The 143,210-nt window shown below is 44.2% G+C and overlaps 1 protein-coding gene across 1 annotated transcript; it reads left to right on the top strand.

Annotated features, from left to right (window-relative positions):
• The first annotated feature begins 48,814 nt into the window (after window positions 1-48,814).
• TICRR (TOPBP1 interacting checkpoint and replication regulator) lies at window positions 48,815-99,323 on the top strand. The gene is made up of 22 exons (XM_088452651.1): window positions 48,815-49,648; window positions 51,046-51,295; window positions 61,468-61,706; window positions 62,252-62,489; window positions 69,804-69,933; window positions 70,880-71,016; window positions 71,512-71,706; window positions 72,336-72,487; window positions 72,564-72,661; window positions 72,745-72,838; window positions 73,014-73,093; window positions 74,375-74,608; window positions 74,735-74,822; window positions 75,597-75,678; window positions 76,690-76,830; window positions 81,682-81,772; window positions 82,100-82,161; window positions 95,291-95,431; window positions 95,555-95,685; window positions 95,775-97,929; window positions 98,017-98,136; window positions 98,551-99,323. Exons 1-22 carry the CDS (start codon window positions 48,989-48,991, stop codon window positions 98,688-98,690), a joined length of 5,658 nt encoding a protein of 1,885 aa, XP_088308777.1. The 5' UTR covers window positions 48,815-48,988; the 3' UTR covers window positions 98,691-99,323.
• The last annotated feature ends 43,887 nt before the right edge of the window (window positions 99,324-143,210 follow it).

A 143,210-nucleotide genomic window follows, 5' to 3' on the forward strand; every position in this document is an offset into this window, starting at 1 on the left:
TGGGCTGTCAGGATTAGAGCCCTGAAAGCTGCCAGAAGTGCCTCTTCACTGTGAGACACCTTGGAGAGCCTGGAGTGATAGTGGGGTAGTGAGTCCCTGCAGGGAGTCTGTATCATTTCTTTATATAATCCTGTTTTGCCTGCCCCTCTGCCCCCCTTTGCCTTGGCACTGGAATTGAGTTCTTGAGACCTGTTGGCCCTTTTTCAGTACCTGGAAATCTGCATAACTACCCGTACATGCCCTTTTCACATGCCCCACAGGGTTACTATCTCTCATCTATTTTGACTGCTTTCCCCCTGATATTTTTCACTCTGGTACTGGTATTTGTTATTTCTTATACACTGGCCGCCTCTTGTGGTACTTGGTGATCACAACACGTACATTAAGCTTTGAAAGTGGCACCTGCTATTACATATTTTTTTCTTGTCTTTAATGATCCCCCTGAAGTGCACGAGCTAGAGATGTACGCTTAATATTACCACTCAGCCTTATTACCTCTCAGCCTGCCTGGGTAAATATTTTAGAACCCTGTGTCTTATTTATATAATTATATATATATATATATATATTATATATATACATACATATAGTCAGGTGCATAAATATTGGGACATTGACAGAATTTTCATATTTTGGCCTCTATTCACCACCACAATGGCTCTGAAATGAAACAAACAAGATGTGCTTTAACTGCAGACTTTCAGATTTAATTTGAGGGTAATTACATCCAAATCCGGTGAACGGTGTAGGAATTACAATGGTTTCTATATGTGCCTCCCACTTTTTAAGGGGCCAAAAGTAATGGGACTATCAACTCAAAAGCTATTTCATGGACAGGTGTGGGCTATTCCCTCGTTATTTCATTATCAAGCAGGTAAAAGGTCTGGAGTTGATTCTAGGTATGACATTTGCATTTGGAATCAGTTGCTGTCGACTCTCAATATGAGATCCAAAGAGCTGTCACTATCAGTGAAGCAAGCCATCATTAGGCTGAAAAATCAAAACAAACCCATCAGAGAGATTGCAAAAACATTAGGTGTGGCCAAATCAACTGTTTGGAACATTCTTAAAAAGAAAGAACACACTGGAGAGCTCAGCAACACCAAAAGACCCGGAAGACCAAGGAAAACAACCGTGGTGGATGACAGAAGAATTCTTTCCCTGGTGAAGAAAAACCCCTTCACAACAGTTGGCCAAATCAAGAACACTCTCCAGGAGGTAGGTGTATATGTGTCAAAGTCAACAATCAAGAGAAGACTTCACAAGAGTGAATATAGAGGGTCCACCACAAGATGTAAACCATTGGTGAGCCACAAAAACAGGAAGACCAGATTAGAGTTTGCCAAACAACATCTAAAAAAGCCATTACAGTTCTGGAACAACAACCTATGGACAGATGAGACAAAGATCAACTTGTACCAAAGTGATGGGAAGAGAAGAGTATGGAGAAGGAAAGGAACTGCTCATGATCCAAAACATACCAGCTCATCAGTGAAACATGGTGGTAGTAGTGTCATGGCGTGGGCATGTATGGCTGCCAATGGAACTGGTTCCCTTGTATTTATTGATGATGTGACTGCTGACAAAAGCAGCAGAATGAATTCTGAAGTGTTTCGGGCAATATTATATGCTCATATTCAGTCAAATGCTTCAGAACTCATTGGACACACAGTGCAGATAGACAATGACCCGAAGCATACTGCAAAAGCAACCAAAGAGTTTTTTAAGGCTAAAAAGTGGAATGTTATGCAATGGCCAAGTCAATCCCCTGACCTGAATCCGATTGAGCATGCATTTCTCTTGATGAAGACAAAACTGAAGGGAAAATGCCCCAAGAACAAGCAGGAACTGAAGACATTTGCTGTAGAAACCTGGCAGAGCATCACCAGGGATGAAACCCAGTGTCTGGTAATGTCTATGCATTCCAGACTTCAGGCTACCTGTTACCTTGATATAAGACAAGTAAACAGCTGGTACAAGGCTATTTTTTATATACTCGGGGTGCTGGAGCTTTGTTGTATACACACGAGTGGAGTGTTTCTAACACACGGCTATTGTCTATGTCACCACTTTTGTACGACAGCACTTTTTTAATGTTTATATATATATTTATATCATTTCAGACTACACTATGTTTGTTTTGTTTTTCTGTTTTCTTTGAGATTTACATCATGGGATTTACACGAAGACACTGCAAGGATAGACTGTGTGTTCGGACCTTATGGACTTGGTCTTAATATCCCTGCTATAAAAGTTGTTACACTGAAGGCGCCGCTCCTTCACCCTTTTTTATTTATATATATATATATATTATTTTTATTTTTTTTGTTTGTTTGTTTTTGTTTTGTTTTTTTACTGCTTCACTATGTCACAGAGAAGTAAAAAACCTCCACCGTCCACTGCAAATTTTTTCAGATCTAAATGTAAGGGCTTTGCGAATTCTTCGCTGCTTCCAGAATCCCCGCCCTTTCCATGCCCGTCTGACGCAGGTATTGATCGCCAGATTCAAGTGGTTATGACGGGTTTGTTGGAAGGAGTCCAATCTGTATTCAAGCAAGAACTATCTAAAGCCATAACAGAGTTTAAATCGGAACTGACGTCTCTCGACAACAGAACAGATGCTCTGGAGTCCAACTCGGACGACTTATGCCGTTCCCAACAACGCCTTGATAAAGAACTCTCTAGACTTCATGACGAGATGGAGACACTCAAAGAAAGACAAGAAGACCAAGAGAATCGTTCTCACCGTAATAACTTACGTATTTATAACACAGCAGAATCAGTTCTTGGCTCTTCTTTAGCATCATTTCTAAAAGACTTTTTTCAACACAAGGTGCCAGCCCTCACAGATGAAGATTGCTTATGTGACAGAGCCCACAGGGTGCTTCGTTCGAAGCCCTCTCCTACTCAACCAGCTAGGGACGTCATTGTCCATTTTCATTATTTCTGTTCAAAGGAACAGATATTGTCAGCTATCTGAGACTCTCCAGTGATTCCCAACCAAGATATGCAGCTGCAAGTTTTTCAGGACTTGGTCCCCTCCACTATTCAAAAACGGCGAGACCTTCAGCCGGTTACTAAGATTCTGCGACAGCATCAAATTCGTTATCGCTGGGGATTCCCCTTTATGCTCCAGGTTTCAGCAAATAAACCCATGCATAATGTTATGACCCTGACTCAAGGTCAAGAATATGGAAGCAGCGTCCGCATTCTGGACGCGATTTAGATAAGCAAAGTGGTATTGGGGATATAAATTGGGGCTAGGTAGGTGAAGAGCCTTTGTCACTGGCAAATGTGCAAACTGGTTGAGCAGAGGGGGTTGGGATATGGCCCAGACCATACAGGGTTAAAGTAACTCACAAGAGAGAGGAGGTCCAGTCTGGGAGGAGCAGAAGTGGGAGGAATCATGAGCAACAAAAGGCAACGACAAAAGGAGGATGCTTCTCTTTCAAAGGAATTTTTCCGGAAACAGGATCACGTGGGACAGATAAGTACCGATCACTGGGGCTTTGTTGGGGTTGTTTGAATATTACCCTCGGGGCTTAGGCCCATCTGCAATTACTTCAGTCTGTCCTCTATCTAATTTGTCTTTTCCCCTGCTTGCACCAAGCTGCTATAACCCCCAATTCATTTCTCTGCTAACCTGCGCTGAATCTTTTCAGTCCTTTCTTTAAAAACAAACAAAAACAAAGTGTGTGTATGTACGTGTGTATGTATAGATGTATGTATGTATGTATGTATATGTGTGTGTATATATGTATGTGTGTGTGTATATATATATATATATATATATACACAGTATATATGTATGTGTATGTATATGTGTATAACAAAAGGGTTGCTCAGCTGTTCTTTCCCTCTTGCTCTTTCATGTCCTACATCTTTCCTTGGGAGAATAAATTCATTATCTTTGGGCAACTGCATTTGTAACAGTAAGCTGAGAGTTGGGAAATGTGTACTGTAGTTCAGATTGTTAAGATAAGGCAAATATAATTTCCTAACAAAGCCTGCTGGGGCTCTTCCCAGGCAACTGTAAGCCCCCCCCCCCCCCCCCCCCCCTGGGTGATACCTTTGCATCCAATTGCTGTTGTTTATATTTGGCAGTATCATAGTTGATAAAATCAGGTTGAGGTTACTTTCAATATAAATTAAGTTTTTTGTATCATCCAATTGCTGTTGTTATAAATACCAGTAGCACAGTTTACATGTTAGCTAAGGGTTGCATTTAACATACAGTATATCACATCTTTTGTATTACCCAATTGCGGTTGTTGTTCTTTCTTTTTTTTTCTTGGTGTACTGTAGTTTTAAACATTAAGCTAGGGCTTGCATTTTACAAATAGCACTGCATGTGCAGCTTATAATCACTGTAGTTGTACCTTAAATTGATAAATTGAGGCTTTAATCCGCAAGCAGCGATTGCTGCACTTTTGTTGCATAACTGATGTGATTGTAGTTAAAATTGACAATCTAAAAGGGCGCACCCAGCTTTCTTACCACAGCCCTTTAATATAATAAGGGCCCCATCCCCCAACTGCAAGCAACCCCCCCCCCTTTTTGCCCTTACTAACTCCCTCCGCCCCCCAGGAATACTCACAAAAACCTTACACTGTAAGCAACTTTAAGTTCCTTTGTTCTTACTAACCCCCTGCCCCCCCCCCCCCCGGAATAACCCCCATAAACCTAATTAATACCACCATTCCAGAGGAAAGGTTTGCAGGGACTAGGTGTGGCAATGATGCACATATCAGTGTTGATGGCATTGCCATTACGGGAATTATTCCCCATCCCATTCAGTGAATTCAGGTGCTGCGTATCTGAATAAAGTACTTTTATATCTTATACTTTTGCTCCGTTATGGTTTTATGCTAAAGTCTATTTGTGCATCACACTGAATACATGCCTTTCTGGGTTATTTTCATTTTCACCAGTCTTTTGCCTCTCCCTTAGTATGTCCCCTGTCCAAACAATGTCAATGTCCAAACAATTCTGTCTTCTAAAACTGGATGCACACCTAACCGATACATCTGCAGATCAACAGATAAACAGAGGCAATTATAATCATCATAGCCAGCAACTGATAGTATAATATTGATGGAGGCGAACAATGGTGGAAACAAATGCATTTTGCATGCGAGCAAATGCAGATGTTGAATGAGCAAAGCACTTACCATTGATTGTTGCTAATGATTATTCCAATCAATGACCATCGATGGTGAGGCCATTGCGGGCTCTCTAAGTTTCATCTCCCATGTCTCAGTGGGCACAGGAATTCCACTACCCTCCCCCCCAACTTAAAAAGTCCACTCCTAATCCACTTCCTCACCAAGCCCCAACTTCTGCTCATGTATATACATAGGTACGTTGGCGCGTCTTTCAATACACATAGTTGTGATGGGAGATGGGCATGTATGTAGTTGTATATTAGATATATACGTATATGCATGCATATGGATATATATGTATATGTGTGCATGTGGATATATATGCATACATGTGCGTTCGAATACGTATATGCGTATCTTGATGCGCTTATATATTTAATGCACGTATATACATGTACGTATAGTGGGGAATGCACATAGGCGCATGTTCTTGGTATATGTGTTAGTTACGCACAGATATATGTGAGGTATACACGGATAGGCATGCTTGCACGTTAACATGCAGGTATAAGGAGTGTCAAGTTTACGTTTGTATGCTTGTGTACATGTAGAGATACATATGTGTGTATGTGCAAGTTGTGGTTATATATATATATATATATATATATATATATATATATATATGGAAATAGTAGTTCTTGGATCGTGCACAGTGTATTTAACCTGATTGTGACATTAAAGTGCAGGTGTCATATATATGAAAAGTTAATCGACCACTTGAATCCTTCAAATAAGAGGAGGCAGCAGTCCCTTCCGTAGGTCTGTATGGCAATCAGATGAAATAGTGATCTGGAAAATGGGGTGGAAAGGACAAGCGCCAAATAGTGTGATAAATTAAAAAATAATTGTGCCCGTGCTCAAATAATAATGTGCGTACCAAAAGATAAATCTTTAAGGCTTATCTGTAAATCTTGTCAGTCGATTGAGTATACAAAGCTGGACCCGGGTTACTGGTGCCAGATAGGACCTTAGTAGGGAAAGGCTCTTGACAGAGCCAGGTGAAGAAGAAAAATAATATAGTGTAGTAATTTCAGAATACTGAGTCTCGTAATAAATGGTTATGCGTACCCGATAGATTCTTGTGTAGATGCATGTAGTGTTAACCTTTGGTAACTTTATCCAGGTTTCTTCCTTATTTTTCCTGATTGCACACACACTGGGTTGGGAGAGAGACTGTGTCTGGCTGTGTCCTGTGCTGCAACAAAGGAGAAGTGGTTCCTGGATTGTATAATAAGTAGATGAAATAATATATGAAGTCCTCCTCTCTGGCTCGTATATTGACAAGGGTGACAGACCGCATATCAAGGGGAGTGAGCAGACCATCACCACTTTATGTGGGTACTTTTGGGGCTGAAAAATAAGGAAGAAACCTGGATAAAGTTACCAAAGGTTAACACTATATGCATCTACACAAGAATCTATCGGGTACGCATAACCATTTATTACGAGACTCAGTATTCTGAAATTACTACACTATATTATTTTTCTTCTTCACCTGGCTCTGTCAAGAGCCTTTCCCTACTAAGGTCCTATCTGGCACCAGTAACCCGGGTCCAGCTTTGTATACTCAATCGACTGACAAGATTTACAGATAAGCCTTAAAGATTTATCTTTTGGTACGCACATTATTATTTGAGCACGGGCACAATTATTTTTTAATTTATCACACTATTTGGCGCTTGTCCTTTCCACCCCATTTTCCAGATATATATATATATTACATAGATAAGTATATTTAGACGGGTCTTGGTACAGGTATAGGTGGCCTGATATGTATAGGCATTTTGGTACATCGTGGGTGCGGGCATGTATGAGTATGAGAGTGTATGGATTTATATGTACGTTTACAGTATATGCATGTATATATGCCAATGCGATTATGGTTCATTTCGTATGTAGTACTCATATGGGTAGGTGTATGCATGCATGTACACATATATGGATGTGTGCACAGGTAATTGCTTCCATATGTATATGTGAAGGTGACCAACACGTGGATGTGTCAGGTTTAAATAAATTGATGTACATACATACGCAGCCCATACCAGGGCGCAATAAAGCTGGGAGGATCCTTTGCAATGAAGTCCTGTGTGGATTAGATAAATACATATAGAGGCTGCTTATGCACAGGAACAGGTACTCTACATACATAAATTTTTCCCAGCTCCCCAGACATGGTTCAGGACTGTGTCCAGGAGCATTGACGGATGCCACGACAATAACCGGTGGCTACACCATACGGCTCATTGGGCATACAGGAGTGTGTGGTCCAAGGTGGTGCCCAGGGCAGCTTGGCTAGGGACTGACTCCGCAACAGGAACTAAGGGGCTGCACAGTGTCATTTTGCAGCCTGGAAGGTGAGTTGGGTCATGCTAAACTTGGGATTGTTACGTACTGTCTGAGAATAACAGCTCCAGTAACTCAACTTGGTATTCCGAATACCCACACAAGCTAAGGTGCTTGCTTTCACACAATGAGGTGATGGGGTAAGTAATGAGGCCAAGTGTATCTAGATAAGAGCACTAAGTTCACATACCACTGTGACCTGTCCTCCACACTTTAGGGCTATTCTCTGGCATCCGTTTTCCCTCACATAGGGCTCCACCAGCTCTTCTCCTCAATATATGGGTTTCCAATAGGGGTGTGCACCAGCCACTTTTCGTGTTTTGTGTTTTGTTTTTGGATCTGGATCTTTCTTCGTATTTTGGATCTGGATTGGTTTTGCCAAAACCACCCTTCCGTGTTTTGGGTTCTGGGTTTTGGATCTGTATTTCTTTGAAAAAAAGCATAAAAACAGCTAAAATCACAGAATTTGTGGGTTTTTCTGCTCCTATGCTATTATTAACCTCAATAACCTTAATTTCCACTCATTTCCAGTCTATTCTGAACACCTCACAATAGTGTTTTTATGTCCAAAAAGTTGCACCGAGGTAGCTGGATGCTATGCTAAGCGACACGAGTGGGCGGCACAAACACGTGGCCCATCTAGGAGTGACACTGCAGTGGCAGACAGGATGGCAGTTTGAAAAACTAGACCCCAAACTGTACATAATGCAAAGAAAAAAAGTTACAGCACCCTTTAACGGACAAGCCAGCCGGCCCTTTACTTATAGGACACAGGCGCACGCTTGGCGCTGCTCCTTTGTTGATGCAGGTGCAGCCACAGTGCACACAATTCACAAACACAGAAAATATTTTTTTATTTTGTTTGGAGTGCACTTTGGGGATTACAGCACTCTTTAACGGTCAAGCCAGCCAGCCCTTTACTTATGACACAGGCGCACGCTTGGCGCTACTTTGTTGATGCACGTGCGGCTACTGCGCACACAATTCACAAACACAGAAAAAATATTTATTTTTTTGCACTTGGGGGGAGCACCCCTGATGGACAGAGCACCCCCTGGACAACACTACAGCACCCCTTTAGGACTGGGACACTGCACAGGACTTTGGAGTGGACACAGCCCCTTTGGACAACTGACTGCACAACACAGTCCAGCCAGCCCCTATGGACTTTGGAGGAGTGGACACAGCCCCTATGGACAACAGCAGCACAGCACAACACAGCCAGCCCCTATGGACTTTGGAGGAGTGGACACAGCCCCTATGGACAACAGCAGCACAACACTACACTGCACTACACAGCCCAGCCAGCCCTAACTCCCACCCTCCCTCTTCACTGTCCACAGCCGAGTGAGAAAATGGCGCCGACGCGGGTACCTTATATAGAATCCAAAACCCGCGAGACCCGGAAGGCGTGATGATGACGTTTTGCCTCGATTTCAGATCCGAGGCAGGCGGGAAAAGTCGAGCCTGAATCGGATCGGCCTCGGATCTGGGGGGCTCGGATTTCAGAAATCCAAACCCGCTCACCCCTAGTTTCCAACTTCCTACTTAGCTTAGCATAGGTAGTTACTGTATGCAGTTTATCCCCTATACTGGCTGTGGACTTGTTTCTTAGCTGTAAACTGCCACTATACGAAGTCCACAAGCTCCACGCCATGCTAGCAGAGCGCATAGGAACTAAACTAGCTCTTAAGTCTGCTCAGCATCATTGGCAGAGTCAAACCCATGAGCAGAGTTTTGCCGCCACCCTAGAAGAGCACCACCAAATACTCCTGTCAAACAAGATCCAAAAGGATTGTAAAATGTAATGTAATGTAATTATAAAATGTAATGTGGCAGGTGTTTGCACCAGAGTTCAATGGGGTATGGATATAGCAAAACATGGCAGCAGGATGTAAGCGCTTTTGATGCCATCGTTGGAAGATCATAATGCTCAGCAGTTTGGTCAAATGAACGAGTGTCAAGAGGTTCACCCGGAATTTGTCGGTGCTAGTACTTTCTTAATTCTGGTGGCTTCAAAACTAGGGGCAATATGCGTGAAACAGGGATTGTGGTCTGGTGTGACAATATGGGAGCAGTGCATAGTTGTGATAGCAATTAAAAAAAAAAAAAAAACCCAGCACGTCTCATCCCCTATGGCTATGGCGGTCATCAGGCAAGTAGTCCTGGTTGGCATTCAAATAAGCATTACACTCACAGCACAACACTTCTTCCCGGGATCAGACAATCACATAGCTGACAGCTTGCCTAGGTTCCAGTGGGATGAATTTCACCCATGGTCGTCAACAGCGGTGGAAAATGTCAATCTCAAGTTTGTCAGATCAACATGCTGACATCTAATAACGCTTGATAAACTCTCTAGCCACAGCTAAGTATGGCGTGCATAACTTCGAAAGCATGGCTTAATTTCCTAGAGGTGATATCAGTCAAGTTGCATCTGGGAGCCTACATTTCAGATCATTAAATGGGCAACTATGGCAGGGGACATTTGTTTCCTTGCTTTATGAACTGGAAAGGTAAGAATGATATTAACAAGGGTTTCTTAACTCAAGGTCGCTGAAGGGTGGAGAAAAACACCTTTGAGGTGACTCTTTTAGCGTGGTTTTCTGTGTCTACATAAGCACCTTTCAAGTAAAGAGAACTAGTGGCATCGTCCAATACACCAACAAATAGGGGCATTCAGTATGATAAAGTGATGATCAGACAGTCTGAGTACTTCGTATAATCCACAGGTCCATAACGTAGCAATTGGGCAAAGGACAGTTGATCACACTAGCGCAGCATGGCAATGAGGGTACATCCTCTCAGTGTTTTAGAAAAGCACTTCCTAATTGGGATTGGATACTAAGAACTTTGGTTTACAGTCCAGCAGCAGAAACTAGCGCTGTTATTGCGAGGGCGACCAGCAACATAAAGATGCTAGGTGGGCACCCGGGAAACACAATTGCAAATAAAACATAACCAAGTCACGCTGTTAATAAGGTGATGGAAGGAGGTTATATCCTCCGGGGCCGTGTAGTGATTTGGCACACTTACTGGAATGGCCTGCCTCATGCAGGGCAGAAGACACCTATGTCGGCGTATGACATCTGTGCCGGGTGTGGGCAGCGGTGCTGTTAGTAGGGTCACGGTCTCATTGTTAGATGTTGGATCGTGAAGGCTCCTCCCAACCTGACCATCGCGGGGACACTAGGTCCAAAATCGGACCTTCACCCGGCTAGTGAGGGAGGAGTGACTGAGGTCTTGGCTTCACGATCAGTAGGATTGGAGAACCCAGTCCGTGGAATCAGGTGGGCACATCGGTGCTGCCTGAGGATGGAGTGAATAAGAGTACATTACTCCAATTACCAAATTTGAATAGTATGTTAGCAGTTGTTTCTTCCTGGGGCCCATCAAATGTGAGTTACATTAGACCTGGGAAATAGGCAGATGCGGGTCACACTCATCGCGCTTTCGGGTGAGAAGGAGATCTACCTCTGAGGGGGGTTTTTCCTCATGTCGCAAAAATTACTAATCCCCCTATCAATTGGCTACTTTGGGATGAGGTTTTTCAACCCCCTTCATGGGATGCGAGCCTCAAGTGAATACGCATTAGTGTTAGGGCGGATAGGGGCGCTACGCGTCACCAAGTCATAATTTTGTTGCTAACACTTTTCTCCTATTTTCAGATGCATGGTGCAAGCCTGGAGACACGTGGATCATGAGCCATTCACTCATTTGGGCCTAGAAGTTTATCAGGGCCAAACAGTGCGATATGGCCAGGGGCAAACAAGGTCAGAATATATACGGTGGGTAGGACAAAGGGGAATGAAGTGATGCAGTTAATGTCATCCCTAGTCAGGGCCAGTAGGCAGTACGGGGACCCTAGTAGGATAATAGTACACCTAGGAGGTAACGACTTAGGCAGCATAACATTCAGGCACCTGTTTAGGACAATGAAAACAAATTTAGTAAAAGTAAATTGCCTTTGGCCAAATGCACACCTGGTCTGGTCGAACACAGTCCCAAGGAGACGCTGGCGTGCCACGTCAGGGGCAGCGATGAACAGAGCAGGGAGGAAACTTAACAACTTGATGAAGGGACGCATGCGCACCCTAGGGGGTAACGTAATAAATCACCCCGGCTGAAAGCTAGGAAGGAACCCCTGTACAGAGCAGATGGGGTACATCTGTCAGAACTGGGCATGGGGTGGTTTGTGGAAGACTTGCTTCAGGGCTTAGGGCAGTAGGAAGATAGTTGGTGGCGGGCTAGGTCATGGTGAGACCTAGCCGTGGCGCGAAACGCAATTGCAAACTTAAGATAATCAAGGTACGTTGTCAATGATGTGATGGGAGGATGATATGTCCTCTGGGGTCGTGTAGTGATAAGGCACATTTCCTGGAATGGATTGCCTCATGACGGGCAGAAGACACCTGTGTTAGAGTATGACACCGTGCTGATGTGGGCAGCAGTGCGTAATTTTGGCCCTGCCCCTTGCTTCACAATGACGGTAATCATGCATTATGTAACGGGGGCAAAATGTTGCGCTCACGTGCTCCCGCCCCCACTCTCAAATGCTGGGTAAGCTGTCCGGAACTGCCCCCTTATGCCGGCCATGCCCCCCTGCTATGCTGATCTGGCTGCTACCTCCCGGAAGTGGCAGCCAGAATGTCGGCAACCTTGTGAAAGATTGATCCATACACTTATGTTTCTGTGGCTGTATTTTGAATTGCATGTATTATAATATATATGCAACATTAGATTTAGTGTATAGAAACATCTGGTGCAAAAATGTATGCATTATTATATTCAACTTGGAAACACCAGGCCTAAGGGTCGCGCAAAGATATGTTAACAATATTTGTAAGTAAAATTTAGATGCATCTCTATAGGCAGTGGTTGACTTGCTGTACTGAACTTACATTAAAAAAACAAGACTGTGCTCGACCTTTTGCTAGATGTGCGTAGTTACAGAATGAGCAAATCTTGCTCACTTTAAAAAGCAGAGTGGCACAGGTGTATAGGCACTTTATACCAGTACAAGTTAGACATGATTTGCCCTTTAAGAAACATTGCGTGCAATTTAATTGTTTGTGCCAGCAGCTGTTCCCACTTCGCGCCCAACAGAGCTATTCATTTGTAGCTCTTGTCGGGCGCGAACAGCTGCCGGCGCCGGCATTTCAGCTCTCACCCCCTGGGGGTGGCGAGATGAAATGCATGAAAAGTGACCTGTTTGGGCGCCCAAATGCCACTTTTCGCAAGCGCCCAGCACTTTGATCGGGTTTAGCCATTTTACGCGCTAAACCCGACCTCTTTGGGGGCGATCGGCGCAATCTTCTGAATCAATTGAATATCGTCTTGCGATCTCCGGGCACTTTAGACGGGAAAATGTACCAACAAAAACAATGGGGCGCTGTGGTTTAGAATGGATAAGTTGAAGTCAGCATGCAGCTCTCTGAAAGTGGTGGCTAACCCCTGAAATATTAGAAAAAACAAAACAACAAAACAAAAACAACAGGAGAGAGCGCAATATTATTCAACAAGCTAATTTATGAAATAATATATTCGAATATAATAGATTCTATTAAGAATAAGAACATGTGCAGATTGAATCACATTTAAAACAAAACACAATATTATACAAAAATAGAAGAACCCACATCAAAGACACTGTTATGATACAATGCTCAACAATGAATATATAGACATCAACATGTAACAAACTGTTATTGGTGTCTGTGATCTTATATAGCTCCGTGGATTTTTCCAAAATCCTTCATAAATCTAGACAATTGTCTTAATGGAGAATCTGAGGAGGAAAGAAGCCCCAAACAATTGATCAATCTGAAAAATAACTATATTGTTCTCAAATGTTCAATTTGGTTAAATCCGTGCACCGATGTGCAAAAACTGATATGGATATAGCAGTTCAAGATAAATCACAGTGATAATCTTATCCACAATGTAAATATTGACAGTCACTTGTAAAAGCCTCTGATACTTGCTGTACTACCTGTGATGTGGCACACAGCGTAGGCTGACCTGCTTGCCGTGTCTCCCAGCTTGCATCCGGGTGAAAAAGAAGGGCAGTGTCCGGAATGCCGCTCCGATGGTAAGTATTAGCCATGTGGAGGAAAATATCACCTCTGGTTGGGGAGTGGGACCTCCGATCTCTGGGCACCCGGGAGGTAGCCATGGAAAGGTTTATTGAGTAAACCACTCATATGCTTCCCACTTCATCCGAGTAGCAACGGCAGCAGGTACTTCACAGTTTTAAGTGAACTGGAACTCCAAATATTGAAAAGAAATAAGGTGTTCTAACGTGTTTCTCAGCCTTCGTCTGTCTGGACGTTTCCTCAGAGGCAATGAACCTTATTTCTCAGAGAGCTAAGATAGACCCTCTGTCATTAATTTAAACAAATGCAGGTGAGATCTCAGCTGATACTCATTCATATAGAGCGAAGCCAGGACTCTAATTCAGTGTCTGTCTCCTGTCTGAGCACTCTATGTACTGAAACTTATATATGAGTATGGATAATAAATAATGACATAAACTCATAAAAAATTATAATATTAGTTAATACAACATTTTAGAAGTAATGAATAGATAAGACACCATACCTAAATAGATTAAAAGATAAAATTGATGATGGAAACAATATTGATAACATAAAATATCAATTAAAATGACAAATACTATCAAAAGATTATTAAAATACTAAAATTTATATATTGAAAAATAAAATCAGTACCCAACTAGGAAATAATATACTAAACAATAATGATAATGAGAAGTTTGATCATTATAAATATACTCAGAGATGATAAAAAATACCTATAAAATAGCCACTCTTTTATACATTGTATACATATAGATATACAAAAAATCATATATACATATTGTGACACAGTTAGGTTAGGGGGTCCCTCTCCTGGGTAGAGGACTCCTTCCTTACACACACACACAGCAGCAGGGAAGCAGCACACCAGCCTGGATGCAAGTACAAGCTGGTCGGCGCCAGTCTTTATTGTACAATGACAGAAATATAAAGAAAACATAAATATAAATCCTAGCCCTGTCGGGGCACTAACTTCACAGGTAGTTCCCTCACTACCAGAACCTGGCAGGGCCTAATGCCCTCGCCAGCAACAAAGCACAGCACAGTACTCACAAATAGGTTTTCCAAGTGTCTCTGAGCAAACTCCCTGCCTGCTCTCCCAGGTGAGACACTCAGCCCTAAACACACTAGGCTTATATTGGCCACTCTCAGGTGGAAAACTAACAAGCCTGTTACCAGGCTGCGAGAACCAAAACCTGGAGTGGCCGTGGGTGGAGCCCTCCCTCTCCTCTCACCCACAACCCCCAGGTCCCAAACCGGCTTTTCAAAAAGCCGAAACTCAAGCCTGCTACACTGCAGACTTTCTCCTGGGGGTTTAAAACACAAAAGACAGGAATCTGGGACAAATGTACCTGCCACAGACCACTTTACCAGTGATCCTATCACAGTATGCATCTCAAAAAATCACATATCAAAAAAACAAATTGGAGAATTATACCAAATATAAATGGATAGATATATGACTGTGTATGACTTAAATGCTAAAGTGGAGTGTAACTGAAAATAGGGACTGGATGTGCGTATGGAATGAGGAGTGCAGTGCAAGCATGCCCCTATTCCTGAGGTATACTTAGACTCAGGCTATCAAGGGCATGTCAGCAGTGCACTCGACATATAGTCATGATAATCCAAAAAAACCTTTAAACCTATCACAGACAAGTCCCTTCCAGGGTGGCCCTCAATAACATCTAAGGACCATAAGTGTCAGGGGAACTGGTGTTTAATTCCACTATATCATTTAGATCTTGTGGAGTCATGGTATTAAGCTTGAATACCCAGTACACCTCTCGCCTACATAAAGTTTTAACTCTTTCTCCACCCCTTTGTGTTGAAGCTATTTTTTCAATTGCCATCACTGTCATATTTTTTGTGTTGTTTTTGGGACAACTATTGATGTGCTGTGACAGACTGTGCAATTTGAAGCCTTTCAGAACATTCCGTCTATGTTCTAGAAACCTGATGTGTAGACTACGAGTCGTCCTGCCTACATATTGAACACCGCATTTACATTGTATCAAATAAACAATGAATTGTGATTTACAGTTTAAAAAACTGGTGACATCTAAGCTTTCTTTTGTGACGAACGAAGTGAAAACTGTGTTATTTTTCTCTATATGTTGACAGGTTATACATTTGTCATGACCGCATTTAAAACATCCTTTTGGTTTATCTGGTAACCAATCTATGGATATGGAAGTGTCTCTACTGGAAAAAATACTAGGAGCCAACTTTTTGCTCTCCTAAATACACCCTTGCTTTTTTCTGGAAGGGATGAAACTAAATATTTGTCGTGTTGTAGAACGGTTTCATTTTTATTAATAATCTCAGTTATTTTCTTTGCTGATGTGTTATATTGAGTAATAAATGACAGGGTCTTGTCTATAGTTTTACATGTGCGTTTGTATCTTTATTTTTATTGTCAATACTCAAAATCTTCTTATTTTTATGTTGTAAAAGCGTTGTCCTTGGACATAGTTGAGCCTCTTCCAGAGCTTTATCTAGAATGTGTACAGGATAGCCTTTGTTCCTAAATGTCGCATTGTTTAGCAAAAGTTAGCTCTGTGGAACAGTTCCTCCTCAATCGGAGGAACTGACCCTTGGGTACGGTATATTATTTTTCCAAGCTCTAAAGTGACTGCTATTGTAGTGCATATAGTTTTGACAATCTACTTCTTTGATGTAAGTCGCTGAATGTAATCTTCCAGCAGAGACTCTTATAGCAATATCCAAAAAAAATATTTTTTTTCATAGCTATGAGTGTGCGTGAATTTTAACCCGAAGTCATTCGTGTTTAAACGTGCAACAAAGTCAATTAGTGTATCAAATGTGCCATCCCAAATAATAAAAATGTCATCAATATAGCGTGTATAGAGGTCCAAGTTAGACGGAAGATCGGGCGCGATAAAACTATTGAATTGCGCCCAGTGAATGCACAAATACAAGATTTTGTGTTATGGAACAAGATGTATAAATAAACAAGAAGTAGTGGAGTCGAAGTTTATTTGAAGGTGTGTCCTATAGCTGTACAAGGGTTCAATTGTAAGAATGCTTCTCCCAGCCACAAGTGAGGCCATTACTATTCATGTTATCCCTAATGCAACTCACACACATGAAACCCAACAGTGATCCACATATTTTGCCAAAACAGACTGAGAACAGTGTAGATCCCCACACATGACCCTGTGCAGAGCACATACTGTACGATGATGGAGTACAAAATACCTCCCTACATTCCTGATTCTCTAATCAGGACCCAGGCGTATGCCTATGGGTCGTGTCCAGGATAAGGGGGTTGTGGCCTCTTAGGAAATGTTTTTACCTGAGAGCCCCTCTTCTTCAGCCAGTGCACAATGCAAAGCTCATTTTCTAAAGACCAGTGTGCAACACAGTTGGCAGAACCTATTGTTTGGTGACCAATATATAATGCAGACAAAATTCTGTAGTGGTCAATATATAATACAGATCACATTGTCTGTAGCCAGTGTTCAATACACAGTGATTGACAGTCTGCTGCAGTTTGGGGGTGGGGACGGGGCGGCGATGTCCTCCGTTACCTGCAACTGAGATGTGTCGCCACCATTGGGGGGAGGGAAGAGGCCAGGATCTCCATCAGCTGACTGAGATTTCCTGGCCTCTTCCTCACAGCTGCGATGGCCGGCTGCGTGACCCTCATTGGTCCGCAGAGTATCTGATGCTGCGTTGGACAATGCAGCTCGGATACGTAATGCAACAGGAGGCGTTACCATATCAGTGAGCAGCTTAGCTATTCCGTTTGAAACTGAATCAGAGCCAGTGTACAATATTTATTTATTTATTAACAGTTTCTTATATAGCGCAGCATATTCCGCAGTCTCCGACATGGCCCCCCTCCTCTCCGCCCGGCAGCGCACTGAGCTGTGTGTGGCCAGTGCCGGAGTTATAGACTCTGGGCACTAGAGTGTGCCCAGAGTCTATAGTGTATGCACAGGTCACCGGGAAAATGGCCGCAGCAGCCATTTTCCCTGTACTGCGCATGCGCAAATGACAGGAAAATGGCAGCCGCAGCCATTTTCCAGTCGTTTTACAGTGCTGGACCCCTGCGTCGACATGGGACTCCGGAGAGGTAAGTAATATTATAGGTGCAGGGCGTGTGGGTCCCCCCCGGACCCAGGGGCCCATGTTCCCCACACACCCTGCACCCATTATAGATACGCCCCTGCGTTCTCTGTAGGTCAGTGTACAACATAGAGACCATTCACTGGTAACTAAGTATAAAATACAGAGCTGAATTTCTGGTGGCAAGTGTACAAAGTAACAACCGGATTATAGTGGTCAATTTGCAAATATAGAGCCAATTACCTGGTGGTCAGTGTCATTCCATGGTGTCCACAAGGGTCTAGTTTAGCAATAGAAAAGTTTTTTCTTAGAGGTGACAGATGTCAAGAGTTCACTTTTTCCCTGCGCCGAGGAATATATGATTCCCTCCACTATAAAGCAAAATCACAACTATAATCTAACTAGCCTACAGTAAATATCAGCCTAGCAGCTGCACACAAGAGGTGTGGGGAAGCCCTCCCCCTTCAGAGATCACAGGGGTCAATCCAATTAGGTGCGAATTGCGAGTAGCAAGTTTGTTTCTTTAAACTCGTAGACTTTGAATCGAAGTGCGCTCCCGAGAATTCTCCAATCCAATAAAAAGTGCCTATTCGTGGTACTTGCAGCGGAGGGGTGCGAATTGACTGCCATATGAGATTTGAGAGAAATGCATGAAAATGTGGGGAGAACATCCTGGACTCCCCAAAATTGAAAATTTTGTTAGCAGGACCATATAGAAAGGCTGTTTGTGGGCATTAGGGAGGTACGGTAGGTTTTTAAATGGTGTCAAATGGCTGGTTTGTGTGGGGGTGGTTTAAAATGTAAGAAAGATTAAAAAAAAAACTTTTTTGTTTAATCTTAAATGAATTAAATAAAAACTGCAAAAAAATTAGGCAAAGGGGTAATTTTTGGGGTGCTTTGAGGGCACCTTGAAAAATGTAAAAAAGAATTATAAAAATAATAATTTTTCAACTTAAAAAATTATTTAAATTTAATTTGGGATGCCTAAATTAACAAAAAGTTGTATTTGGGGTAATTTAGTCATTATGGGGTGTCCAAGGGGTTCAGCACAGTGCCCTGACATTTTAACCTAAAAATAAAAATTTTCCTTTCCATCTCTACAAATGGAAAGTTACAAATTCAGTCTGACTGATTCAGTGCAAGTTGCTAATTGAATTGCAAAATGTATTAACTATGCGAATTCGAAGTGAAAATAACAACTCGCACCTCACAATTCGCACCTAATTGGACCCCTTAGTGGCTGCTAGGACTGCAATGCAGTGCTTGTCCTGTCTACCTACCTCTGAACACTCAAAATGAATTGTGAGAGTCAAATGGGGGTGCACCCTCAACACGCTTACACCTTTTCCCTCTGGAGCTTCCCATAGCCAGCACACCCACCTGCCAACCTCTGGAGCTTGCCATGGCCAAGAATGTGCTGTGCAGTCAAATTTGCTTACATTAGTGCAGCTCATGGGAAGTACAGTTAAAAAAATACTGATATTCATATTGACTGCTGTCAAAATAAAATATTTTTAATAGGGATATGCGCCGACCCCCATGCTTTGGTTTAGGATCTCTATCTCTTTGTGTTTTGGATCTGGATTTGGTTTTGCCAAAACCGCCCCTTGAGTGTTTTGGCAAAATCACATCATTTGGGGGTTTTTGTTTGTTCCTACGGTATTATTAACCTCAATAACATTAATTTCCACTCAATTCCAGTCTATTTTGACCACCTCACAATATTGTTTTCATCCGGTTTAGGCCCAAAATTAGCATCAAGCTAGCTGGCTGACTAAGCTAAGCAGCAGTGGGAGGCACAAACACATGGCAGTTCAACTTCCAACACGGCACATAAGGAAACATATGTTTTCATTGATCAAGAGGCCTGAGGGAATTGGAGTAAGTATGTAGTTGAAGGCAGGGCCAGGAAGAAATGATTGGTAGTAAATGTAATTTTTTTTATTCCGAAGCAAATTTATGAGAGTGGAGGGGAGAGCATGGGTGAACAATATGTCCCATGTTTTGCCCACAAAATCAACTTGGTGGTTCAGAATATATTTTTTTTAAATTAAAAGGGCATGCAGGAGATGCTGTCTGTGGCCATAAACATTTCTGGACATTTTTGGCATTCAGCAACCGCATGTCAAATATTGCAGCAGCAGTGGCAGTTCAACTTCCAACATGGAAGATCAGGAAACAAATGTTTTTATGATTCAAGAGGCCTGAGGCAGTTGGAGCGTGTATGTAGTTGACAGCAGGGAAGGGAAGATTTGCTTAGTACTAAATTTAATTAAAAAAAATTGATTCCAAAGCAAATTTATGAGGGAGAAGGGGAGGGGAGGAGGGAAGGCATTTACAAAAAAAATATTGAAATCATTCACATCAGCCCCAGAAGAATCCTTGAGCACTATGCCTGCTGCTGCTGGGAGTGGATTTTCATCCCAGAAGGGGAACAGGAAGACTACTAGTAGTAATTTAAAAAACAATTGACTGTTACACAATCCTTTGCAAGGGGGAGCAAGTATGACAGCAGTCACCTAGCTGCATAGTGGATCACTGACACCATAACATCTATGCTGCTATTAGATGTGCGTACAATATCCACCAATATTGCAGTGGGTTTTAGAAAGTTAATTATGGTCCCCACTACCAAATCCCATCAAGATTCCACTTCACTAGAAAAGCAATTTCCAACCTGTACAGGGACACAGTGGTGTCCCTCCACGCGGTGACACCCGGTGTGGGGAGAGATGCCATGCGTGCAACGCCGCATGCCTCCAAAAATGGGATGTAGCCTCAAGAAATGGGTGTGGCCTCAGTGAATGGGCATAACCTCACGGCCCGAACCTGGTCCCCGGACTGTGGTTAAACTTATCGATGGGGTGGTGGGGGGTGCAGGAGGTGCGGGCACAGGCAGTGCCAGCTCCCTCACTGTGACAGTAATCGAGTGCTGTACTTAATCCTACAATGCAGCACCCGACTCCTGTCACTGAGGGGAAGCCTGCACCTTGTTGGAACCCCTTGGCGGGTGACACCCGGGTGCAGCCCGCACCCCCCACACTCTCCTTGTGATGCCACTGCAGGGATATTAAAAAAAACTTAATTAGTGGCCTCCAAAATGCCGTTGTACCCACTGTCCACTTAACCACAGATATGTAGACAAGCTAAACAGAGCAAATGCAAGTTTAAGATATAAGGTTTAAGTTATATCTTTCTTTTTTGTGGATTGATATTAATTTAATTGCACTTTTATTTTTTTACACTGTGGAAGAGCACCCTTGAATGAGGCAGCAGTCCCTTGATGAACAACACAGACAGCACCCCTTTTTTATGGACAACAAAGCACCCCTAGTTAGACCTCCTGCAGAGTCACAAATACGTGGACAATAAACTGCGGCAGTGTCACCGTACAATAATAGTGCAGCTAAGTTGCTAACACACAAAAAAAAGTACTTTTATTTTTTTTTACACTGGGGAAGAGCACCCCTAATTGACAGAGCACTGCCCATGGACAACACAGCACCCCTTTATGTACTGCAGCCCTAGCCAGATGAACTGGACAACAACACAGCAGCAGCCACAGTTAATTGACAGGTCAAGTGACACAGCAGCTGCAGCACCCACTGACGGAAGCCCCCTTTATATACTGCAGCCTAAGCCCCTTTATGGACAACACAGCAGCAGCCTTCAGGCCAAGACCCCGACTGGACACACGCACTGAGTGAGTGACTGACAGTGACTGACTACGTCTGTTAGCTTCTCTCTCCACAGCTGGAGTGAAAATGGCACGGATCGCGGGGACCTTTATATAATCCAAAACACGCAAGAATCCGACCGCAGGAGGAGGATGCGTTTTACCTCGTTTTTGGAGCCAAGTCAGGTGGGAAAACTCGAGCTGAACTCGGATCTCGCCTCGGAACACGAAGTTCGGGTAGGTCCAGTTCTCGGAGAACTGAACCCACTCATTTCTAATTTTTAAGTTGCTGAAGGTTGAAGGGGGAAGGTGTAGTTAGTTGGAAGGCAACTTACTGTGAGCTGCTGCAAGAAGAGGGGGAGAAATGGGAGAAAGAGTTTGTGCTGCTGGAGAAAAGAGTGAGAGGTGCTGAAGTATATATATATAAATATATATATATATATATATATATATGTGCATCTCTGTGTATATATCCTTTATACTGTAACGAGAGGGGAGAGAGAGTAATAGACAAGGGAGAAGAGATGGTCAGAGTCTGGGAAAGGAGAAAGAGTGAGACTGGGGTATAGGGATGGCAATTGAGGGGTATAAATACTTGATGGTTATTCTGCAATGACCAATGATGAGAGCCAGATGGTTTCCCATGGGCCCGCCACCTGATGGTTTTCTTTTTACACTTGCACTGCAGTGTAGAATTACTAGGCTGCTAGCCAGTAGTAGCACTGAGCTGCCGCCAACAGACTGGCTCCGAGTCCTCAGCTTAAGCCTTATACCAGGGAAGGGGAACCTCAGGCCCAGGGGCTGTATAAGGCCCCCGGAATCATTTGGGCTGGCCCTCAGAGCTTTTTTCTGCTAGCCTCATCTAGCTAGCAGGGTGCCTAGAATGGCACCCTGCAGCCAAAATCTGCAGCAGTGCAGCCTGGAGTGTCCTTAGGATGCTTCAAACGGTCACACCGCTGTCTTTACTGCTCCAGGCATTGCTGTAACCACCGGCGATTATGACCCCACCCCCGTGTGATGTCACATGGAGGGGGCGTGATCTGCAGCGGGCCCGCAAATAATGTTATATATATCAAAATGGCCCTCCGCAGATAAAAGGTTCCTCACCCCTGCCTTATACAGTTGAATTCACCAACACTCACTCTATCCGCTGTCGGCCCCCTTCTTCTAGCTGTGTGCACTGCTGACTTGACAGGCTCAGCTGTCAGTCAGCAGCCCTGACTACTTTCTCTATGTTCATAGGCAGACAAGGCGGCTACTTGTGTCTTTCCCTGCCTCTGTGCCTGTCAAATACATTCATCGGCTGCTCCTGTGTCCTACTGTGTCAGTCAGCTAGTTAGTTACCTCCCCCCCTCACCCCGTTAGCTGATGTTCTGCACCTACAGTCACTAGCGTGGCTGTTTCCTGCATCACTACAGGGCAGGTACCGCGGCAGACACACGGCAAAGCATCTCTTCTGTGGGTATCTGCGCATGCACGAAATTGTGACTCTACATAGTTTCTTGCCATCGATTGTTAGTCTTGTTTTCCATCAATGGTAACCAGCGATAGAGAACACACAACGGCCATCCCTAGTTGGTGGAGAGAAAAAGAGAATGGGAGTGGGGGAGAGAAAGAGAGAAGGGGTAGAATTAAATACTTTAATTGTCAGTGCTTGTAAAAATGTTAATCCTGGGCACAGTTTGGGATTTACCTGCCAAGCTCTGTATCCCTTTCCCCCAGTTTCAGGATCTACAGATTTATATCCTGTGACACACGATGGCTGCTGAGTTTCTCCTGCCTCTTTTTCCCATGCGTTCCCCTTTCTGGCCTGCTTCTCTCTGCGCACCTGGACTGCCACTTTGCCAGCAGGAACTTTGCATTGTCAACTGGCAGTCATGTGGCTGTCAGTGTGCGCATTCAGCTACAGGCTAGCTTTAGGCTTGACCATAGGCTCCCATACGTGGAAACACCAGCACTGACTGCACTGGACTTTTTCAAGACTGAAACAGGCTGGACTTTATTCAAGCCATATTTTGTTTACCACTGGTAATAAGTAGTTTTTCCAAAAGTTTGGAGGAATAGTAAAAAATACTAAAAGATGCTGAAGTCCATTCAACTGCCAATGAAAGGACGCTTGTTCATACTAATCTGGCCCGATATTGCTCCATGTATCTGAACAAAATAAGCAATTTGATCTTACTATGCAGAGCTGTAAAAGACACATATATCCTAGTTATATTGAACAGGATTTGTATAGTGCTTGGGGCACTAATCTGCATCATTTTTGTAGGTTGTGTGCTACTCGGGACTTCTAAGGGGCATAGGGACTGTTTACTGACCTTAATAATTCCATGCACAATCTAGCCCTTGGGGGTTATAAAGGTGCACCTGCTAAATGCTAAAGTTGATTAAGCAGAATTAATTTACCATGAAGGAAGAGGCCAATCACACATGTGGTTTTCCACTTGACCGGCTCTCTGCCAATTGTACTCCATTAAGGCATGAACCTTGCCAGAGTCAAGAGGCTGGAAAGTAAAAGCCTTGATGGGGATGCAAATCATGCCCTCTTCATTAAATTACCACAGCTGGGAACACTGTCCTGCTCTTCTGTAATTATGTTGATTCAATTAAATCTAGAGATTGGGGAGGAGAGCAATAGAATACAGGTGGATGCTCATAACCTAGTCATAGGGCATTAAAAAATAAACAATATTTAGCCAGCACTGACCATAGATCTGTATGTGTGTACTTGCAGGAAGCACTGCTTATGTTGATATTGTTTTTTTAACATATCTCATGCATTTATCTATGCGTTCGGGATCCCGGCGGTCAGAATCCCAATGCTGGCATCCTGACTATGTTAACAATCCCACCGGCTGGTAAGTATTCTAATTTAACCCCTAACCCTCCCTCCTAAACCTAACCTCCCCCCTAGTGCCTAAACCTAACCTATCCCTCCCCGCACCGTAAACCTAACCCTAATCCTCCGCTTAGTGCCTAATCCTCCCCCCAACCCCACTATATACTTTCGGAATGCCTGTGCCGGAATTCCGGTAAGTGTCGGGATTCTGGCGTCGACATTCTGATTGCCGAAATCCCCGCTGTCTGGATATTGAACGTACTAATTTCGCTGCTGATGCCCAAGTAATGGTGTATTTGTCAGCCTGAAATAATGCATCACCAACTGTACCACATCTGCCGGGTACAAAGTTAGAAACTTCTGAAATCCACTGTTGAAAACCAGTGTACAACTGGGCCACAAGCCCTGTGTAGATGTCAGAGGTACTGCATTTGAAATCCTGAAACTTTTGTCGATGCACTTCAAGGGTAGTGTTGAAGTGTAAGACCAGGACGCTTTTAATCTATTATTTAAAACTGAAGGGTTACAGAATGACATCATGGCGATAACACCTACATGCACATCACTCCTATCATGAACGGCCCTCGCAGTGGGAGATGGGATGCGTGCTGCAGGCTCCCACCATAGTTAAGGGACAGACAGAGAAGAGGAGCAGGAATAGGGGGTAGAATAACGGGACGGGGCGGTTGATGTGATTAGTTTCTAGTAGTCTCATAATCCCTGTCAAGTTCAAGTGAAAGATCTGCAAATGTCTCAAAAGCTTTACTTCTCAGCCTAGGGGTAACGTATAGCATCCACTGACTGGGGGCTTATTTCGCGTTCTGTCGTTGATATATAAGTTTGTTTTCCTTCTCACAAAATTCACACATACTTTAATCTCTAAAATAAAAATTACAGTACACGATTGCCAACAATTGTCATGAACAGCACAGATCTGAGCCTACGTGACATGTGTGTGACAAAGAAGCAATCACACCTACCTACCTGATTTGTCTAGTAATGATTAAAATTAACTTTTATATACCACACACTCACTATTGGTTACCAAATTCTAGGCCTGATTCAGAGATGTACTGTGTTGCAATGGCAGCTGCGATTTTGTATGCTGCAGCAGTGCAATGAGACGCCCACCGGAGCCATCACAAACAGCACAGCAACTGCATACACATTCACAGCCCATACACAAGTTCTCCAATAATCAACCATGTGAGTAAACCTATGGTCACGCAGCATGGGCATCTGGACTAAGATGCTGGAGCCATCTTATGTGCATATGGGTTTGCAGATGCCTACTGTAACTGGCCCCTAAAATGCATTTTGCTGACCACTCCCCAGTTTCCTCTGTCATACAGTGCCTCCCTGTCTACACTGCATATGGGGTAGTTACAGCCCTGTTTACACACTGAAATGTCACCAGCCAAACATAGTGGGACCATTTGGATTTGTGCTGCTCGGTTCAATGTTTGATAGTTTGATCCACCATTCAAACACAGGGGAAGCATTTGTTACTATTTCATAACATTACAATTCACCTTACTCTGCATGTTCACAACATTTCCTAATTGATACTTTTCTTTACCACTAAAGCCGGCTACATATCAGAACCATGTGTAGCCGGCCGATCCGATGGATGACAGGACCCTGCATCGGCAAGTGCATAACACGATGTAGGATGCCATGCTGCATTGGGCAGCATCGCATTGTACCCGATATCTTCTAAATGCCCGTACAACACAGCCAACCAGAAGATATTGCATGCGATGCGATAGTGCACAAATCAGGCATACCAACTTTACGATATGCACAATTTGTCATTCCAATTTGCCTGGAAACAACAAATCGTTAAGTGTATGCACAGCTTTGCACACGTTCGTCCCCAGAATACTAAAGAATCCTGATATCAACACATAGACACTCTGTAGACAGAAGCAACCTGTGAACACATAGGAGTTGAGCACTGGGTTCACCACCTCATCACCTGTGCGAGGGACCCGGACGCCCTTCGCCAATCGCGATCGAAAAGGGGGCATGGACTAATTATCCTAGGTGCTATTTGGGGGCATGCCCATATGGCACACTTCCCACTTAACGTCAGGCTGGGGGCAAGCCCAGCACTATATCAGTAGCTGGGCTGCCCCCAGCTCTCTCCTTGCACTGAATGGATGCCGCACGCATGTGCATGGCATCCATTCTTCTACAGGGCCGGAACCACTGCACAGCTGCGATGAGCCGGCCCTGGTTAATATAGAGGGTGTTTCCCTCTCAGACACAGCAGCTCCTACAACTAAAGGCCCCCATACATCAGCAATTGATTGCAGAAATCGTGCAATTTGCAATCGATTGTGTATAAAAATCTTTCCCTTTCTCAATCGATTGCAGAATTGCCACAATCGATTGAAAAAGGGAAAGGTTTTCATACACAATTGATTGCAAATTGCACGATTGCTGCAATCAATTGCCTTAATACAGTCACTGATCCTTGCAGCACACCCACACACACCGTAGAGAGAACACATCATTAAGGGTACAGGATTAAGTATGACCCTATAAATAACAGTGTAGGTAAATATTTTCAATTCTGCATACAAATGTGTACATAAATCAATGTAGGAAGCTTTGTGAAGCTGAGTGACAATGGGGCTGAAGAAGCTGTAGCTACAATTCACCCTGATGACATAGGTCCACCCCTAAATCACTAACCAAAGCAGAATAATAATTAGTGCAGAGTGAGAGGCATCCAACAGCACACCGTAGGTATAGCAATGTAATACCCCTTTTACACCAGAGCAAAAACCTGGGTTTTTGCTGGGTCTACCCGGGTCGCAGCTCAGTGTGAAAGGGTCCCTGAAAAATAACCTGGGTCAAGTGACTCTGCAATCCAACCCAGGTAGCTACCAGGGTTGGACCCAGGATGGACCCAGGTAATGGTGCAGTGTAAACGGTGCAACCCGGGTTATCCGACCTTGGTCATGCCTAAAATGAGCTTATTGGTGGTTGTGGAGCATTCACCTCCCACTTTTTATGACCTCACAGGTTTAGCAGGGCAGACCTGAGTTCAGTGTGAACAGGGCTGACCTGGGAGTAACCCAGATTAAAGGTGCAGTGTAAATGTGTCTGACCTGGGTCTGACCAGGGTTGGAACCATGTCCAAAAACCCAGGTCAGACCTGGGTTTTTGGTGGAAAAGAGGTATAAGGTGGAGCACTTCCCAAGGAACCAGATTTAACAAACATCTGGGAGTGAAATAACATTAGAATAATTACATCATTGTATTCAATTCCAGGACAATAAAGCCCTTAATCCAGAGGTTCCCAAACACAGTCCTCAAGGCACCCCAACAGTTCAGGTTTAAGAGATAGCCATGGTTGAGCACAGGTGGTTAAATCAAATTGACTGAGGTAAGGCCCCCATACATCAGCAATCTGAAAACCACAATTGAACAATTTGAAGATTTGTTGCCCGATTTTATGATTTCCCAATCGAGCAATCTGCGCCCATACATTACAGATCTTTTTCAGTGATTTGCAGATCGATTGCAGCAAACGCAGATCTGGCAAACTTGAAAGGCCCATCATTTTGCTGGAAACGGTCTGCAAATCTGCTGATCATGGGCCTGATTCAGACCCACTCGCAAGCGGCTGTCCGCTCGCAAGTGGGTCGATGGTCTGCACTGAGCATGCGCACGACGGAGGGAGCTCCGTCGTGCGCATGCGCCAGACACAACGAGCGAAGGACTTTCCTTCGCTCGTTGTGTCCGATCAAAGGGGGCGTGCTGTCAATGTTGATTGACAGCACGCCCCCTTTGGTGGGCGTGCCGGGGGCGTGCCTCCCTGACGGGGGCGTTCCCACGGGAACGCCTCCCGTCAGAAGCCGGCCCACTGACATCACTAGTGATGTCAGTGGGAGTGATTTTGGCTCTGATAGAGCCAAAATCACTCCGGAGCTTGCGGTTGAAAACCTCAACCGCAGGCTCCGGCTCGCAATTTCGATGGTCGCGATGGTCACGACCATCGCGGCCATCAAAATGCACGCTCGTATAGCCTGTGGGTGGTGACCCACAGCTATACGAGCGTCCAGGAGGACGCTCCATGAAAATGGAGCCCGGCCCTCATTCAGAGCGTGCGCTCTGCTCAGAGCGTACGGCTCTGAATGAGGGCCCATGTCCATACACTAGCAATCTCCAGCCCCAATCAATCTGTGAAATCCAACATGTTGGACAATCTGATTAAACAATTCCAATCACTTTTTGGTTGCAATCTGCGATCTGTGAAGCCCATACATTGCAGATATTTATACACAATCGATTGCAAATTGCATGATTGCTGCAATCAATCTCTGATGTATGGGGGCCTGTACTAATTAAGTCACCTGTGATCAAGCATGGGTATCTCTAAAGCTGTGTACACACACAACGATTAAAGGCCCCCATACATCAGCAATCTGAAAACCACAATTGAACAATTTGAAGATTTATTGCCCGATCTTAGGATTTCCCAATCGAGCAATCTGCGCCCATACAGTACAGATCTTTTTCAGTGATTTGCAGATCGATTGCAGCAAACACAGATCTGGCAATCTTGAAAGGCCCATCATTTTGCTAGAAACGGTCTGCAAATCTGCTGATCATGTCCATACACTAGCAATCTACAGCCCCAATCCATCTGTGAAATCCAACATGTTGGACAATCTGATTAAACAATTCCAATCACTTTTTGGTTGCAATCTGCGATCTGTGAAGCCCATACATTGCAGATTTTTATACACAATCGATTGCAAATTGCATGATTGCTACAATCCATCTCTGATGTATGGGGGCCTTTAGTTAATGAACGATTTTAGTAAACGATTTTTTCCCTTGAAAAAATTTACTAAAATCATTTACTAAAGTTGTTCATTTACTAAATGTAATGAACGATTTTTATGAACTACAAACAATTTTTGCATATTAACTTAATGAAAATCGTTGAGTTGACAAGTCTGACTGAACTACAAACTACAAACGTGAACGCGCATGAACAATAATCGTTCATCGTTTGACTCAGAAAGTGAACGATTTTTTCAAACGATTATCGTTAAACGATATCGTTTAACGATAATCATTCAAAAAATCGTTGTGTGTGTATGCACCTTTAAACCTGAACTGTTGGGGTGCCTTGAGGACCGTGTTTGGAAACCTCTGCCTTAAATTATCTGTTATACCACATGGTTCCCATTACTCGTGTGCAGTGTGTCTAAAATACCTGATATTTGGTACTAGAGTACTTTGTGAGTTTTCATTAAAATAAAAATAAAAAACTTTACTGATAGGTGATTGATCACTGAGCTCCTCAATGCCATGGCCAGTCAGTGTGGTGAATGCCTTTGTGTTTAAAATATTTGACCTACTGGCTTATGAAAAAAGAAATAAATAATTTAAATGTAAATGAGTAAACGAGATTGTTATTAGACAGGACTTAAGAAGGAGGGGGAGTATTCATCCTAAGGGTATATTGCATATTGAATTATATTAGTGAAGATATCACAGCTAGGATTCCATTATTGTGGCTCTTTTAATTAGGCAATAAAGAGGCAGGCTTGTTTGCCTTATGTGCCTGGCAGCAGATTGCTGGCTGGCACCTCGCCAGTGACACCATCACAGAGGTTTCTGAGAAGCGACAGAGAAATCAGCAAACGAGAGCGTAATTGAACATCAGGCCTGTCTCACTACACAGAAGTGGCCTATTCCATCTGAAGGATTTAAGAGTTACTACATCAAGCATCCGAAATTCTGAGTCAACATTTACATATAGACTGCATATAAAATGTGCGAGTATGTAGGAGTAAATTATAGAGTTAATCTAAAGTAAGCTGTTCACCGTATTTAAGCGTACGGCTGCATACCCTTCATACATCAGAGTAGTCTGTTTCTTAATGAACTGATCTGCAACATTCTCATGAATAGTGGCTGGGCATAGAAAATGCTGGCCTCCACCGTTTATAGCAGACAGGTGAAATTGAATTCTTTATACACCTTATCCTACATCAGTTAAGTAGTGTTGATGATGTTAAATATACTCAGTTCTGGAAAGATCTTAAAGCGTTAGTGAATCTAACCAGCAGGGACCAGCGCAGGGTCTGGCAGCAATGTAGAATTGGTATGTCAAAGCCACAATTGCATTTTTATTCTACCTTGTGACACATTGGCCCCCAGGAGCCCTATATCGGAGTCACATTCCTATCATCCTCACCTTGCACTTGCAGCACTTGTCTATTGCTGCGGGCCTCGCGTCGTCCCCAGTGTTTCCCATGCCACTGGTCCGTGGCCATTACTATGTTGGAATTACAATATTCAGACATCGGGTCAATCCTGAGAAGGCAGGTGCAGATCATATGACTGACCGGAACCATTCAGCAGCAAGCGTACCCTATTTAATTCCTCAAGTGCTGGCAAATCGCTGCCTGAACAACTTTTCTCCTAGGGACCCCAGTAGTTTGGCTCCCGAGTCCTGTGTGCTTCATAGTGAATCCTGTTATGCTATCCTGCTGGGTTATCCTGCTGTACCGGCACTGTGCATTCCTGAAATTGTGCGGTGCAATCCTGTTCATCTGCACTGTGCAATCCTGTTACATTGCTGGGTTATCCTGCACTGTGCAATCCTGAAATCCTGCTAACCTGCACTGTGCAATCCTGAAATCATGCGGTGCAATTCTGCTGTACCGGCACTGTGCAATCCTGACTGGCAATCCTGCTAACCTGTACTGTGAAATCCTGCAGTGCAATCTAGCTAACCTGCACTGTGCAATCCTGTTATCCTGCAGTATAATCCTGCTAATTTGCAAAGTACAATCCTGATATCCTGCTGTGCTGTCCAGATGTGCCTGCATCGTGCTATTCTGATATTCTTTGTAGTATTTTGTGGATTCCTACAAATCTGCTTGGTGCAATCCTTTACTTTGTTAATTGTACCCTGAATTCTGTCCTGGAGATCCTACATACCTGTATATTTGTATATTTGTGAACTCGTTGCCTGTACCTGCGCAGCAGTATGTTGTTATTACGGGCTCCTCTCAGTCATGATATTTAAGCTGCTGAATCAAGTCTGCATGAATAGTAGCATTATATTGCCATCTAGCTTCACTAATGGTGCATACACACAGTCAGATTTTCTGTCAGATCTGAACGATAACGATTTTAAAAATCGTTCATATCTGAAAGAAAATCTGACATGTGAGCCTGCAACGATGAACGATGCGTGTTCCCACTTGTCAGATAACGATATCTGACATCTAATGTGTTTGCAGTCAGATTTGGATGATTCCATTCATTTTAATAGTCTAAAATCGTTCAATTGTTCATCTGACATATCTGACCGTGTGTATGCACCATAACACTTCTGTCATTACAGCTAGTCCAAGGAACCCTGACCAGAATCCCAATCCTCCTAGGGCTGTGAAAGAACTGCTGTACTTCATCCACATTAAGGATTCCCAGTGTGCCATCAGAACTATTTATTGATGAGCAGCGGCATCCTTACTTGCTGATGCACCCGGTGCGGGAATGGGGTGGGCAGTATAGCAGTGCGCGCGGCATCGGAAAAAGGGGGCGTGGCCTCATGGCTGGGGGTGGGGCCATGCCCCCAAAACCCGGTTTTAGTCTCTCTGGGGGGTCCCTGAGGTGCAGGCTGCCACCAGGGACCAGTGTACCAGCTCCCTCATTGTGACAGGAGCCAAGTGTACAATGGCGCTCCATGTTAATTAAGCACACCCATGAAACACTGTTAGACCGCACAGGCACGCCTGCGTTCACACATCCACACCACCATTTTCATTGACCTTCCCCTGTCACCATCCACAAACTGCTTGTCCTGTCACTCGAGCCCGAGGTTAACTTGCGATCGCTTCCAGATCGCAGTGACTGGCTTGCGCACGTGCACTGCGTCTCATACGCATGCGCAGATAGAAAAAATTGGCCAGCTGTAAGCAAACGCAGAGTGGCAAGCGTGTCTGAATCAGGCCCACAGTTCCAAACCGGGTCAGAACTGGGTAAGGCCTATTTTCCACTGTGGCGCTGATCAGGGTTATCCCTGAATCGGCGCTGTTCACTCTGGACACGGGTGCAGTGCCGGCGCTTGGAGATGACATCATCTCATTGCATCGGATTTCAGCTCTTCCTGTGCTGTAAACAAGTCGCGGCTTGGATGACCTGGGTTACCCATTTACACTGAGCCTTACCCGGGTCCCTCCTGGGAAAAACCCTGCTCACTAGCAGAGTTGGCTTCCCGGGTACCTGGACCTGGATGTAGCCGTTTCCACTGACAAAAATCAATGCGCATTCATGTGCAATAACCAGGGATTTACATGTCAGTGGAAAAGGGGTATCAGTAAGTACAGATGAAAGCTAATCATTAAATATTGCTTTATAATTAAAATTTGTATATATTTATTATTTTAAATGTATCACTACAAACTAATAGGAGATCTTTAACAGTGGGTTGTACAAATATGCTTAGATTGCCGTGAGGAACATGGGATTTACGTCAATATATTTACAGATAATTTATCAAAGATCAGTTTATTGTGTGGGGTTAGCCAGCAGATTCATTATAAAGGGGTTTGTAGGTTTTAGACTCAATTTGTCAACGGTGTGCGATGATTTCAAAACTGCTGGCGACTTTAAGGAATTGATGCAAATTTAAAAAAAAAAAAAATTCTGATTATCTGATTTTAAACCACTCAAAACATGCATGATTTCTACCACACCTGGGGCCAAATGTAATAGGGTGAACGGTTAGAAAATGTGAGAGTTTAGCAGTAAACTCTCACATTGGTAGAGTTTTATGAGTCTGAATAACATACGAGTTTGCATGTTCTCGGTCTCTATTACATTGGCAGAGTTTAAAAAGTATGAGAAAACTTAAATTTTCGAAACTCTCACCCTATTACATTTGGTCCCGTGCACTATTTAAGGCTGGCTGCTGCTTTCTATTAGAAGTTATGGGGGCTGATGATTCTGAGATGGGAGCAAATCAAGAAAAGCAAGTAACTTTGGTTCTGGAACAAACCATGTTGCAATGCAAGGGGTGCAAATACTGTATGTTTATTATTTTTGCATGCAGGGTAAATACTGGCTGCTTTTGCATGTAGAAGAAAACAAAGATAGTAGGTGGTGCTCATCATTCACAGTAAGGAATAGTATATCAAGGTTTTATTTGAATAAAAAATATTCTAAGTAATAAACAATCAACAATTATAAAAACTCCCGGAAGTGGGGTTATAAATACATCAATATAAAAGAAAACACATACATCTGATAAAATCAGCAAACATAGATAAGCTTGTGGCAGGTATCTAATATAGTGAAATCAACCTCTATAAGTGGAATCACGCTATCCAATAAAGTCTCTGGTATGTAGTAATACTGGTAAGCAACAGTTCTAATAAGAAACTTTGTGTCGTTGATGGATAGCAACAAATGTAGCAGAATGTTGCAGCTTATAGAACACTCACAGCCAGGAGTCTGTATTCTCAATTCTCCACAGTACTTCAATAGTTAATTACAAAGTTTAGGAGTGTTTATGTATAAGTATAATAATAAATTAAGGACATTCCGGACTCCTAGCTCTCCACAGTACTCCCAGTAAGTGTGCGTTAGGCTCCACACCAATAGTTGTCAGGCTGTAAATGACCCAGCAGTGTGAATATTCATCCCGGTGCAGTATCACTGCTTCCGTCTCCACGGATCTAACCAACCTCGGCTCTGCAAGTCACCCAATCCCACAGGGCTGAGCGGTGTCACGTTCGGTGCCAACAATTGCAGATGGGTTTCACAGGGGAGCTTTGCTATAGACTCCGTTTAAAAGGTAAAGTCCTGCCACACGTCTCATACTCTCTGTATCCTCAACGCGTTACTCTGCACTTGCGTGGCTTTTTAACCACTTGCCTGGCATGGTCGTATCAGATACGACCAAACCAGACTGGGCTTTCTCTGACATGGTCGTATCTGATACGACCAGTCAGGAGTGCTAAGTGGGCGGCTGCCAGAAGACAATTTTATGGCAGCCGCCATTCTCAGAGGGACCTTCCGGCCCCTCTGCATCCTTGATTATCCCTACAGTGTCTGCAGATCGCTGCTTATCACAGTGATTTTGGCATCCCAGAAGCACCCCCCTCCCGGCGGCTGCTCCTCTCTGCCAGTCAGCGCACCGTCACCTTCAGAGTGAAGCAGCCGCAAGAGAAATATGGCCATCCAGCGCCCGCTCTCCCTCCGATTACCCTGCGGCTGTAGTTGTGATACAGCCGCTGGGGAACTGCGGCCATCCAGCGCTCGCCTCGCCCCCCCGCCCCACCTTCCCTCCTCCCCGCGCGATTACCCGGCAGCTGTAGGAGTGAAGCAGCCACCGGAGAAATGAAGGGCAGTCAGCGCCTGCCTCCTGCGATTACCCGGCGGCTGCACAGTGAAGCAGCCGTCGGGGAAGTGTGGCCAGCCAGCGCCCGCCCCTTGTCAGTACCCGACACCTGCACAATTAAGCAGGCTCAGGAAGTGTGGCCAGCCAGCCCTCTGCATCCGCGGCTCCCTCTACATTGTGACCCGATCACTGCTGGCCACAGTGATCAGGACCAAGCGCTACCCCCCCCTCCCATGGTTTCTAAAGTGCAGCTGTTACTTCCGTTGAAGCAGCAGCAGCGGCTCCTGGTAGCCGCTGCTGCTGCCTCTGCTGTGTCCCGATCACTGTGGCCAGCAGTGATCGGGCAGCCAGCTTCACTCCCTCCCGGCGCAGGTTCAATGGAAGCAGCAGCCTTCACTCCTAGCAGTCGCCACGGCTGATGCGTTATGTCCTGCCGGAAGCGCTTCCATGCCAGCGCTGCTTCCTGCCCCCGGGACCTCCCTCCCTCCTTCGGTCCGGCATCTCTACTGCTGCTGTGTCTGCACAAGAAGCACACAGCAGCTTCAGCAGCTCCGCCTCTCCCTCACTGTTCCCTATCACTGTGTTTATACCAAAGATAAAATGAGTATATAATATATATATATATATATAAATAATTGATAGATATCGCAGTACCTCTGATTAGGAATGGCAACTGACCATCGATGGTTTGCAAACCATCGATGGTCTAACTGAAAACAAGTGGTTTGCCATTGCTGGTGACCATCAATGTTGCACCATCGATGGCAACCCTCAATCGATGTTTAGGAAACATCGGCAGTTGTGGCCTACACAGATCTCGTCCAATCGCTGAACAATTGATGGTTTCTAACGATGGTTGAACCATCGATAGTACAGCTGTGAATGGCCATCACTACAGTATAACATAAAAACTGCTATTTTTATGGTATACTGGGTTTAAAAAAAAAAAAAAATTTTTTTAAATAAAATAGTGATGGATAAGTTTAAAATTATGTTCTTTACCTAATTCAATCATAAAAGAAACCGACAATTTTGGAACGGTTTTTGGAAAAAGAATTCGTCAGTTAAGTGGTTAAAGAGGCGGAAGTGTTCACCAGTCAACCGTCCAGAATAAATAGGGCTAGTAATCAGTGTGGTATGCAGTCGGGAAGCCGGCGGACCTAATCCCAACAGCCGGCTTCCCGACTGCTTAATCTCAGCAAGGGTTAAATGACCGGTGTCAACATTGAGATGCCTGTCAGCCGACGCCGGGAGACCGGCGCCCGGCATCCCGATCGAAGTGATGCCTGGCGCTGCTGCAGACAGCCGCGGGGGGGGAGGGTTAGGTTTAGGGCTCCCGGGGGGGACTTAGGATTAGGCACCCCCCGGGAGGTTGTTAGGCTAGGGGGAGGGTTAGGGTAGGCACCCTCAGGGGGACTTAGGTTTAGGCGCCGGGAAGGGAGGGTTAGGTTTAGGCACTGGGGGGAAGGTTAGGGTTAGGCACCCTAAAGGAGGGTTAGGGTGGGGGAAAAGGTTAGTGAATACTTACCTGGGGATGATCGGGATTTTCATCCTGTTCGGGCAGCCGCTGTCGGGATTTGAACCGCCGGCCAGGGATCTGATTCCATCAGTGTGACTCGGTCAATGGAGTGATGATTGCATTTCCATTGTTCCCCTTACTGTAGAATATTGTTTGATCTACATACATATATATATATATATATATATATATATAATTTTATATTGGTAATGATAATTTTATGATTTTGTTTGTATTTGGTTTATTATTAAATAAGTCACGTTACCAGTGGCCATTTTTGAGACTATCAATATAGAGATGATTCTTATTAGTAGTGTATCACTATGCAATATGCATTTTTATATCTTATATTTCCTGTTTGTACAAGTGTCCAATTCTTGTTCTAATATATGATATATTTTATGATTAATGGTTGTTAGTTTTCATTTGTATAAAACCATAAACGACCAATTAGGTCTTTGGTTGCTAATTTATAGTAGCTCATCTGTTACTAATTGAATTGTTCCATACCTGTTTAAATACCGGTCACTTAGACCAGCTAGCTACCTCTGATGAAACAGCCTTCCTAATTGGCTGAGAAACGCGTCAGTTGACAAGTTCAGGATCCGGACTGAGAGAGCTTCCGATTGGTCACGCCCCCTTTTCTGCACAGCGAGCCTGCTCCACCTTGTCAGTGTGAGACGCGGCCTTGTACACCCAGCCGCTGGGACCCACACGTGGTGGGCACCTGCACCCGAGCAGTACAGCGCTACATATCCCGTTTGGGAACCTCTGCCTCCACACGTGGCTCTCCGCTACTAAGCATCAGAGAGCCACGCTCACCATTGATCACTGCTTACACAGGTATCCTGACTAACCAGGACGCCGGTATTCAGCGGGACCGTACATTGGTGACACTGTGAGTTTACATTAGAGGCAACACTGGCTGTTACATACCTATGTGCAGGTCTTATCTGCAGGTCCTATTAAGTCTATGGACTAACTTTCATTAACCCTTTCCCTGCTGGGTGACTGCATGTGCAGGATTTTTGCTTACTGTGATTCACAGTGGTTATTTTAAGTTTTTCCCACTATCTGTGGATGTACTAATATACGAGACATTTCTGTTCTACAACTTTGCATGCACTAACAACCGCTGTGTTAGGTCTATATTACTATACTAATATTCTGTTTGACCTACCAGGAGCTCCCATTTGTTATTTATTATTGGTCTGGTTTGATCCCTTAGTCTGTTTTTTTTTATATATATATATATATACTATTTTTTATATATATATTATTTTCTTTATTTTTTGATTATTGTGTCATATACTATATGTGTAAACTTTATATGTATATTTATTGTATGTATGTTATTCTACTTTTTAAGCGATAAAAATAAATATAACATCACTGTCCAGCGCTCTCTCTACTTCTCTTTCTTTATTCAGGTGAAATTAAAAAACAGTAATTCGAAGACTATTTGTCCCAATTAAGGTGCTCAGAGACACAGCTTCCTTTTAGATTATACACATATAATTAATATTAACTATACATATGGAAATGCATAATAAACATACATGTATACACAAATAAACATATATGCTCACATACACCTATAAAAATATGAACCTGACGTGCCATACAGATAGAACCACATAGAAAGAACCCTGTGAGGAGTAATCACACATTTAAAATATGTGAAACCATATAATATAACAAATGAAGAAAGGACTATAGCATCTAGCAACTAAAGAGATTATCTCAAATAAATGCACATAAACACGAGCTCGGGTGCCGAGCGCGGATAGCCGCGCGGGGGGGGGGTAGGTTTAGGGTTCCCGGGGGGACTTAGGGTTAGGCACTCACCCCCGGGAGGTTAGATTTTGGCTAGGGAAAGGGGAGGTTAGGGTTGGGCAAACCTCCCGGGGGACTTAGAAGTAGGCAGTGGGGGAAAGGGGGGTTAGGTTTAGGCACTTAGAGGGGGGATTAGGGTTAGGTACTGGGGGGGCAGGTTAGGAGGTAGAATTAGGTTAGCTAATACTTTCCTAAGGACGATCAGGATTTCTTCTGCTGCTGTGATGCTGGTGTCGGGATTCCAACCACCTGACGCATAAATCATACCGATTTCCACCACTGAGGCTGGATATAATAAGCGCAGGCAGCGGCAATGGATCAGATACGTGATGCAGGGAGCTCTAATTCTTAGTTAATCTCTCTCCTCCCCTGCGGCCAGCTTCTGATCAGATCATTCTGACAGAAGCTTAAAGTGGGAGACAGATAATGTGACCCCGAGCTCCCTGCATTGCTCTGCTTGCTGTTTGTCAGTGAGTCAGAGGCTTGAGCATCACCTCAAGGGTCATGTGTCATCACGTCTGAACGCCGTATTCTCCCAGTCAGCCTGTGCACTGCAGCTACGAAGAGCACAGAGGGGGTAGAAGAATGAGTGAATATTGAAAACTGAAAAGAGAAGAGCTGGAGCGGGGTACAGAGAAGTAAAGCAAAGAGGTAGACCTTAGAACTTGCATGTACGTTTTCTTTTAAAACTGTCAGCTGCCTGAATAAATGTTTTACTTGCGCTCTGGGTCACCTATAAAGTGTCTGTTTTGCATAAATTCCAATGTGACTGATGGGGTTTTGCGAGTCCAGGGTCAGGGTGGTCCTGCTTATTCTACTCTGCATGTAATATTCATCACACCCTGTCTGTCATGGCCCCCACCCCACTCTATCCTGACAGCCTCCTGTGCATTTAATATTTATCACACACTGTTTATTATGTCCCCTCTATCCTGTCCTCATACCTCTCCCTCTTTTTACAAGATCCCACAACACTCCACTTATCCAGACCCCCTCCAGGACACACAAACAGACCCTTTACTTAAAAACACAAACACGCAAATCAACACAGCCGCATATAATTTTATTAAATCTGCTCCCCACAGCACTCAGACACACACACCTGCAGCTAGGAGTGGAAGGAGGTGAGTCAGTGCGTCACCATCAAAGCCCCATGGGATGGAGGAGCTACGAGCTGCAGCTCCCCCAAGATTCAGCTAGCCTTTCAGTCATGTGGATATGAGGAGGCAGGTAGATGCAGCCGTGTTACTGGTACAGCTGCCTGATCTCCTACGTCTACCAAAAAAACATTGTCCAGCTGTGGCGATAGATCGGCGGGCTGGGGGTCTTTCTGGGTACTCAGAAACCCCCTTCTGCTTGTGCTTCGGCTGGACCCAGACATAGAACTGCACAAATTACTCACAAACTTCTATATTTATTTTATCTTTAAAACTGTATTTCTACACATATAGATATGTATGTGTGTGTATAAATATATATATATATTATATATAAAAAAATATATATGCAAAAAATAAGTACATTTTATTTTTGTTATCCGCATATAAACAATAAGCTTGGCAGCAGGATTAACTGCCAGCCAAAATCTTGTCTATGGCACCAAAGTAGTTAGGGCCGCTCTGATATTGATGTATTTATAACTGGACTCTCGGGAGTTTTATAATTGTTGAGTGTTTAGTACTTGGAATATTTTTTATTCAAATAAAACTTTGATATACTATTCCTTGCTGTGAATGATAAGCGCCACCTACTATCTTTGTTTTCTTCTACTTTGTTGTTAGAGGTGTGGCAAAACCTCTTGTAAGTGTGCAGCATTGATTACCAGCAGGGGGGTTAGAACCATTGGCACCTAGACTATTAGTTTTTTCTGCATTTGCATGTAGCCCAGAAATGCTGGACGCTTTATTTTTACACTGCATTTTACATCTGCACCACTTGCAGTGCAACATAGCTTTACCCAGGTGCAAATGACGTGCTCTTTTTTTACTTTGCTCCCAGTCAGAATTAGCCTCATGGTTTACAGGCGTTAGTAGAAACAGGCAGCAGCATATCGGGCATGAAGACAGAGTGCATGCTGGTCTGTGGAGCATCCAGGGAGGCTGCTGCTGCCACCAAGCAGAATCAGTCAATCCTCTCTCTATCCCTGCATGATTTACTGTAGTTAAAGCATTTTGCACACTTACATGTGATTTACATGCCACTGAGCCAGTCTGCAGCCCATGCCTTTGCATTCTCCAGGGACAGTGTTGATGCTCTTCAGGCCCTGGTTTTGGTATCGTCAGTGGCAAACGCAGGATTTTGCAAGGGGGGTTTCCAAACCAATGACAAAAAAATCAAAACACATACAGGTACCACTCCTTGAGCTCTCAATAATCCAAGATTGCTAATACATTACTGTGCAAAATTTCAGATGCATTTATTACATATTTCGTCAATGCGTTAATGAAGGAAAATGCATCTGAAATGTTTCACAGTAATGGATTAACGAGCTTGGATTATTGAGTACCCGAGGAGTGCTGCCTGTATCTGACTGAATATATATATATATATATATATATATACACACACATATACACACACACACTGTTGTATAGTCCCATAGTCCAGTACTCATGATGAATTGAATAAAGTTTGGTTTAATTCAATTATAGAGAAAATCCCATGTGGAGCGTTTCAGCTCCTACAAGAAATAAAAAGGCGACACCGAGTCCTCCATTGGAAACAAAGACATGCACACTGGCACAGACACACACATCGACAAAGACTACACAGACACACTGACAGTCTACACCAGGGGTCTTCAAACTTGGCCCTCCAGATGCTGTGGAACTACACATCCCAGCATGCACTGCACATAGTTTTAGCATGCTGTTATATCAAAAAGGTGGCAGTGCATGCTGGGATGTGTAGTTCCACAGCAGCTGGAGGGCCAAGTTTGAAGACCCCTGGTCTACACAGACACACACACACTGACACAAACATTGACACACACACACAAAACCTCTCACTTCAAAACACAAATAAATACAACTCTGGCATAATTTATTAAAGAACACCTCCCACCCTGCCGATACACAGACCTGCGGTGCGACTCCAGAAGAGAACGCCGGCAGCAACTCTCAGCCTCTCACAACTCTGGTGCTCTCATGTGATTGTGAACTGCCTGGGAGGGCTGCGTACTGCCGATGCAGCTCCCCCTACAGCCAGCACAGTATAACAGCAGGCACAGTTGCCTGAGCTTCGGCAGGAGAGTGAGGAGACTCTCTTTACTAAAAAAGTTCACCTGTGCGGCGATGGAGCAGCTAGCAGGGGGGTTTCTAGATACTCAGAAACCCCCCTGCGTGCGAGTGTGATTGTGGCTCCTCTTTTGTACTGACTATAAAAGGCTGGTGGATTTTTCTTCCTTCTTTGTACCTACAGTTGCCTATTTTAATCTCATGTCTGAAGCAAATATTCTATTTTTATTCTTTTAATAACAGATTATACTTAATATCTTAACTCGCAAAGTGTTATGCAAGAATCATATACCTTGGAATCATTAGGATAATTTAATTTCAATAAGACATTGCAGATGTACTAAAGTAAAGTGTATTTATATAATCAAATCCATGCTCATAAAGTCTACATACATAAAGTATATCATAAAACAGTATTTAAACTTCACAATATTAGTCAAAATACAATATAAGATATACATAGATGAGAGAGAGAGAGAGAGAGAGAGAGAGAGAGAGAGAGTGTGTGTGTGTGTATGGGAGTGCGTGATTTGTGTGGGGATGGGATGAAACATGTTCTTTGTCCATACCTCATGGTACAAAGATAAACTCCATTTTGAATGTGAGGAAACTCCCATAATGCTATAGCTCTATAATACCAACATAATGCAACCAGTAATTCACATACCTATCCATCCACTTCCTTCATTATATTATTATAAATATGTAAATTGGATATTGTATGCCGATTGCTAACGAAACATGGTAATAGGGGAAATAAACTTCAATGCTCTTTCGCAAATATGACATCTATTAGTGAAATGTAGAACATCTCACCTTGAAGCTATTTTTGGTAAAAGGGACACCATTCTCACACACCACAACTGTGTGATATTTTTAGGCAAACATTGAATTATATAGTATACCAGAATGTATAACATAAGCTGCTTCCAATGTCTAACAATATCATCTTAAGACAGACCTCACAATCCTTCCATGGACCACTTTTGGCAGGTATTAACCACTGCTTTCACTAACACCCGACAACACATGACATTTTGGAGATGCTCTGACCCATTCCTCCAGCCATCACAATTTGGCACTTGTTAAAGTCACTCAGACCATTACGCTTGCCCATTTTTCCTGCTTCCAACACATCAAGTTCACTGGAAGTTAGTATCAATAATTTAAACATGTATTTTTGACTGTGTAGCTATTTTACGTTACTATAATATCAGCATCCCAATGATAGGGATGGACATCGATTTCAGATGTTTCACTAAAGTTGATGTTTTCCTTTCAATGATAGTGTTTTCACCATTCGATGGTGGCTTTCCGATGGTAGGATTAGGCTGCGAGAGGGGAGGGTTAGGCTGCAGGAGGGGTGGATTAGGTTGCGGGAAATTCGGCTTAAGAGTTAGGGGAGGGTTAGGATAATTACCAAATTCTTTTGGGATTCTGACCGCCGGGATCCCGTACCCAACCCCTATGTGAACCTCTCCTGTGGCAGCTTGCCATAGAAATGTGTTTCGCATCCACCTGACCTCACAGCCCATGTATTTTTCTCTGTAATAAACACAAAAATGCCAATTCCCAGTCAATACAAAACAATTGATACAGGACCACCAATTGGCCATCCCAACTCTATGCAGAATTGCCTTTAAAAGTTCTAAATTTTGTGTCCTTCAAATAAAAGTCCATTGTCACGTCTAAATATGAGAGGATTTCACTAAAACTGGTAATTGTTCTATAATTTGCTCAATATATTATCTTGTTGATTATCTCCCCTATACCCCGCCCCCGGGCCAGAGGCACCTCAGTTCATAACAAGCCAAAGGCCGGAGGAGAATAAAAGAGAAGAAAGTCTGGAACACACAAGAATCACATTCTCACATAGAAGGAGACGGAAAACCGCTGACCATAGCAAAACCCAGCTGAAGCACTTGTGCGTCAGGGTGGGTTCCCTATGAATCCTATGGCCTTCGTAGAAAGAGGGATAACAAAAGTAAGTTCTTACCATATCACTCATTTTCTACTTCAGAGTCCACAGGGTGACCTTGGGGATGTCCCAAAGCAGTACCTTCAAGGGTGGGGACACTCCTGTGCAGAGAGGAGAATCCGTCGCCGAAAGAAAGAATCCTGAGTGGCAAAGTTATCAAAAGCATAATACCTCAAAACAGTCTGGACAGAAGACCACGTGGCCACCTTACAAAGCTGAACAACCGAGGCACCACGGCAAGCTGCCCAAGAAGGACCCAGATATCGAGTAGAATGAGCAGTAACAGAGGGCGGAACTGGAAGGCTCTCATGAGCGTAAGCCTCAGAGATCGCCATGCGAAGTCATCTAGCCAAAGTTTGTTTATTGGCTGGCCAACCCTTCTTGTGGAAACCATAAAGTACAAACAAGGAGTCTGACTTCCGAAAGGAACTGGTACAGTCCACATAAATCCTGAGGGCGCATACCACATCCAATGAGGCCTCACCCACCGAGAGGTCAGGGGAATTAAAGGCCGGCACAATCATTTCCTCATTAATGTGGAAACTAGAGACCATCTTAGGAAGGAAACCAGGGCGAGTCCGAAGCACCGTCCTGTCCTGGTGAAAAAACAGAAATGGGGAACGGCAAGAGAGAGCCCCCAAATCTGACACTCGTCTGGCAGAAGCAATAGCCAGGAGAAAAACTGTTTTAGCAGTAAACCATTTTAGATCCACTGACTCCAGGAGTTCAAATGGAAGGCCCTGGAAGGCCTGAAGGACAACAGTCAAATCCCAAGGCGCCACAGGAGAAACAAAGAGAGGCTGTATGCGAGGGACCCCTGAAGGTAAGTGTGGACATCAGAAAGAGGGGCAATCCGTCGCTGGAACCACACTGAAGGGGCCGAGACATGCAACTTCAGAGAAGCAAGGCGGAGACCAATGTCCAAACCCGCCTGCAAGAAAGCCAAAACTCTGGATATCCTAAACACTTGGGGGTCGTAACTTCAGGGACAATACCATTCAAAGTAGGTATGCCACACCCTATAGTAAATCCTGGCAAAGGCTGATATTCTTGCTCTGAGCATGGTGTTAACCAGAGTCGGAAAAACCCTTGGACCTTAGGAGGGATGTCTCAAGAGCCACGCCGCCAAACACAGATGACCCAGGTCTGGGTAAAGGCAAGGACCTTGAGACAGCAGGTCCGGACGTTGAGGCAACAGCAACGGAGTGTCGATGGAGAGTCTCAGAAGATCTGAGTACCAGTGACGTCTGGGCCTTGCTGGAGCCACCAGCAGGACTGTGCCCCCTTCTTGTTTGAACTTCTGAAGTACCCGAGGAAGAAGGGAGCTTGGAGGGAACAGGTACACAAACCGAAATGTCCACTTGACCAACAGAGTGTCCACCAAGAGACCCTTGGCGTCTCTTGTCCTGGACCCGTACAGTGGCAGGTTTTGATTTTGTCAAGAGGCGATGAGGTCCATGTCTGGAAGGCCCCACTTGTCCACAAGGATCTGAAACACTTCTTGGTTAAGAGACCATTCCCCGGGATGCACATCATGATGACTGAGGAAGTCCACTTCCCAATTTAGCACTCCTGGAATGAACACTGCCGATATGGCTGGGAGATGGCCTTTCCCCAATTCAGAATTCGGGACACCTCTGTCATTGCCGCCTGACTGAGTTTCTCCTTGATGGTTTATGTAGGACATGGTCATGGTGTTGTCTGACTGAACTTGCACAGGTAAAGTATGAGTCTGGCTTGTTGTAGGGCCCTGAAGACTGCCCTGTTCCAATATGTTGATTGGCAGAGCAGACTCCTCTGCTGTCCACCGTCCCTGAAAGGTGTGGACCTGTCACTGCGCCCCAACTCCTGAGACTGGCGTCCGTCGTCAGAAGGACCCAGTCAGAGATCCAAAAGGGGTGCTCCCTAGTGAGGTGAACCGTCTGCAGCCACCAAACCAGAGATAGACGCACCTCCAGAGAGAGCACCATCGTTTGTGCCCTTATCTGATGGGGTAATCCGTCCCACTTGGAGAGGATCAATGTCTGCAGAGGCTGGGAATAAAACTGGGCATATTCCACCATGTCGAACGTCGACACCATAGATCCCAGTAACTGCATGGCTGAGTGTATGGACATTTAGCTACTGTGGAGGCATCTGCGTACCCGTGTCTGCAAAGTGGAGATTTAGGGCTGTATTCAGAGGCGGCCATACAGTCTACGACCGCCTCGATGTTTGTCTAGTGCGCATGCGCACGAGGGAGCCGGCTCCTTCGTGCGCATGCGTGAGACCTGCTACGACCGACAGTGCTGGTCGTAGCGGGTCTCTTTCCAAAGGGGACGAGCTGTCGATGTTGATTGACAGCTCGCCCCATTTGGAAGGCGGGCCGGGGGGGTGGCAGACCAAACGGAGGCATTCCCATGGGAACGCCTACCGTTTGGGGGAGGCCCCACTGACATCACTAGTGATGTCAGTGGAGAGCTTCCGGCTCTGACAGAGCCAGAAGCACTCCGGGGCTTACGACAAGTGAGACCCTACCCTAGGGTCTCGTCGTAAGCCCCGATGGTCGCGATGGTCTCAGACCATCGCGACCATCACCCTAGCGGTCATTAGAGCTGTGGGTGTTAACCCACAGCCTAATGACCGAAACAGAGGCGGCCGGTCAGGATGCAAGCGGCCGCCCAGTTTCTGAGCGACCGCTTGCATCCTCCGACCGCCTCTGAATGAGGCCCTTAGTCCCCTGTAAGAAAGATCTTCTGCTGATGGGAGTCTGAATAGAGCTCCCAGAAGGAGCATCCTTTGAGATGGACTCAGGCAGGATTTCTTCCAATTGATCAACCACCCGTGCATCTGTAGTACAGATATCGTCAGCTGCAGGTGGTGGTGAAGTATACCTCTGGAGACCCTGCCAACAGTAAGAGGTTGTCCAGGTATGGTAACAGATGGACCCCCTGCAGCCATAGATCAGCTGCCATTACCATCGTAATTTTTGTAAACACTCGAGGTGCAGTAGAGGCCAAACGGCAGAGCCCCAAAACTGGAAACGTTGTTTGACAGCAAATCTGAGAAAACGCTGGTGAGTTGATGCAATCGGAATATGCAGGCATGCATCCCCAGGTTCCATAGCCAGTATGACTGAGCGCAGGGTTTCCATCCTGAACCGAGGTACCCTGAGGAATGTGTTCAGGGACTTGAGATTGATAGGCCGGTGTGAGCAGTTTGGTTTTTGAACCAGAAAAAGGATGGAATAATAACCCGTGCCCCTCTGGGTCCGGTACAATGACCCGTTCCTTAAGCATGGATTGTACTGCCTCTTGAATAGCCAAGGCCTTGTCCGTGCTGGACAGAAGTCCTGTGCAAAAGAACTGATGTGGAGGCCTTCTGCGGAAGGAGAGGGCGTACCCCTGAGAGACCACTTCTCTCACCCAGGTGTCTTTGGTAGTCTGACACCAGCAATGGGCAAACTGAAGATGTCGGCCTACCAGCCTGGGGTCCCCCAGGAGGATGCCCATCCCGTCAGGCTTGGTAGCTGGACGTCTTGCACTCCAAGCCTGTTTCTTAAGTAGCATACACACACAACAATTTTGTTACCAACGATTTTCTGGGTGATTTTCTGCCAGATTATCTGAGAGGAGCACCCTCTCCAACCCTCCGAGTTGCGGACTCCAAAAAGAGCCTTGAGTGTTTACCTTGTAATGGTAAAGTCCTATTTGGACCGGATTTGGATAAAATCGTGGATACATTGGCAGCGGCTAAGTCAGCTTGTCTGCCTTCTGCTCCTTCAGGGTATCCTTTCAGATCATGCGCTGCTAATTTAACATCAGAGTGGTGCGTAAACCATTGGATTTATGTACAACTCTGAATAAGGCCCTTACTCACAATCAGATGGACAATCTATCTGACAGTGTATGGTAACATCAGACAACTGGTCTGTCTTATGGCGAGTTTTATCACGCAGTGTATGGCCAGCATTACAGACTGGAATCCACCTCCCAAAATGGAAACAGAAAGCACATTCTTTACTGCCAGATTATTCCGATTTTGTATTAGAGCAGATAATTACACCATGTCCAATTCTTTCAGCAGTGATACTACTGTACTACAGTCTGCAAAACAAATGATCTCTTTTATTGCAGGTTAAGTTCTGTGACAAATATTTCTAACACTAGTCATGTGACTTGTTGCTGCTGTATCTATGCACCAGTTAAGTGACAAGTGACCTTCTGTTGCTTTAACAGTTCCACACCACTGATTTGTGCATGAGCCAGTGAGAATTGTTTTGTCTTCTTGGACACTTTTGGAAATACTCTCTATTGTTCTGCTTTCCATATTGAGAAATCTTTATGGAAACATGCTTTTGTCTGAGGGTGCGATTCAGAGATGTACGCCAATGCCACCACAACTGTGAATGTGTACATAGCAGCTGTGCGAAAATTTGTAAATGTCGCAGCCACCAGGATTTGTATTGAGATGCCCACCGGTGGCTTTGCAAACCCAAGCGACTGTGTACAAAGACACATATCAGTCGATTATCGGACTTCAGAGTAACCCTATGGTTGAGCAGAATGACGGCAAAGGCTGAGACATCAAAGTTATTTTTACAATGTACGGGATTGCAGGGCGCAGGCAAAGACACACCCCGAAAACGGTCGTGACACGCCTGCGTTTGGGTTACCACCTCCCCATTGCTGCCCACGAACAGTGCCTGTCAATTCATTTGCTAAATCCTCACTGCGAGTGACAACGAAAATAAAACTTGACGCATACGCAAATTACCGATAATCGCTGAAACTGTGCAAAAGTCAGTATATCGTACATCTCCAATCAGACCCTGAATTCCTTCCTACACTATTGTTCACAAAGTCTAGCATTAATGACACTTTGGGTCTTGTTTCCAGGGTGGTAATCAGTGGCAGCTCCAGAGGTGGGTCTGCAGCACAGTCCAAAATTCAAACAGGGGAGCCACACCACAACTGCCAGCTGGCAATGTTTGTCAGCGTTTGAAAGGACAATTGGTGTGGCTCACCTATTTGAATCTTGGGCTGCTCTGGAGGTAAGGTAATGTATGTCTGTATCTGTCAAGTAGACTGTACAATTATGGTTACCACGTGACTATTCTTTATGCCCTAGCAAGTCTCTAGCATTCTATTTATACGCTTCTTCATAGCCTCTCCTTTGCCAAGTCTTATTTGGTATCTGCCTCGAGAGGCGGATTGGGCCACTGGTTGCACAGCACAGTTCCTGCTGGGCTGGGATATAGCCATGCCCTGCGCTCCCCTCAGTGGCGGCATAGTATACGATGCAGTTTACTGTACGTTGATCTAAGTTTTTCAGTTGATGATGGAGGCTGCAGTGCACCAAAATCCAAGTCTGCGGTTCACCTGCACCGCATACTGTACACTCAGCATCAACGTCCATGTGGCTAGTCGCTATAAGGCTAGCCACACACACAATCGTCACCAGCATGTCGTAGTAATAGTACACAAACAACGCTTGCCCTTTAAAGGATTTTAAATATGAGCCTCAGCCAATAACAGTGCAGCAGCCTGTCAGGCGGGTGAGTGACAGCCTCTCCGACCATTCAGTGCGGCTAAATACGCTCCATGGTCACGTGTGTGTACGCAATGTTCTCGCATTTTACGTCCTTTCAGAATGTGACCAATCAGATGCCACCATGACTGCTGCACGACCAATCAGCGCTCCCCTCAGCGTAACGCGCGGCCGGTTTGATCGTTGCTGTGTATGTGTGCGGGGAATGGCGGCGGGGCAGTGACGGTGTGCCCGGTGTGAGGGGGCCGTGTTGCTACAGCTGCTACGTGTGCCCCGGGCCCGGCATGGCGGCCTCGCACAATGCGGTGTTGCTGGTGGACGCAGCGGACCTCGCACTGAGAGACCGGACCAAGCTGCTGTCGCTGCGGCTACTGAACTTCCTGACGTGTCGCGCAGGCCCCGGCCAGGTCCGCTGGAGCTACCGGTTCCTGAACTCGCTGGGCGGCCGCTGCCGACACCCTCGTCGCTCCGACCTGCGGGAGCTGGGGCCACGCAGCTGGGATGATTTTGAGGAGGAGTTGGAGGCCTGCTGGGAGCGCTCCCGGAGCGGTCGCTGCTCGGGTACCCCCAGCTCCCGGGCCGCCCTCACCCACGTCGCCCTGATGGAGACTCTGTCCGACTTTCAGTGGGACCGGCCGGACATCACCTCCCCGGCCAAGCCGGCGGCAGGCAGGGGGCGCCGTGGGAGTCGGATGATCGCGGTAGATGAGCCCCTACAGGCGGACTCCCCCTCTGAGGCCCCGGCCGGATCCGGGCCCAGGAACGCTGTGTTTCTGCTCTCTCCGTGCCCCCACTCCCGGGCCCAGCTCGGGGAGTTCGCGGCTGCCGGCGCTGACATCGGCCTCCAGCAGGTGATAGAGAAGTTACTGCCCCGGCGGCTGCAGGACATCGTCAGTAAGAAGAGGGTGACTGTGTACTGGCTGGACACTGCCGACTGGTCCCAGGTCTGTACGGCCTCTGGTCATTGGGGGCTCCGGGCAGGTTTCCCTTTGAAAAGTATAATTGTATCACTTTATTGCTCACTTTTACTGACAGACTATTGCATGTAACAGGGGGAGATTCTTCTAGCTGTCTTGGTAGGATGGTAATTTTATGTGATATTCCCCCCCCCCCCCCCCCCCCCCCAATATTGCTCATACTCCAGGGCAGGGGTAGGCAACGTGTGGCACTCAGGCTGGTGTGGAACTGCACAACCCAGCATTCCTAGTCACAGCTTTGTGGATTAGGCTTGCTGGCATGTATAGTTGCCCAGCAGCTGGAGTGCCAGATGTTGCACTATGGGATGTTGGTGAACGTAGAATGCAAATGTGCTCACTCATGTCTGACTTTTGGCGCAGCACCTCTATCCAAGACTTCACGTGAGTTTTCACAGGGGATGTCTCTGGGGTTCCTCTTGTAGCTGACACTGAGCTATGGTTGAAGTGAACATGCTGTGGTATTAAAAATCACCTTGTTATATTAACGGGTATAAGAAGGATAAAGGTAGGAGACTGAGGATTGTTTATAGATGGAAACTGTGGAAATACAAATATGCATTCAGCTGACAGTTTCCAAACTAACTTCTGTGATAAACACCAGTACTGCATACACACGTAGCAATTTTAAAAGGAAGATTTGAACTATATCGTTACCGTTTCTTTCAAATCTTTTCTTTTAAACAGTCCCTACCAACTTACCTTCGACCAGCGATGCGCGGCCACATATGGACGATAGTGATATCGTCCATCAGCCGTGCATGCCGGTCAACTTGCTCGATATCAAGCAGCTTACTGTAACGATCGCGGGTCGCTATAGCCGTCGGTAAGTAGTTGGTGTGCTGGATGATCGCTATTGATCTTTCTGCATACCAGGGAGGGTCCATAACAATCTGTCAGCGATATCGCAAGAGGTTGGGCAAAAGCAGAGTATAGGAGCCGCTGTCGATGGGGCATAAGGTGTAGAAAAGAGTTGCTGAGTTAGGTACTGCAACTTGGTGGGCCACAGGCAGCCCTTTAGCCAACTGTTGACAATCACTGTTTTTGCCTGTTCCTCTGTTCTCAAGACAAGACCTGAACTGCATTCTGGAGCATGCAGGGCGTTTTTACTGTTGGTGAATATAACATGTAGGTTTTGAGCCTGTAAATTGTCCTTCAAATATATTTTTTATGTATGTAACCTCAGACAAATTGTTATTAAAAATGTGTAATGCACTTTCACAGTCTGCTAGAGTAGATGTGCATCTGAGTTGTGTATATGTCAGGCCTTCATTGTTGTTTATTCAGAAGTGAGGACAAAGTACAAGGTTTTGTCAATGCTTTAACCAGTGTATGATGCCCAAATCTGATATTGACTCTCTCTTCAGGTATGGAATTCCTGTGATCATTTTGGGTACTGGACAATGGTTGAACTAATGCAGCATGTAGGAGGTAGAATTTTACCATCGGAATCTTTACTGGCGTCTTCATGCCAAAACATGGCTGGCCGGCCCTGCTCCCTGGGATCAGCTCTGAATATTCCTTTTGATTCTGTGCTGAGTTCACTAATCAACAGTGAGCAGGAACACAGACTCCAGTTTCCTCAACAGGATGGAATTGTTTACTTCATGACACCTGGTAATGTTTGTTTGTATTTTTTTGTTTTTTGCCTTTTGAGCTACATTTATGTGGTTGTTAGTTATATTACGAATGGTTCATTTAGATTTATGCAGCCATGGCCAAAAGTTTTGAGAATCGCACAATATTGGTTTTCACGAAGTTTGCTGCTTCAGTGTTTTTAGACCTTTTTGTCAGATGTTGCTATGGTATACTGCAGTAAAATTACAAGCATTTCATAAGTGTAAAAAGCTTATATTGACAACTACATTACATTTATGCAAAGAGTCAATATTTGCAGTGTTGACCCTTCTTTTTCAAGACCTCTGCAATTTGCCCTGGCATGCTGTCAATCAAATTCTGGGCCACATACTGTCTGATGGCCGCCCATTCTTGCCTAATCAATGCTTGGAGTTTGTCAGAATTTGTGGGTTTTTGTTTGTCCACCCGCCTCTTGTGGATTGACCACAAGTTCTCAATGGGATTAAGGTCTGGGTAGTTTCCTGGCCATGGACCCAAAATTTCGATGTGTTGTTTCCCGAGGTACTTAGTTATCACTTTTGCCTTATGGCAATGTGCTCCATCATGCTGGAAAAGGCATTGTTCCTCACCAAACTGTTCTTGGATGGTTGGAAAACCAATACTTGTGTCATTCTCAAAACTTTTGGCCATGGCTGTACAGTGCTAATTATATACTTGTACTGAAGTTAGTTAATTTATTTTTAAATAAATCATAAAGGGCACACTAGATCTAATGGTTTTTTTTTCTGGCATAAAATTGTGTTTTTTATAATATGCAAATCTGTTTTGGTGTGGATATTTGGAATGCTTTCATGTTCAAGGCATCTGATAGCACAGTGCTATCAGAAACTAGAGGTGGAAGTTGGAAAAAGATTAAAATTATATTTGCCAAGAATCAAAGTACCCTCAAAACCTTTACACTGCTGACAGAGTAACAAAAAGTATTGATAAGAGTTCTTTAAACTCCATTCCTAATCTAGTAATTGGTTAAAGACAATTGAACAACTACCCATACAACATGTGTAGAATTGTTTTCTCCATTGCTTTTGGAATGTGTATATATACGGTATACAATCGGGAAATCGGCTGCCTTAATACCGACTGTCATATCCAGGCGAGGGTGAAATGCCGGGCGTCTCTCTATACGCCTGTCATTTCCCTGACGCCGGGAGACAGGCGCTCGGCATCCCGATCGAGCGGACAGTTGCGGGGGGAGGGTTAGGTTTAGGGCACCCGGGGGGGACTTAGGGTTAGCCCCCCCCCCCCCTCCAGGAGGGTTAGGGTCAGGCTGGGGGGGAGGAAAGTTTAGGGTTAGGCACCCCCGAGGGGGACTTATGGTTAGGCACCCCCCCAGGGGAGTTAGGTTTAGGCAGTGGGGAAGGGGGGGTTAGGCACTTGGGGGGGAGGTTAGGGTTAGGCACCCCTAAGGAGGGTTAGGTTAGTTTATACTTACCTTAGCGACGATTGGGATTTTGAGCAATGTCGGACTTCCGCTGCCGGGAACTCTGCTTTTGTCGGCCAGGCATGCCTTTCATACCGACTCCATATATACACCATAGATTCTCTGTACTATTAGCGTTGGTGGTGGTAAAGCTACTTGTCTATGATCACATGGAGATGACATTGGTATTACAATCAGCATTTAACAAAGTCTCTCATATCACACAGAGTGGGAAATTATGTAGGTTCCAGGGTCTCATCTTATAAATAAATTCACTGATTCGCTGTTTCTAGGTCCCACAATATATCTGTTATGTGTACGTCTCACATGAAATGGTGCCACTCTGACAGGAATTACCCATTTTTAAAAATAAAAACTAATTTCCAAAACATTCAGGTGCCTTAAGGCCATCTAAGCTGCCGTCCTTTACGTCTTTTAATTTGTGGTTTACATCCATTGGTTTACCATGTACAGCGGAAGGATGTAGTTACATTGTCGATAGTCATAAGGTTGATAATGTGGACAGTAGCAAGTCGTACCCAATGCATTACCGTCATGTTTAAAGTTATAAAGCAAACACGATTTCAGTTACCACTGTCCACATTGTTTTGTTGACCTTATGACTTCAGACTGTGCATACCCATCCTGTACAAAGGAGTAGTGAGAGGGTGATTGCGCCACTGCTTACTATGGAAGAGAGACTGAGAACATATGGCTTACCAGAGGAGGAGAGTGGCTGCGGCTGCACTGTTTTGCAAACTGCCAGAGAAAAGAATAACTGCAGCCACCATTTGGATCCGAAACTGCCTGGAGTCGCTGCATTAAACCTAAACACCATCCTAATGTGCTGTAGGTTCTGCCATACATGTGGAATACAATAGCCCTGAAGCCATTAAGCCGTATGATGTTACTGTTATTTTTGTTTGTCCCATAATACCATGGTCTGCCCCATGTTGTATGATGCAACAAACAAAGGTATCCCTTGGCGCTAAGATGATGCAATATTAAAGAGAAAAAGGGGTCATAATTGTGTGCAGCAGCTACTGCAATAATCAGAACCGTAGATGAACTGCGCTGGTGTCGTATCGAATTAAATAAAACTATGTGGTTGGTTGGTTATATATAGTACGAGAAAAAGGCTTCCTTTAATACAACAAACATTTATTTGATAAGATCTGTTAATTCATATAAAAGTGTACTGAATTGGATAATGTTGATCACATATAATGCAATATAATTGGTTGATTACTATAATATGTACTTAATGCACTAATAAAATCTTCGTTTGAATAGCTGCTGTAATGTTCTATATAATTAGTGGTACATAAAGTCTGATAGTATATGCTCACCGGCTGGTTAAGTATTGAGAATGTCACTCCGATAGTATAATGACGTTGAAAGTAATGGCACGTATGTGATGAATAAATCTTTGTCTTGTCCACATAATGGTAAAATGCTGGTCCACTCTGTATTCTCCACACCCTGCACCTTCGGCGCCGCTATCTACCACCTCTCCATTGAGGTGGGGGGAGCGGCACGCCGCGCTGCCTTGGTTCTTCGTCCACACTGGTCACCTGTGTGCCGGGTCTGTCAGCCGCTTAAGTGCAAGGTGGTGTCAAGCAGAGTTGTGCCGAGCAGTAGAAACAGCTGCGTCTATGCAGAGTGATGTCGAGCAATATGATGCTTAACAGCTCATAAGATCACAGTTCGGTAGCAGCAGATTTAACTCTTTTTGACGCGTTTCGCTCCTGTCCATGAGTTTTGTCTAGATAAGGGTGTCTTCTAATTATTCAGTTGTTCCTATCTTAAGCTGGGTACACACCTGACAGATATATCTGCAGATGATGGTCATTCATACACTCTGAATGGCCATCAGCTGTGTCTTGCGTGTACCGGCGACCAGGGAGCGGGTCCCGGCAGGTGGGGGGCGTGTTCTGCCCCCCCCTCTCCCTGCGGCTGCCGCTGTGTGTGTACGGGCGGTCTGCAGACATATCTGTCCATCGGCTGTGCAGCACTGCCAATGCGATATGTCGGTGAGCACCGACGTTCACCGACATGTCGCAGGTACGGAATGGCCAACGTGCAGCAGATACATTGGCCGATCAATTGATCGGCCAATGTATCTGTCTGTGTACCCAGCATTACATTTAATGCACTAAAAAAAGCCGTGTGAAAATCTTTTATATACACACATACTCATTTGGTATAAAATCATGCTAAAAAACACCATTAAATATATCTATTCACAATTGCCTCTATATTTTATACAATGTAATAATTATATTTGGTTCAAATCAATTAGATATTAATCGTATCATGATATATCTCAATTTATTATAAACACTATCTTTCAGCTTTTACATACAATATTTTAGTGTTCACTCTAGGTCCGGCGACAGGCAGGGCGCCGAACCTAGAGCTAGGGCACGCGCCTGAAGGGGGCATAGCCAAGGAAAAGGCGCATGTCTTTATGAACGCATCCCCTTTTCATAACTCTTGTGGGCATGCCCGGCACTTATGGACGTGCAGGGCAGCCTCCAAGCACCGCGGTCACTGAATGGAAGTCGGGCGCATGCCATTTTCCCCACCCGCGGGACACTACGGCCCGCGGGTGGATTACAGAACCTGCAGGCTGTTTCAGCAGGGCGCTGCGCTGTAGGGCATGGTGCTTTCTGCCCTTCAGAAATAAGGCAGGGCACGGCGCCGCGCTGAAACAGGCTAGAGGGAACGCTATATTTAACTTGTTTATATATAGTATAATGGTCTTTATGCGCAGAGGGACTTCCCGATTGAGAATTTATCAACCTCCAGATATGTTCTTTTTTTTATATAATGTATGGTATCTGAGAGTACATATATAGTGTTCCCGCTAAGTTATTTTAGCGGGGCGCCGCGTCCTGCCCTATTTCTGAAGGGCAGAATGCGCCCTGCCCTATTTCTGAAGGGCAGAACGCGCCCTGCCCTCCAGCGCGGTGGCCCACTGAGACAGCCTGCGGGTTCTGCCTCCACCCGCGGGTGGTCAAAACGGCGGTGCAGTGGTCACAGCCGGTGAATGGACGCCGGCATGCGCAAAAGTGCACTAACTCTGGGTCCGGGGCCCTGCCTCCCGCTGAATCTAGAGTGAACACTACATATAGGAGAAACCACACTTTGTAATAACTTTTGTACCACATTAATATACTAGTAGGTGGTCTAAAAATGTGTATTTCATTCATATCCATATTTGAACAGCTATAACAATTATCCAGATATCTCATAGAGCAGGGGATGGGGAACTTCAGGCCCGGGGGGGCCATATAAGGCCCACGGAATCATTTGGTCTGGCCCTCTGAGCTTTTTTCTGCTAGCCTTATCTGGCTAGCAGGGTGCCTAGAATGGCCAGAATCTATGCAGTAGTGCTGCCTGGAGCATCCTTAGGATGCTTCAGACTGTCACACCGCTGCCCTTACAGCTCTCCGGAGCATACAGTAAAGCGAGTGACTTCCGCGAAGCCCTGCTGGAAAATTACAAAGCAGCCCTGCCTGGCCCTATACAATATCTTTTGCTCCTCTATTGCATGTACCTCCTTGGAGCCGGTAATTCACAATTAAATGTGCTTGTGCTTAAATTTTATTTACAAACTACAATAAAATCACTGTAATATTTAAATTGTTTTCTATGAGACTTTTTTTTTTTTAATTTTCATTTAATGACCTTCAATTGTTCGGTTATTAGCCAGATTTTTTTTTACAATTTTAGTAGCTCTTCAGGAGGTTTCATTTTACTAAAGTAGCTCACACCTTGGTTAATGTTGCCGACCTTGACACTAGACGCTATATCTGTCCAATTTGTCTTATCGTCCGAGAAATCGTCTATTCCAGCATAAGAGCCTGCACGGTTGCTCAAGTATGTGGGAATTGCAGATAGGGTGCAATATGCTTATATCAAAAAAAGATACTTTGTACAAATAACAGTCCCAATAGATACTGCATTGACGATTGAATACTTAGTATGCACACGTAAATAAAATGTTCAAACTTAAATAAGCAGCAATATATGGAGAAATGGATCCACGTGTAAGTAAGTATTGTAGAAATCTGGTGCAAATGTAAATCGATGTGAATACTCACATTTTTTAAACTAGGTAATCCAAGATGTTTTGGAGGAGCCGGTGATTAGAATTCAGAGTTGTTTATTCTGATGGTGTGTTGGAATGACTAGGAAAGGATCATGTAATGGGTTCATTCCATGTCAAGTGGACCAGGAGGCCCCACCTGACCATCTCCAGTTCTGATAGTTGCACCCACCCCACTTTGAGGGTCATTGTTTTACTACTATTGCATATTGTGAACTAAATTTTTCTCAGTTAGTCTGACATATATTCCAACCTTCATGTAACTGACGACATTGCCTTAGGCAAACAAACGTGATCGAGTTTCTTGCCACCTATGTCACTAGTCTATGGGGGTGATTCAATTGTTTGTAGCTCCCGTATAAACTGTACTGGGAGCTATTCGATTGTATGCGATGTAATGCTTGGGATTAGCCAAGAAGCTTATCCTATGTTAAGAGCCGGGTGCGCTGCAGTTACAACACCCTGACACCCTGCTTGCACCACAGGAGTGTACATGCAGAAGTCCGAGTTAAGTGCAGCTTTGGAGCTGGTTGCGCAAAACAGATGAATAGTTCTCGTGCAGTTTAGACCAGAGCTACTACAGTGTTCTCCCCAGGCTGTTTTTGGCTGGTGCACCACCCGGCAAGAAACCGCCTACCACCCGGCACTTTGGAAGCCTGCAAGTGTGGACAGTATCTGGGAGCTGTATAAAAAGGATGAGATACTACAGACTTTGCAGCTTTTTCATAATCAGACGACTGGGCTCCTAACAAGAAGAGGAAAATTAATATAAAATGTTATTTCAAGTTTAAATCATAATGTCAGGGTTTAAAACATTTTTTTCATTGCGAAAGCCCCCACCCGGCTACTTCTTGATGCCACCCGGCTGGAAAAAATTTCTGGGGAGAGCACTGTACTAAGATACAAACAATTGAATTACTGCTTGGGTTCCCATCATAACATTGAGAAAAGGTGTCTTGAGACACTATGGTTGTGTATTCTCTTGGTAACATTGCGTGTTTACATGGATACTTCAATATGTAAGCACAGTTTGTGAAGTCGAAATTGATGAATTGCTTGGATGTACACTATAGTTAGCATGTGATTTAATATTCAGTACTTATGTTTACAGGTAAGACAAGTTGATCTGTTGCTTCTCTTGGAGCCATGAGATGACTGTAGTTTGTGTGTTCAGTTCGCTTGGACCTAGAAAGTTCTTAGATTGGCATTTTTCTTGAAAACTGCAGTAATTTCTTTCCCAATACGTGTAGATCAGATCATGTTTTAATATAGTAAAGCTGGTATTGATATTTCAGATTACTATTGACTGAGTATTACATTTGGAAATAAACAGAATAGAAATCTCTAATCTTTTCTTATTTGATTCAAACCATCTGGATTATTCTTTGATTTACATTTGAAGGTAGATTCTATTTGTCTAGTGGTAAGCAATATTTCATCTCTGAATAAATATAGTACATACAGTCTAGCTTGATTTGTTATGTGTTCTGGATAGCCTATTGCAATAAATCTGTCCAGCATCTTATGTACTTGTGTTAAATGTGGGGATTTATTTTTTATACACAATTGCATATAAGGCACATTATTTGATTTTTCTGAATGTTTATCCATGGTTTATGTACCCGATAACAAATATCTCTTACCAAGGCCTTTATTCATCTGTAGAACATGTACCCCGGATCTCCTGGATTCCTAAGGTATCAAACAGGCAAATATACTGAGACCTATGTCACACTGACTATAATAGAACAGCTACCCTAATGGGAATACAGCTGCTAGCTATTGAGCTTTATATCCCTCCATGCTTAACTAATGTGGTGAGGCTATTTTGCAAAATCCGGTGTTGGGATGTTACAATTTTACTTTTCCTATTTTTAATTACAATTTTATGACACAAAGTAGCAAATTATTCTCTTTGCACCAATAGTCCAGTACAGTGAAAACTCTTTCCTATTCTAGAAGATTATTGTATGTTCAGACTTTAGCAAACTCTAATAACCCTTTCAGATATACAACCCGGGAAATTTCCTGCTCAAACTCGGGAATTTCTCCTGTGCAAATTCCCGGGTATTTGGTCGAGACCCCCCTTTCACACTAGTGTCTACCCGGGAAATTCCCAGGTAGACCCCTTTCAGACAAGAGCAGGGTTTTTCTGCTTACCTGCCTCCTCTCTGCCGTTTGCTCCTCCTAGCCTATCCCCTCTCTGGCTGATGATGATGATGATGATGATGATGTCGTCATTCAGCTGCCGGAAGCCGGCCAATCATAATACAGATTTTTTTTTTTTCTATTTTTAAAAAAATGTCTCTTAATTCCCTGCTGGTTCAGCGGGAGTGCGGGTGGCCCGCTATAGCTGGGACCAGTCGGCGGTATCCAGCGCGGGTGTCCCCGGTGTCCGGCTAGGGTCCTGTGTCGCTGACACAGTGGCAGGCAACCCGCTGTGGCAGAGACCCGCCGGCGGGTGTCCACACCGTCCGACTGGGTTTCTCTGTACACAGCCGGCCGGCGCTGGGGGTGGTGAGCAGTAGCGCTGAGCGTCTGCTCTCAACTCCATGTAAAACCTGCTTGGTGCTGCCCGGGAGTAGTAAATTCCCGGGTAGCACCATTCAGACAGAAGCAGGGTAATTTCCCGGGACTTAAGTCCCGGGAAAAACCCTGGTCGATTGAAGGGGCGGCTACCCGGGAACGTGTTAACGGGTAGGTACCTTTCAGACAGACACGGTTACCCGGGAATTTGGCCTGCCTCAGCCAAATTCCCGGGTAACCGTGTCAGTTGGTATATTAACAGGTGTAACAGGTGTCTAGTTGGTATATTAGTGCCGAAGCATGTGATGACATTCACAATATTCCAGTCTGTTCAAGTGTTATGTCGCTTTGAGCAGGCCTACCCTGTGCCAAGACTTTGTGCAGGATGGAACTGGGTAATATCCAGTCTTGACAGTCTCAGAGGCAGATTCAATTAAGAAAACTGCTGCAGCCTCCTCTGGCAGCTGCCACACATTAACTACCAAAGGCATATTCTGCTCACAGCCTATGGAGGTGCGAGCAGAATCTGCCTACTGTAATAGCCAAGATACCATGCAGCATGAGCTACCATTGGCAGCTCATTTTGAATTGAATCTGCCCCCACCACATCAATCTTCCACAGTTCCAGGTCTTCAAGATTTCCTGAAGTCTAGGAATAATTCTTTTATCCCTGCCTTGGTTCACACAGTAGTGAGTTATGCATACATTGTAGAGCAATTTTTTTTGCTTACTTCAAATGTTCCCAAACTCTTTCCTCAAGGCACCCTAACAGTCCAGGTTTTAAGGCTATCCATGCTTGATCACTGGTAAGTTAATTAGTACCTCAGTCAATTTGATTTAACCCCCTGTGCTCAACCATGGATATGTCTAAAACCTTAACTGTTGGGGTGCCTTAAGGACTGTGTTTGGGAATCTCTGGCCTACCTATTGTTTTAGAATGTACTAGAAAAAAAAAATCTTGAATCCAAATAGTTGCTATGGCTATCACCTTCAGTTTGCCTTTTAGAAGTTGTAGTATTTCTGCCCTTCCTGTATTCCTTACTTCCTGCGGCTCCACAGATTCTTGCCATAAAGTCAATAGTTCTCGACAAAGGGGCATGATCAGCACAGACGGTGTAATGGTTAGCATTACTGCCTCACAGCACTGAGGTCGTGGGTTCAATTCCCACCACGGCCCTAACTGTGCGGAGTTTGTATATTCTCCCTGTGCTTGCGTGGGTTTCCTCCGGGTACTCCGGTTTCCTCCCACACTCCAAAAATATACTGGTAGGTTAATTGGCTCCCAACAAAAAATGTAACTTAGTGTGTATGTGTGTGTGCATGTGATAGGGAATATAGATTGTAAGCTCCACTGGGGCAGGGACTGATGTGAATGGTCAACTATTCTCTGTAAAGTGCTGCGAAATGTGTGCGCTATATAAATAACTGATAATAAATAAAATGATCACTAGAGATGCATATAGCTGTGGTACCATCCATAAATTAACACATATTTAGGTGGGATCCAGAACTCTAGACTCCCCATTACTTCAGACAGTCAGCCTGGCTAATGTGCCATCTTGTCCCCTGCACTATTGGATAGGTTAGTTTAGCTGGCACTTAGCACATCCAACTGCTCAGGGTTGCTCCTTGTGCAATAGCCTATCAGCCCCAATGCCTGCATGTCAGAAGTAACGGAGACCTGAAAGAAACAAATGAATAGCTGCTGGAGGGAACCCCCTTTGGACCTCTTTTTGAGTCCCCATAACTCAAACACTACTTTTTTTTTTTCTACGTTTTTGCATGTTTTGTTTTAATGCAATAAACCATTCAGCATGTGCTAATAACATGAAAAAGGTGCCTAATATGTAACCATTGGATAATAACTATCTCTCTATTTAAACCATATTTGTGTGTGAAAACAATGAGATTACTTTCTATATAAATATCAATTAAATGACCACCTACCACCTTCTGGTAAATCAATAGTTCAGTTTCTATTTGCTAATATTGGTTAAACGTTATATTTTTTTTGTTTGTTTGCTATTAAGTCCCATTCTCATAAATGGGGTATTATAGTGAAGCTAGCTGACAAAATGCTTTGTATTGCAGGTGAGAATAAACAGTGGGAATGTGCGGTTACTTTGGAGCCTATTTCACTAACTCAAAAAAACATGAAGGGTTTAATGAAAATCCATTTAAAAGGAACAATGCAAAACTGGAATTGGAACCAAATTGATCCTTCAACAATGGAAACCTGGGTGCTTCAGACTACATCCAACGATCGCCATGCACCATGCCTAAACTATCAGCAGCTTCTGTACACGTTGCTGTCTAAAGGGCTACTCCTGGTAAATATATAAAATTTATACAGATCAACATGCTGAACATAACGTGTTGTTTTTTTTGTTTGTGTTCCGAGTGGTATTGGACATCGCATGCGCTTGTACTAGCTTTTTTTTCTTTTTGAAACCCAGTGTTATGAAACAGTTCTTTGTGTGATACTGACGCTTCTTACATTGCATGCTTGTTTATTACCGTTCAGCCAATAAACGTGACTGCGCAAAGTTTTGACTGCAAAGGCTGACATGGAAAGGTCATAGCAAGATATATATGGCATCGATTATACTTTTTTTTTTTTTTTGACTGCTATATTTTTTCTGTATATATGTAAAATTAGCCATGAATTGACATAGTATGTATTAATAGCGTTATAGCCATTTGTATGACTAAACACAAGTTAGAACCAGTTATGGGCAGTGATTGTAATGGGTATATTCAACATTGTGCAGAACTTACTATATCTCTCAGGTGACTTATTAGACTGCAATGTTCACTTGCTACTCTAATTCCTGTTCTTGCTAAGTGTGTTGTTTTTTCTTTTTTTATTCGCTAGGTTGCTGATGTGTCCACTGAACATGGTTTTTTGCCCAGGACTGGCATTCTGTCCCCCATTTCAGAAACTGCTGCTGTTCTTATTGTAGTTGTTAGTGACCTATCCATTGGGATTGACAGACTGTGCTTACAAGAAACTGTTGAGGAGACAAGTGACAATGTCTCATCTAATATTCAGGATATTGTAAGCAGTGTCCTTAGTGATGCTTATAGCTGTGATGAAACCATTACATCACCTGGTAAGTGCGGATTCACAACAATATGTGGGTGGTTTCTTTTGGAAAAACATGGTGGATGGTCCTAGAAAAGTGTTTTAAAAAAAAAAAAAAAAGAAGCAAATAAAGCATTGCTCTTGCACGCCCCTATTTACATAGGGGCCGATTCAATTCTGCTTGCTGTTGATGAAGTTAATAGCATCAGGAAGGATTTCCTGGAACTATTCAATTCAGTGCACAGAAATCAGACTAAATTGCCAGCAGCGAGGCTGTTTTCTGGCTCAGCGTGACACTAACAGCCTTGCAGCCTGCACTTTAGCTGTTAAATGCTGGTTAGCGCGACAAGCTTTAGTCACACTAACCGGCATTCTCCAACTTAAGTGGTTTTAGTCTGATTTGAATATCTCCGGGAATTACTCCCTGGACATGGTAAACATCAGTACAGAAACTGTTAGGCAAGTTTTGCATCAAGATCTTAAATTGACAAGTTGGTGCAAAGATGGTTCTAAGGATTCTCACTGCTGAGAAGAAAGAAAAGCAAATTTGTACAGACATTTTGGAACAAATTAGTTATTACCTGTGCTGAAACATGACCAAAACGCCAGTACATGCGCTGGAAAACACCATCATCACAAATAATAAAGAAAGCACGGCAAAGCAAATCCAAATTTAAAGCCATGTTAATTTTTATTTGCTGTCAACGTGATGTAGTCAGCATCCGACAGGATACCGACTGTCAGAATACCGACAGTGGCATAAAATGTCTGGGGTCTGACTATCGGGATGCCGCTGTCTGTTCTGATGGTCAAGATGCAGACGATCGGGATCCCATACCCAACTCATTTTAAGTGTTATTTTAGAAGACTGTGCGCAACAGTGCACAGTCTATTTGCGCAACAGTGACTCAACATAACTACAAAAATGTTCTAGCTACTATGCGGGAAAGAATCAGAAGAGGCCAGCGTTGTGGATAAATGGTTTAATTCTCCTTCAGAACAATGCACCAGCCCACACAGCTCTCTCTGTGAAGCAGTTTATGGCCGAGAAATAGATTGCAGTGCTAGAACACCCTCCATACTCTCCAGACCTAGCACTGTGACTTCTTTCTGTTCCTTAAAGTCAAATCTGTACTCAAGGGAACCCGTTTTGCATCAGTTACTGAGCTACAGAAGAAAACTATGGAGCTGTTGAGACAGCTGACGGATAATAAGCTACAGTAATTGCCTTTGACTAATGGAGAATAAGAATGCGGTAGTGTTTTGATGCAGAAGGGCGTATTTAGAAGGGGAATAGAGTACTTAATGTAATTAAACATAAATGATAGCGTCAGTCTCATTTAATAGCCACACTTCATATATTCTTTCAACACCCATTGTTTGGGAAGTAATTCGTATTTATCAATTTCTACTTCAGGGTCCATAGGGTATCCACAGGATACCTTGGGGTATAGGTGTGATGTCAGTCGCTGGGCACCATAGAGTTAAGCTTTTCAGCCTCCCAGGATGCACTAGGGTCCCCCTCCTATACCCCGCCCCCGAGCCAAGGCACCTCAGTTTAGTTTGGTGCCCGGCCGGCGTCGGGTGCACCTGTCGGAGTGGGGGCTAGAAGAGCCCCTGAAGCTTTCTTCAGTGCAGCTGTGGCTGCACATCTGGATGTACAGCATGGACAGTCAGTCCTGACGTCCATGCTGTCTTCCCTACACCCCTGCCGGTACCGATCCGGGGATGCTGGTGAGCATCTGGGGTCACAGCTAGCGGTGACCCCAGATGTTCCGGACCATGGCCGGATCCAAGGGGGACAAAGGTAAGCAGCGGGGTCCCGCGGTGGGTCCCCGCTGGTCACATGGTCCTAAATCCCCAGGCAGGGGGCTCCCTGGGGACTGGCTGCAGCGTGGAGCCAGGCGACCAACCTGCGCTTTCCACTACCCCCTGGGACAGCGGACCGCAGCAGAGCGGTAGCGCTGCGGCGTCCCAGGGGTTAAATGCATGCCAGGGGAGCGCGCCTTCCCTGTCTCACAGCCGGCGCCTCCCCCGCTGCACACAGCCCTCTCTGCATGCTGCCGACTGGTCCTGTGGCAGCGCTCCTCCCCCAGGCCAGCCTCCTCTCTGCTCCTCGGCGGCCATCTTCTCCAGAACGCATGGTGAACGCTGCTGGAAGCGCTGGACGGAAGCATCGTGGTCTGGGTCCCCCCGCATACCTCTCCTCCGCTGTGGCTCAGGTCTGTGTATGCAGCGCTTTGTCCTACCAGGCCCTGTGTCTGTGTAGTTGAGTGATCAGCGCTGTTAGTGCAGGAATTGTTATTTCTCTGCATTGTATGTGACTGTGCTAGCGCTGCCTGTAACTTTTCTTCTCTAAACTGTCAGCTTTATTACTGTCCCTGTTCTTTCTGCTAAAGCCCTTGCGGTGCGGTGCTGCAGGGTGGTCTCTCGCCTATTTAATACTTAATTGGTGAGAGAGGTCACATACGTGGTGCCATCATGTCTGAAAGTGATTTTCCCCTCCGGCTACAGTGTACCACGTGCAAAGTACCGTTAGCGGAGGGGGAGGGTAGCGCGGAGGGCCTTTGCCGGCAGTGTTTGTCCATGGCGCGGCCTATTACGGTTACAGCACCGGTACAGGAGCCGCCCTGGGCTTGTTTCGCTCAGGTGTTAACAGCTTTAGTGGGCCAGTTAGCTCCGCAGCCCGCGTTTACTCCGATGGGTTTGTCCCAGCAGTCTGTGGTGTCGTCACCCATGCAGGGGTTCCCACGACAATTGGTGGTACCCCACAGTCTCCCTATTTCCCAGATCCCGGGTTCTCAGGAGCCAGCGTGGGTTAACTCCCTGACGAGTTCTGTACAGCACTTGTCGGATGTGTTGCAAGGGGAGTCTGTGATGCGGCCTCATAAAAGGCCGGTGGCGTCTCTGTCCGCTCCTTATGAGGATGACGAAGGGACGTCTGATGATGGGGAGATTCTGGATCCTTACGATCAGGAACCTCTCCATACTAAGGACGCTGATGCTAAGTCCAAAGTATATATTCCTGGACTTATTCGGGCGGTCCGCACAGCCTTGGTGATTGAGGACGAAGTTCCCCGAGCGGCTAAATCTAAGTATGCCTTTTTCAAAGATGTGAAGGGCGATGCCACAGTCTTTCCTCTTTCGGGTCAGTTGGTGGACCATTTAGAGGAGGCGTGGAAACAACCTGGCAAAAGATACCAGCCGCAGAAACGCCTGGCGGTGGCTTATCCGTTCGCGGATAATTATTTTGCTAAGTGGGAATCCCCTCCACAGGTGGATTCTCACGTGACCAGTCTTGTCCGTAGTGCCACATTGCCGATGCCATCCATGTCCTCCCTTAAGGATGCTACGGATCGCAAGGTAGAAATCTGCCTGAAGTCCGCTTATTCCCTTGCAGGGGGGGCAGCACGGCCGGCTATGGCCATTTGCTGGGTTGCCAGAGCGATGGAGCGCTGGGCGGATTCATTAGAGGCTTCTTTTGAATCCGACTGTCCGGCCGAACAGGCGGAGTTGATTGGCAATCTCCATGATTCGGCCACCTACATCAACGAGGCGGCTCTAGACATTAGTACTCTGGTGTCTAGAATTTCTTCAGCAGCGGTAGCTGCTCGTCGCACCTTGTGGCTGCGATCCTGGAAGGCGGACGCAGATTCCAAGAAAGGTCTGGAAGCGTTGCCGTTTACCGGAGAAGTTCTCTTCGGTCCGGATCTGGATAAGATTGTGGCCACGCTGGCGGCAGCCAAATCTGCTTGTCTCCCGTCGGCCGCTGCTCCTTCTGGTTCGGGACCATCGTCCTTTCGGTCATCTAGGGCCCAGGGCAGGCCCAAACCACAGTCGTTTCCTCGACAGGCTGGCCCTAAGAAATCGGTCAAGCCCCGGAAGCAGGCATGGAGTACCAGACGTCCGGCCCCCAAGCCAGATGACAAGCCTGCGGCCTGACGGTCCGGGCCTCCCTTTGGGGGATCCCAGGGTGGGAGGCCGCCTGCTACAGTTCGCCCAGTGTTGGTCGACCACTACGACAGACACTTGGGTTCTGGAGGTGGTTTCCCACGGATACGCCCTCTCCTTCCGGCACAGACCCCCGGCTCGCTTCTTCACCACGGGTCTACCATCAGACCGGAACAAGGCTACGGAGCTGCGGAAGGTATTGCACACTATGCTCCAGGCTGGAGTTATAGTGCCTGTTCCATTCTCCCAGAGAGGCCAGGGTTTCTATTCAAATCTATTTTTGGTACAGAAACCCAATGGGTCATATCGTCCGATTCTCAACCTCAAAGCACTCAACAAGTCTTTGCGGGTCCCGAAGTTTCGGATGGAGACCCTACGGTCCATCATTCTGGCGCTGGAACCTGGGGACTACATGGTGTCATTGGACATACAGGACGCTTACCTGCATGTCCCTATTCTTTTGCACCATCAACAGTTCCTCAGGTTTGCAATCCGCAGCGACCACTTCCAGTTTCGGGCGTTACCTTTTGGCCTGGCAACAGCACCACGTGTTTTCACCAAGGTGATGGCGGTCATGGCGGCTGCAGGGAGTCCGCATGTTACCGTATTTGGACGACCTGTTATTGGTGGCAGGATCTCCAGAGCTCCTGTTACGCCACTTGGACCTGACCATTGCACTGCTGCAACGGCACGGCTGGCTAATCAACTGGCAGAAGTCCACTCTAATCCCGTCTCGGAGGATTCTGCATCTTGGAGCCTTATTGGACTCGGGACAGCAAAGGATCTTCGTGACGGAGGACAAGATCTCTGCTTTACAGTCAAGGGTGCGCAGTTGCCTGCACAGCCGCCGGGTGTCCTTACACTCGGCGATGAGGTTACTGGGCTCCATGGTGTCGGTGTTCGACATGGTGGAATACGCCCAGTTTCACTCCAGACCTCTGCAGCACCTGATCCTGTCCAAGTGGAACGGGCTGCCTCAGTCTCTGAAGTTCCAGACGATTGTGTTCACCCAGGAGGTTCGCCTGTCCCTTGCGTGGTGGTTACAGACGACCCACCTCAACAAGGGACGTCCGTTCTGGGTTCCAAATTGGGTCCTGTTGACAACGGACGCCAGTCTTCGGGGCTGGGGAGCAGTTTCGGGTCCACACTTGTTCCAGGGCAGGTGGACGCCGACAGAGGCGGAGCTTCCAATAAATATCTTGGAACTCCGTGCGGTCTTCAATGCTCTCCAGCAGGCACAGCGGTTTCTCCAGGGTCGCCCGGTGCAGGTCCAGTCGGACAACGCTACCACCGTGGCCTACATAAACAGGCAAGGAGGAACTCGCAGTCGGGCGGCTCTCGTAGAGGTCTCTCGGATCCTGGTTTGGGCGGAGCGCAATCTTCCGGCCATATCAGCGGTCTTCATACCGGGAGTGCTAAATTGGGAGGCGGACTTTCTAAGTCGCCAGGACGTTCATCCGGGGGAATGGTCCCTGCACCCGGACGTTTTTCAACTACTGGTGGACAGGTGGGGTCTTCCAGAAATCGACCTCATGGCGTCCCGGCACAACAACAAGTTGCCGGTGTATGGGTCTCGCACAAGAGACGAAGGGGCGTCTCTGGTGGATGCTCTGTCCGTCCGGTGGACGTTCCGGGTCGCATACCTGTTCCCTCCGGTCTCCCTTCTTCCACGGGTAATCCGGAAATTCAAACAGGAAGGAGGGACGCTCCTGTTGATAGCTCCCGCGTGGCCCAGACGGCACTGGTTCTCAGACCTTCAGGGTCTGTCCGTGGGCAGTCCTCTGCGGTTGCCGCTACGACCGGACCTTCTGTCTCAGGGTCCTTGCCTTCACCCGGACCTGACTCGGCTGTCTTTGACGGCGTGGCTGTTGAGACGGCCATGCTGAGGTCCCGGGGGTTTTCCAGCTCTGTGGTGCGTACCATGTTACGAGCTCGGAAACCGTCTTCCGCGAGGGTATACCATCGCGTGTGGCATACGTTCTTCCAGTGGTGTCGACCGAGAGGTTATGCACCGCGGGAGTTTCGTCTGTCTCGGATTCTCGCCTTCCTGCAAGCGGGACTAGATCATGGGCTTCGCCTTGCTTCTTTGAAGGTACAGGTTTCGGCCCTATCTGTCTGGTTTCACCGTAGGATTGCTACAATCCCGGATGTGCGCACCTTTATGCAGGGTGTTCTCCGCATTCAGCCGCCCTTTGTTCCACCTGTGGTGCCTTGGGATTTGGCTGTGGTACTGAGGGCTCTCCAAGGACCGCCGTTTGAACCACTGGGCTCAGTGGATCTTAAATGGCTAACAGCTAAGACTGTTTTCCTTCTGGCCATTGCTTCGGCCAGACGTGTTTCTGAGTTAGGGGCTCTTTCTTGTAGACCCCCTTTCTTGGTTTTTCATGGGAACAGGGCAGTGCTCCGCACTCGGCCCGAGTTTCTTCCCAAAGTTGTTTCCCAGTTTCATGTTAACGAGGAAATAGTTGTTCCGGCCTTTAACTCACCGGGTCTTTCCGTGGGTGAGGCCTCTTTGGATGTTGTGCGGGCCTTAAGGACTTATGTTGACCGCACTTCTTCGTTTAGGAAGTCGGACGCTTTGTTTGTCCTCTATGGCTTCCGTAAAAAGGGTTGGCCTGCTTCAAAGCAAACTTTGGCAGCCTGGATCCGTATGGCTATTTCTGAAGCTTATCTTCATGAAGGCCTACCGGTCCCTCCTTCTCTGAAGGCTCATTCCACTAGGTCTGTGGGTCCTTCGTGGGCAGCTCGACGTGGTGCCTCGGCAGTTCAGATCTGCAAGGCTGCTACGTGGTCCTCTGTCCATACCTTCGTGAGGTATTACAGGTTTGACACCTTCGCCTCTCAGGATGCTTCCTTCGGGCGGCGGATTCTCCTTTCTGCACAGGAGCGTCCCCACCCTTAAAGGATACTGCTTTGGGACATCCCCAAGGTATCCTGTGGATACCCTATGGACCCTGAAGTAGAAAATATGAGATATGGTAAGAACTTACCCTTGTTATCTCTATTTCTACGAAGTCCATAGGGTTCCACAGGACTCCCGCCCTGTCGCACCTGTGCTGCAGATGGTTTTGCTCTGGTCACCGGTTTTCCGTCTCCCTCTGGTGAGAATGTGATTCTTGTATGTGTCCAGATCTTTTTTCTCTCTCTTCCTTCTCCTCCTCTGGCCTATGGCTTGATAACTAACTGAGGTGCCTTGGCTCGGGGGCGGGGTATAGGAGGGGGACCCTAGTGCATCCTGGGAGGCTGAAAAGCTTAACTCTATGGTGCCCAGCGACTGACGTCACACCTATACCCCAAGGTATCCTGTGGAACCCTATGGACTTCGTAGAAATAGAGATAACAAGGGTAAGTTCTTACCATATCTCATATTTTTCTCTTCCTGTCCCGTTAGATGTCCCAATGCCGGAGTGGATTAAACAAGAGTTGTCTCAAAGTAATCCCTGGACATCCTCTGTTATTGAAAAGTGGTATCCGTTATCTGGAACATCGGGTGCTAGCAGTAATCTCATGGAATCTTTTAGGTAAGACAATTCAATATGTAAAGATTGCACTTATAACAGTCTGTCTACAGTAGCTTTGCTCCTCTGTGGATTGACCAGCAGGAGCTCAAACAACCTTTTTACCTGCTCATGGTGGGGGCAAATGTAGTGAGTACTACTCTGTGGATTAACCATAACTGCCTGTGTAATATCCAATCTGTCACTTGATCATTAATGTATTCAGGGGCCCTGGAGATTACTGCAGCACATATCAGCAAACCCTGGTGTAGCTGCAGCCATAGGAACTGCTAATCCATGAGACTGAAAATGAATGTTAAATTATTACTGCCTGCCCCATATAAAATTAATGTCTTGAACTAGGTGAGCTGTAATGTAGTGACTTAAACCATACATGTTCTAGAACATTCAACCACATAGTATTAATTTGCCACCACTTTTTATTCATGCTGCTTTGCACGTGCCTTCTGGGGATATTATATATATATCTATATATCCAATTTTTTTTTATTTATTTTTTTTGTTTATATATATATATATATATATATATATATATATATACACATACATACATACATACACTTAAAAACCCTTATATTCAGTGGCTGTTCCTGATATTCCTCTTTTCGCAATACAGATGGGGCAGAGCTAGAGGCGCTCTATTTTTACTGTTTCTTTATTTTTTTAATTGCCTACATGCTGCCTTAATTTCAGACGTAACCCCGACTCCAGTCACTTGTATAGTGATGCCCCTAACACTGGCTGTAGGAGGAAGCACTCAGGAAATGCAATTAAATGTATGCTACATGTAGGTACTGCATAAATTGAATTACGACAATATCTTGTGTGACAAATGTACATTGATACAAACCTTATGGGAGCTACAATGTTGGGATCATTAGTCGCACACAACTTTCCATACGTTCTAGGAAACCATTCAGGATTTCTTTTATTTCATTATTTTGTGCAGGTTGATTAGTGCCGCACCTTTTGATCAAGATGAACAGAAATATGACCAAGAAATAACCAATTATCTATCTGACTTGTACCAGAAGAAATCTACTGAGGAGTCTGGTGGTGTAGTACAAGGCGAGAATCTAAAGAAGCGTATGTCCTCCTCTATTATATTATATGCTTGTAGTTTAAGTGCGGAGACCTTGCTTATCTACATGCACTGTATAGAAGTGACACATTATTTCTACTGGGATGAAACTAATCAGAGGATCCAGTAGATTACAGCCACCTTAGTGATATGGTTGATTAAACATTCAATACTTCTTGCCAAGCAGTTATTTGTGAAATCACTGATATTTCATAATACCTATATTAAAGTAAATATAACATTTAAAAGTAAATGCTCATTTGCTTTTCAGATAAGGCATTCCAATACTTTTATTTTCTATAATTTGGAATTTTAAGATTTAATCCAGAATGGCAATTTTTTTTTTTCTTTTTTTTTTTAAATCAACGTGATGATTATTATGGCATAAGTTCTTTTTATACTTTGTTTAAAATGCATCTGTTTGTTTTATGCCTTCAGATCTGTTCAATGTATTGTTTCTTATTTATAGTTTTTTGTTTTTTTTTTTGTTACACATTAAGGTCTTCCTCGTACTCCTGTGAGGCAGAAGATGAAGACCATGCCTCGTGCTTTGCAGATGTTAAATGCCGCCAGGTTAAATTTAAAAGCTCAAAAGTCACAACCAGAAGGTGTAGCAGCTGCCCCTGCTGAGAAGAGCTCTCAGGCAAAGAGGAGAACTTCTGACAAGCCCGATGTGAAGACAAAGAAGCAGACAGGTGAGAGAGACTCTCAGCGTTTGTGCCGTGGTCAGATTCTGCTCCATAAGTACAGTTTATAAAGCTGCCACTAGCATTTTGTTTTCAGATTTGGGATCTGTGCAGATAGATCCCACAGCGATGGCAACTCTGCCCATACCTAATTATTGTTTGGCGACAATCGGGCTGAATTATCTTATCTATGGATGGCATATGTTAGTATAAATTCCATCTGCAAGGATAAATAAACGAGCCTTAGTAATTTAAATTGAGAAGCAATTCTGCATCTTTTTTTTTTTTCTTTGTAATGCATTTACCAGGGTTTTGGTTTAAGATATTATTTCTATTACTGGCGATTTTTCAAAACTGTGAAATTATACTTTTTTGTTTGTTCTCCCAAATCCCTTCCTTTGGTGATGGCCTAGTGCTTTGTGAACTTCTGTAACACACAATAGGCTCACCGTATTACTGTAAGTGCATTTCATTGCAGGGTATAGTTTGGTCCCTTCTTAAGACAGGCATTTGTATCGGTCATGTTAATATACATGTGCATATTATTGTCTTCCTCTTAAAACCAATAATTCATTTATTTTCTATATTTGTTTTAGTTTTTCTTCTTAAATTCATATTACTATGCTTTTTTTTTATAGGTTTTAAGTCTGAAGAAGAGTTGATCTCCTTTTTAATAGAAGACTATAATAAAACCGTGTCTGGAGAAGATGATTCCTTGCTGTCATGTGTCAGGAATGCATTAACCACCATAAAGTCCTACTTGAAGTCAGTCAGTAGTAAGCAAATAGAGGTAAACATTGCATCTCCTCTTTACATTGCCCGTCTGACTGCTTCAGCAGATTGTGATGTTCTGCTATTATTTATAGGCTGACTGCATGGGCAAAATCGGATGTCTGCTGAAGACTAGTAAAGTAATCAGACAACTTTATGGGCAAAACCCTAACAAAGTGGCTAAACTCAGAGAGTAAGTAGCTCTTGTGTTGCTCTACTTTTCTTGTACAGTTACGCTCATATTTACTATCAATGTGATCAAATGTATTATTCCAGATGCCAGCTTCAAGCTTTAATTAGGCTGGAAATGTGTATGCAGTGTACGTCAATACAAAGTAATGAAGATGAAATGGAACAAGTTGTTGAAGAGGTACAGAGCAATGGATTATGTATATGCCATGTCTGGGTCGTTACCTAGTCATTTAGATTCTGTGGCTTTCACATAAACACTTGTGTGCAAATAGTTTCACTTCTGAAAAGTGTAATTTTGTTTATTCCGACGACAATTGTGCATTCTTAATGTGGACACTGCTGTACTTTTACAGATAACTGATATGCTACGAATTATTTCTCTGACAGAAGATCCCTCATTCTTAACAGCCTTTTTGGCAGATGTCCTGGCTGAGTATGTTTTTTTTTCTCTTTTCATTGTTTGTTTTTTGTTTTTCTAAAGCTGGTACCACACTTAGGCCGCGATTCAATTCAATGCGCTGTTGAATAGCCCAGGGAGGGAGCTCCTGAAGTTATTCAATTCAGCGTTCTGTTAAGTCTGAGAATGACAGTTCTTGCGACTTAACCTGGTTATTTAGTCATGAGAACGGCCATTCTCTGACTAAAGTGCCGGCAGCGAGGCTGTTAACGCCACGCTAAGTCAGCAAACAGCCGCGCAGATGGCACTGTTGTCGGATTTCTCCTCGCATCTCCAGGGGGGTGCGAGAAGAAAGCCTTTAGCCCAAGCAAACATCGCGTTAAATTGAATAGATTCAGGAGCTCCCTCCCGGGGCTATTCAACATTGCATTGAATTGAATCGCGGCCTTAAATGCACACGAAATTGCATTATGTCACAGGGCCTGACTACAATGGTCCTAAAGCAGGACCTGCAACATGCACCTGATGACATGACTCATTCAGTAGTTTAGGAAAGTTGCATCATGGTAGGTGGCATATTGCATGTGTCATGATATGTAGTTGCTTGTGGTTTTTCTTATGTAATAGCTTTGTAGTCTATCACAAAATTAGCCTTGACTTTAAGTCTAGTATATAATATATACAGTATACACATACTACTAGTTTTGGACCTGTCCTACAACCAGTCTGTTCGCCACAACTCCATCCCCCCGTTATACTTCATCTTCTGCCTCCTTGTCTATAATTTGTCTCTGGCACAGTGAGCCGTTGGGGAAGGCAGGATTGCGCACTGCAGCACTCTGTCTCCCCAGAGACATGACAGACTAAGCCAGCTATTATGTAGATATATAGGTGCATTGGGGAAGCAATCGGTTTCTATTGTAATTTTAAGGGATCACTTGACCTAATATACAAGTTGACTCTTGTACAGTAGAGCTTAATTTTCCAAAAAATGGTTCCCTTAGATAAAACTTAAAATGCATTCTTATAGTTTGTGCTGGGGTACAATCTGTTCTGCCTTCAGCATGGGTTTTTTAATTCTTAAATAAATTGGCTGCAATGTCTTAATGTTAAAAAGCGGATGTCCTCTGTGTTGGTGTGAAATCTCATCAATTGTGTGTTTTCTGAGGCTTGGTTTCTGGACAAGTTCTTATTTCAAGTGCCAGGAAGTAATCCAAAATTTTCAGTAGCTAATCAGTAATGCATTTCATCGGGGCAATATTAGCCTTTACTGGGCTCCTGCTACCTCCTATCTTAAATACCCTTTTACCTTTACAGTTATATTGGAAGCATACCCAGAATCCTTGCAGACATCTATTTTAGTCTTGGGACACAGATCCCTAAGGAATTGGCCTTGGTGCTACCTGCTGATGGAGATGACTGCCTTACACATGAAGGGAAAACTCCCATGTATTCTCAACCGTCCATCTCCAGGGTTCCAAGTCTGCCTCAGATAGGTAATGAGGAAGACCAGCTTGAAGAGCTTCGTACCAGATCAGCCAAAAAAAGGAGGTAGGTTTCATTATTACACTGCATAACTTTTTGCTTATTTGTTTTTGGTTGTTTTATGTTACATACATTTTTTGTTAACAATGAAAAATATTGGACCGGTTGTAGCTCACATGTCTCTTCCCAAAGGACAAGCACTATGGCAAGACAAAGGAGTATAGCAGAGGCATCCCAAACTATAAGGCAGATTGAAGTGCCAAAGAAACTTATTACTAGGGTAAGAGCTTGTTATTCTAAAAGTTCTAGAATAGAAAGAATATCCTAGTATTGTATGCATTTATAGTGCTGAATCACAGCTAGATATAAAAAGGTCAGTGGGCATATTCTGTGCAATCGTGAGATCCACAGAACATGTTTTGTTCATTTTACACCATGCAACAGCGTAACTTTCCCATTCTGCAGTTGTGGACACTGGCTAAATGGTCCATCAGTATGGTCTTTAGCCATATGAATATTTTTTTACTTCCATTGGTTGCTTTATTTAGCAGAACCTTCCTGCAAGTAGCTGTTATCTGCACTATGTTAATGTTTTTGGGGAAATGTATTTATGAAGCATAAACTTAATTAAAGAGCAAAACATTTCCTAAATTCTTTAAGAATCTTTCTAGATTATATAAAATGGTGCCAATTAAAACAATATGACAGAGCACATGTAAGGAAAGGGGTGCAACCAGTAACATTTTTTACCAAGTACATTTTAGGAAATGAAAGCCTGTCTGGTTAGTTTGATTACACCCCATTCTGTGCACTATTTTACATAAGTTCCTCTAAATGTGCACCTCGGCAGATAAGGTTGTAACATCTGTCATGTAAAGTAGAGGTTCAGTATGTGCAGTGACATTTCAAGCCTACTTCATGGAGGTTTATAAATATTGATTTTCACCCGAAACTGTCTAAAATTAGCTTGATTCCTTATCAGCTTTTTACTAAAAGTCCCAATATTTATTTATTTTTTATTTTTAAAGCAATGTTCATTTTGTTTTCATAATAGGAGAGCTCACACACTAATCTGGTAGTTATGGTTGAGAAGTTAAAGTTACCTCTGCAAGCACAACCACTGAAAGATGCTGAAGGTATGGAATAGTATCTCCTAGGTATCGTGTCTCTTAACCACTTATACGTCTAGTTGTTAGTGTACGTATGTATATATATATGTGTGTATATAGAATAGATAGATAGATGGATATCTATCTCTATTCTATATACAGAAATAGATAATGAGCAAATCCTAGAGTGGAGCTCCTGCTTTGCATACTTACATATTTGAGTATATGATCTCCAAGTTATGCTGATTTTGGAGATTAAATGTTTAACAAGAATTTGGTGTTATTATGCCCACATTGAGCAGGAAATTGCTGAATATAAATTATGACCTCCTACAGGTAAATCAGGGTTGTGCACAGAGCACCTATGTGACAACAGTAGTCTAAGGAGTATATTTACTAAAGCTTTTCAAAATTAATAAGTGGAAGTGTTATCCTTAGCAACCAATCAGATTATGTCTATCATTTCTCTATTGCATGCTAGAAAATGATAGACAGAAGCTGATTGGTTGCTATGGGCAACACCACTACTTTTAATTTTTAGAAGCTTTAGTAAATATACCCCCTAAGACTTAATAGTAGGAAAGACAGGAGGTGAAGAGCAGTGACCAATGCAAGCGAGAAGGCACTTTATGGGCCCATTATGTAATCACCAATGATGATCCAAGTGGTGGATTACATGTGCCTTTATACCTCCTCTGAATTGAGTCTGTTGGATGCCATAGTCTGCATAACACACACACAGTACATGGATGCATCTATACAATATTGCAAAAGGTTTATCGCCATGGCCAAACGTTTGGTATATGTCTCTTTGAGTATAAAATCTAGCTTTGAAGAATATGTACCTCCTATTTGTAATGACTTGCTTCCTAAAAAGACTCCAACCACTTACATAGTGAATCCTAGATTGCATTCTGTCAATGCTTGAATGTTGAAAATACCGAAATCTTAAAATTGTGTCCACTCAATATAGTAGAGTTACAAGGTAGACACTGACACTTTGACTCTCTAAATGTTTTTCATTTATTTTAATAAAAGCAACAAAAGTGAGACGGAATCTATTTGTCCAAGAGAACCGATCCCCCACCAGACGAGGCACTAGGATGCCAAGGAGTCAGTCTGTTTCCGCAGTGGAGGAGCTGAAACATAAGCGTAGCAAGACTCATGATGGAACTAGAGGTAATCTATTCTAATTATCTATGCTAATATTACCTGGTTTTTAGTAGTATTGCTGTATAACATGTAATTTACATTACAAAACACTGCCCAGTAATGATAGGAGCTTGGCCTTGTCATATATTCACTACAGACATCTGACTAGTTTAAGATTTGTTGTATTTGTGACATTTATTTTTTATGGCACTTTGATGTTTCTCTAAAGTGTCCCTGTTGTCATCAAACCATATTTATGTACATGCAGTATGAGAGTGGCAGTACTGTCATTGACCACAATGATTACATTTAATTTTGTCTTTCATTCACTTTGGAGGAGACTGTTAACCTTGTGGTATAGAAGGCGTTGGTGCAGTAATAGTCACTGAAAGTAAACTAAAGTTTGTTTACACCAGGGCACAGAGCGCCTGCTGTTGGGCAGGACTGCAGTCCAATAGTAGAGGTAGCCATTTTTTCCCTGAGATGCGATCCACCCCAGCTTCTGTGTCCTACATCTTTGACAGTGGAGGACCATCGGGTTAATGTCATTGTGCAGTTGGGGGCCATTAGCTTAGGGACAGACTTGGCAGGGGGAACTGTTTTATGGAAATCACACCATGTGTGCCATCACTGGATGCTTTCCCCCAGTTGTAGCACCACCTCCTTGGCGGGCTATGCTGACTAAAAAGGCTGAGCAGGAGCTTTCTCTAAATGTGAGAATTGTTTTGCATTTATGTGGATTGCTATATAGATTCTTCATCCTTATGATATGAGCATGCTGAATGGTGGCTTGATGAGTGCTCTACAAATTATTACAAGTTTTTCTGCTAGATTGTGTTCTACTGTTTTTTCTCCTGTTAATGTAAAAAAAAGACTGATTCCAGATTACAGGCTGCTGGAAGAATATGTTCGATATTTCACCTGTTGCAAATGCCAGATAGTATTACTTAATAATGTTTGAAATCAGATGCTGGGTTTGCAGATCTGCTTATATCCAGCTGGGCATTTTCAAGATAGTATTGCGGGTCTGAACCCCAATGTGGGTTCCATTCATCTCCATCATTCAACTGCCAAGTCATCCAGAACATCCTAGCAAACAGACTCCTTTTTACTTTCCCCCAGGGGTGCCTCTCCTTCTCAGGACTTTTGCCTTAGCAGTAGTCCAAGAGTCTTCCTCAGTGCCCTAAAAAGAGTGTGTCTTCAGTGGAGAGGTTTTTGGGAACCATGTCATCTAGCATGTCTTGTAAGTGTCAGGGTTCCACTCGGGGTTGTCTTTCCAGGGGATTCAGATTTGCAACCATCTTCACGGTAAGAATTTAAGGTCCCTATAGAAACTCACAGGAGAAGAGGATGACTCCTCCAGCATACAAGGTTGTCAAGTAATTGTTACAGATTAAAAAAACATTATTCACCATTTGATGTAACCTGAGGTTCTGCACTTTTCTTTGTTCAAAAGGAAAGAAAATTACATGGTCTCAATCATGGTCTAGGCAATTTCCATTTCTGAGGAAGTTTGGTTTCGCCTAGCCTTTTTCAGAAGGTGACTTGGCTAATGGAATACTCCACCTATTCTGAATGCAGCGTCCTCAAAGGACAAAATAGATGGGTAATGCGATGGACCCATTTTAGCATCCAGTTGAATAAAGTTTCAGAAAAGTAGACTGTAAAATCTACGAATGCTTATACAGTGGAATCTCCCTTTAGTGGACCATGCAAAGGAAGCTTATAAGAGTAATTAGGACAAGCTGTCATTGACACTGCTTTCAGTCTGTCCAAAATTACAGACTTGGTCAAAGGAACCAGATGCACACTCTGGTTTAGGTGTTAGCAGGCAATATGGACTCCAAAAGGGCTCTGGGAGCTTTACCTTTGATAGATTTGTCCTCTTTTGGTCAAGAGCAGAGCATGATTAGGTTTCAAGCCAATGGGATAAGAGCTCTTTTCTCTGTTTCAAAACCTAAAGCTCGTGGCTTTCAGTCTTTTCGGGTAAAATGAAAGGAATTCTTTAGTCTATTCCTTTGCTACAAATATTAGGTCAGCAAAGGACTAAGCCGGCTGGGCCAGTCAAAAATCTAGGAATTAAACCTGCCAACTGTCAGCATGAATGGGCTCCTTTTTTACTTTTTCAAGACCAGTTGATGATTTCCTCTTTGAAAATGTGAGTTATGTCTTGCACCTCTTAGGGTCTAATCCAGGGGATTCTTTTCCATGCCCCTTAGATGAGGGACAAAGAAAATAACTATAATCAGGAGTGATTTAGTCCCTAAACAGATGAAAGTCTGGGGTTATTATTCAACATTTTACTTCTACTAAAACAGTCTGACTTTTCAGCCTGTGCTGACCTTACGGGTAAACTGGTTCAAGATTGCATCGCTGTGTTCAATTTTCAGGGAACGGGATACATTTTTTGCTTATATGGCTATAAGACACCGGTCTCTACATTGCAAGATTGCAGAAACATGTGTGCCTCTTCAGTTTGCATAGGAAAAGTCCCATTATTAAGAGCTCTGCCCTTAAGGCTGGCAACAGCTTCAAGTGTTTTCACCAATGTTATGGCGGTCTCAAGATCAGGGTAAGTTAAACGCCCTGCCACATGCTCAGTCCGACTTAAGAAGTAGGCCCATTCGAATTCAATTGGGCAACATCCAAGGTTATGTCATACATAAAACACCAAGGGGTGTCCAGGAGTCCTTTGATTTAGGATGTGACCATAGTATTCTACAATCTCAGTATTCATCAAAGGAGTGGACAATTTAGAAGCCATCTTCTTGAGCTGGCATTTAATTCACCCCTTGAAGTAGTTCCTCCATATGGATGCCCCATCTAGAGTATATTTTTGTTCTTTCCCTTCGAATACCCATGGTTACTCAAGAAAGAGTGTGTCCCAGTAATTTTGGTAGCACTGGACTGGCCAAGAAGTTTTTGGAAAACCGATATTCTAGCATTTAGCAAAAACTCTGTGGAAGCTGCCTGTAAGTAAGGCATCTTGAGCTAAGGGGATTTTCTAAAGGTTTTTCTTACCACCATGTATTAACCCGGCTGGCTTTAATGGACCTGGCTGTTGAGTATGAGTCTTTGAGCTTAGGGGGTTTTCTAAGAAAATCAGACCATGTCCCAGGCCAGAAAACAGGTGTCCTCAAAAACCTACATAGGCTGGTGTCAGAGAAAATAATTTTGCGCTACATCTTATTTGTTACATGCCCTCCTTATTTGAATCTCAGTGAGGGTGGCCTGTGATTAGCCTTTCCTAAAGTCCAGGTTTTGGCTCTACCGATATTCTTCCAGAGAAATTGGCTAGCATTCCTGCCACATGCTACTCTGCTTGTTTTGTGGGACCTAAACTTGATCCTTTCATTATTACAGAAATTGTCATTCAAGTGTCTGAAATCCATTTATTTTTAAGTTCCTACCCTGGATGGTGTCAGTCTTTCTATATATTGCCTGAGGTAGAGGCCCTATCATGTAGGTCATATTTGGTCTTCACAAGGATAGAACTGTCCTACTGACCAAGTTTTTATTCTAGACTAAGGTGGTGTCAAAAATCCATCTGAATCAGGATATTGATCTCCATGCTCTGAGCCAAGAGCTTGCCTCGGGATGTGAAGAATATGGTTCGAACCTTAAGGCTCTTAGATTACCTTTTGTAGAACAGGTAGCCTCCTTGCTCTTTATGACCAGCCCTAGAGAGGATGGCCAGGAACAAAACGGCAGCAAGATGGATTAAAGCTACAATCTGACAGGCTTGCATCTGAGAGAACTTTGGTTCCTGACAGCATATTCATCCCACTCCACTCGGTGAGCATTTACTGATTAGCGCAGCATTGCCCCTTAGTTGAACAGTTGTTCCAGGCAGCATCCTAACCCTCCGTTTATACTTTTAACAACTCTACAAAATTCCAGCTTTGGGTGAAATGTTTTGCATGCAGCTGTGTCTGAGCTTACTCTCGTCTAGGGATCGCTTTGGAGCAACCTCCCCCAAAGTGGTTAAAAGAGTATGTTGCACTTGCCATTGAATACATTTCTTGGAATCTATTTGGTTGACTCTGCATTCCTTCTTCTTTTTTTTTTTTCTCTGTTATGTTTGTGTTCTTGTTTGATTGCTTCGTCCTATTCTAACTTTTGGGCTTTGAAAAGTGAGCTCCAATTGGGCAGAGCTTATAGAGGGCAGGAGCTATGGTTCAGCCAAGTTTTAGTTTGCATTTAGTGCCTACTTCTGCACCAGCAAAAATGGGTTTCATTGGTACATGAATGCTCTTGTCTACAACTAAATGGCTGAAAAAGATAATCAAGGTTGTATATTGGCCAAGTGGAAATGCAGACCTTAGCCCCATTGAGATGCTGTGTCAGGACTATAGGTTTTGTGTATAAATAAAAATGCCCTTAAGCATCAATAAGCTGTATCCGTCTTAGTAAATGTTCTAAGGTGTGGGCTTACAGAAGTAGATGTTACCCATAACAACCAGGTCATTTATCTAGTACAGTATAGAAAATGTTAATTATTTTATAGAATTTGTAAATAAAGGACAGCCAGAATCTTATTGGTTTTTATTGGAAATAAACCAACACCTTAGTAAATGTACCCACTGTAGTTGTAGTAGTGGTCCAAAATTCCTTAAACATCATATGATGTATGTGACACTTAAATTTATTCTGAGAAGTATCTTTACGTTATTGCTGTAACAGCTGGATCTAAAACTACTAAACAAATTAATTCATAATTTTCATTGTTTAACACAAAACATAGAAGCTGTGTGTGTGAGAGTAAATCTTGTGCTTGTCGCAAACATAATGGTATACACAGGACTTGAACGCATTATTGTCTAGGCAGACATTTTGTTTCAAATATTTTAGTTTCATTGATTTTTTTATTTTTTATAGATTATTACAAGCTGTTAACAAAGAAAGTGACAGAGACCCCTGTGCACAAGCAGTTAGCTAACAGACTGCTTCATAAGCAGATTAAAGGCAGGTGAGTGATTTGGATGGCAATGCTTTTATAATGCTTGTTTTACTTTCATATTGTGTACTCGTGTGCACCAATTAGTACATTGGCTTATGACATATTTTAAGCCATTCTTTTTACACTCAATGTCCAGAGTGACTTCCTTCTTTTTTATATAATGATATAGTGAGATGAAGACGTGAAAAAGTAGTGACCACTACACAGAGCATGATGAGCATCACACTTATTAATAGAATCACTGTAGTTCAACATGTTTGTTCTGTCAAAGTCAATGCATTTGTCAGTATAGTGGATAAGTACAGAGTAAACCTTACATATTGATTGTTTCCTCAGGAACAGTGAGTCTACGTCCAATATCAGTGTTGTTGAAGAGTCTCCCGAAAAGGATATAAGAGGTAAATAATGATCTCTGCTGTTTCCATAGGGAAACTAGGAGATGCCTGCATCATGGGTGGGTGTGTGTATGTGTGTAAGTATGTATGCATGTGTATGTATATATATATATTAATATTACAAAATGTGTATATATTTCTCTTTCATCCACTAGGGGACACTGGAGGTGCTTACGCTGGGGTATAGAGGCGTGGATAGCTAGAGCTGGCACTTTAAATAATTTAGAAGTGTGAAGCTCCTCCCCCTCTATGCCCCATCAGCCCTCAGTTTAGAAAATGTGCTTCTAGGAGCTGGTCACATTATGCTGTGCTCCAGCAATACATATATTTTATTTAATTTTTTCTACTTCAGGGTCCATATGGGGTCCACAGGGTTGACCTTGGGGGGTTATAGCTGGAACAGGATCCATGGGCACCACACAGTTAAGCTTTTAGCTCCCAGGATGCACTTGGGTCCTCCTCTATACCCCGCCCCCGAGCCACAGGCACCTCAGTGTAAGCTGGTGCCCGGCCGGAGTCGGTCACCGCGCAGGGGGGCTGCAGGAGCAGCCCCCAGAAGCTTTTTATTTTAAGTTAGATTTTATTTATTTTAATCTCTTTTTACTACAGACGGCAGCGAAGGGCTGTCTGTACAGACGCCCACGCTGCCGCTCTGATCCCCGACTGGCGCCGCGACGCCAGTACTGATCTGGGGATCGCGGCGGGAGGGCAGAGTCCGTACTAGCCGGACTCTGTCTACCTCCCAGGACTGCTGCCGGAGTCGCCGGGGATGCAGGTAAGCCGCGCGTCGCTGGCTAGCGGCGGCGCGCGGAATGCCTTAAATGCAGTCCTTTAGCCTCCGGTCCTGGGGCCACTTGGTCTTCTATTCAAACGTTTTTGAGGTTCTATGCGTTTGACACCTTCGCCTCTCAGGATGCTTCCTTTGGGCGCCGGGTGCTCCTTTCAGCACAGGAGCGTCCCCGCCCTTAGTTGAACTGCTTTGGGACATCCCCAAGGTCAACCCTGTGGACCCCCTATGGACCCTGAAGTAGAAAACAAGAGATATGGTAAGAACTTACCTTTGTTATCTCTGTTTCTACGAAGTCCATAGGGTCCACAGGGCGCCCGCCCTGACGCACCTGGCTTCAAATGGGCTGTGTGGCTGGTCACCGGTTTTCCGTCTCCTATTGCTGTGAGTATGGTTTCTTGTGTGTTCCAGTCTTCCTTCTCTCTGTTCCATATTCTCCTCCGGCCTAGGCTGCTTACCAACTGAGGTGCCTGTGGCTCGGGGGCGGGGTATAGAGGAGGACCCAAGTGCATCCTGGGAGCTAAAAGCTTAACTGTGTGGTGCCCATGGATCCTGTTCCAGCTATAACCCCCCAAGGTCAACCCTGTGGACCCTATGGACTTCGTAGAAACAGAGATAACAAAGGTAAGTTCTTACCATATCTCTCGTTATCTTATTTTTAAGCATTTTTACATTCCTATAGGTACCCTTCGCCACCTATCTAGAAGGTGGGGTCCGGGTACCTGGCGCCTTGACGTTTTAACAAACATCAGGAAGGAGTGCACAGGTCTCATTTCCAAAGAGCTCCTGACAGCTCCTTACCGCCACAGCAAGTCTTCACACAGAAGAAGAGAAGACTGTGCTGACCTGCCAGAGAGAGAGACTACAGGGGACACGCAGTGAGTAAGAAACTGCACATCCCCCGGCTCCTGCTCCTGCTGTGTTAGGGAGGCTGTGTGTAATCACTACACGCAGCTCCCTGCTTCTCCCCTCTCCCTGCTGTCCAGCGCGAGCACATGTCAGAGCTGTGTTTAATTATGCATAGCGCGGTGGTAACAGCGCTACAAGCGGCTCCCTGCCTGTCCCCTCTCCCACTGTCCAGCGCTAGCACATGTCAGCGCTGTTTAATTATGCATAGCGCAGTTGTGACAGCGCTACAAGCGGCTCCCTACTTCTCCCCTCTCCCACTGTCCAGCGCTAGCACATGTCAGCGCTGTTTGTTTATACATAGCGCAGTGAATCAGCGCTATACGTGGCTCCCTGCTGCTCCTCTCCCCGCTGTTCAGCGCTGGCACAGGTCGGCGCTGTGTTTAATTACAATAGCGCAGTTGAAACAGCGCTACAAGCGGCTCCCTGCTTCTCCCCTCTCCCCGCTGATACACGCGGTGTAGCGCGGAGGGGGAGGTAATGGCTCATAACAGCCATAATGGGGGCCCTTTGGGGTATGAAGAAGGGAGCGGAGCCTAAATCTGCAGGTGCTCTCTATACGCGGCAAGCGGCTGTAGAAAACAGCGTGGCTGCCGCTCTTTAACTGTTAAATGCCTGCATCTCTCCCTTATACAGGAAGAGTGCAGCATTCAGAAGGCTGGATTCTCTTGCTCCCCATTTCTGGCTACATAATACACTGGGGTTGTAAGTGCAGGGAATCTGATCTTTGAGAAGGGAGTGGGGTGTATCTCCTCCTCTGTGTCCCAAACCAGCCTTCTGTTTTCATTACTTCTGTATATACTCTGTCCCTCTGTGTGTGGTGACTGTGTGTATCCATGCCAAACAGAAAAGGCGTCACAAAGGATGTTTGTCGGTTCTAAGGGTAACAACAAACTAAGCCGCATCCCGCTGGGTCCACGTTATCTGATGCTTGTATAGCAATTGATCCACCTATGGCTAATACTGCCTCGCTTGCACCTACATGGGCTGCTGACATGGTAGGAGTAATGACGGATTTAACGTCTGAGTTAGCTGAGACATGTAAGTCTCAGCCTCCCTGGGTTGCTGGGCTAACAAAGTCTCTTGACACCCTGGTACAGGTAAGGGGTACAGCTGTGTCCGCACCCTCCACTTCCTTACAGGGACCGACACAAAAGCGTCCTTTATCGACACTTCTTCAGTTAGAAGAGTCTGACAAAGAATTCCTCGCTACGGAGGATACTGAGGAAGGGGAACTGGAGGAAGCATTACAAAACGATACCCCTCAGGAGTTAGTCCACCTCTCCCAGGGTGGAATCTCTAATTTTGGCGGCCAGAAAAATCCTTAACTTACCTGAGGATGTAATTCCTGCATCCCAGGAGTGTGAAAGCGCTCTGCGGTTTTTCCATTCTCACTGCAGCTTCAACAGCAGCTCTCAGTGGCCTGGAAACAACCGGATAAACGGTTCCAAATTTCGCGCCGGTTTCCGTCTAGCTACCCTTTTCCATCATCCATGATGGAGAAGTGGGAAACTCCCCCCTCCAGTAGATGCGTCCGTCTCCCGTCTCTCTAAGAAGCACTCCCAGTAGCCGGGAGCTACAGTACTAAAAGATCCTTCGGATCGTAAATTGGAGACAACGCTAAGATCTATTTATACTGCAGCAGGTGCTCAACTTAGGCACAGCCTTGTTGCTACTTGGGTTAACAAAGCGGTGGTTTGCTGGGCTGACCAGTTGATTACAGGTACGCCTACTAGCAAAATATATTCGTGAATCTGCAGTTTACCTGGGAGAAGTGTCAAAAGATATCAGTCAGATTAGTGCTTGCATCTCTGCTTCTGCTATTTCGGGCCGTAGAGCCCTCTGGTTGTGCGCCTGGCAAGCGGACGCAGAATACAAGCGTGCGGTAGAGGGTTTACCATTCAATGGCGACATGCTGTTTGGGCCGGAATTAGACAAGTGGATATCCCAAGCCACAGGGGGGGGGGGGTACGTCTTCCTTCCTCCCGTCTACTGCACCGGCTCCCAGAAGACATTACACTGGACCTTCGTTTTGCTTTTGCACGCCACATTCCTTTTGTGGTAGAGCCAAAGGTGCTCCCTTACAAGCAAGAGGAGGTAGAGGTCGCCCACACACTGTTGCATGTAGACAGGAGCCTAAACCAGCTGAAAAACAGGTGGCATGACGGTCTAACGTCCCACCTGGGACCACCTACAGTGGGAGCCCGCCTGCAAAAAAAAAAAAAATTTTCTTAACAGGTCTGCTAATACCTGCAGACAAGGCCAGGATTCTACAGGAGGCTATCCAGTCTCTAGTAGTATCATCTGTGGGAGTTACGGTTCCAGAACGAGGTATGGAGTTTTTTACTCAGACCTGTTTGTATTACCCAAGCCGGATGGATTGTTCAAGTCCATCTTGAACCTCAAGTCATTGAACCTGTATCTGAAGATGTATCGGTTCAACATGGAGTCTCTGCAGTCTGTTATTGCGAGCTTGGAACCAGGACAGTTCCTATTATTCCTGGATATTAAGGATGCCTATCTCCACGTTCCCATCTGGGAACCACACCAAGGCTTTCTGCGTATCGCCATATTGAAAGATCATTATCAGTTTCGGGGTTTTCCTCGGCTCCCAGCATCTTCACCCAAATCATGTCAGTCTTGATTGCTCTCCTTCGTTCAAAGGGAGTGAACATAATCCCTTATTTGGACGACCTGTTACTCAAGGCGAAATCAGCCTTACTGACATATCAGAGTATGATCTTACATATGGCATCATAGAGGATCTTTCTTCCAAAAGACAAAGCCCGGGATATCCGGTTGTTTGTTCAGCTGGTCCTCAGACCAAAGAAGGTTTCCCTACTTCTTTGTAGGCGTCTCCTGGGGAAGATAGTAGCTGCTTTCGAGGCACTACAGTTCGGGCGGTTCCAGGTTGTTTCAGCTGGACCTACTAACACAGGGATCAGGATCTTATCTGCTTCTACATCGACAGATCCGTCTGAGCCCAGCTACCAGAGTGGCCCTTCTCTGGTGGACACAATCCACAAACCTTTTAGTGTGCTGAAGATTCGGAGTGGAACTGGATCATCGTAACAACGAATGCCAGCCTTCAAGGATGAGGAGCCGTAGTCCTTGATCATCACTTTCAGGGTCAATGGTCCCATCTAGAACAAAGGTGGCACATAAATGTGTGGGAACTCAGAGTGATTTACAATGCTCTGATAGAAGAAATAAGAATTCAATCGCGACGGCCGTCCGTACATCAACCGCCAAGGAAGGCCTCTGAGTCGCATGGTCATGCGAGAAGTCAACTGGGTACAGATTACCTAAGCCGCCAGGATATTCATCCTGGGGAATGGAAGCTTCATCCAGGCATGTTCAACGTGCTGATACGTCGATGGGGATGTCCTCATGTGGTCCTCATGGTGTCATGATTGAATCATCCGCTCCCGGTTTACGTGTCAAGAACTCGACATCCGCAGGCAGAGGCAGTAGACAGTTCCGTGGACCTACGACTTCGTTTAACTTTTTCCTCCGATTCCATTTCTTCCTCGAATTTTAAAGAGGATAAAACACGAGTCAGCCTCTGTCATTCTTGTGGCTCTGAACTGGCCAGGGAGAAGTTGGTTCTCGAACCTTCGGTCCCTATTGTCAGACGATCCAGGGGCCTTTCCTCTGGGCCCAGGTCTTCTATAGCAGGGTCCTTTCGTACACCCCAGCTTGGCGCAACTGCGCTTAATGGGGTGGCTCTTGAAACCGATATCCTGAACGCAGAGGAATCCCAGACAGTTATTCCCACCATGCTATACGCCAGGAAACCAGTTTCGGCTGCGCATTATCATTGCTTCTAGCGTTCTTATATCTCGTGGTGCTCCAGTCGGCGGGATCTTCCATCTAGGATTTTTCGGTTGTCCAGGTTATTTGTTTTTTCTTCAGACTGGTTTGGATTCTGGACTTCGTCTTGGAACTTTAAAGGTGCAGGTTTCTGCCTTTTCCATTTTCTTGCAACGGAGCTTGGCCCTCATTCCTGAGGTGCAGACGTTTCTTCAAGGTGTCTTGCGCATGCAGCCTCCCTTTATACCTCCGGTAGTTCCCTGGGACTTGAACTTAGTGCTTCTGTTTCTTCAGTCGTCCATGTTTGAACCTTTGGAAGAGGTTGATATTAAGTACTTGTCTTGAAAGACGGTCCTCCTCCTGGCTCTAGCTTCGGCTCGTAGAGTTTGGGAATTGAGTGCTCTGTCCTATAGGCCACCTTACCTGGTGTTTCATGCAGATAGGGCGGAACTCCGGACGGTGGCCGTCTTCCTTCCCAAGGTAGTGTCAGCTTTTCATATTAATCAGCTATTGTGGTACTGTCTTTGGTGGAGGACTCTGGTTGTTCTACCTTGGATGTGGTTAGAGCTCTCCGCATCTATGTTGTCAGGACTGCTTCCCTCCGTAAGTCGGAGTCGTTTTTTGTCCACTGTGATGAGGTTCGGAGGGGTTGGCCAGCGTCTAAGCAGACTTTGGCACGTTGGATCCGGCAGACTATTCATCAGGCTTATGTTAGTGCCGACCGCCGGCTTCCTTCGTCCATTTCAGTTCATTCCACACGTTCTGTGGGTGCGTCATGGTCGGCCGGTAGGGGAGCCTCCTCGTCACAATTGTGTCGTGCGGCAACTTGGTCTTCAGTTCGCACGTTTGAAAATTTTTACAGATTTGACACGTTTGCGGATTCAGCATCGTGTTGGCCGTCTTGTTCTGCAGGTGCCGCAGAGCGCTCCCGCCCGTGGGGAAAACTTTGGAATGTCCCCAGCGTAATCGCCTCCAGTGTCCCCTAGTGGATGAAAGAGAAAATGGGATTTTGGTTACCTACCGGTAAATCCTTTTCTCTGATTCCACAGGGGACACTGGACACCCACCTCAGTGCTCTCTGCCTGCCTGTTCGGTTGTTCCGTATGTTGTATGTTTTGGTTGTGTGTTCTCTTCCTTTTACTCTGCTTGTTCTCCATCTCCTCTCGGTCTTCATTTTCTAAACTGAGGGCTGATGGGGCATAGAGGGGGAGGAGCTTCACACTTCTAAATTATTTAAAGTGCCAGCTCCAGCTATCCACGCCTCTATACCCCAGCGTAAGCACCTCCAGTGTCCCCTGTGGAATCAGAGAAAAGGATTTACCGGTAGGTACCAAAATCCCATAATTATATATATATATATATATATATATATATATATTATAATTGTTCACTCTAGCTCCGGCGGCCATTGAAAAGGGTGCGTGTCTACAAGACGCGTCCCCTCTTCGTCACTCTTGGGGGCGTGCCCGGCACTTACGGACACGCCGGGCAGCCCCCAAGTGCTGCAGACAGGGAGAATTGATCCCGTGCGCATGCCCGGCGTCTGTTCTCCGGCGGTGACCGGGTCACTACACATTTCTCCACCCGCGGGACACTGCGACCCGCAGGTGAAGACGGCACCCGCAGGCTGTGAGGGCAGGGCGCTGCGCCCCGCTAAAACAGCCTAGCGGGAACGCGATATATAAAATATATAATATATACGCACGCATACGATACTTAAGGGCGCTAATGTGTAATACAGTCCTACTTAATTTGATTTGCATATAGTCTTTAGTGTAATGATCAAGATGGTTAATTAGAAGTCTTATAGCCTCTTGATTCAGTTTGTAGCTGTAGGTTCAATTAACAGTCTCAGAATGAAAAGTCCTGAAAATAAACCCGCTCACCAGAATGTCACCCAAGAAAAATGGCCAAATGGCCTCTCATTAGAAAATTCCAAAACTTATTTATTTGGATAAAATACAAATATTTGTGCAATTGCTTACATTTAAAACATGTCAAAACAACCCACTGTTAGTGTACAGCAGATGTTATATTTCACCATAACCCTTACGGATGTGAGCTCACTGGTGGTAAGCTCCACATATAGCAGAAGGGGACAATATCAATATATGTATGTGTATATACATATACAGTATATATGTGTGTGTATGTATATATATATATATATATATATATATATGTGTATGTGTGTGTGTGTGTGTATGTATGTATGTGTAGATAGATATATATATATATATATATATATATAATATGAGCCCGCACATATTCATCCATTTGGGGTGCGAGCTCAATGAAACGGTCACAAAAAATGAGGTTCACTTGTATACAAAAAAAATTACAATTCAGAGGGCACTCGCCATCTCAGAAGGTGAACAGTTCTTTATTTGTTACATGCCACCAGTGTCAAAATATTCAGGCTGTGTCCGACGTTTCGATCCCATGTGGGACCTTTGTCAAGGTAAATAGAACGCCACAGAATGCTCAAGCTCTACACAATTGTGAAACCAAAAGCAAATGGAGTGCACAATGCTGTTGAAGTCTGACTGCAATAAAGCATCTACAGACTGTACAGGCATAAGATAGAGAGTGAGCTGCAGGGATGTGATGGGGATTATAAATACCACCAATAATGGTCCAAAGTAGCTGCAAACTAGAATTGGTTTAAAAGACTAAAGCCGGGCACACACCTTACAGATATATCTGCAGATGACGGTTGTTTATGCATATTGAACAATCTGCTGGCCGGGGAATGTGTCACGCCCCCCTCCCCGCGGCCTCTGCTGCAAGTGTATGGGCGGTCGTCTGACAGCCCGTAGACACAGCACGGTGCCCCAATATATCTGCAGATATATTGGGCATCGGCTGTGCAGTAAAGCTGACGCGATATGTCTGAACTATATCGTTCAGACAGATTGTCTGTACACACTGGCCGACGGGCACAAGATATATTGGCCGATCAATTGATCGGCCAATATATCTGCCAGTGTGTACCCAGCATTACTGTAACACATGGGAATCCCAGTGGTTCTCAAACTCTGTCCTCAGGACCCCAAACAGTACATGGTTTTCTAGGTCACCTGTGAATCTGTAAATTGTAACTTTTTGTCATACACCTGTGCAGCTGGGTGATTTGGAGAATGAGAACACCAAACTAGTTAATACAGTATGTAGCAGGTGTATCAGCAATTTTAAAGATCTACAAGTGGCCTAGAAAATATGAACTGTTTGGGATCCTGAGGACGGAGTTTGAGAACACCTGGGGGATTCCAATAGGAAATCTAAAACATCAATTTGGAATAGGAAGGGTGATTGGAGTACAAGGTGCCATATACAAAAGTAACTTACTGAGAAGGGGTAGATAAGAGTAAGACATCAGCTGCTTAGGGCAGTGGTTCCCAAACTTTTTTGACTCACGGCGCCCTAGAATATCAGCATTGTTTTCACGGCACCCCTAAGTTTAAGTTTGTTATTGAGAAATTCAGACAAAAAATAAGTAAAGTAGTAAAGTGAAGTAAATTGTGCTTGCGTGTCATCCATAGGTTCAGTTATGTGGTGGAGGACAGGTTTGCACTTCTTTGTCCACATATTTATATTACATTGGCTATAATAATTTGATTTGGTGCTGGACCACCAACCTGAGGCACCCCTGCAAGTGTCCCGAGGCACCCCAGGGTGCCACAGCGCACAGTTTGGGAACCACTGGCTTAGGGAAAGTAGCAGTTCTCATTAAGGTTTTACATAGTCTAGGCCAAGACAAGAGTGCTATTATCGTTTATTTATATAGGACCACAAGTGTTCCGCAGCGCCTTGCAAAGTACATAACCATAAAAGTGACGTACAGTAAAATACAATACAGCACAACACAATGCAGGACAAGGACATGGATAATATACATTGGTGGCCATAACACCCAAATAAGCATCCAAGTGTTAGGTGTCCTAGTGGTGAGTAAGAAGTAGATGAAAATAAAGTAAGGAGAAGCACAAGAGGCTAGAGGGCTCTGCTCGCAAGAGCTTATATTTTCAAGGGAAGAATAAATGAGGGCGGGACTTTCTCATTGTGGCTAGCGGCAGTTAAGGAAAATAACTATTTCAAAAGATATATAAATAGAAATGTATACATACAGACTTAGGACAGATCAGTAGAAGACTAAAGAGCATTTAGTCAGTATACATCTGGATCTGTTTAACAATAGTTACCCGTCATTCTTTGTCACGCAACGGTGGTTCTATATGTTTAGGTTGCATTATATGGAGTATGGGAATTCTGTTCTGCTGCCATACTCTGGGGAAAAGTATTTTATTAAGGGGATGCGGTCAATATCCCAACCGTGGGGATTCCTGCGCTCATAATGCCGGCACCGGAATCTCGAAGGTAAGCGGGGTGGGTTAGGATTATGCACTAAGGGAAGAGGGTTAAGTTTAGGGTGCATGGAGGTTAGGGACAAGTGTCTATTTTTTAACCCTGTCTGTTGCCGGTGTTGGGTTTCTGACCGCCAGGATTCAGAGTGCCAGCATCCTGTACCCATCCCTTATTAAGTACCCCTTGACTTGCTCATTTGTGGTATATATGATGAAGTGGGTTCTTTTATATTGGGAAGATCACGCAACAGTTCAAGGAGGTGATAGCTCTGCTATCAAAAGCTGCACATATCGATGTAAAGGATCCAACCAACCCGCCACCCATTTCATACTTACAAAACATACCATTTAAGTAACTCTAGGATTTTTTTTTTAGGGCAGGGTGCTGAGCACCAAGGAGGGCACTTTTTAATTAAGGGCACATTTTTTTCTTACGTGCTCCTTCGACGTACGCGCTCAAAGGTGGCGTGGTCTTGTGTGGAGTGGGTGTGGCATCATGGCGCTCACCCATTTCTTTCACTCTAAGGCATGCCCAGCTTTTGACCACCCCATCAATGCCCCTCAGACTACCCCACATACCCCTCAATGCCCCTCTGAACCCCCAAATTCAGCCTTACCAATATGTAAGTCCTTCACTATATTCCATGATCTCATGTGTACAGTCACAAACATAACTTGGGAGTTATTTATGCTGGTCACTAACGTGCTATGCAATGACTGTACCCTGCAGTGATTATATAAACGTTGTGAACAGTGTAAACTTGTCACGCATATTTTACAGTGATAGTTCTGATGACAAACTGGAAACTAGCAGAAATAACATGATCCCCCTACAGTACCTGCTGGGGTCAGTATGCCTTGGTGATGGTGACCTTTTACACGCTCCAGGTACCCTTTATAGAGGAAACTGATTTTCTAGGTCTGGGGGCCTGTTGAGGTGGTGGGCTCCAGAGCTGGTGGTGGTAGTGGGTCATCCCGGGCATGCCTCACAACACCAGTCGAGGCAAATCGGGAACGGCAATAGTCCACCTCATTCTCTACCACCCCCACTGTCAGTCTCCCACTGGCTGCTGCTGCTTAGACCGAATGACTGTACACTGGAGTCCTTAGGGGTGTTCTATCACTGTGCTGAGCCGGAGGCAATCTGCATCAGGTCAGCACTTGATTGTGGGCACCTCGGAGTCGGCACACTAGCTTGCAGCCCCCTGTCTTTTCCGGGTCTCCCTGTCACGCTGCACAGGCTGCCTGCTTGTAAGCAGCGCCAGCAATACTCAGCGGGTCAGATTACAACAAACCTCCCTCTTATTTTTTTGATTGGTGTGAGGCCAGCCTCCTGGTGCTGGGTTATATCGGAGCACCAGGCTCTTCGCTCCGCCTGCTCCCAGACTGACTGTCGGCTTCCTCCAGGAAAGTGCAGATGCAGGACGCATATGCCCATATAAAAAACGGGCAGGGCGTGTTGCCCCGCTAAATCAGCCTAGCGCGAACGCTTCTGAACATCAAGTAGGAGACTGAGCTAAAAGTTTACTCAAACTTAAGACCAAGCAGATTTGAGCCAAGGTATTGAGTGAATTTAGGGTTTTGTGTACTTGCTGGTGTTGATGTTAAACTCAGGTTTTTGTTGTGGGTGGGAGTTGTCCATTGCATAGGATAAAATAATTGTTCAATTGAAAACTCCCTTTTTCTCTAATTGACTTCTGTCGTTCTAGCTTGTGTACCCACATATTTATATTATGTTATTGAGATTAAATAGAATGAGTAAAAATTGCTAATTTACACAGAAGAGGGGAAAGAAACGTTCTCTTCTCCTAAACAGAGACTGCTCCTCACCTTCCTGAAGATCTAGTATCTGCTGGTTGGCTGGCACTGAATTTCTTAATCCCTGCTGCCTATAGGAATCCTCCCCAAATTGTAACCACCGTAGCAACCTCTACACTAAATGTAAGTGCAGCAGGAGTCAGGCGCTTTGATTGCAAATCTGGTCCCCATCATACTTTTCTGCTGTGTTGACTCCTTATTCTTAATCTTTTGGTTCTCGAAGCTCCTAATGTGGGGCGCAGGAGTTAAGTACGGCAGCTGCAATAACTATGTTTGGACTGAGTCAAACACTTTGTCCATGCATGCTCAACCATTTTGGTGGTACCCCCTGCCAGTAAATTGCTGCCTTATCTCTGACTCACATGCTGCGCAAAAGGATTTAGCGCCTGATTGGCAATGAGATCATTTAGAGTTGCATCTTGGGTAGGATAATATATCTCCTATGTCCCCTTCTCAATAAGAGCCATAGACTTTCTCCCCAACACAGAATCCGATGGAAACAATGGGGGGGAGATAGAGGACACCTGCATTGCACAGTGATTAACATAGCGCATTGTAAATAAACACTGTCCAGAGTAATTTGAAGTGCTAAAGCTAGTCAGATTTCAGATTGAAAGACAGGCACAACTGCAACCACTTCCCCTGTGTAGGTGCCAGTTTATGGATAACAATGAGCGACCTTACCCGCTCCCCTCCGATGAGAGAGTGGAGCACTTACCTTACGTTTTGTTGGCTTTTAAACTCTTCATGAATCCACTGGACTTTTCTTTTTCGTCCATTAATTAAAGACTAGGTGGTGTATTTTTTTTTTATTAAAGCTTCTGAAAATGAGAAGTTGTTTTACCCATCGCAGCCAATCCAATTCTAGCCATTTCTCTATTGCATTCTAGAAAATTGACAGATACTGGTTACTGTGGGCAACACCTTCACTCCTCTGAGTTAGAAGCTTAAGTATCTACTTTCTAGGATTATGTTGTGCACCAGGTGGTATGTCCTATATGTTGTAAATGCAGCTCTTTCTAACGCTTTATTATGCTACTCCTGGTAGAAGAAGAAATACTGCAGGTTTCATGTCTCACACTTTATTTTGTATCGGTGAGAAATTAAATGAGCTATTACTACTAAATGGTTCTCCACAAGGAGTAGTTTCAAACCTCTGTTTCTACAAAGCCGTTTCTTTTACCTGTTCCTAGGTGTTGGGGACCTCACCACTTAGCGCTGTCTCCGTCACTTCTTGTTCCTTCGATGGCCTTACCTATGAGACACATTTTCCCAATGCAGTATAGTCTTTTTAATTTGTTTGGAAGGTTTTTTGTTTGTTTTTAGTTTGCATGATTTATCTGAATAAAGTCAATCCTACATATTTGCATGTTTTTGTTTTCTTGACAAATGAATGGTGCATCCTGATTAGGAATATAGAAAAAACTTATTTTCTTTCTTTCAGAACTTGATTTACGAAGAAGCCCCCGTATTAAGCTGTCTCTTACAAGGAGAAACTCTTCTTTTTATGCTTCCCAGCCAAAATCGCGTAATCTGGACAGAGTTCCCTCAGCCTCTCAGCTGCTGCCTTGTGGTGATCCAAAAGGTAGAGATTGTGTGGGTTTTGCTTTTGAGATTGTTAGCTGGGTTTTATTTATCAAACATGTACATATTATCACACAGAATGCTTTAACATGAGTATTTGAATGGTGTAACTTTGTGTTTTTAGCTAGCGCACCCTCTTCTGAGGCAAAAACCCCTAAAAGACTTCTATTTGGGGAGGTTCTGCAGCTGAGTAGTCCTCCAACACGAAGAGCAAGAAGGCGGCTCTTAAATGAAACCGAGCCTGTTACTGATCAGGTAATTCAGTTTTTTTCTTTATTAAGACATTGCAGAAATTTTAAAATAAACTTTCATGGTACTTAAATATGTATATGATTCTTTTATAGATGTCGGGCAAATCCCAAAGGCAAACGCCAAGGAAAATGTCACAGAAGACAAATCAAAGTTGCGAAGAACTTTTTGAAAAGAACAGGATGCCTCGTAAATCTTCTTGTACACCAGGCACTCCAGTTCACACTCCCAAGACACTAAAGACTCCTTCAAAAAGTCCACTTGACAGAAAAAATGCTGCTAAAAACTTAGGGAAATATTTCTCACCCTCTAAAATAGAGGAACGGTCTCCCATTAAATGTTGTGAAAGAAGAAGTGAGAGATTGGCTGAAATAACACCTAGCAAATGTGACTCTCTTGCTATGTGTTTTATTTCTCCATTAAAGACTCAAAAACAGCAAATTACTCCTCAAAAGGAAAGATCAGAAAATAAAATGTTTATCAGTCCACAGAGAACACCCAAAAGTGTTTCAAACACTACTACTGCTGCAAACTCAAGACCACAGCTGTCATGCACACCAAGAAAATCCCCTCGCTTACAAAGTCCAAACAGGGAATGTGTTACCCCTACAAGGTACCACTTTCGGACACCACAGAAGTCTAGCTTTGAAGCACCCACACCAAAAAAAAGTGCCACGAAGAAGCTCTCTGTTTTATCTTGTGCTACAGAATGTACACCTGAAAAGGAAACTCTTTGCTCTCCTACAAAACATGTAGATAAAGATTGTTCCATGTCACCAAACACCTCCCAATCCTTCAAAACATCTTTAGATATTTCTTCCATGCCACTAATCCAACCAATGCTTCGAACTCCTCGAAAATCCCAGGTGAAGGATTTTAAACCTGGCTCTTCTCTGGCAATTATAGGTGAATCCAAATTGCTTCCATATACAAAGGATACCAGTCAGCTTACTGAAGTATCAGGTGTTGATACAAATCTGAATGTGGACTTTACACCTATTTTGCCCCAAAATTTGCAAGTTTCTGAAGAAGTTTTGTCTGTAAAAAATTCTTCAGCATCCAAAGTTCTATCTCCTAAATGTAAAGGTGACCTAATTATTTTGTGTGAAAGGTTGGATGTGTCCTCTTTAGAGAGCTCTCAAGATTCAGAGGGTTTTGCCACTAATTCTCAAACCGATGAAAGTATTGATATATCAGAAGCTAAAGTTGTATCAACAGAAACCTCTGATCTGAAGATGAAAATTTTGATTAAGAGGAAGTCTTCGAACACCAGCTTAATGAGCTGCCCTCAATCAACACCAGGGGATAAGGGAAATATGCAGTGCACTTCCCCATATGGACTACGGTTTACTGTGGACAGGAGACAACGCGAAGCTGCAGCGCGACTTGGAACGCCACAGATTCCTGCTAAGTTCTCAACACCAAAAAGTCAAAAGAAAATAAGCTCGCCTGCAGTTTATGAAGTTCAGCTTGAGATGCAAGACTCAGGTTTGCCTAAACTTCGTTTTAAACGTACAGACTCCAACCATAGTTTTATGGGTTCCCAAGCAAGAGTTGATGAATCTCCTTCTCTCTCTCGCAATAGAAAAGGAGATGAAAGTCCTTTTGGTGAGACATGGTGTAATAAGCATGCAATGAAGTTGGACTCTCCATGTCTGCGGTCTTCCCACAACACGCCTGGGAAAACGCAGACCTTTATCTGCCAGTCTTACACACCAAGCAGGTGCTCTTCTAATACTGCTTCCCCCATGCAGGCAGATGCTGCAAGCCCATGGACACCATCGCCAAAATACAAGGATAAAAATGGCAGCGATCTCATTAATAACTGGCCAAGGAAAAAGAAGGCATCTGCTGTAAAAGCTATGAATGTTCTAAAAGGAGAGAGGAAGCAGGATGACACTAGTAGTGCACCATCGACCGACGAAGGATCTCTTGAACAAGAGGTTAACAAGACATCGTCTTTGGGAGACTTAATGGTAGATGTGGGGGTTTCAAAACTTCTTGAGAAATCTCCTGTGATAGAATTGGAAGGTAAAAGTGAAGTTGGGACTATGGCATATAAATGTAGAAAACGATGCTTTGACCTCTTGTCGCCCACTAAAGAATCCCAGTACAGCGCTAAAAGGTCATGCACATTGAGTAGTGCCTATGATATGAAAGAATTTGTCGTCTCATCAAGCCAAAGTCAGTCCTCAAACTTGGATTCCTCACAACAAAGTTCCTGTGAAGATGAGGTGTTTAATATATCAGGTAACCAATGGGTGGCTGTAACTGTGTTAAACAGTACATTAGGATTACAGTTGAAAAATGTCAAACTGAATGGTTTGTGTTTTCCAGGGTTCACCCCACCTAATAAGCTAATGAAAAATTCTTTGTCTGCAAGTGGCCTATTGTCGCTCACTCAGTCGCCCATGCTGTTCCAGGGGAAAACTCCTTCATCCAAGAGAAAGCTGCAAGGTAAAGACTACATGAATCTTGAGTTCTTATTTGACACACACACATGCTTATTTATTAAAACACATTATTTTGATGTGCACATGTTTTGCTATTGTTTTCTAAACACTCCTCAAATAATGACGGCCAGATCGAATTGAAACCACATCTAGTGCAGTTATTAGTTTCCCTTAAGCCAATTTATGAGATGAGAGAATTGGGGCATTGGTGACCAGATACGTTTTGCAGTTGTAGACATAACTGTCTCTAGTAATAATTTGACTCTATTTTACATCTTTGTTCAGTCTCTGTTTTATCAATCCACCCTCCTCTCGTTACAAGCTAAAATGTCACCTATGAGTATTCTGTAAACTAGTGCTCTGTTTTAAAAAACTTCAACTAGGCCATATTTCACTTTTTTTTTTTACTGTCTTTCAGAAGGAGAGCCCCAACATGGTACACCAGAGATGGAAAGACCAGCACTTCACCCTGCTAATCTGGATGACTCTCCTTTCAGCAGTGCAGCTCCTAAGCGCACTATCAGCCGAACTTACACCCGCAAAAAACTCATAACGTGACTCATATGTGATCTTTTATTGCAGAGTTACAAAATTCAGTCCTGCTTAGACTGACACTGTTTAAAATAGTTTTCTACAATGTAAAAATGCCAACTCAAAATGCATTTAGGTTGGAATGTAGATACTGTATGATGCCACAATCCCTAATTTATATTAGTCAGAACAGATTGGAAAGACCTCTGTTGAAAATAGATGCTCTATTTTAAGCTTTTTAACATCTGAAATTCCTAGTGTCACTTAGAAAGACAGCGGACTTTGAATTACTAGCAAGTTGCAGAGGATGCACAGCATCTATTGGTCATCTGTGGTCACCTATTATGTGGCTGATGCTGTGTTTATGGTTTGAACTTTTGCACTTTTTAAATTGTATACAATAGAAGGTTGTATTTGCTGCTCAAGGAGAAATCCCTTTATACATCTTGCTGTACACCCCTACCACTTTCTTGCAGACCTTCTTCCAATTACTGTTTTTGTAAGTACAGACACACAACAGTCAAAACAGGTGTAAATATCTCAAAAGGAGTATTTATGTAAAAATGTTTTTATGTCAAAGCTGTGCATGTATGTTTTTTTTTGGAAGATGTGAAAATGTAGATACCATGTATGTGAAATAATTACTTTTAATAAGGTACTTTTGTAACAATAAACTAATTTCAGAAATGCTTGAATGATCGTTTTCAGTGATTTTCCTTTCATGTATATGTGCAAATATTTTCTTGTACATTATGGTTTCACTAGATACCCAGGATACATTAAGGAAAATGCATTTTAATGTGGATCTATTTGTTTTATACATTAACCGAAGTTTAAATAATGCCGCCTCTAAATCCTTCCTGCGAGGAGACAGCTTATGTTTAGCTCTGTTGCCACTCAGCGCTAGTTGGTCAGCCTAGAGGCAGCCTTATGTGCAGACTTATGGACTCCACATCACTTAGGCAAAAAAACAGGTAATGTGAAACCTTTAGAATGATATTCTGTTAAGAGTCAATGTTTGTCATGCAAAGCACAACAGAAATGTGAACAAAGAAACGTTGCTGCTACAAGGGACTAAAGTTCCTTTTTTTTTTTTTTTGCCTGCCAGGATTATTACAGAAGACTTTAGCACCGGACTTTGTTTTAAAGGGTGCCGATGGGGTGCAGCGATTGGTTGGGGATACTGCTGGCTGTGATTGGCTGTATCGCATAAATATTAGAGATGTGCGGTTCTGTTCTCCAGAAATCCAAATCCACCCGAATTTCGTGAAATCTGAGTCGCGGTTCTATCTGAGGAGATTCGGGTTGTGGTTCGGAATTCGGATTTTAAATTCGAATTTCGGGTTTTGGATTGCAAAAATTACATGATTTTTTGCGCTTTTTAAAACTTATGTTTTTTATTTTAAAAAATCCAGAACCAAAACACACATGAGGATGGTTTGCAAAACCAAATTCAGATCCAAAACCTTGAAGGACATACAGAACCAAAACACGGGGGTCGGCGCAGATCCCTAGTAAATATGCGCTATAGCGCATATTTTGCGATCACTTCTTGTGATGCGCATGCTACTGATTTTCAAAGCGTATATACACTGTGAGCAGAAACGAAGGACCACTGTGGAAGGAGTTTTTCTTCCTACATTAATTCCTTGGTGATGGCAGAAAGGTATACTTTATTGTTAGGGTCATTTGCAAAACACCAACGTCACAACCACCAGACTTTTAGATGGAGTTCTGAGTGTGGGCTCAATCGTGACAGTAATAGTCTAGCAAAGTGACTTGCCAGCGGGTGGCACAGCTTTTCAGGGTGCTTCCAGTTAGCCCACTTTTCACACGTGCTTACCTCTTTAGAGGACATGTCAGGGAATCTAGTGTGCCCAAAGAATCCACTTGGCAACATTTAAACACCATATTATGAAACTTCTACAACAATTTAGCAATACGTAGCAATTCAATATTGGTGGAGAAAGGCCTATTTATCAAGTAATTAATCCTGCGAAAATTGCCTTATTCACAGGATTATGGCAAATTTAAAATTCACTTCCATTTACTGTGACACTAATGCCGAGAGATCACAGATACAGCTTATTGCGGTTAAGTGGGTGGTTCTGGAATTTTGGATGCTTGATTGAAGCTTGGCCCAACAGCAAACACCATCTTTATTCTTTCAGAGTTTAGGCTGGGGAGAAGCAGAGCTGGATTTATGTTTTATCCAACTTTTACCAAAACTACATGTCAAAATGCAGGTATTTCTTTAATGTATGCCTGAGAGGACAATGGGGCTGCTGGATTTTTTTAAATCTACTAATGAGATATTCATATTTAATATATTCAGAATTCCACCAGCAGAAGATATAAAACTGTTGTCCTACCTTTTAAAGCAAAAGTATTAGATACTCTTTATGTAGCCAAATAACTATTCATTTTGATTCAAGTATAAATCTTCTAAATCCTTGTACTAATATTGTTGTATATACAGAGTAATTCTAGGCCAAAACAGTCCGTTAATTATAACGATCATACTTGCAGAACTTCGTCAAAGTTTGCAGTCCAATCTAAATCCTCTCAGTGGGACAGGACATGTAATATATATTAAAAAAATGAAATTAAATGCTAAGGAAAGATTGTTTTGGGTTTTTTTTTCCTAATTTCAAATTAGCTTGCAACAAAGTAATCTGTTTTAAATCTTAATTGGTTGGTTGGAATCCAACTTTTGCCTATTATCCAGCACCTGTATCCTTTATTGCTTGCCGGGTTTTCTATTTGGAAATACAGGATCCTATCCAGCAACTCCTACTCCATGTTAAGAAAATTAAAATCTTTGACAGCTGGTAGATGTGTCCATAGATTTTATGTGACCCTATAGGGCTTTAAAGAGATATAACTGTTTGAACAGCTGGATCTGACTTGGGCACTTCAGCCTTCAAGTTACTTATTAACGTCAGTCCTTCATGCCTTCATTGACGTCTATCAAAGCACAAGGAGAGTCTGCTCTTCAGCAGGGGACACTGTGTTTGTATGATGACTGAGAGTGGCAGATTGCAGTGCCTAGCCTGATAGAACTATAGGTTGTGTGAACTCATTGGTAGTTCAAGTAATCATTAAATGTTGCAATTCACAATTCTGCCTGCCAAGTGTTTTATAGGAGTCTAGAAGTGTTTTGAGGTCTAGTCAGCATGAATCAATGTTTGTGGGTTGGAAATGTTCCATCGTTCACACTTCTCTTTGCATACACTGAGGCCCAGTGCTCACAGATGTATGTTGTGATAGAGAACACGTAGTTTTATTTAACCAAGACCATTTTTTTATGCACAACGTCCAGCATTTGCAAAGAATATTCCTTGTCCGGCATGCCAAGCAGTTTGAAAGTGCAGAATTGTAGACATATTTGGGGTTTGCTTTTGGAGCCAGCTTGCCAGTCCTGAAAAAACCTCTGTATTCTCTCCTGAAAGATTGTCCTGTTCCTAATGTATGTATTTGTTTAAATATATTACATACATTTTTCCTAGATTAACCGCTGTATGGTTCATGAATGCTGGGCTTGTTGCTTGGTAATTGCAAGCCTTGTCTGTGCCACTAGAGGGCAATGTGGGATATTGCTAAAATGTGACTTTTTATTACAGCTCTTTTCCAATCCGCAAAACCGATGTCATTTTTTGGGGGCCTTGAACAGTTTCATTATTTCTAGTATGTAAAGATACAAAGTACAATATCTGGCCAGTTTAAATTTATAATATACACACCAATATATAATGGACTTATACACTAATTTGTGTTCATGAATGGAATCTTTGATTTGTCAGTGCTATTATGCATATACTGATGGGCTCTTAAGGCTGCTTTACAACCTATAGAAACTGTTGCAGATTGTCCCTCATACAGTAGCTTGAGCCTTGGGGCTGCGATGAGACTAGTTGGGCCCTGGTGCTATTGAGAAGTGGGGCAGGTAGCCATGCACCATTGTTATAGTTAGTATCCCTCTGTTGATACTGTTCCCCCACATAGAGGGTATGGCAGACTCCTATTGGGGACATTGCTGTGACACTGACAGGGCAGGGTACCTACAACCATTTAATGTTGGCTAACAAACTGAATTTACAGACTGTATAACAGAGCTGGCAGATCCCCATGATGTAATTAAGTATAAGTAGCAGCCATTGGGACTCAGGTGAGGTATAAGGCCACTGTAGAAAAAATGTTTTCTAGCTGGCAAATGCGGTGTTATGTTTTTATGCAGGGAACAGTTGTCTTACAGTGGGAGAATTGTGAATATGTGCTAAGTACAGAGTATGGTAGTAATGGGAGATAAGAGCTGCAGAAATGGGACGGGGGTATCATAAGATATGACAGGATGAAGTCAAATGGTCATTAATGACAATGTTGACACCGCAATTTCGACAACTATGATGTTGACAGGCAACATGTCGACACTGTCAACATATCAAACCCAACCCCTCATGGTTTTCTGGTCTCCTCACAGAATCACAAGTGAAATAATTATCGCCATCTGCGGATCTTTTAAAATGTGTCAGCCAGTAATGAATACACCTGTGCACCTGCTAGGAAAAATGGAAACCATGCACTATTAGTGCTCCCTGAGGAATGCGTTTGGGAAACACACTTTACAAGATCCACAGGTGCAGTTAAATATTTAATTTGTGATTCAGTGAGGAGACCTGGAAAACATGCACTGTTAGTGCTCCATGAGAAATGAGTTTGGGAAACACTGGGCCTGAATCAATACGGATGGCAGCTGCAATTACACACGCATGTCTGCTGCGAAAATATGCTAATGAATGCATTTGCAAAGCCATCGCACAGCCAGCATAGAGACGCCCACTATTACCAACTACTGCTATCTCACATCCATAATACCTTGCAGTCCTGCGTATACATCGGTAACATAGAGTGACATCGGCTCATCACGCACAATTACAACAGGTCTGACCTTACTCAGAAATTGATAACATTGTCGCACCAGTGAGTACACAAGCTGCGTATGCGAACGCACATGCAACGACGTTCAAACTGACTGGCACGCCTGCATTTCTCCAACCACTCCGTCGTCACCACCCCCAAACGTTGACATCCCGTCCCTCGGTCCGCTATGTCTTTGTATCTGCGTAGGTGATTACAATTGCTACCTCATGCACACTGCGGTGTATGTGCAGTACGCACCATTGACCGATCTGCGTACGCTGTTGCAGTTGCGATCCGTTTGGTTATTTTTTGTTGTTACATGAATCCCCTGTCTGATTTGCACAATTTAACACCCTGCAATCTTCACATTGCCCTCACTTATTAGATTGAGAATGGTCCAGTCAGTGCTTATGTCAGTGGTACCCAAACTCTTTTTGATTATGCCAATTTAGAAAAGTTACATTGTGTAGTCTCTGAGGTATCCCTGTGGATTGCAAGACAGACTAAACTTGTCACACTGTCTGCATGCGCTTGTTCTCAAAGTTGCATTTATATTCATCCTAGTGTCTGTTTTCCTATATACTGTTTAGAGTACAGACTATTTAGTACAGGGAAGTACGATAAGAAATAAAGTACAAGCCCTCTGGAACCATTATCTGTAATTGTCTAAATTGTACAAGGCTATGGAATGTCCAGTGCTTTAAATAAACGGTAACAAATGCCTGAGTAGAACTTCCAGGCTATTAAAATGCAGTGCCAGATTTCAACGCCTGCCTGTCATAGCAATTTGGAATGAATCAATAGGTCCATAACTCTGTTACCATATCATCTGAATCAATAGGCCCATAACTCTGTTACCATATCATCTGAGTCAATAGGTCCATAACTCTGTTACCATATCATCTGAGTCAATAGGTCCATAACTCTGTTACCATATCTTCTTTGGCAGTCCTGCTTCTAAATGCCCCACTTAATGTTTACTACTGGAGTTTATCAAATCACATTGTGAATATCGCTATTACCATGTTAATTTGGGATTATTAGGCATACAGCAGTATTGATTCTGGAGAAAATATTTTTTTTTATTTTCTCTCACTTGGGCAGCAACAGTGTGGAGCTCAGAAAATAGAAACACTAATATGTATTACCATTTATTTCTACTTCAGGGTCCATAGGGGGTCCACAGGGTTGACCTTGGGGTTATAGCTGGAACAGGATCCATGGGCACCACACAGTTAAGCTTTTAGCTCCCAGGATGCACTTGGGTCCTCCTCTATACCCCGCCCCCGAGCCACAGGCACCTCAGTGTAAGCTGGTGCCCGGCCGGAGTCGGTCACCGCGCAGGGGGGCTGCAGGAGCAGCCCCCAGAAGCTTTTTATTTTAAGTTAGATTTTATTTATTTTAATCTTTTTACTACAGACTGCAGCGAAGGGCTGTCTGTACAGACGCCCACGCTGCCGCTCTGATCCCCGACTGGCGCCGCGACGCCAGTACTGATCTGGGGATCGCGGCGGGAGGGCAGAGTCCGTACTAGCCGGACTCTGTCTACCTCCCAGGACTGCTGCCGGAGTCGCCGGGGATTCAGGTAAGCCGCGCGTCGCTGGCTAGCGGCGGCGCGCGGAATGCCTTAAATGCAGTCCTTTAGCCTCCGGTCCTGGGGACAGACCGGAGGCTGCTGGCAGTGGCGGCGGGCCCCCCCCCATAACCCGTGGGACCACTAGACCACCAGGGATAAAGGGGCAAGCGGGAAGCCAGCATCCCTGGGGTTATGGCCACCCAGGGGAGGAAGCCTTCCCTGTCAGCGGCTCCTCCCCTCAGCTCAGCGCGCCTTTCAGCACGCAGTCTGGCGTCGCTGAGCTGCAGTTACATGGCCACTCCTCCTCTGAGGTCTCCAGCGGCCATTTTCCCAGTGGCAGCGCAGATCTCAGGGAGCACGCGGACCGGTCCCCCTGTGTACCTCTCCCCTGATTAAGGACAGCGTACACAGCACTATAGCCCTCCCAGACACTGAATCTGGGCAGGTTGATTGTAGTGTAAAGGTGCAGTGAGTATATCTTCCTGCATGGTATGTGACTATTGCTAGTGCTGCCGTCTGTGCTTATTTTCTACTTACTGTCAGCTTATACCTATCCCTTTACTTCTCCTACAAGCCCTACAGGTGTGTGGGGGAGGGGCGTTTCTACTGACCTCACTTATATAGATCACGTATTTGTGAGGTCCGTCACATACAGTTGTGTGCTACTCAGTGCCATATTGTGGGCTGTTGTTCAGCACACCGGTGAGTGCGTTTTACTTCTACCCTGGTGCCAGATATATAATATATTCTGTCATGTCAGACAAGGAGGTTGAGCGCTCAGTGGCTCCGGTGTTGGCCTCCTGCGGACGCTGTTCTGCAGGAGTAGATAGGGAGGATTTGTCACAGGATGGCCAGTGTAGTCGATGCCAGGTGGCTCCTGGCCCATCCAGACCTTCTCTGGCGCAGGAACCACCGTGGGCGATGTTTTCTCAAGTGCTGGTGTCTATTGCGGACCGTCTGTCGGTCCCGACTGCTCTCCCTACTAGGGCGGTGCCCCAGCCGACCATCCCCCATTCCCCGGGTGTCCCGCAGTTATTGCGGAGTCCTCCTGGGTCTCAATCAGTAGGTCCCTATGCGGGGTTGCCTATGTATATACAGGCTTCCCCTGTGCCGCAGCAGCCTGTGGTACCTTTTCAGGCCCCTATGGCGACTCCTCCACCATGGGTGGATGTGCTCTCCAACTCCGTGCAAAATTTGGCGGCCGCTTCCTCGGCTTTTCAGTCAATGTTGCAGACTGACATGCCTTCTAGGATTTCAAAACGCCCACTCATGACACGGGCTGCTCAGGTATCGGACTCAGAGGGTTCCTCAGATGATGGGGAGGTCCCTGATGACACTGACTCGGACACCTCGGTCCAGGAAATGGATACCAAGTCGTCCATTAATGTGCGAGCACTAGTTAGGGAGGTGCGAGCTATTCTTCTTATAGAGGATGAGGCACCGGTTCCTAAGTCGAAGTTTCCTAGTTTCAAAAAAACTAAGGTGGCTTCTGCGGTGTTCCCCCTGTCGGATCAGTTGACGGATCATATGGCGGTAGTTTGGCAGGCGCCCAGTAAGAGATTCCTTCCTCAGAAGCGGTTGGCTTCTAATTACCCCTTCCCTGAGGCACATTGTAAAAAATGGGAAACTCCACCGGCGGTGGATTCCCATGTCACCCGTTTAACTCGGGGCGCCACCTTACCATTACCGTCGATATCCTCGCTGAAGGATCCCACGGACAGGAAAGTTGAGACTTGCTTAAAGTCTATTTACTCCCTCTCCGGGGCGGTGGCCCGACCGTCCATGGCCATCTCCTGGGTGGCCAAGGCCATTGAGGGGTGGGCCAATGCATTGGAAGATACCTTCCCAGACGACGCTCCGGATGTCCAGCGGGCGTTGCTGGGACAAATGAGGGACGCTGCTTCTTACATTGGTGAAGCTTCTTTAGATGCTAGTCTGCTGACCTCGCGGGTATCGGCTGCAGCGGTGTCTGGCCGCCGATCCTTGTGGTTGCGGTCCTGGAGAGCGGACTCTGATTCAAAGAAGGGTCTGGAGGCCTTACCTTTCAATGGGGAATTACTATTTGGTCCGGACTTGGACAAAATAGTGGACACCCTGGCTAAATCCAAGTCGGCCTTCCTCCCTTCGGCGGCACTGCCTGCTAAGGTTCGGAGTTCGGCTTTTCGTTCCTTTCGGGTTCAGGGTAAGGCGAAAGGTCAGTCCTTCCCGAGACAGTCTGCGAGTAAGACTGCCTCTAAACCCAAGAAGCAAGCCTGGAGTGCTCGGCGCCCTTCTTCCAAGCAGGAAGATAAACCTGCGGCCTGATGGGACGGGCCTCCCTCTGGGGGACCTCAGAGTGGGAGGCCGACTTCTTCTATTTGCCCAGTGCTGGCACAATACCACCACGGATGCCTGGGTTCGAGAAGTGGTCTCCCAGGGGTACGCCCTGTCTTTTCGGCACAGACCACCCCACCAGTTTTTCTGCACAAGTCCTTCTCAGGACAAGACCAAGGCGTTACAGGTTCAGGAGGCTATAGAGTCCTTGCTGAAAGCAGGGGTCATTGTTCCCGTTCCTCTATCACAACGAGGGGCGGGGTATTATTCGTCTCTGTTTCTGGTGCAGAAACCCAATGGTTCTCATCGCCCTATCCTCAACTTGAAGTCTCTGAACAAATTCCTCAGAGTTCCCAAGTTCAGGATGGAAACGTTACGTTCCATCATTCTGGCGATGGAACCGGGGGATTACATGGTGTCCCTGGACATCCAGGACGCCTACCTCCATGTTCCGATAGCATTTTCACACCAGCGGTATCTGAGGTTCGCTATCCTTCAACACCACTATCCGTTCCGGGCGCTACCCTTTGGTCTCTCCACGGCACCAAGGGTGTTCACGAAGATTATGGCGGTCATGGCCACACATCTTCGGAACCAGAATGTACGGCTGCTGCCGTATCTGGACGACCTCCTGTTGCTGGCGAGCTCCCCGGAGGTACTGCTTCAACATCTCCACCTGACGATCGCTTGCCTGCAAGCACACGGGTGGTTGATAAATTGGAAAAAGTCCTCCCTGATTCCATCACAGCGGATGGTTCATTTGGGAGCCCTGCTGGATTCGCGTCAGCAAAGGATCTTCCTGACTCCGGAGAAGGTCGCCTCCCTACAGCTGCGGATACACAGTTGCCTGAGCCGTTGCCGTCTGTCGGTCCATTCGGCTATGAGAGTTCTGGGGTCTATGGTGTCGACATTCGACATGGTGGAATTTGCCCAGTTCCATTCCCGGCCCCTGCAGGGGCTGATTCTATCAGAATGGAACGGGTTACCTCACCGGATCCGCTCTCAGGTGCTGGTGTTGTCTCCGGACGTTCGGCAATCTTTGGCTTGGTGGCTTCAGACAGCTCATCTGGTCAAGGGGCGCCCATTTTGGATCCCGGACTGGGTCCTGCTCACGACGGATGCCAGTCTCCGGGGTTGGGGGGCAGTGACCGGCTCTTTGTCGCTTCAGGGTCGTTGGTCAGCGGAAGAAGCACTTCTCCCCATCAACATCCTGGAACTGCGGGCAGTATACAGGGCCCTGCAGTCGTCCGGCCCCGCTCTTCACGGAAGGGCGGTACAGGTGCAGTCTGACAACGCCACCACGGTGGCGTATATCAACCACCAAGGCGGAACTCGCAGTCAGGCAGCGATGTCGGAGGTGTCTCATATCCTGACTTGGGCGGAGGGTCACATTCCGGCGATCTCGGCGGTCTTCATCCCCGGAGTCCTCAATTGGGAGGCGGACTTCCTCAGCCGTCACGACGTGCATCCCGGGGAATGGTCGCTTCACCCAGAGGTGTTTCAGCTACTCGTGGACAGGTGGGGACTGCCGGAGCTGGACTTGATGGCCTCCCGTCACAATCACAAGTTGCCCGTTTACGGGTCAAGGACAAGAGACGCAGGCGCAAGTCTGGTGGACGTGCTGTCGGTGAAATGGACGTTTCACCTGGCGTATCTGTTTCCTCCGCTATCCCTGCTTCCTCGGGTTCTGCGGAAATTCAAGCAGGACGGCGGCATGCTCGTGCTGGTAGCTCCGGCGTGGCCCAGACGTCCTTGGTACTCCGATCTCAGGAGCCTCTCCATCGACGCTCCGTACCTTCTTCCTCAGCGTCGGGACCTGTTGTCTCAGGGGCCCTGCCTTTACCCGGATCTGGGTCGGCTGTCTTTGACGGCGTGGCTCTTGAGACAGCCGTCTTGAGGTCTCGGGCTTCTCCAGTTCGGTTATTGGTACCATGCTCAGGGCACGCAAGCCTGCTTCAGCACGGATTTATCACAGAGTGTGGCACACTTACTTTCAGTGGTGTGAGTCCAGACATTATGATCCTCAGGTGTTCAGAGTTTCCAGGATCTTGGAATTTCTTCAGTCAGGATTGGATCTCGGCTTACGCCTTGCATCTCTGAAGGTTCATGTGTCCGCCTTGTCCGTGTGGTTTCAACGGCGGATTGCAATACTACCAGACGTTCACACCTTTTTCCAGGGTGTTCTCAGGATCCAGCCTCCCTTTGTGCCTCCTGTGGCTCCTTGGGACTTGGCGGTGGTGCTACGGGTCCTGCAGGGTCCTCCGTTTGAGCCTCTTGAGGCGGTGGAGCTCAAGTGGCTGACATTTAAGACGGTTTTTCTCCTGGCAATTGCTTCGGCCAGGAGGGTGTCTGAATTGGGGGCGCTTTCCTGTCGCCCTCCTTTCCTGATTTTTCACCAGGACAGAGCGGTGCTCCGCACTCGTCCTGAGTTTTTGCCCAAAGTGGTCTCGAAGTTCCACATTAATCAGGAACTTGTTGTGCCAGCTTTTCAGTCCCCTGATCTTTCAGCTGGTGAGACTTCCTTAGATGTGGTCCGGGCGCTTAGAATTTATGTAGACCGGACGGCTTCGGTTAGGAAGTCTGATTCCTTGTTTATCCTCTTTGGTTTTCACAAGAGGGGTTGGCCTGCCAACAAACAAACGTTAGCCCGTTGGCTTCGTTCCGTTATTTGTGAGGCTTATGCACAAGAGGGTTTTCCTGTGCCAGCCTCTGTTAAGGCTCATTCCACTCGTTCTGTGGGTCCCTCTTGGGCTGCTAGAAGTGGCGCTTCTGCTGTTCAGCTGTGTAAGGCGGCCACTTGGTCTTCTATTCAAACGTTTTTGAGGTTCTATGCGTTTGACACCTTCGCCTCTCAGGATGCTTCCTTTGGGCGCCGGGTGCTCCTTTCAGCACAGGAGCGTCCCCGCCCTTAGTTGAACTGCTTTGGGACATCCCCAAGGTCAACCCTGTGGACCCTGAAGTAGAAAACAAGAGATATGGTAAGAACTTACCTTTGTTATCTCTGTTTCTACGAAGTCCATAGGGTCCACAGGGCGCCCGCCCTGACGCACCTGGCTTCAAATGGGCTGTGTGGCTGGTCACCGGTTTTCCGTCTCCTATTGCTGTGAGTATGGTTTCTTGTGTGTTCCAGTCTTCCTTCTCTCTGTTCCATATTCTCCTCCGGCCTAGGCTGCTTACCAACTGAGGTGCCTGTGGCTCGGGGGCGGGGTATAGAGGAGGACCCAAGTGCATCCTGGGAGCTAAAAGCTTAACTGTGTGGTGCCCATGGATCCTGTTCCAGCTATAACCCCAAGGTCAACCCTGTGGACCCTATGGACTTCGTAGAAACAGAGATAACAAAGGTAAGTTCTTACCATATCTCCTGTTTTTTAGGGCACCAAAATATAGCTGTGCTGTACAGTGGAGAATTACTCATTACACTAGTAAAACATTGGCTAACTTAATAACAATAATGCTCACTATGTAAGGTGCTGCAGAACATTTGTAGCGTCATATAAATAAAGGATAATAATAACAAACAGCATGACACAAACCATACAAGAAGCCAATACAAATACACAGGGGTCTATTCAGCAACAGTGACGATGTTGCCCAGAATATTATAGGGCAACATCGTCACGATATTTGATCAATTATGATAAACTATGTAAGCTATTCAGCATTATTTTGTGCAGGGACAGCGGTTGCAGTAATACGCTGTCCCTGCGATGCCACAGAAGGGATTGTTATCGGGATTCCGAAAACTATCCCTTCTGTTTGTTCCCTGAGCATGCTCAGTCATGCGCTCGGGAACAGTCTCCGTCCTGGCTTCCCGGTGACTGTGGAGGGGTAAGTACAGCTCCAGCCTCCCGAAATTGATTGATATGTATACAGGCTTTATACTAGCCTGTATACATGTATATTTATGCGCTTTTATATTTAACATTTATATATAAATGTTAAATATAATTGCACATAAATATACATGTATACACATCAATCAATTTCGGGGGGGTTTAAAAGCCTCTAGAGTGACTTACCTGCCGCCGATCACCGGGAAGCAGGGATGATACTGGGCGGGGTTACCAGATGCTGCAGGGACTTATGGGAAAATTTCCCTCTGTCCCTGCAGTTTTCGGGAAATGTAAGTATATTCTTCATGTAACGCTATTCTGAAATGGTGTTATATAAAGGAAATATTTATCGGGTGAATTAACACTTTTTGCTTTGCTGAATAGCAAAAAGTGTTAAGCACTGTAGAGATCAATGGCCTGATCCCTACAGTGCGGTATTCAGCGAAATGGGAATGTATGGAGAAGATATTTGCGTTATCTTCTCCATTATCCCATTGCTGAATAGGGGAGCTACATAAAAATACAGAAATCTTAGTTTCTCTGTATTTTTTTTGTCAAAAAATCAATGCTGAATAGACACACAACTTGATGAGACAGACAGAAGGAAAGTGCCTGCTCCTGAGAGGTTTCTATTTCACACACAACTGTTTTATCTCACACTAATGTAGAGTGAAAACTTGATATGTACACATCACTTCTTCAGTGTTGTACATAGTAGGGGATTTGTTTTCTACAAACTCCTGGTTGTGTCCAAGATCAGATAGTCTTCAATTTGTCCCTGCTGGAGCTGCTGATCTGTGTCACACCTTAGAGGTTATGCAAACAGACAAGTGAGGCTTGAACAAAAGTAGACAAATCCCAGAGGAATACAGACACGAAACAAAGCCGCTCTGTATTACTCAATAGGCTATTGTGTTTTCAAATCTCTGAAATTATAAAACAAGATCCCTGCTCCTGCCCTTTAATTACACAAAGCTGTTGGACGGCTGCTGTCCCAGAATAAGCAGAACATTTGTAGTGGAGCTGGGGGCTGCCTGGGCCACATTTCTAGGCTACAGTGAAGCGTTCACATTATAATCTGTGTGACTACTGTAAAATGCTGAGTATTTTAGGAATTCATAATAGAATGGTGTGTTTTTATTTCATACACTTACATAGTACGAAGGGGCCTATTTATCAATTATTTTTTCCTATAAAATTATCTAGAAACTGTAGTTTCTGCATAGTTTTATATTTTGTTTGTATGTACTGTACTAAAAGCCTAATGCAGGGCTTTCACAAAATGTACAATGTCAGATTCCCTTGGAGGAGCCTTTCACACATGTGAAAGACTCCTACAAAATGCCAGGGATGTAACTCCTGGGGAGAGCAATTATTGCAATCGCTGTGTCTGCGATTCCTACGTAGTACAAAGTGAGGACATGTTTCATTAAAAATGAAAATATCCGCAGCGAATGGATACTTAATTGCGGCAATTCTCTTTACATGCTGTGAACATTATTTACATTTGTTAATTCTGTGCTATAATCTTATTTGATCATTCGGAGCCAATATACTGACATTTGACAGACTTCCTACAGCGTGAAGTAAAAAAATATTCTCGACAGTAAACTGAGCATGCTCCAACGTGTAGGTTGTCCATATACTCATTACACCTTACAACCTGTTCAGAAGATGGCTAACATCATGTAAAAAGGTGAAGAAGGCACAGTGACCATATGACTTTATCCCAAAGGGTGCTGCATACATGTAATCAGCACACCCTGACTGAGCTGCTTGTAAAACTATTTCTAAATACACTGCAAATGAGCCCTGTATCTCCATCAGTAACAGACTTCCAAAGATCGAATCTCTGCTATACTCTAACTACCAGATTGTTGGTCTGCTTTATACACTAGCCAAAAAATGTAATATGTATGTTTATGTTCTCTTTTGAGATATATATGTAATGTATTGTTATGTACAAGTAACCGATCTGCTTTAAATGGGCACTTACCAACTCTCCTGGACATTCTGGGGGAGTAGCTTAATGTTTTTTAAGCTAGTTAAGTGCAAAAAAATGTTATCAGACTAATTTATTATTATCCTTTATATGGCGCCACAAGTGTTCCGCAGCGCCTTACATAGTACATAGAATTAATAGGTGAATAAGAAACAAGTAACTTACAGTACATTACATTACAGGACAAGGACACGATTTATATACATTGCTGCAATAGCGATTAAAGCACTCACAATAAGCTGCCGGGAGTTGGCAGTCACGTGTTAAGTGCCCTTATGGGGAGTAATGAGTAGAAGAAAATGTAAAGAGAAGCACATGAGGGAAGAGGTCCCTGCTCGTGAGAGCTTATATTTTATCATTTTCTTCTGGGAGACATTGTGTTCTTCAGTAATGTTTTAAACAATCATAGTGATTAGTTTTAATAAAGTGAATATACTGCTTACTTAAAAAAAAGAAAAATATATATACAGGTTACAAATAAGAGGACATATGTTATCTATAGTTTTCTTATAAATATGCAGTAATGTTTCTGTATATACTTGCAGCTAGTGTTGCTAGGTATGAAAACGAGTTACTATGAAAGACGTCAAGGACAGACCGTTTTGTCTGCATTAAATGGATGTTCTGCTTAGGAGATCACCGAGATGTCGCCTCTCCTTGCATTGAGTGCCTCACTAGCTGCTGTTTCCCTGTGAAGAGTTTTATTTCCTGTGTGACCGCTGGGGGTTAAATACCTTCACTCTACTTTAATGCTCACATGTTTCTTGAGTAACCGTTTTCTATAAACTTCTTACATAGAAGGAAGCAAAGGTTAATTCTGGTGAACAAGGGGAACATTTTGTTAGCAGAGCTGATGTAAGGAGCTTTGGTTTGATGTATAATATATGAATGGACGTTTAGAAACAGAGAGGCTTCCAGTGCTGAAATCTGTCCACTTTCTTCTTCAGGGCAGACTAAGCTGAAGGATCACCAGGATATTATGTGTTATATATCCAAATTCAATTGGTCTATAAAACATTTATTGCCCGGCCTCAGCATGCTGATCCAGGATCTTAATGAGGAAAATAGGTCAATTTAGTCTGTGCAGCAACCTGCAGGTATTACAATAAATGATAGGGGGTTTTCCATCTATTTTGCCCCCTATACCATCACTCTTTCTAAGGTGCCCTATTTTAACATTATGCCTTATACTGCTTTTATACCTAAATTCCGGATCTGACCCGGAGGTTGGAACAAGGGTCCAAACCGGATCAGACCCGGAATTTAGCTGGCTGACCCAGGAAATTCCCAAGTCGGCGCCGTTCACACCGGAGCCATGTCTGCAGTGACCCAGCTCTTGCGGCGTGGAAGTGGACGCTTGGAGATGACGTCATCTCTAAGTGCCACTGAAGGTCATCGTGACCCGGATCGCGCCGTGTACACTGCAGGGTTTCATGGGTTATCCCCGTGTTAAACCCTGCAAGTTACCTGGGTTGGATTGCCGGGTCACTCAACCCGGAAATCCAACTCTGTCCATTTTTACACCAAGGAGCTACCTGGGTTTTAGCTCTGGTGTAAAAGGGGTATTACAAATATCACCCAGCACGGACCAGTACAGGCTTTGCTGCCAGATCCTGTAGTTATAATTTGTCATAATTTACCCCCACTTTGCCTCTATTTGTGCTGGCCACATTCCATCATCAATATCATTTATGCAGAACCCACACAAATTATACTTTGTATTTGTGTGTGTGGTTTTTTCTTTCCAGAAGACTGAATTTCCTGAGAATAGTATTAGTGTGCTTATTTCTCCTCACCCGGCTCAAAGAATCTACACAAAATGGCCCAAAAAGTGGGTTTTTTTTCATTGAAATTGAAGTGAACTAAAAGCAAATGTGAATGTTTGTTTTTCTCTAACCGCCACTAAGAAGATTACATTGTGTTTCTTACTTTGGGGTCTATTCATAGGGTAGAGAAAAGTTCTGTTTTGCAATAAACAGCATTTTTCTGCTTGTTGCTATTCACAGAGCGGGTTACCGTGAAGTTCATTACCTCTCCTGCGGCACCCCCGATCCGTGGCTGAATCGCGGCATGTAGTATGCTGAGTGTGAATAATTAAAGGACGGAAAGCTGAGCTTTCCACTTCTCTTGTGTGTTCAGATTCGCCATCTCAGGATAGCGCAGTCTCAACACCGGCAGGGAAGTTGCTTACTTCCGGTCTTCTGCCCGGCGCTCGCTCCGCTCTTCACATCCCAGCAGCCACTGCAGCCTCTCCTGAGCTGCCACCCGGCGCATGCGCAGAAGGGACCTAGCTGCCGACTCCTTTCTTCCCAGACAGAGCCGCAGCTGAAGACAGCTGGATATCGTATCGCTTCGGCTGGAAAGGTAAGTATACATGAATTGCTACTTAGCCAAGCTATATATGGCATCGAACTTAGCGATATAGTGAAAAGTAGCCATTCATTAACGCAAATCTACATAAATACTTTGTAAGGCGCTGCGGAACACTTGTGGCGCCATATAAATAAATGATGATAATAATAATAATAAATAGAACTCTTTGACATTAATCCACTTTTCTGAAACAGCGAAACTCCTGATTCTGCACAGAGTTTTATATAATAATATCTGCACTTGAAATGATAATACAGAATTTCTTACCTTTTACGGGTTTGAATGGAACACACACAATGTGTAGGAGTAATGTGATAGTAAAACAAGCAGGGGTTGGCACATTTGCACTGACTTGCAGGGAGTGAAGAGGTACATCAGTAGTGCCATGTGTACCAGAGGTGGGTGTCCACGCCTTCCCTTGCTGCCCACAGCTGTACCATGAACCATGCTGCAGCTACACCACATATGGAGCTGTTTTCTGATTTAGAAACGTCCAACGTTGGGAGGTATTTCATTTATCTTACCCCAAATCTCATTCGCCATTACAGTCAGTGGGAGCAGTTTATTGCAAAATACAACACATGCAGCACATCTGTTGCACAGTAAAGGTATTGTCAATCGCTAGGGTAGTTATCTTTATGCCACTGTATATGTTACAGATTATCAACTTTATGCGCCTTTTTGGTCCGCTAGCTAATTATACCTTTTCACTAATTCGGTCATTAAGGTTTATATTTACGGCAGCCATCTGAAAAGGGGCAGTTGCTCTCTCCTTCATCTTAAAACAATACAAAAATCAAGAAAGCCCAGATAGCGCTGAAAAAGTCATAAATATTAATTATATTATAAAGGGGTTTTTTTATTTTTAAACTATTTAAACAAAAACAGCAGAAGTGAAACACCTACAGGAATGGTCTTCTAATATATTTAATATTACATTTCTCAAAACAACATATGATAAACATTAAAACTTCATCATATATTAATAAAGCATTGCGCACATCATAAAGCTCCAATATTAATTGAGAACAACCAGCTCTCTTCAATGTAATTCGATTATGAGAAGATAAAACAAGACTATAAATTTGCAGTCATGCATTTCCGTGAAAGGAGTCTCTTGTCAGATAATTGAACAATTTAAATATTGACTATAAGCTAGTGTCCACATTAAGCTATTAGTGTAATTCATTGCAAAACATCACATTGCTAATCATGTAATTCTCTGTCCATGTACTGTATGTTTCTGTTTACTAGTTTTTATAATCGTATATATATTACTAATATTTCTAGCTACTTTAAAGCTGTATAAGCTTTGTTGATTTTAGCATATGTTACAGATTATAAAAAAGATGTATACATTTTATTGGTAGAAAATGGGAAACCTTAAAATTGCCTTATATTATATGAGCGCATGAGTCCACAATATAAGCTGCACTATAGCAATTAAAATATATGTATTTCCCACCTGATCCGCTTCCCCATCCAGCCTAGAGTTTTCATTTTAAGTATTTAAATTTTTTTTTCCCATTATCTAGTATTAATACCATTAATGGCATTTAAACAACAGAATGGGATCGGTATGATTTACGGCCTGCCCCGACAGCGGAAGCCCAGCAGAGGTGAAGATCCCGACTAAACTAACCTAACCCCCCCAACCCTAACCCTCCCTTAGAAGTGCCTAACCCTAACCCCCCCACCCCCGAGAGCCTAACCCCCCTTTAAGTGCCTAAACCTAACCCCCTCTTCCCTGATGCCTAAAGTCTCCAGGGGGCGTGCCTAACCTCCCCCCGGGGCTGCCTAACCCCCTTCCCCTAGTCTAAACCTAACCCTAAGTCCCACCCGGGAGCCCCTAGCCTAAACCCCCCCCCCACAGCTGTCCATGCCCGGCTTACCTAGGATCGGTAAGCCGGGGGTCGGGCCCCCGGCGTAGGTGAAATGGCTGGCTTCGGGACCATGACGCCTGTCATTTAACCCTTGCCGGGATTAGACAGTCGGGAAGCCGGCGGTCGGGATTCCGTCCGTCGACTTCCCGACTGCTTCCCAACAGAACATAGCTTCTAAATCCTGCATATTATTGCCTTTAGTGTAATAGTGTTATATTTATTTGCTTTCTTTTAGACCTTATCTACCATGGGTAAACCAAAAAATATTTTTAAATCCTGATCTTCCTCCTGGAATGAACATTGAGGTTCCGATGCAGAATGCCAGGTGGCCACATTGACACTCACATTGCGTGCATAGAGAAACAAGTGGCTATCTGCTCATATGGGTTTGCACCAACCCTATACGTACGCTAGCCTTCACCATTATCAGTGTGCACTTGCAAAAGGCCGATGCTGGATGCAAGAGAGTCATCTGACAACAGGCGAGTCTCCGCGTAGCACAAACCTGCATCGCTCACAATTTATCTGATACATCATTGCTAAACTTTACCTACATGCAAACGCCCCATTACCACCTAGTTACACTCCTTCAGCCGCAAGTGGGATGTAATGAAGTTGTGTACATAACTATGCGCACTTGTCTCCAGTGAGCTTACAGAGTGAAAACACCAAACACCCCCTACAAAACTGCATTAGCCCCCGTATAAGCCTAGTAATGCAAGAACAGAACTGGGACAACTGCACTTGATGCACAGAAATGTCACTGTCTCAGAACAGAATAAACTTCTTTACTGGTCTTGGAAGTGGGAGTCTGCTGTAACATGCTGTCTCACGTCTATGTAGGTAATCATCGTACACTAAGACAATATGTCCTATTTTTTTTACAAACAATGACATTTGATAAATGTACCATCCTGTCTGCATCCTGTGGGACACATAGAAATAACAGCCCAATTACTTCCTTTCTCAGAGGTAGTTTTGTCAATTTCTCTTTCATAATTGTGCTGGCACATGAGCCAGAACAATGGATTTTTGATACATCAGAATTTGGAGCATGTTTATGAGTGATTCACCATCCTGAGCTCAAAAACAAAAGCTCTATTTAGGCCCTGAGTACCCTACTTTATAACCAGGGCATCCAGCGGGCACAATGCAAGCTTTGTTCCCCATAGGAGGCATAGAGCAGCCATGGTGCGTTATTGATGTTGGGAAAGGACAGTTCATGCTGTAGTGCTTAGTACTATTCATTGTCAGCTCTGTCTTTTCTATAGCATATCGTAGCCTTGCGGTAGCAGGAGACAACCAAATATTCTGTTCCATTGTGATTTATACCTACAGATTAAATAAACATAATTTCTTTCCCATCTTATCACTGCAATGTTGTTTTTATGCTACACATTTGGTTTATGATCGCATTCAAGGAATGTGACTCCGTAAGGTTATGTTCACTAGACTGTATACTGCTCATCTCATTATGAATGCAGTTGCGAGGCAGCACTTCCTCGCCAAACATTTGTCGTCTGCTGCTCCGCTCTGTCAGTCAACCATTGTGTCGAAGCCGGATAATTGGCTGAGACAGGATCAGTTAAAATTAGATCGGAGAGACGCCATCTTGCGAATGGCGACAAGACTCCATCTCAAAAATTAGATCTGCACGACGCCATTTTGCGAATGGCCGCCCAGTGCCATTTTAGCGAAACTCACACTTAAATACATACAGCGATGCTATTAGCATCGTGCGACCGCATATCTCATCATACCACATACACATTAAATACGCACAGTTACGCTGTTAACACCATACGCACATTAGCAACTGCATAATACCCCACGTACGAACGCTGTTTATTAGTTACATGCGTACGCAACTGCCCCAAGTTAAAAGTCCTCACTACATAAATATAGACAGTCACTACAACATACAAAGGGATCAACCCTGCAAAACACGTACCATGGTGAACTCTAACTAGCGTCTTTTCCCAAACCCCTAATACTTACACACTGCACACTTACATAAAAGGTTCCATAGCTTCAAAGTGTAATATTCAAGATTTATTCATTTATTACTAATGTTGTGAAATAAAGATTATTTGATATCTAAGGTTTAATACATGATAAGCAGACCGTGTTTGGTGTTATACTGATCTACTCTTTCTCAACAGCTTCCCGGTGTCATCGGTGAGAAGATCGCAACATGCGTCTGCAACTTATGGACTATAGAGAGTTAAAACACTAAAATGTACTATGTAATATTAGCAGCATAGATTTGCATGCAGCTGGAAAAAGGAGACAAAAGGCTGTCGGAGGCTGACCTGTGTCCATTTGAATTGACCTGTTAACTGTCCTGTAACAGAAGCATTGTGATGGAGAACCAATGGAATCATGCCAAACGTGCCTATTGTATTGCCTATCCCTGTAAGAGTATATATGTGCGCTCTCTGACCCCAATCGGGAGTCTTCTTGCTGATGCTGTTGACGGAGATCTCTTGTTGATGCCAGTATCTGGTCCCAGAGCGCATGCGTATGTAACAACTGTACCTTGGGTCCGTATGATGTATTTGCGCTAATTGTCTTTAGATCACAGCGTGTAACTTACTGTTTTTACGTTTGAATAATAACCTTTTGTGCATTGGAAACACATTCAAAGTCTGAAGGCATTTATTTACTATATGACTCATTACGCTAATAGCGATAATTTTAGAAGGTTAGAAGGTATAGGCAGGATTGTATAAAGGTGTAGAAGATATAGGCAGGATCGTACAGAGGTTTTCAGTAGGTATCGATAGTTGGGGGCTCGCAGTGTTAATCACGCAACCGGTCGGTAACACTCGGTATCAAACTCTCAGCAAAAGAGTGTAGGCGCCTGGCAGGAGAAAGCATTGTGTGTTCGGAATCTGTTACCACCGTTGTTGCTGAGAGTGCGTTACCTGTTACTGTGACTTTAGGAGCGCTGATTGAGAATCCAGGGACGAGGGAGGAAAAAGTTTGTTTTCCTTCATCGATAGGTTTTTTTTCCGTTTCTGTTTTATGTGTTAAAAAGGGGAAATCGCATTATTGCGCACGCAGCTAAGTCGCATTATTGCATACGCAGCTAAATCGCAGTATAGCTTAAGAGTCATAATACATGTTGTGTAGTAGTCGCATTATTGTGTATGCGACTAGTCACACAATAGCGTATAAATATTTCCAGTCTTGCTGCCACGTGTTTTAAACAAAGCCGTAGAGATTACATTATCAATTGCTGCCAATAACTGGGTTAACGTGTATTTTTCTGCGCAGGAAAAAAGTGTGTAACTGTGAGTATTTGTTTAGGGTGTAACACGGTTCCTAAATGTTAAGGGTATTGTAGGACCCTTAAGTGCTAGGCGTAACGAGCGGCCTAGTGACTCATTAGCAGCTTACCATTTACTTTACACAAGGCAGGTGTATGGGTTGTTATTTTTGTTAAGGTTCGGCTCTCAGTGTGATTACAGTATTCAGTAATCGGTTAGGCTTATTTGAGCACTGTAATTGAACCGCATAGTTTTGGCTAAACTGTGATTGTGAACTGATGAGAGGGTGGACGAAATCAACTGGAAAACAAAGGGTATTTATTGCCCCCTAGCGGTTGAAAGGTAGTCAAAAAGGGATTTCTGCGTGGGAGAAGCTTTTCTTCCATAGGTGAGTGGAGGCGTCTTCCCAGAATTGGCAGCTTTGATAAGGATGTATTGAACAATGTCCAAGATCACATCAGTCTGGTGCGTTCTTGAGTGAAAAATGTAACTAATGTTTAAAATTATGGCAGCATGAAGGGGATGTGTGGCTTAAAGGTATGCAAGTGATGCAAACTAGCGTTGTGAGCACGTTACCAGAAAGTACACCCGCAGCCCTAAATTGCAATGCATGCGAGCAGTGAAATGGCGCGCATGTGCAGCAAGATAGCGTTGTGGAAGGTATTGCCAGTGGTTCGCACGCACCACCACCGCCCTATGCTGACGGGGGTGCAGGTACAGTTGTTGATTAAATCCATAAAAATGTAACAAGTAATTTGTACCCTCTCTTAAGTAACCATAAGGAAAATGTTTATGATGTGGATGATGAGCCTATTGTTATGTCTGCCATTTCCCATGCTGTACACATGTTAGATGCTCCACCATGGCAATCACAAGTGGCTCCGCCCTCTCCATCAGTGATAGTACAGGAAGTACAGGAGTAAACACTGCGCTTCGATACTAGACAACCTCTTTCTTATATATGTGTATTATGCTGCTAGGAAGTGAGAGGGTACACTTCACCTTACCCCCATCAAATATCAATACACTCCAAACAAATACCTTCCAGCGCTATACCACATAAAGTATATTAAACAATAAAATCAAAATAATAGTCAACCTTATTTTTAATTTAAAAAGGGTTTATTGTAATAAATATAGATCGAATATAAATCACAAAGGTATATCCTAACAATATAGTAATCAATGTGGTCCTAATACCGGTATACAACAATAATGACAACAAACATTACGACATAGAACATAAATGAAGTGGCAAAGTACTTGAAGTCTATTATGCCACCCGAGAAAATAGGTATTTAAATGATTCCTTATAAAAATCAGTACCCAATTTCTGTATTGGGAAACAAAGTGTCATATAAATGTGAGCAATGGTACCTTCCGATATTCTAAATAAATAAATATTGAGGGAGACATCCAGGTCTCTACCTCCGGGATCTTGAGATCTGATCCGGTATATAATAACATTGATTAGTTTACCTTGCTGTAAAAGGTAGGTATCCTTAGCAGGGATAATCGTAGATGTTGGTAGATGCGAGGTCTGCCGGCAGACTGTCACTTCCTTGTCCAACGTTTCACCCTATGATAGGGCTTCTTCAGGAACAAACAATAGAGAAGTACTCACCATCTTCTTTCATCTACTTATACTGCTTGATTTAATCACAACGAGCTTCAGCTGTGTCCTATTACTTCTGGTCCTGGCTGGCAGGTTAGCGCATGGTTGGCATCTCTCCTGTCTCTCCATACCTCCTCTGGGTAACGATTGGCTAATTATTCGAGTGATATGTATAGTCGCGAGTAAGCCTTAGGTCTACTTGCATATCCGGTACTGGATGGCACCTACACGTGTTCGCTAGTGTACATGTAGCCTCATTCTGGGGCTGTTCCTTGCCGTCCTGTTCCTTTACTTCCTGTGTCTGGTTGGCGGCTCTACGTTGTCTCTTCTGGTTGCTTGTGGTTGGCGGTTCCACGTGGGCGAGCTCCTCCCTCAGAATGTATGCTTCTGGCTTCCGGCTTCTTTGGTTGGCAGAATCACGTGATGGTTAACTTCCGGCAGACGTTCTCATCTGCTGTTCCGTGATTCTCACCGTACTTATACATAACTTCCGGTTCCGGATGGCATAAAAGGATAACAATCACCGTTTCTGGTTGGCAATCGGTGGTTTGATGTACCCATATTTGTTAATCAAATTTTAACTTACACACTCAGACACATATGACAATTACAAACATTTAACAGTGCATAAATTCATAAATCTCTATTAGATAAAAAAATAATAAATAAATATATATATAGCAATAGTATGTCCTTTAATGGTATATATTAAAAATAGGTCTAAACCACAAATATAACAATAGTATCAACTATACATATCAAAATCACAAAAAATTAATATAGAGATAAAAATTCATAATATATATATAGTAATCTAAAATCCTCTATGGGCGCCCCTGGTATAGAAGTTAGAGAAAAAATTCAATAAAGGAATATTCCCTGATGGAAGTATATTTTGTCAGTTAATATAAATTTTGGTCCTCTATGTCTCACTAGATACTATACTACCCTATTTACATTTGGTAGATCAGTAAGAATTGTTCAGTATGAATAAAAAACACTTTTTAATAAAAAATAAATATAATAAAAATAAGAATATAAATAAAAATAAAATAAAAAATAATAAAACATACCAAAGTCCGGAGATATTTGAAAGAGGATCATTCATTACTAAAAAGGATAATTAGGTTATGGGAAAAAACAATATTTAGTTATTTTAGAAAAGGTGCGATCTCTACATCAATATTCAGGCCTTCCGGGGTGAGGGTACCGAGGTCATATATCATCCTCATTTCTTCTTTACACAGTTTTTTGTTGTAATCCCCTCCTCTCCATTGTATATTTATTTTCTTGAGGCCTACAAAATACAGGTCCTCAGGACCAAAATACAGGTCCTCAGGACCTGTATATTTTCTTGAGGCCTACAAAATACAGGTCCTCAGGACCAAAATACAGGTCCTCAGGACCTGTATTTTTATTTTCTTGAGGCCTACAAAATACAGGTCCTCTGGACCAAAATACAGGTCCTCAGGACCTCTATATTTATTTTCTTGAGGCCTACAAAATACAGGTCCTCAGGACCAAAATACAGGTCCTCAGGACCTGTATATTTATTTTCTTGAGGCCTACAAAATACAGGTCCTCAGGACCAAAATACAGGTCCTCAGGACCTGTATTTTTATTTTCTTGAGGCCTACAAAATACAGGTCCTCTGGACCAAAATACAGGTCCTCAGGACCTCTATATTTATTTTCTTGAGGCCTACAAAATACAGGTCCTCTGGACCAAAATACAGGTCCTCAGGACCTCTATATTTATTTTCTTGAGGCCTACAAAATACAGGTCCTCAGGACCTGTATTTTGTAGGCCTCAAGAAAATAAATATACAATGGAGAGGAGGGGATTACAACAAAAAACTGTGTAAAGAAGAAATGAGGATGATATATGACCTCGGTACCCTCACCCCGGAAGGCCTGAATATTGATGTAGAGATCGCACCTTTTCTAAAATAACTAAATATTGTTTTTTTCCATGACCTAATTATCCTTTTTAGTAATGAATGATCCTCTTTCAAATATCTCCGGACTTTGGTATATTTTATTATTTTTTATTTTATTTATATTCTTATTTTTATTATAATATTTTTTATTTTTTATTATTTTTATTAAAAAGTGTTTTTATTCATACTCTGAACAATTCTTACTGATCTACCAAATTTAAATAGGGTAGTATAGTATCTAGTGAGACATAAAGGACCAAAATTGATATTAATCGACAAAATATACTTCCATCAGGGAATATTCCTTTATTTAATTTTTTCTCTAACTTCTATACCAGGGGTGCCCATAGAGGATTTTAGATTACTATATATATATATATATATATATATATATATATATATTTATTTTTATTTCTTTATGAAATTTTATCTCTATATTAATTTTTTTGTGATTTTGATATGTATACTTGATACTATTGTTATATTTGTGGTTTAGACCTATTTTTAATATATACCATTAAAGGACATACTATTGCTATATAAATATTTATTTATTATTTTTTTATCTAATAGAGATTTATGAATTTATGCACTGTTAAATGTTTGTAATTGTCATATGTGTCTGATTGTGTAAGTTTAAATTTGATTAACAAATATGGGTACATCAAACCACTGATTGCCAACCAGAAACGGTGATTGTTATCCTTTTATGCCAACCGGAAGTTATGTATAAGAACGGTGAGAATCACGGAACAGCAGATGAGAACGTTTACCGGAATTTAACCTTCACGTGATTCTGCCAATCAAAGAAGCCGTAAGACAGAAGCATACATTCTGAGGGAGGAGCTCGCCCACGTGGAACCGCCAACCACAAGTAACCGGAAGAGACAACGTAGAGCCGCCAACCAGAGACAGGAAGTAAAGGAACAGGATGGCAAGGAACAGCCCCAGAATGAGGCTACATGTACACTAGCGAACACGTGTAGGCGCCATCCAGTACCGGATATGCAAGTAGTCCTAAGGCTTACACGTGACTATACATATCAGTCGAATAATTAGCCAATCGTTACCCAGAGGAGGTATGGAGAGACAGGAGAGATGCCAACCATGCACTAACCTGCCAGCCAGGACCGGAAGTAATAGGACACAGCTGAAGCCCGTTGTGATTAAATCAAGCAGTATAAGTAGATGAAAGAAAATGGTGAGTACTTCTCTATTGTTTGTTCCTGAAGAAGCCCTATCATAGGGTGAAACATTGGACAAGGAGGACAAGGAAGAGACAGTCTGCCGGAGGACCTCGCATCTACCTACATCTACGATTATCCCTGCTAAGGATACCTACCTTTTACAGCAAGGTAAACTAACCGTTGTTATTGGATATACCAGATCAGATCTCAAGATCCCGGAGGTAGAGACCTGGATGTCTCCCTCAATATTTATTTATTTAGAATATCGGAAGGTACCATTGCTCACATTTATATGACACTTTTTTTCCCAATACAGAAATTGGGTACTGATTTTTATAAGGAATCATTTAAATACCTACTTTCTCAGGTGGCATAATAGACTTCAAGTACTTTGCCACTTCATTTATGTTCTATGTCGTAATGTTTGTTGTCATTATTGTTGTATACCGGTATTAGGACCACATTGATTACTATATTGTTAGGATACACCTTTGTGATTTATATTCGATCTATATTTATTACAATAAACCCTTTTTAAATTAAAAATAAGATTGACTATTATTTTGATTTTATTGTTGAATATACTTTATGTGGTATAGCGCTGGAAGGTATTTGTTTGGATAGTACAGGAAGTGTTAACATCCACTGCACCCATAGAGGAAGTTGTTAACACTATATGTAGCAGTAATATACTAAACCTCCAGCCAGTAATAAGGTCAAAAGTAGCAGTGTGGCCGGTCTGCATCCCATCCGGACAATAACTGTTCCAAATGGGAATGTGGATGCAAATGGTGTAGTGCCCACAAGGGAAGTAGCAATGCATTGTCCTTAGAGAAGAGCGGAGCTAAATTCCATAATGAATGATTTCCCCAATCCCAAAAAGGAATTAGCCAAATGTCAAAGATTTTTGAAAAATGTGGGTAGTTCTCAAGAGCCAACCAATAAAGATTGGCGAGTGGTGTTAAGGGCTTGTCTTCCATGCAATACTGACGTGACGAAATTTATCACGGATTGTGTATTGGATGGAGATGTTCCCTTAACAGACAAAATTAACCAAGGTAACATTTCCTGCATTGTAACGCAATTAGGTGTATATTTTCCAGTAGTAGTTAACTGGAGCAAAATTTTCTCCATAAAACAAAAAGAGAGTGAATCTGCAGAAGATTATTGTAACCGGGCTCTGCAGGCTATCACCCAGTACACTGGGTTAGGAGATATTCAAGATAGCACTCACCACAGGGGAATGATTGTCACTGTACTCATGGATGGTCTTAAAGAGAACCTAAAGACCCAGGTTCAGACCTCACAGCCTGGCTGGAGGGGAGTCACTGTAGACGCCCTCATAGAATCCGCAATTGAACATGACAAGAACATCTCTAAAAAGAGAGAGACCCAGAGTGAGAAACTAATGGCTGTTAGTATCCAAGCTCTAGAAGGAATGACTGTAACATCACAGCCAGCAGACACACCTACACCTGAACAGCTACACATCCTCACTAATCCTACACCACCGCAAATACAGCCCTACCCCACTTATCACACACAACCACAACTCCCGTACTATCCACAACCCCCATATCTCCCTCAATACCCTTACCCATACCCACCACCTTTCCCTCCTGCTCAACCCACACAACAATCCTTTCATCCACCCCACCCACGAAAGTGTTTTAATTGCAACCAGCCAGGACATGTAAGTAATAACTGTACAGCGAAGAGGGTAGGACCCCCGAACCAAGGGATACCTGGATATCCCCATAAAGTATATATACACAGAGACCAGCAAATGTCCAACAGGCAACAGCTCCAATTGTGGCCACAAATACTGTATTGGAGAGTGAGAGTCAATGCTAGGGGTCAGGTCATACCTGTAGTCTACAGATAGTCAGGTTAACAGGAAGTACTAGGGAAGAACCAGTAATGATGGTTGATGTAGCTGGTACTAAATATCCTTTTCTTGTAGACACAGGGGTGACCAGGTCAGTGATAAAATCTCCCGTTAATTTACAGGTAACCAACGAGACAGTACCAGCAATGGGTGTAATGGGTAAAGTGCAACATTATCCTTTAAAATCCACAGAGGTCACTATCGGGCCATTGCATACCAGGCATTCATTTCTCCTGGCAACGGAGGCCCCTACTAAACTACTGGGAAGGGATTTGTTATGTAAAATGGGATGTCATATACTGTACCCCTGATGGTGTATTTTTAGATATCCCATAGAGAGTTGCGCTCGAGGTGAGGGATATGTTGGACACTCCCCAAAGGATAATGTATCACTCTACCAGTTTAAGTGAAAATCCATCTCAGGTAGATCAAATGTTATCCCAAATTCCGGATTCACTTTGGACCAAGGATGGACAGGACACTGGATTAATTGCAAACATAAGTCCCATAATGGTAAATTTAAAAAGCGGTAGGCAAGCTCCAAAAATTCCCCAATACCCATTAAAACATGATGTACAATTAGGGGTTTATCCCATTATTGAGCGATTGTTACAACAGGGAATTTTAGTTCATACAGCTAGTGTAGCCAACAGTCCCATCTTTCCGGTAAAGAAGAGTGGTGGGAGGGGTTATAGGCTGGTACAAGACCTTAGAGGTGTTAATAAGGTGGTAGAGAGCCAATTTCCCGTAGTGCCAAATCTAGCTCTCATTCTCATGCAGATCCCACCAAATGCAACCCATTTCAGTGTCATTGACCTCTGTTCTGCTTTCTTCTCTGTGCCTCTTCATCCTGACTGTCAGTACCTATTTACTTTCACATACAGGGGTGTACAATATACATGGATACGATTGCCCCAGGGTTTCATAGACAGTCCCAGTATCTTTTCCAAGGCCTTACACAACTGTTTACAATCTTTTCAACCTGCCAATGGATGTGTTCTAATACAATATGTGGACGATTTATTGTTATGTTCTGATTCGTTTATGTCATGTTTAAATGATACTAAACTTTTGTTGCTTCATCTCTCTCAAACAGGACACAAAGTTGCCAAGGACAAACTACAGCCATGCCAGTCCACGGTTAAATATTTGGGACACTGCCTAACTCAGGGGTTATGACATCTCACAAATGACAGAATCCAGGCCATACAGAACATTACGCTGCTGCAGAACCAACAGCAAATTCGTACTTTCTTGGGAATGTGTGGATACTGCAGAATGTGGATCTCAGGTTTTTCTATTTTGGCCTTGCAATTACAAGACTTAGGGCCTGATTCAGACCTGCTCGCGAGCGCTGAGCGCTCGCAAGCTAGTCGATGTTGCCCAAGTGCGCATGCGCGAGACCCGAATAATGACTGCCAAGCCATCATTATGGGTCTCGCACCAAAGGGGGCGTGCTGTCAATGGTGATTGACAGCACGCCTCCTTTGGTGGGCGTGCCAGGGGCGTGGCTGCCCAGACAGAGGCGTTCCCATGGGAACACCTACAGTCTGGAGCCGGCCCCACTGACATCACTAGTGATGTCAGTGGGAGTGCTTTTGGCTCTGATAGAGCCAAAACCACACCAGGGCTTGCGGCAGCGAGACCCTACTGCAAGGGTCTCATCGCAAGCCTGATGGTCGCGATGGTCTTGACCATCGCGACAATCATTTTGGCCGCTCGCTATAGCTGTGGGTGGTCACCCACAGCTATGCAAGCAGCCGGGAGGCAGCTCCAAAAAGTAGGAGGGACGGCCCTGATTCAGAGCGAGTGCTCTGTCAGAGCGTCCGGCTCTGAATCAGAGCCTTAGTCTCTTCCTCAAAGCCCAACATGTCATACACACAGAGGAATCAGAGCAGGCTTTCCTTAATCTTAATGATAGTCTGACAAAAGCACCTGCATTGGGAATACCTGATTATGAAAAACCTTTTGATTTGTATTGTACGGAAGCCGATGGTTGCGCAGCAGGTGTCCTCACACAAAAACATGGTGATGCCAGTAGGCCCGTAGCATACTACAGTGCACAATTGGGCACTGTGGCAAGATCACTCCCAACGTGTTTAAGAAGTGTAGCAGCAACTGCTGTATTGGTCATTAAGAGTGAGGATGTGGTACTAGGCCATGATATGATTGTCTATACTCCCCATGCTGTATCTGCTCTGCTGAACCCTGTCCAAACCAGACACGTCTCTTCGGCTAGATTTACCAAGTGGGAACTAGCTCTAATAGCCCCTGCAAACATCACTGTTAAACAATGCAGTACATTAAACCCAGCAACGTATTTACCGTATGTGCAACGTGATGCACAAAGGGTGGAGGGAGATGGGTAGCTGGCAGGAAGTGAGTTCAGCGGACATAGTGATGCACATGATTGTATATAATATCTGAACCAGACCTTTACTGCAAGACCTGACATACGTGACACACCTTTAGAGAATGTGGATGTGACATTTTACACAGACGGGAGTTGTCATAGACAAACAGACACAGGTGAGTTGTGCACAGGTTATTCTGTTGTAAATGACGAAGACATCATAGAAGCCGAATCTTTAGGACCACCACACTCGGCACAAGTGGCAGAACTGGTGGCACTAAAGAGAGCGTGTGAGTTAGCGGAAGGTAAATCTGCTAATATCTATACTGAATCTATATACGCCTTCGGAGTAGTAAATGATTTCGGTACCTTATGGCATCTGAGAAAATTTATGACAGCAGCAGGCACACCAATTGCACATTCCAAACATATAAAAGGACTATTAACAGCAATCCAATTGCCAAAGGCAGTGGCAGTAATTAAGTGTAAAGCCCATACATGTGAGGATGATCCGGTGTCACTGGGCAACAACTGAGCAGACAAAGCTGCAAAATGGGCAGCAGGGTTAAAAATGAATGTACCAACGGAACAAATTATGCCTTTTCAAACAATTGATATGCTGAAATTAATTGAGATGCAAAGTTTGTGTTCTACCCAGGAAAAGTCAGTCTGGAAGTCCAAGGGATGTGGGCAAGGTAAGCCAGTAGCCCCCAAGGCATATTACCCCAGCCTGGCTGAGGCAGCACACGGTCTGACTCATCTGGGAAAGCAAGGTATGCGCAAATTGGTGAGAGCATACTGGTGCGCACTGGGTTTCTCTTCTCAAGCAAAAAAGTGAGCAATGTCCTGTCTGACCTGCTTGAGGAAAAACAGTGGGAAAACGATCCCTACTGAACCATCCCACATTCCACCGACTGATGGACCTTTCCAGGTAATGCAAATCGATTTCATCCAATTACCACCTTGCAGGAATCTCAAGTATGTATTAATGTGCGCTGACATGTTTTCCAATTGGGTTGATGCATACCCAGCTGCCACTAATACAGCTGCGTTTACTGCTAAGAAAATTGTACAGGAGTTTGTATGCAGATACGGTATCCATAAACTTATCGAAAGTGATAGGGGTACTCATTTCACAGGTGATGTTTTCCAAAATATGTGTAAGTTGATGGGTATTAATAGTCGACTTCACACCCCCTACCGACCGCAAGCCAGTGCCAAGGTAGAGAGGATGAACGGGACTATTAAAAATAAACTAAGTAAAATCATGGCAGAGACTGGACTAGGATGGCCGGAAGCATTACCTTTGGTCCTACATAGCATAAGGACCACTCCTAGAGCCCCTCTAAATCTGTCCCCCTTTGCAATACTGTTTGGTAGACAATCTCATTTGATTATAAGTCCGCAGGAAGATTTAAAAGGTAACAACGAGGTAACTGTAAAGTATCTTATGTCAATGAGCAAACAGTTAAAACAGCAACAGCAGAAACTGAAATTGTTGTCCCATGATATGCCTGAAACAAACTGTCATGATGTTGAACCTGGAGAATATGTAATGATCAGAAATTTCTTGCATTCAGGTTGTTTGACTGATTGTTGGGAGGGTCCATATCAGGTGTTGCTGACGAGTACCAAATCATTGAAGGTGGCCGAGAGAGATACCTGAGTCCATTCCACTCACAGCAAAAAGGTCAACCAACCGGTGGAGAAAACAAGGCAGAGACAAGGCCGATAACGTGGACCTGTCGATCGCGAGCTTGTTTCGAGAGGATTAAAAGGTTGTAGTGAGATACCTGAGCTAAAGAAATTTGCAGGTCCTTGCTGCGGCGATGGACTGGTCTGCTGTGTTCATTTTTATATTCTCTTCCAGAGTTTCCATCATCCTGGATTGCTTGGGGATTTCTGGTTTCTGTGATGGGGGACCGATAGAGGAGATGGGAGTTGATGGCAGTGCTAATGGAAGAGGAGGAGTGCTATGCCAATCAGGGGAGTGTCTGACCAATCTTAGTACTGTAATTGTTAAGAGATCTGCTATTTTGGATTCTTGAGGACAGTGTGAAGGTCTATCGTCTGAGGATTATTGTATGTGTGAGTTCTGTGGGTCCGTAATTGATGAGAGATGCATCCAATGTTGTCAATCTAAGTATAATCAGTATTGGGGTGGGTATCCTTTAGAGGATTATCACACCATGGTGGGCAAAATTTTGAACCAAACTGACTGTCGGGTGTACTCTCATGTGACCCAAGGACAGCATAATGTAGGATTAGTCCCCTTCCCATTAAATATCTCTGAAATTTTTGAATTGCAAAAAGGGAAGACACTGGACGGGAAATTTCTTAATACCAAACCACCCCATTTTAACCACTTAACTGATGAATTTTTTTTCCAAAAACCGCTCCGAAATTGTCGGGTTTTTTTTATGATTGAATTAGGTCAAGAACATCTTTTTAAAACTATTTCAACTCATTTTTTTTTTTAAAACACCATATACCATAAAAATTTTAATTTTTATGGTATACTGTAGTTCTGGTCATTGACAGCTGTACCAGCGACAGCCGATTGGTTCAGCCATTGATAGAAACAATCGATTGTTTGACAACATTTGGGGGGCTCCACACACTATATATATATATATATATATATATATATATATGCGCGCATACATATATATATAGTGTATATATATATGTACACTATATACACAGTAACTATACTGGATCAGAACCTCTATATACCCCTGCCTGTACCTTCTAAAATCCTTCCTATAAACCTCTAAGGATGACGCTAATTTGCGTACGCAGTCATACAGTAAATAAAGACTTAGACCTGGAATCTGTGGTTACAAAGCACAAGTGTTATTCAAGTAAAAGTTCAGACAGTTACACGCAATTGATCCAGACACAATTTAGATGCAAAAGGAATTATACGGACCCAAGTACAGTATACATATGCAGCGCTTCCGGACCCGAAGATAGGCATCAGCAAGAGACCCCTCGTCATTCAGCATTCAGCACGAAGACTAAAAACCCAGCGTTTGAGCACACATTTTTATACCCCCCAAGAATAAACAGGACAATAGAGAAGTTTGTTGCTGATGTCATTGGTTCCCAGGGGAGAAGCATCTGTTACAGAGCATTTAACAGGCTGGTTCAAATAGACTCTCCCTGCCTCTAACAGCTGGGGATCTTTCCCTTCCCGCCCCCTGCAACATCCTAACAGTTGTTCATGAAATATACATTTTGTTGCTTGTAGGCTCTGCGATCCATAACTCGAGAATGCATGATGCGACCTCCCCACCAATAACACCGGAATACTGTAAAAAAGAGTACACATCAGTACGAAACCAAACACGACTTGTTTAGCATGTATAAAACCTTAGTTATCAAATATCTTTATTTCTCAGCATTTAAACTAACTGAACCAACTTAAATCATATACTTTAAATCTTATTAAACCTTATGTGTGAATATATAATGTGTGAGTATTCGGGGTTTGATATAAGGACGCTAGTTAACTTGGGGCAGCTAATAAAACAGCGGTTTCATACAAAGTCCTATGCATTCGCTAATATGCGAGTAGTTAACAGCGCAATTGTGTGTATTAATGTGTGTATGAGAAATGGTGAAAGATGCAATCGCATGGTGCTAATAGTATTATCGCCACATGTACTAAAATGTGAGTTTATTTAAAATTGCGCTTAGGCGGCCATTCGCAAAATGGCGTCTTGCGATCTCATTTTCAAGATGGCGTCTTGCGGCCAGTCGCAAGATGGCGTTGTCGCGATTAAATTTTAAACTGAACTTGTCTCAGCCAATTATTCAGCTTCGACAACAATATATGTATATATCCATGTGTATAGATCACACGTGTGTGTATATATATATATATATATATATACACACACACACATTTTATATATATATATATATATATATGTACACATATATAAAATAAAAAAATAAAAAAACGCAAAATGTCCACACTCTCATTTAACATGAATCCATTGCTGGGGTAGCTGACCCAAACAAGGTAAATACCTTGTCAAAGACAATCTCCAAAAGAAATGAGGGTGCACTCACCAGACTTCATAGAAATATCAAAAAGATTTGTTTTATTTACGTCATCTTAAAAGTACAGCCATAAGTACAGCCATCAATCGACGTTTCGGTCCAGTCCTTGGACCTTTGTCAAGATGCAAGTACATACAACACTGAGCATATAAATACTAGGGGTGTGCACCGGCCACTTTTCGTGTTTTGGTTTTGGATCTGGATCTTTCTTCGTGTTTTGGATCTGGATTGGTTTTGCCAAAACCACCCTTCCGTGTTTTGGGTTCTGGGTTTTGTGTTTTGGATCTGTATTTTTTTGAAAAAAAGCATAAAAACAGCTAAAATCACAGAATTTGTAGGTTTTTCTGCTCCTATGCTATTATTAACCTCAATAACCTTAATTTCCACTCATTTCCAGTCTATTCTGAACACTTCACACCTCACAATAGTGTTTTTATGTCCAAAAGGTTGCACCGAGGAAGCTGGATGACTTTGCTAAGCGACACGAGTGGGCGGCACAAACACGTGACCCATCTAGGCGTGATACTGCAGTGGCAGACAGGATGGCAGTTTGAAAAACTAGGCCCCAAACTGTACATAATGCAAAGAAAAAAAAGAGGTGCAAGATGGAATTGTCCTTGGGCCCTCCCACCCACCCTTATGTTGTATAAACAGGACATGCACACTTTAACAAACCAATCATTTCAGCGCCAGGGTCTGCCACACAACTGTGGCTGAAATGATTGGTTCGTTTGGGCCCCCACAAAACAAGCTGGCAATTAATCTGTCCCTGCACAAACTGGCTCTACGGAGGCAAGATGTCATCCTCATCCTCCTCATCCACCGATTCCTCACCCTCTTCAGTGTGTACATCCTCATCCTCACAGAGTATTAATTCGTCCCTGCTGGAACCACAGGTCCCTCTGTACGTTCTGGAGGCTGGTCTCCCTGGAAGAGTTGATAATTCATTTTATGAACATCATCTTCTCCACATTTTGTGGAAGCAACCTCCTACGCCTTTCGCTGACAAGGTTCCCGGCTGCATTAAACACTCTTTCGGAGTACACACTGGAGGGGGGGCAACTCAGGTAAAATAGAGCCAGTTTGTACAGGGACCTCCAAATTGCTTCTTTTTCCTGCCAGTACAGGTACGGACTGTCTGACATGCCTACTTGGATGCTGTCACCGATGTAATCCTTTAACAGACAGACGCACGCTTGTCGCTGCTGCTTTAAGGATGCAGGTGCGGCTACAGCCCACACAATTCACAAAGACAGAAAAAAGAAGAATATTTTTATTGTTTGTGTAGCACACTTTGAGGGTGTCACCACCCTTTAACAGACAGACGCACGCTTGTCGCTGCTGCTTTGAGGATGCAGGTGCGGCTACAGCCCACACAATTCACAAAGACAGAAAAAAGAAGAATATTTTTATTGTTTGTGTAGCACACTTTGAGGGTGTCACCACCCTTTAACAGACAGACGCACGCTTGTCGCTGCTGCTTTGAGGATGCAAGTGCGGCTACATCGCACACAAGTCACAAACACATTAAAAAAATAGTTTTTTATTTTTTGGAGCACTTTGAGAGTTACACCACCCTTTAACAGACAGACGCACGCTTGTCGCTGCTGCTTTAAGGATGCAGGTGCGGCTACAGCCCACACAATTCACAAAGACAGAAAAAAGAAGAATATTTTTATTGTTTGTGTAGCACACTTTGAGAGTTACAACACCCTTTAACAGACAGACGCACGCTTGTCGCTGCTGCTTTGAGGATGCAAGTGTGGCTACATCGCACACAAGTCACAAACACATTAAAAAAAAATTTTTATTTTTTGGAGCACTTTGAGAGTTACAACACCCTTTAACAGACAGACGCACGCTTGTCGCTGCTGCTTTGAGGATGCAAGTGCGGCTACAGCCCACACAATTCACAAAGACTGAAAAAAAATGAACAATATTTTAATTGTTTGTGTAGCACACTTTGAGGGTGTCACCACCCTTTAACAGATAGACGCACGCTTGTCGCTGCTGCTTTAAGGATGCAGGTGCGGCTACAGCCCACACATTTCACAAAGACCGAAAACAAAAGAACAATATTTTAATTGTTTGTGTAGCACACTTTGAGGGTGTCACCACCCTTTAACAAACAGACGCACGCTTGTCGCTGCTGCTTTGAGGATGCTGGTGGAATCTAGACGGGATTTGGAACCGAGGACACACTACCTCCATCAATTGTCTAAATCCCACTGCACTAATGGCGGATACCGGACGCACGTCTAACACCAACATAGCAGTCAAGGCCTCAGTCAAGGCCTTCAGGATGACTGCTGTCGTACTTCATCCTCATCGCTAGGGACTGTTGGAGGGTCAATTGTTTAGTAAAAGTAGTGATGTTCCTACTTCCTCTCTGGGATGATGAACAACTCCCAGCAGCAGCAACAGCACTAGGAGGAAGTGGCTCTTGATCTTTCCCTATTTTATTTTTATCGGAGAAAGTTTGGTCCTCCATTTATGTTATATTGATATATACGTGCGGCTAAAGCGCACACAAACACAGAAAATATTTTTTTATTTTTGCTGGAGAGTAGTGCACTTTGTGGGTTACACCACCCTTTAAGAAATGAGCCAGCCGGCTCTTTACTTATGGGACACAGGCGCACGCTTGGCGCTGCTCCTTTGTTGATGCACGTGCAGCCACAGTGCACACAAGTCACAAACACAGAAAATATATATTTTTTTGTTTTGGAGTGTACTTTGGGGGTTACAGAACCCTTTAACGGTCAAGCCAGCCGGCCCTTTACTTATGACACAGGCGCACGCTTGGCACTACTTTGTTGATGCACGTGCGGCTACTGCGCACACAATTCACAAACACAGTAAATAATTTTTTTTTTGGTTTGGACTGGAGTGTACTTTCGGGGGTTACAGCGCCCTTAACAGTCAAGCCAGCCGGCCCTTTACTTATGACACAGGCGCACGCTTGGCACTACTTTGTTGATGCACGTGTGGCTACTGCGCACACAATTCACAAACACAGAAAATAATTTTTTTTTTGGTTTGGACTGGAGTGTACTTTCGGGGGTTACAGCACCCTTTAACGGTCAAGCCAGCCGGCCCTTTACTTATGACACAGGCGCACGCTTGGCACTACTTTGTTGATGCACGTGCGGCTACTGCGCACACAATTCACAAACACAGAAAATAATTATTTTTTTGGTTTGGACTGGAGTGTACTTTGGGGGTTACAGCACCCTTTAATGGTCAAGCCAGCCGGCCCTTTACTTATGACACAGGCGCACGCTTGGCACTACTTTGTTGATGCACGTGCGGCTACTGCGCACACAATTCACAAACACAGAAAATATATTATTTTTTTAGCACTTGGGGGGAGCACCCCTGATGGACAGAGCACCCCCTGGACAACACTACAGCACCCCTTTAGGACTGGGACACTGCACAGGACTTTGGAGTGGACACAGCCCCTATGGACAACTGACTGCACAACACAGTCCAGCCAGCCGCTATGGACTTTGAAGTAGTGGACACAGCCCCTATTAATAACAGCAGCACAGCACAACACAGCCAGCCCCTATGGACTTTGAAGTAGTGGACAACAGCAGCACTACACTACACTACACAGCCCTAACTCCCACCCTCCCTCTTCACTGTCCACAGCCGAGTGAGAAAATGGCGCCGACGCGGGTACCTTATATAGGATCCAAAACCCGCGAGACTTGGAAGGTGGGATGATGACGTTTTGCCTCGATTTCAGATCCGAGTCAGGCGGGAAAAGTCGAGCCTGACTCGGATCGGACTCGGATCGGGGGGGTTCGGATTTCAGAAATCCGAACCCGCTCACCCCTAATAAATACACACACTAATCACATAGTTAATGTAATTACCTTAATCAAACACCTCCCACTTAAAACACCTGCGTGGTGCCTGTTACATATGCAATCAACAACTAGAGAGGCAACAAATGGGCTTAGATGATAAATATAATGGGCACATATTAAAAGGCACATATTAAATAGACATCCAAAACGAACTCACCAATTGTTATATAATCTGGTCAGACACGGAGTTCCTGCGTGCATTTCAATCCCTGCTCCTTCCTACTCGTGGAACGCACACATCCTGGTTACCTTAACGCTGTAACCAGGAAGTGTGCATGAGCATGTGACTCACCTAGAGTCGTACTAACTAGCGCTAGCAATAGCAGCTGGAAATGCCGCTGAATCATCTAGCAAAGACACGCCCCCTTGTTGCCATGGATATATGTAAACAAAAAACGGAAAACTTGATAACTATATTATAACGCCGTTCAAGCACATCAGTGAACTGATGTGTGCCTAAATAGCACACATACTGAACGGACACAGATGGTAATGGGTCATATCTATACATATCACATATGAAAATTAAATGCAAATCTGATGGGCACAAAAACCTTATTAGTGACACATGATCAAATAGTGTATCTACAATAATAATATACCATAAATATATAAAAAAAAACCTAACAAAATAAGAAAAAATATGAAAAGATAACTGACACGCAACCTATAGCTCTCCATTAAAAAAGAAAAAAACTAATTAATTGATAAATGAAAAATCAGTGAAAAACTGCTGGTGGTGCACCTCTCATAGAAATGTCACAAAAACATACTCAGGTGGGCTGCTTCGTTAAGCCCCTTTGGGTGAATAGTATCAAGTTTGTGAGTCCAGAACGCCTCTCTCTGTAGTAACAATTTACCACGATCTCCTCCTCTGCTTGGTGGTGGCACCCAGTCAATAATTACACATTTAAGGCTGGATAGTGGATGTTTCATTTCGCAAAAATGTCGGGCGACTAGTTTATCAGAAGTCCCATTTATCAAAGCAGATCGAATAGAGGACCTGTGATTTGCCATACACTCACGGAATGATCTTATGGTTTTACCAATATAATATAGTGAACAAGGGCAAATAAGAGCATATAGCGCTGATAGCGCTGTCCTTCTCTGCCCGGCGGCTGCTCTGCTCTGCCATCAGCCGCCGGGCTGCTGCTAGCTCCGGAGGAGGGAGAGAAGGACAGCGCTATCAGCACTGCCTTCTCTGTCCTGTCAGCAGCCGCCGGGCTGCTGCTAGCTCCGGAGGAGGGAGAGAAGGACAGCGCTATCAGCGCTGCCTTCTCTGTCCTGTCTGCAGCCGCCGGGCTGCTGCTAGCTCCGGAGGAGGGAGAGAAGGACAGTGCTCTCAGCGCTGCCTTCTCTGCCCTGTCAGTGGCTGTCCTCCGGAGAGAGAGAGAAGGACAGCGCTATCAGCACTGCCTTCTCAGCCCTGTCAGCAGCCACCGGGATGCTGTCGGGGGTGGGTGTGCCAGCACTGGGCTGTCCGATCACCGCTAGAAGTGATCAGCCGGCCCACGGCGAGGGACAGTGTGCAGAGGGACTCAGAGGTCCCTCTGTGATTGGCGGCTGCTAGAAATTTCCAGCAGCCGCCCACAGAGCTTTCCTGACTGGTCGTATCAGATACGACCATGTCAGGGAAAGCCGAGTCTGGTATGGTCGTATCTGATATGACCATGCCAGGCAAGTGGTTAAACTCCACCAGTACCATGTAGATAAAACACTTTTATGTTTAAACATCACCAACTCCAATGACCCAGGAAGTTGGGAGGTGACTGGTAATAATCAGACGATGACCTTCTCACAAAGAGCTGACCGTGAGCCTATGAATTATGAACTATTACACAAAATTAGATCAGGTGGAAGACACTTCCGGTATAAATATACACTGAGTAATACCAAAGAAATGGTTGGTAGAATACCAGAATGGTACTGTGCTAAGGTTATATAACCAGAAACATGTATTTGCCAGATGGGAGAACCTGAGATAGGATTATTTGTGAGGGAAATGTGTTTAATGATAATGATGCATACTATTCCTTATGTTCTCCCCGACGATGTATACTTTATATGTGGAAGGAAAGCGTATAAGTGGCTCTCTCCGAGTTCCGAAGGTTTGTGTTACCTGGGAAGAGTAGACCCAGAGGTTATGACTCTCACACATGTTGAAATGCTTGGTATTCATAAAAACACACCATCACCATATCTTCACATGCAGTATGAACACAGAGGCAAAATAAATATGATACCTGGTGATGTGCATAGAGCCACACAGTTAAGTAGTGAGACAACTGGCTTTCAAATTTTAGTAGCACTGGATCCCACCAGGATCACTCGGGGTACACTAAATTTTAGATATATCCAAGATCTTGCTAAATTGATAGATAATATCACTGAGATTTATGATGACACATTCAGGTATACAGGTAGGGAGTTGCAAGCATACAAGAAAGAATTGGTGCAACACAGACTAGTGTTAAATTATTTAGCAGCTGTCACTGGAGACTCATGGAGGGTACTGCGTAACTTTGGCCACCCAATCTGGAGTGAAGTGTTGCACTTATGTCACAAATGATACCAGCGACCCCAAGGAGGTGATAGACCGGAAGATGGATGAAATTCTGCAGCTAACATGGGAATTTCGAAAGAACCATAATGTTTCAGTGGCTGAAGTAGAGGAGAAGGTAGAGGAATGGGTTTCATGGTTGAACCCAGGGAAATGGTTATCAAGTCTAGGGGAATGGGTCCAGGAAATGATCGCAAGCATAGGTAAACTCCTGATCCTCATACTGGTTGTCATCGTAGTAATTGGCATATGTGTCAAGTGTGTTCCTACTGTGTTCACGTGTGGAAAATGTACAAATAAGCTGGAAGAACAAAATTATGATGGTGGTCAGTAGTGACAATATGAATACTGAGGTAAATGTAGATCTCCATTACAACCCTGAACTAGGAAATACCATTGTATAATGTATTATATTTAGACATGCACAAAATGTATTATTAAAATGTTATTTTAAAACACCTCAAATAATGTAAGTCCCTATCTCCCCCTCAAGTATTCTTTTATAGGATAGGTGCATCCCCACATCTTTCCCATGATCTTCCAGGATCCATGGTGTGTGTATAAGGGTAGTTTTACGTCCCCTCCTAGAGACCCATTATTGATAGATTAAGAACCACCATGTGCCATCCCATAATAACATTAAATAATATGTTATAATGTAAGCCTAAAAAAATTAAATGTAAGACCAGTGTATGATAGCATGTTGGTTGCTATCAAAGGGTGGACTGTCGAAGCTGGATAATTGGCTGAGACAGGATCAGTTAAAAATTAGATCTCCGCATTCTAGCTGGACCAAAATGGAATATGTAGCACAGATCCTGTATCAATGCCTATTTCCCTATAGATTGTAAGCTGTCTGTTATTACCCAGTTTTGTTCTATTAATGCTTCCAATTGTGAAGCGCAACGGAATATGTTGCTCTATGTAAGAAACTGTTAATAAATAAATCTCTGGGCACTGACATAATGGGGCTGAATTCACCAGTTTTCACACATAGGACCTCATTCAGAGTCGGTCGAAGCTGCCGCACGGTCGTACGCCACCGATGTTAGCTATACTGCGCATGCGTAAAGTTCACAATGCGCGTGCGCAAACTAGCCGCTACGATCAGAAATTTCTCTCTCCTTGAACACAGCCAGGACGGTAGTTTGAGTGACAGATTGAGGCGTTTGTGGGTGGTAACAGGGGAAGGTGCTTGAAAACGGGGGAGTGGAGATCCGAACGCAGGCGTGCCTAATTATGCAAACGGCATTTTATGGGAGTGCATACGGTTTATGGGAGTGCATAATTAACACAGTAGCGTCATGGCACATGTGACCTGGGAGGTTTTTACACTGACCTGATTGTAGAGCTTAAGAGAGGGTATGGACAACCTTAAGCTCTACGACCAGTTCCGATGGTCTCGATTAATCCTTATATGCCCGGAGATGACGTGCAATGCGTATGAGAAGGGGGCGTATTTTTTTGAATTCCGGCCGCTTCCTCCCCTTGGTCGGCCAGCTACCGATCCGAACTTAGAGACGCAACTTGCGAGGGAATCATTTGCATATCCGGCCCCTTTTCCCGTACGACCGTGCGGCCGCTTCGACCGACTCTGAATGAGGTCCATAGTGCCTGATTGTAAGGTGGATGCAGATGTGGCTGCAACTTGCAACGTCATAAGACACACCATCGAAACTTGCACTAGCCCTATGGAAGGTGCAGTATCTCCGTGTGACTATGGCCTTCTGTATGAGTGTCTTTGAACACTTTCAGCAACACGCGTCGGCTTCACTACCCATTACCTCCCTGGAATGCCAACTAAAATTCTTAGAACCTGCATCCGATTCTGTTCAAAGACAATCGGGATGCATGTGTGGTGCAACTCAGATGCATGAGCAGTACAAAAACATTAGTCAACTGCACACACATCTGCACTGCATCCACCTCTGGCTCAGGCCCATAAACTGAATGACGCTAATAAGCAACTGCACAGGGTGATGCACCATGGATGCATCCAGCTTTAGGACCAGAGAGATGGAACCAGGGTGTGGAGGGTGTTCTCATACAAGCAAAGCTCATTAAATGCATCTTATTCAGGATCCCAGCGGACAGGATGCCAGCGGTCAGAATACCGACAGCGGCATCCCGACACTCCATCTCCCCACTTCCGCAGCCTAACCCACCCTCCCTGCAGCCTAACCCTCCCCCTATTGCCTAACCCTAATACTTACTGTTGGGATACCGGTGATCCCGACTGCTGTCAGGATTCCGCTGCCGGTATTCTGAGCGCCGACATCCCGACCGCTGGCATGATAACTACATCCCTCTTATTGAAAACAGCTATTATCCTCATATGCATTTGCAATAGGGCAGGTAAACATACACTCTGATGATTTGTCACATAACAAGACAAATATGCTTCCTATGCAGAATTGGACATAGCTAGAGATGAGTATAGCTCAGAATATGCGTGGAAATATGCAATTTCTTCTTCATCCACTAAGGGACACTGGAGGCTTCATGACAATGGGGTATAGATGTGTGCTAACCAGGAGCTGGCACTTTAAATTTAGGAAGTGTGACTAGCTCCTCCCCCTCTATACCCCCCTACAAGCCAGTCTTAGTATTGTGTCCAAGGGAGCTGGTCATATTTTGGGTTTCTCCTCAGGGCATAGTTTTTTTCAATAGATAGTTAAAGAAGATGCTGAATCAAGCATTGAGGACATGACAAACAACTGGTTGCCCCTGCCTGTCTGTGACGATGGAGCTATCACAGCTGTTTGCAGCTCGCGCACGGGTCCTCAGCTGCAGAGAACACTGTCTCTGGGCTAGTACCAGGCTGCACTGCACGTGGTGCACATCGCGGTACCCCATTAGCCTCACCGCCACTGGCAGCCTCTGC

This window comes from Taudactylus pleione, unplaced genomic scaffold, assembly GCF_031769625.1.
Source record: "Taudactylus pleione unplaced genomic scaffold, aTauple2 ptg000556l, whole genome shotgun sequence".
NCBI lineage: Eukaryota > Metazoa > Chordata > Amphibia > Anura > Myobatrachidae > Taudactylus > Taudactylus pleione.

Bases quoted from the DNA above. Each gene is read 5' to 3' on its own strand.
- TICRR (XM_088452651.1), top strand. From the start codon at position 48,989: ATGGCGGCCTCGCACAATGCGGTGTTGCTGGTGGACGCAGCGGACCTC. The intron at 49,649-51,045 runs GTCTGTACGGCC...CTCTCTCTTCAG, and splicing joins ACACTGCCGACTGGTCCCAG to GTATGGAATTCCTGTGATCA. The intron at 72,488-72,563 runs GTAAACATTGCA...TATTATTTATAG, and splicing joins TCAGTAGTAAGCAAATAGAG to GCTGACTGCATGGGCAAAAT.